This window comes from Agelaius tricolor, unplaced genomic scaffold, assembly GCF_023055355.1.
Source record: "Agelaius tricolor isolate 1412-34295 unplaced genomic scaffold, bAgeTri1.0.p SCAF_15, whole genome shotgun sequence".
Taxonomy (NCBI): domain Eukaryota; kingdom Metazoa; phylum Chordata; class Aves; order Passeriformes; family Icteridae; genus Agelaius; species Agelaius tricolor.
The window spans coordinates 12,248,475-12,370,370 of NW_027269275.1; the positions used below are offsets into that span (position 1 = coordinate 12,248,475).

Sequence of the window (121,896 nt, forward strand, 5' to 3'; positions counted from 1 at the left end):
CAGATAAGAGGCCCTTCCTACAGACAGTAATATAACTTTTTGATCTGTATCAGATGATTAGGGCAGTGGACAAAGACAACTTCTCCTTTAGTACCTCTCCTGTTTGGTGAATTTCCACTGTGTATGAGCATCTGCAAGTGGTTAAGATAATGGAGCCAGAGGCTGGAGGCAGCTCATGGCATTACCTGCAGCAGAGCCTAGGCCAGGTCCTGAAAAACACTAAAACACTTTGTGTGAGAGCCTGAGCACTCACAGGACCCTTGGAATGATGAATGTCAAGCTCATTGCACCTTCCTGCTCTGCTCACCTTCTTATGGGCAGCTGTGCTTTGGTCACTCTCCCTTTGCCCACAAGGTTGCATTGCTTCACATTTTAGGGTCAATTCATTGCATTTTGGGAGAAACAGCTCTTAGAAGGAAGGACAAATGAAGCAAAACAGACATGGGTGTTGCTGGGAACATTTGCTGAAGATATCCCATTGCCATTGTACATTTTCAAGCTTGGGATTTGGTTTTTTTCCTCCTCCAAGGCTTCTTTTAATGTATTCTTTCTTCAAAGTTTGTGCTATCTGTGTAATTTTTCAATCAGGGATTAGAGAGGATTAAGTCCTTGCTAGCCTGTGTCTCTCAGGGAGTGTTATATGTACATGCATACTCTACACACAACTCCAGTACAACTGCTCGCATTCATCTCAATAGAGATGAGTAGTGGCTTATTTTATACACTACAGAATAAAGTCAAGACCGGCCCAATTGTAGATTTATCTCCTCTCTGGTCTGTCCTCATGCTCTTTGCATTCTGTGTGTTTTTTACATAAAAACCCAACCTCATGAAGTAATTGCCTGTGGATAGTGCTGGTTGCCCCCATGCACGGGTGGTTGACAAGCAACAAGAAGTTTCAGCTACATGATACAATAAAGTCCCCCAGGGTTCATCATTTACCTATGCCAGAAGGAAATTTCCTATATTTCCTAGATTTCGGGATCCAAAAATTCTACTTACTCCTGTTTGATTTGGGCCATTCCCCCCTCACATTTAACTTTTTTAATAGTGCCAATACAATAACAATGTATTGGTTTTTTGCTATTAAATTTGATAAAATTTATCTTGATTCTGTTGTTAAGTAATACAGAAATAGACAACAAAGAATATTTACATGGACAAATTCAGTCTTACTTCTATTCTGTGTGACACTTGCAGATCAACACGCAGCTCTGCTAGATACAGCACACCAGCTTCAGCCAGCCAAAATAAGTAACAGTACTCGTGACAGGGCAGTCAAAATAATCTCATTCAAGCCCAGAATTGCTGGAAATATCCTCTAGTCACCAGTTTATGTGGAGGTTTGTCCTGCTATTCCTGCATTGCTCTGGTTAGCCATGATGTCTAGATTAAACCTAATGTATCCTTATCTACAGACAGACCCACAGTCTCTGTTTCCCTAAGGATATTTCATATTTCACCTCCACCTTAATCACACTCAGGAATTTATTACTTAAGTGCAATTGGTCAAATAAAATTACATTTGTGCAATATTGCCTGTCCTGACCAAATAAAGGTGTACCACTTCCTGGACTTGATTTCACCCAGAAACTCACAACAGCTAATTGAACAAAAAATGCATTTGCTGAAAATTACCATAAATAGTATTTGAATGTCTGAAATTAATTTTTTAAGCAATCATGAAAAGATTTGCATTTATCTATAGTGACTGGAAAAGACTTATCATGAAAAATAAGAACTTAAGGAGAGTAACAGCAGTAGCAAGAATTAATGATTGTGTATCTCTTCCAAGTTAACCTAAATATTGATTCAAGAACATGATGTTTCTTAAAAGTACAGGAAAAAAATAGTAGTTTAGTCCATAAGTTGGGGGGGGGAAAGTTGCTCTGGTTGTGTTGCCCAGACTTGAATTCCTTTATCATTTGAGATCCTTATTAAGTCACTTGCATGGTATAGATTACAGTTCAATCCTAAAATTCCTCTACATTTATGTTTCTTATGTTTTTTACTTTGATATCCTGCCTGTTTTAATGAAGAACAGGATGTGCAATAGCTTGTTACTTACGGCAGTACTTTGACAAGAAACCTGGATCTTAATAAAAACAGGAAATAAAATCCTTCATATTAAATCAATTCTTTAAAAAATAAGCATGTGAATGTCATATTTAAGATTAAAGGTATTTCTCTTTCCAGGAAAGGATCATAATAAGGTGGGCATGTGGCTATTTCAAAACCTGCACACATTTGGTAAAGAGCTTATAGAAAACAGTGTCAAATCCCATATTGAACCCAGCTGCTGGTTCTTACTTTTTGATGTAAGGCTTACTTCCTGCAGATATACATCAAATTAAATTCTTCACTAAGCTCACAATGGTGTTTTCCCTTTAAGCAGAAAGGCAATACTTACCTGAATGAAATACTATATCTCTTTAATGGGTTTCCACACTGGAGCCACATTCTACATTTAAAAATGTATGGTGACAGTAGGAACAGAGAGAAACTTGCCATCTATTAAACCAGTTTATTTTCTCTAAAATAGCATTAATGAAGCCAGTTGGGATTTGTTACACCCATGATATATCTGGTGTCCTGAGAGCAATTTTGATAGGACTGTTCCTCTACTGGGCCTATTTCCCATAGTTCAAACCACTGGGGATTTTAAGAGTGCTCCTCTGAAGGGAAGCATGGAGCATTGTAATGACAGATCCACCTCAAAAATAAGGGTAAGGGACAAGAATAATGAGGCAAAGGAAATGGACAGATTAATACAGGTTACATAGTTTTCCAGGCTTTGTTTGGAGAACTTGAAACATGCAGTGTCTTTGACTGCAGGAAAGAATTCCCACTAGATACAAACCAGAAAGGTTTTGCTTCTAATTTTGATTCAGTAACATCTGCAAATATCTGTCTGAAGTGATAATACACTGTCTCCTCTCAAGAAAACAAAGGATTGAAGAATGATGGAGCAGTCAACAAAGAGGTGCAATGTGTTACATGTTAAACTTCCTTACATTCTGTCAGCCTCCTTTGCCTTTTGGATATATTTATCAGTAGATGCCAAGAAAAAGTCATAAGATTATTCAAATGTAAGTTAAAATACAGAGTAGAACTCACCAATCATTGCATTAGTTACTACACATTCTGTGGCCCTTGATCTAGACAAGAGCTCATTTCAGGGTCCAGATTCTAAATCCAAATTCTAATGATGTGGGAGGAAACATCTAAGCAGCATAACAATGGGCAGGAATAAGCTCAACCACCCGAAGCTACTTTTCCAAAATTCCAAGCAGATCACTAAAGCTAAGGGTGCACAAGGCACTGGACAGAGGTCCCCTATAACACCATTTTAAACCAGCTCTGACTTGAAGAAAAGCAGCTTTGCCAGACAAAATGGAGAGGCAAAACAGAAAGCATCATATAACTAAAACACATCACAGAGAATTTCCCTATTTCACTCCCAAAGGGTCTCCACAGTATTTAAGTCCCAAAGTTTAACTTCAAATCTCACCAACCCAGCCTTCCCACTTGAGTATTAACTCAAAACCTCTCATTTGGAGACTGCCCCAGCTGTGCTGAAAACCTTTGCTGGACCAAAATTCAAGCACAAAAGCCAGCCAGGTCTTTTACTTCACCATTTCTAGAACTAACTTTTCCTAGTGCTGGCTCCCAGTGGCAGTGAAGAAAAATTCCAGCTGGGCACAGGTCTGCATATGGAGCCAGGCAGATTTACAAGGGCCTGGGGGCTTTTTGTGAATGAGTTGTTCTTAGAATAACCCAGCATTTCTCCCTCCCTTCCCTGCATGAATTGCTTTGCTCAGACTGCAGTTGTGTACAATACACAGCCAGAGAGGAGGCTGAAATCTGGCAAAACTGAACATTGGCTTCACTGCACAATTTTCTTGGGTTGGTTTGATTGATAGAGACTTCTCCCAGCCCTATGGGTGTTTGGCTGCATTTCCTAGAGGATTTCTGATAAGACTTCTCCAGCCACCACTTATCTCCTGCAGCCAGCCATTTTCCATTCTCACAGCTACTTTCTCTTGTATATTTACTTTCAGCAGACTGTCATAACTTCCACAGTGCCAAAATTCCTATAATTTTTTAAATCTCTCTCTGTGTATATATGGATGGACTAATGCTAAAGCAGCAGCCAGTGCCTTCTCAAGGTGGCTCACACACAGCCAGCTCCCCACCTCCAGCCTAACTCACAGTGCTTTCTTCCTACCAAGACCCACTTGCTTGAGCTAATCCCATTTCATGTTTTCCAGATAGGCTGCTTGCCATGCACATGCCTGGGCAATGGCAAAACTTAAGGTTTCTTCTTGCTCATAGGGGTGTAGGCAAAACTGAAGCCAGAGCCCCACAGGGCAGTATTAGGCAGAAGCACGATTGACAAACAGTGCCAAGAACAGCAAACCCTGAGGAGGAGCTGTGGTGACATTCACTCAGAAATAAGACAAGGAAAAGGCATCATTCAGAGAAGGATTGGGAAAAATTGAGCACAAAAAGTGGGAGTCCTTGCTAAGCCACAGATGCAATTCAAAATAGTGGAGGAGATTTAAAAAAGTTTTAAAGCCTGACTGTACCAGAGTGGTACTGAACAGCTGTGGCAAGTCCTGTTGCCTTTTAGAGTCACTCATTTCCATCCTGCACTTGCAGTTTGTGCCTGTGACTATTCCCTGAGCAAGAGAAGCTTTAAACACATTATGAAGGTTCAAAGACACACCAATAGACCCCACAGAAACCCAGTGGCAAACACCCTTTCCAGTACCAGTCACAGCCCAGCACTGGGACTGAGTCCTCACACAAGAGGTTTCTCAGCAGGGACAGGACAGTTACAAGTTGCTCAGATTGTTTTTCCACCACATTTAAGGGGCTGGACTGAAAAACTCCATGACCAGATAAAAAAATGCAAGGGGAGGGAGCATTTACCCAGAGCCATGGTTTCCACAAGGCAGAAGATAAAAGCAGGATTGTGTGCCACCAACAGCACCTGGTAGAGCTCCATGAGCTCGTGCAGAGCCACATCCACCCACACACCAGGATCTGCTTGTGGGGCACCACATGTGAGGCTGCTCAGCTCTGGAGCAGAGCTGTGTGTGGGGCTCTGCATCACAGGGCCTTGCAGAAATGTTTTCCTTTGGCTCCAATGCATTCAATATGGGCTTGACATCCTGACATTTCATGCTGAAATGAATTTAGACATCCAGGGCAGAGCCTTTGAGAGAAAAGCTCAGCCCAGAGTCACACAAAGCTGGGACAGTCACGTAACTCATAGATGTAAAATGCAGTGTTGGTTCTATACAACAAAGCACACAGGCATTGTTCCTTCACTGCTCACCAGAGAGCACTCTGTATGTGGGGATGCTTAGGCAGCTTCAAAAGACTTGGAACCACAGGAGAAATGAAAAGCCAAACACACTTTTTTGGCCAAAGAGCCTCACCAATGCTACCACTGAAATGCTAACAGAGCTAAAAGATGTGGCCCTTTTGGAACACTACAACTTTACAAATGGTCACCTGTTCTTTATGGATTTGAGACAAATCCCACTGCTAGCAAGGCAAACCAAAAGAGGAAAAGACAAAAAGTTCTTCAACAGAACACAGCCAAGGGCATTCCTATTGGCCACCTTGTGCAGCTGCTCCTGGGTGCCCCAGTACCTCCTTGGCCTGGGAAAGCTCCTGGGGCACAGCAGGAGCAGCAATAACTCAGGTTTGGCCAAAGCTGTCCACCTCTTCCTCCCCATGAGCCCATATAAAAGTAAAACAAAACAACAAAAAGACAAACATTCTTCCACATCCCTGCTGATGATCTGAAAGTGAAGACATAATGGTCTTCATGAAATAGTGAGCAACAGAAGAAAATGTAGGCCAGATGACCTGAACGTTTTTTAAAAAATGTTTCAGTATTTTTTTATTGTTAATTTGAATTGTTAACCCAAGTTATTGCAAAGCCATACAAGAGTTTTCAAGCATCAGCTGTTTTTAAGCAAAGTTAAAGTCCTGCAAAGCTTTACCCTCTGGAAAAAAAAAGAGGAAATTGATTAAACAACACACTAAAAACTTCTATTTTGGGTCAGATTATCTTTTTGGGGAGAACATTCCATGAAATTGCTTCAAGCCAATGCTATTTTAAACCACAAAACTACCATTCCCTTATTAACCCTAGAAACCTGCTGTTACATGGGAAAAAATAGATAATATGGAAAATTTTCATCTCTTTTATTAGAAAGGATCCCCCCCACTTAGCTGACCAGAAAATGGGATGGATCAGTAATTTTAAAAAAAAAGTACTCACACCTGTATTAATGCTCCAACACAGAGCTCTTCGTGTGCTTTGCAAATGCAGCAAAAGCAAACTCTAAGTCATGAATAATTTTTCTTCTTTCACCCATCCCCAAGAAACTAATAGGGGAAAAGAGCCCAAGACTCTTCCTATTCCCAGGATGATTTTCTAAAAAATAAACTTGCTAAGCCAAATTCTCCTGTACCATGACTGAAACTTGTTCTCAGAATAAAGAGCATCTTCTTGGAATCTATTTTTACACTCTTTTTGCAAGAGACCAGCTATGCTAGGTATAGCAATTATTGATTGAAAGAGCTTTTAACCTGAGGGAGGAACAGGAAATGATCCTGATTTCTCAGATGTCACAAATAGCCAAATGGAGAAACCCAGAGAAACCTTTGAAATAAATACATTTCCTTAAAAATCATCCTTCAAAGGAAAGTACTGAGAAAAATAGTGCAAAGTGTTTGAAAGGACAGAAGAATTTGCACACTGACTTAAATATGGCCTCTGGTTTTCTCTAAGAGGAAAAAATCCCTTTATATGATCCAGTTTTCACCATAACCATAGAATTGTGACCCAGACTGGCCCTGAGATATTCTACACTGTGATGTTGAAAATACCTGGCATTACTTGACACCATAGCAACACAGAGAGCACCTGGGCTTCCTGCAAACTGAACTCAAGGTAGTAACTTACTCAGACAATCCCATACCAGTGACTTCTGTTGTTTATTTCTTAATTAAAATGTAGATTGAATTTTCAATGCTTTCTTCTACAGAAAAGAAGAAAAAGATATAAAGATTGCAGATAAGAGAATGCAGCATAATTACAAAGAATGTGGTAACTGCATTTGTCAAGCATTTGAGGATCACTAGATGGAAAACATTTAATTTTTTATAGCAAGGCGCAGCATGAAACAATGGACCCTCATTAAATGTAGAAAACATGTTTTCCTAGCCTGTTGTTCTCCCATTATCTCTATTTCCTAAACTAATTTAGGTGAAAGCTATTAACTGACATATTTTCATCAGGATTTTACATCTTTTGTCAGGTGAGCAAGCACAAGAAACATCTTTTTCTTACAAAAACCATAGGTGATTCCTAACTTCATTTTTATGTGCCTACACTTAAGCAGAAGTTCTATGATTTATCATGCTGCACCAGGAATCCCAGCTATCCTCATAATGAAAATGTTTTTCTACTGTTCCAGCTCCTGCAGAACCACATTCAGAGGGACACTGGTGAACACACTGTGGGATGGAGCTGCGTGCTGGCTCAGACCATGGCCTGACAGCCAATATCTCGTGGAAAAGACAATATTTGAACTTGTGCTCGCCTCTCTAAATGCCTCCAGGCACTGGCACCCAAGAGGAGCTCTGCTGGATGCACTCACCAGTGAAGGGAGTGGCTCTGACCGCCGGTTCCAGGAGCTGGGTGCTTGTGCCCACTAGATGGTGCAATGGAATAAAAATAAGGGCTGGGGACTCCACTGCTTAGGGTCTGCTAACCTGGAAAAATCTGTTCCAAGGATTCTTGGTTCTCATTCTAGCTGATAAACATGAAAATTATATAACCATGCAGTTTTATACTTTCAATACTGAGTTATTTTGGAAAATCCATCATTAAAATACATTAAATACTAATATTCCTTCAGTGTCATTCATAATAATTATATGAATAAGATAATGCATGTGAACTGTGTATTTGCTTTGCAAAGTATTTCAGCAAGTGTTTTATTGCACTGACAGTTATTACAAGAAGGGAAAAGGGACATTCAGCATCCCTGTAATGCAAGGTGAGGATATATTTCATTTTACTGTTTTCTGACACTGCCATATATGCTTTCTTTCCCTATGCATGCATTGGCTGGAAGCACAGGAGTAACCACCCCAAAGCTGCCCTGAGAATAAGGGAATTGAAAAGGAGTAGGAATGAGAAGGGGATGAACCTCAAACTCAGGTCTGGTCCCATCCTGCACACTGAGCTTGTCTCTCCCCACTCCAGCCCATTTAACTCACTGGTGCCACTTCTCACACATAGCACACTCATTAAACAAACCTGAAATTACACTTTTCTTAATTCTGCACAGGTGGTGAGGTCCCCCCTGTGGCAGTTCAGCGCTGGCTTTCCAGGTGAGGCACCAGAGGGAGACGTGCTCAGGCTTGAGGCTCACTGTCCTCACCAGGAGGCTCTGCAGGAGCTTGGGAGCCTCCCCGGGCTCCCTGCAGAGCCTCAGCACTGCACCCTCCCCAGCCTGATGCCAAATTTCACCTGCACACCAAAGTGATCTCTTCCTCAACTGCAGCAGAAAGTTCAGAAAACACAGACTTCTGAAGATTGAAAGCTGTAGCTTTTACTTAAAAATATCTTCAAGAACAGTCAGAACATGGCCATGAGAAACCTTTGCACCTGTAGCTACTCAGAGTTTACACTCTGATAGATTCTAGTTGCACAATTTTCTTTAGGAGCTTCTTTTCAGCATATTTCCTCATATCCACAAACTTGGCTGGAAGAATCCCTGGCAATAATTACCACATCCTGATTTACTTCTGCTCACTGCCAGGGCAGGAATTATTAAACTAGGGCAATAACGATCATTCTCAAAAGGTGACCTGGCTTTGAAGCCTGCTTTCCTCTCGCTGGCTTTATCTCGACTGCCTCATCCAGAATCCCATTTGTCACTAGAGGGCACTTCGAACCAAGCTGTCATTTCCCATTAGCCCCGTGTACAAACGGGCAGGGTTATTTATACCCAGCCTACAGAAAACTTGCTCTGGCTCCATGCAAGCATGCACAGCATAGCTAATAAAACTTTCCTTATGTTAGCAAACATGAGTTTTAACAAAAAAAGTTTCCTACTTTTGTAGAGCAAAACTGCATCCAGACCACATCTTTCTGGCAAGCCTAAACCAAAGCTGTAGGGAGGATAAAATGGCTTGTTTTGTTTAACATAATTTGCACCAAAAAAGCCCCCAACCCTTTACAGTCATTGCTGCTTAACAGATTCTGTCTTAATACATTAAGCATTAACTTCTGAATTTCAGAGATTAAAAAATTTGAATCAGATACAAAAACTGTTTCAAATAAATCTTTGTGAAAGAAAAGCCTAGAACTAGTCAAGTGCTATTAGTCTGTTCATATTAGATAACTGATACCCTGATTTACCACAAGATACTCACCAAAGGCTCCCTTACTTCTTGACAACTCTGGGTCAACCAGTGTGGCCCCATGTATTCAATGTCATATTTGCCAAACCCTTTAAAAGCTTGAGTACAAATGCATGAATGCCCCACCCAAGGTGTGATCCAGCCAAAAGCTAAGACTCAAGGAAGGCAAAGATAATTTTCAAAGTCAGAATAACATTTGAGCTTGTCACTACATAAACAAGCATTTAATTAATAAATTTGATTGGCACTATGGGAATATTTGTTTCCTAAAATGACCTATATCCTACAGCCATACAATTACATAAGTCTCTGGTTTAGTTGTGGTTTTCAAGGCAATTAAAACTTCAGTATTTGAAAAAATTTTAAAACATGCATTGCAGTAGATGAAGACCTGGAGACAAGTTACAAAAAAATATACCCTAAGTTCCTTTAGGATATTCTAACTGTTCAATATCAAACTTAAGGATCTATGCTTCCTAGTACCACTAGGTTACACTCAGGAGTAGACTTATATTAAAATTAGCTTTCTAAAATCTGCTGCTGCCTACACACCTTTCATCAAATTCAAAACCAGTTTGATTCTATGTGCCCCTTTGAGAGCTGCCTGATCAAAATAGGAAACAACAAGGAGTCAACAGTCTGCTGCTCTGATAAGGCTTCATTACAATAGATAGGTTTTCTACTGCAAAATTCAGCTATTTCTAGTTCCAAATTAAATAATTTTAACCAAAAAAAAATTGCTCTCAGGGGAAGATGTGAAATATTTTCAGTATAATATCAGAGAAATAAACTGTAATTTTGTGCAAAAGTTTGCCAGTTTGCAAATTGAAGGCTGCTGAAAAGGGACAGCCAGAGCTGCAGCTGGAGGTGAGTGCTCTCACAGCAGGGATGAAACTCAGCTCTGGGAGGGAGCTCAGAGGGGCTGCAGTGGCTGCCAGGACTGAAATGTGCACCAAGGGTGTGGCTTCAGCTTCATCACACACAACTCACACTGAAGGCACTGGAACAGCTCTGCACAGCCCTGCAGAAACCCCTTCAGCAGTGAAGACACTTCAGGCCAACAAAAACATCACTGTACACATTGAAAACTCCAGAACACATTGGCTGCTTGGCCAAAGGCTGTGAGCCAGTTGTTCAGAATGGAGGAAACTGTAGTTTAAGAAAATGCCCAGTTCAACTCTACAAAAGTCAGCTGCAAATAACAGGATCTGGACCTTCACTTGTCTCCATGAACAGGCATTTAATGAAGAAACAATATCAGGAAAGACTACAGAAAACTCTCAAATTTTACCAGAAGATCAAAGATATTGATGTCTTTCAAAGAGGAATCCCAAATGTTTGTTCCCACACCTTTATATCAGATATTCGCCTTTCATTAGAGCAAAAATATCCCAGTGGATGAACACCTTATAAAAGATGACTCCTTTAAGCAGAGCCAAAACCCTAAACCACTCCATGAGTGGCTTTGCAGATTCATTTGTGATCTCATCATGGCTATTTAAGCTGAACCTGTAAATTACCAAGTCCTTAAATTTCGGAAGGAAATCAAGGAACAATAAAAATTGATTTAGTCATATAAATACTGGAAGTAATAAAGGCTTCATGAGATGTTTGACCTTCTGATAAACTGTGCTGCTAAATGATTTCTAGTTTCAGAGCAGTGATAGTGGCTTGGTAACTAAGAGATTGCTTCTATAATGTTTCCATGGGTAAAATTTTTCCCTGCTGTCCAAAGTCAAACTTTTGGGAAGGAGCCAATAGATTTAGAGGGATCAGTCCCAGAATGTTCTTTCAAGCCTGCATCTATCCAAAGGATGCAGTGATTCCTCTGATGTGACTCAAGTATACAAATTGATGAATCCAGTTGACTTTACTACTTTAAAATTTAACTTAAAATCCCTATAGCTACAAGATTTTTTACAGTACTCCTCTCTTATACATAGTGTTCAAGTATAGAGGTGCTTCAGTCTCTTGCTAGACCGGTTCTATTATTTATTACAGGCCCTGCATCATCTTAACAACATCAGAAAGAAAAATGTTGGAATTTTCTTCAGAGGAGGAAGGGATAATTATAGGAAAAGGAGAATAAAACAGAAAGAAAAAGAAACACTATCAAATACAAGTAAAGAAGCAACAGGAAAGGAGAAACTGGGAGTTCTATAAGACCTGCCCAGAAGAAATAGAGCATAGGACTTAAGGGTTTCTTTTTTTCCTTCATATTTACAGGAGCAGTAGTCTGTCTTTTAGAGGAGGTCCAAAGCATTCCTTTCAAGTATAAAACAGCCCCTCCAAAACAGAATAGTTTTAGAACAAAATGCAGTCCTACTATTGACTATAGGAACTATACCATAGGAACACAATGTGGGACCTCTGAAATGAGCTGGACCCAAATTTGTTCTCCCATGCCCAAAATCCTTTCATAATCCTGCTGTAGAACACAACTACCATAATGTACGTACTGCAACCTCCAGTCAGGATGAATTTCTGGACAGAAAATCTCCCACTAGCCAGAAGAAGCAACATTGAAACCAAACTCCCTCCTTGTTCCCAAATTATTTTGTAATCTATCTATTTCAACATTTTCTGCATATAGCTCCTATGCCACCACGTTCTTCAAGAGAGGCAAACTCCAGTGGATTTCAACAAAGACTCTGAAAAGAAAATGCATTTATCCCAAATAGAACCAGCAGAAGTGTCCTTCAAAATATCCCTTAAAGATTTCAAAATATTTTATTCTCTTCTGTAGGTCAATAAAATAAAACCAGGGGCAATAGGGTCTTCAGCCTCTTGAAACTTCTTCTAGAGTTTAACCAGATCTGCCAGTTTAATACTTTATTTATTTGAGGGCTTGTTAAATACTTTGAAACACATCATTAGTGAAAGCTCTAGAGGATATGCAAAGAAGAAAATTAGTTAATAGAGGAAAAAAAATGAAACCTGCACAGTTAACCTTCAATCAAACACTGAAAAAGCTCAGCTTCATGATGCAAATTGAGGGATTACAGCACTGACATGTGCACACATCAAATTTTACTCCCAAAGTTGAATGACTAGTATTGAATTCCACAAATGTTGTGAAGACAAAGTTGTGCTATGCTTTGATGTCTCTCTTTGTTATAATACATTCCCTGAATTCATTTAGATGACCTTGATTTCTTTCATCATAAAAAAGGGGCAAAGTTGCAGCCTTCCCTTGTCTTTTAGCCCTGGCACATCCCAGTTTAACATGATGTCATTTCAGTTGAGAATTCTCAGAATACCAAAAAAATCTCATTTACTAATTCAAGGGTGCCCTGACCAGTCACTTTTTTATAGTAGGATTCAATTAGGCAATGCTCCACAGGAAGACCAGCCTAAGAAATATTTTAAAGCAGAGTTTCCTTCCCTCTTCAAATTGTCTTTCCCATGTGGACCCACAATTTTGATAGCTGGCAGGAAGCATCTCCTTCCTTTTCCCTTCCCTTCAGGACAAAGCTGACTTGTCAAACTCTAATGAAGCCTTCAGCACAGTTCAGGTAATTAAGGATAAAGCAAGAGCCTGGCAAAGAGAGGAAGGGGAGCTCAGCACTGACATCCTCCCTGAGCACAGGAGCAGAAACCAGAGATGTTTGCCACAGTAGGACAAACACACCCAGAGCTCCACCAGATCTCATGGGTATGAGCTTGGCCATGTGGAGCCAGTTCAATGTGAAGGAGCATCCCCTTGTGCACTTCTGCCCAAATGCAGAGTGAGGCAATGCTCCTTGATTGTCACTGAGCTTTAAATGCCACTCCCTCCCTTCCCTTTGCTCACAGGCGGATCCTCCAGAGCCACATGTCCATGCAGAACCTCACAGTGTCACTGTGAAACCCTAAATGAATTCAGAGCAGTTTTTTTGCTCATTTGAAGAAGATGTTCACACTGCAGATCCCGATCCTGGTAAGAAGTGAAACCCCACAAACTTCTTTAGGACATGCAAGTCTGAGTACTCTTTTCCACCATACCATGGTGTCTGACCACCCTCATACTTGAGATAAAAACCTTTCCCAGCACTCTGCTGGTTTTCTAGTCAGGCTGTTTACAGTTATTGGTGAAGCCTGAGGAGTATGAGAGTGAGAGCAGGCTGCTCATAGAAGGGTCTCCCTGCCATGTCTGGGGCTGGGACTGTGCCCAGCAGCAGGGCCTGTTCCACCCTGCTGCTCTCCCAGCTGCAGATGCTGCATTGCCTCTGTCTCAGCCAGGCCAAGTCTTACAGCCACTCACTAATTACAGAAATACCAACAACCACTTAAAATGCAATGTCCAAACCAGCACCTGGCTCAAGATGTTTGAACACTGTCACTGTCTGTACCCAGATGGCAATCTGAAAGCTCAGAGAGCTGCTCCCACCAGAGTTAATCCAGCCCCCAAGGCAATACCAGGAGTTACAGCTAACTGCAGTTACTAAGGTGCTTTAAAAACGAGCCTTTGGTTTTTCACACTCATTCTTTAATGTTTGTGAATCATTCTGGAGCTGACTGCAGATATCTGACCTTAGCAAGGGCACTTCAGAGCATTTATGATGTGTTAAATAACACTGTACAGACCTGCCAAGCCATAGACTGTGCTGCACTGGCAGGAAACTCCACAGCAAACAGCAAAGCCCTAACACTATTTCTTCCTCATCCAGAATTTACCTGCCTGCATTTGGTATCAAGAGGTTTTTGGAACAGAAATCAACCACCACAAAAAGAGCAAAGCAGAAACTGCTGCCTTGCAGCATTTCAAGCACATTTTACTTGGATTTTATTTTTTCATTTTAAAACAAGTTCACACAAAAGCTGTTTGCTTTCAAAGAGAAAATAAATACACAGAAAGGCTGTTTGAAGGTCACAGGAAAATTCCCCACAGAAAACAACTGCGGGCTGTACATATTTACCCAAACAAGGCTGTAGCTATATAAGGCATTTCAGCCTGGGATTTCAAAGTTCTGGTCCCCATGGTGAGCATTGCACTCTGCAGTGTTTCTTCAGGAGCATCCCCATTTGAGCTGCCCAGTTTATGCCATGAAATACCATAAATTTAAAATGTCTTAATAGATTTTTGAAACAGAAGCACACAAGTTGCATCTACTGCTGGAAGTAATAACACAACATTCCAGCACAGAGCCCTCTAAATTTTGACTTCCATTACAATCACTATGACAAATATTTTCCTCTGTATTGCAGCAAAATATTTAAAGATGGCCTGTCTTTAAAATCAGGATACATATAAAATAATTCTGCAGATAAAAATCAATCCCTCTATCCTATACTAGTTTTACACCAGAAAAAAATCCCATCTGACTTGAATTGTCTGCTGGGCTGAAATAAACTCCAGAAGCCCAAGAACAGGTCTAAATCACAAGATTTGGACTGGACATTAAACAGAGCCAAAGTTTAGGGTGTGCATTACAGGACACCAAACCACCACACACCAACCTGAATTTCAGAAAGAAAAAAAAATTGTGGTTTGGGTGGCCAATTACTGAAAATTCAAAGATTTTTATAAAATATCTCAACTCCTCTATCCCCTTCACACATGAACAGCCACAGCAATGTGTCATTTAGTTTCCCTTTCCTTTTTTTGCTGCTGTCAATAACAGAAACTTTTAGCACCTCTCCACTTTGCAGGGTACCCTGCTCTGCACCTTTGGCAAGCATGGCCAGTTTATTCCACCAGACATTTGTCACACATTGCCCCAGGGCTGCTTCCCCCCAGGACATTCCTCCCCAGTGAAATCCTGTCTTGTGCCTCCCAGCACAGACTGCAGAGCAGGGCAGGGCAGGATGCTGCCCCCTCAAACTGCACCTGGTGCCTGGCCAGGAGCTGCTCCAGAGGCTGTGGCACAGGGAGGGGCTGCAGCAACCTGAGCCCTGTTAGCACCTCAGGAGGCTTTAAATTTGACCCTGACAGTCCATGAGGAATTTAATTATGGCTTTCCCTTCCCCTGATTGTGTATGTAGGCAGCTATATCTAAAGCTTAGTTTCACTTGCTGAGAAACAGTCAGACTTCCTTAATAGATTTGGCCATTTGAGGAATTAACCTTTTTTTTCCCACACCCCATTTTTCCTTTCTGTTTAAAAAAAGTTACAAAAAAAAAAAATCTCCAAGACATGTCAGGGCATGTCATGGCCACTTTAACTCCTCTGACATGCAGCCAGTAATAAAATTGCAGTATAATGCACCACAACAGAGTGATTTATGTGCAAATCTAAAGGGATTCACATGGAAAAAGCAAAAACTGCTAAGGTACCATGTAGATAATAGAAATTGCACAGACTATTAGGTAAAATATGAATAAACAACCATTAGTGGCTCAGCAACAGCAATAAAAGAAGATGCAAAAAAATCCCAGAGGTCGTGTCATGGGCTCTGATGTACTAAAAGTAGGTTAAGTTTCCCAAACTGGGAAAAAGCCACAATTAACCTTCTAAAACACATTTTTAGAAGTCTAAATATAGAAAAGTGCCATAGGAGAGTTCGTTGGGGATTTTCTTGCCTTTTTTTATGAAGAATGATTGGAAGCATTATTTCTCATGTGATTTCAGTGGACTTTTGATTAATAGCATCAGAAAAATAAAGCAGGAATACAGTACATTTATGTTTCCAAGCTTGCCAATTTTGTTTGAGGAATTGTACTCTATTTTTGATAGGCAAAAGAAACAATGTATGCCAGAGAACCTGCACTATTTATTAACTGAAAATAAATTTGTCCACCTAACAAATCTGTAAATTAAACACAGGAGAAAAAAAATCCCCAGGAGTTACTGAGTTTCAGATGAAGAGATCTGTAACCCCTCTGTGCTGGGGCATGCCAGGTGTGCTCAGGTATAAAACAGAGGTGAATCACATAAGCTGCTTGTAGTTCCAGGTACACTTCCAGCCCTGAATGACCTTGGAGTGTCAGGTGGGGGATGACATGGTGACAATAACACACAACTGGAAAAAGTCACCAAACCATCAATCTCCTGGCTGACTCCACAGCTACAAGACTGGATCTTTTATTGCCTCAAGATAACAGAATTTTATTTAGACACAGAAAACTGTTTGCAACTGTTTGTTAACTTTCAGACCCTGGAAAACTCCCACTCCTGAATTCTCTCCCTCTCCACCAACTGAGTTTCATAACTTCTGGACTCAGGCAAAACAATTTTAAATGAACAAGCAGCACATCACATTCTAATCCTCTTATTGTGAATTGCATCTACTACCAAACCACACAGAGAACACCCCTGAAGTCACTGACAGCCAGACTAAGCAGGCTGAGCAGAGATAAATACTCACTCACTGTAAATTGCAAATTTAATAGTAACAATCATTTTCAATACTATTTTTAAGATAATGCCAGAAGTACTCTCAAGACCTTCTGGTTTTCCATCTGAGCTGGCACAAAATACTAATTTCAGCTCCACAGCTATAGATATCCTGTTACTGACAGCTGTTTAGGCAAAGTTGGCTTCACAAGTGAGCATGTCTTCCCTTATGTGTACACAGAAAAACTGAAAATAGAGGCAGAAATTCTCTTTGTTTTGCTTACCCAGCAATGTCCAGTCAGTCTGGGGAAGTTAGTCCTTTAAAATTATGGACAAACACACATTACATTTATGCTTCCCAAAATCCTGAAGTAATTTATTACTTTCTCTCAACAGAAATCTGGAAAGTCAAACTGGCTCATAAAGGGACAACAGGCTGAAGGCAGAGGAGTCTATGTTAGGGCTTGAAGCAGTTAGAAAAATAAATTTTAAAAGCTTTTTATCATAGTATTTTTTATATTTTCCACATAAGCAGCCTATCACAGATACTCTTCATAATTAGAAGCAACCCAAATAAACACTTAGAGGAAATTAAAATCAAAACACGTGGGCTGCTTTGACTATAGTCTCAACTTCTTTATATTGAGATTACATCAATCCCCATTACAAGATACCATTCTTAAACAGGAACAAAATACTCGAGACATGATATTTTATTAGGAAACATTCCATCCCACACATTTGTTTTCTTTTCAAATGTTGGGAAGGCCAGATACACTGTCTGCAGTACCTCCAGGGTCTCCTGGCAGAACTACAATACCTAAGAATAATAATCAACCCAGGCTCAATTATTAGTGCAGTTAAAAAAAAAAAAAACCACAATCATGATTTATCCCTACCCAGACATACACACCTCAAAAGACTCAATTAACCTAATGAAAATGCTCTGCACATTTTCAAGTTGCCATGTCAGAAGTTTGGCTTTATTTTCTGAAGTTTGTTTAAGGTCACCAAGTGGTCAGATCAGTTTATCACCAAGACATCCCAAAAGTACATAGGCCCAGAATTGCATAGTTAATCCTCTCTTCTCACATATTCCAGCTTTATCTATGGCATATAAGGTAAGGAAATGGTACAAAATACACACAAACCTGACCCATTTGCTGCTTTTTGAGAGACAGAAAATTGCTATCAAGTTCCTTTGAGTCTCAAACATGGTTTGTTATTCAATAGCCTGAAAGTATTAACTGTATTCTTGACCCATAAAACTTATCACAACCCATGTAATAAAAGATCTCTAGTTACTTAATTTCTCTGCTTCCTACACAAGCTTAAAACTTTTAACTAATATAAACTAATACAGGGCTTTTGATTTCAGTGACAGTATGTTAGGGAACTTCATTTTCATAACAGTATTCATTAAGGGATATTGACAATAATTATTCCCAAATATAAACAAACATTTATTCAATAAGCAACTGAACAGGCCTAACTATGTATTTAAAGCAGAAAATAAGAATATTTTTATTCAAAATTAAATTTGATATTGAGAGATTTGTAAGAGTGTTTTGTTCTTTAGTGGAAGAAAGTAAAGAGAGTAGAGCCCCTCTGAAAAATTCTACATTACTTACATACTCTTTGAAACAGACAGGAAGATACCCATTATTGAGTAACTCTGTAGCAGATAATTCCTTAAGCAAAGATGCAGACATACTCAAGTACTCAGAAATATTAACTTCTCCTAAGTGAAAGCAACCTTCAGGGAGCCAGGGAAAAGAAACCTTTGATCCCTTTGAAATACAGATTATCACTTAGATTTTCAGCTGTTGCAAATCTAGGTGGCACAAGTGATGTCAATTCCCATTGACTTCAGGGAGTTCATTTGAATTACACCAGCTGCAGACATTCCCGTAGCTGTGTTTAAGGAATTTATTTAGGGAACATGGGCCTGCCTGAGAGGACTGCACAGCTCTAAGTCAGAAGCCTCTCAGCCACCACAGGGAAGGCCAGGAACAGCAGCCATTAGTGCTGCTCAGCTCCTGGCCACCTTTGCTTTGCACATGTCTTGCTTGCTTAAAATCAATGCTTTTCTGCATTGTAAAAGAATTGTTCCATTTCTCCAGAGAACTACATGACAAAAGAAAGCGTGGAAATTTTAACTACATCTCATCCCCCACACTGAAGGCTAAGGATGCATTGCAGACACCACAACAGAATGTTCTAGGAGATATAAAGCCCCTGTATTGCCTCTGGGAGGTTGCCTGGTCTGGTTTCATGCACCTTGCCAAAATTCATTGCTAGGAATGCAGCTGCCCTGGGCTTTCTGTGATAGAAGTGACTCTAAAAGTGTTTGGTTTACTCCGTCAGAAGGCCCTGCTATCCCTTACTCTGAAAATAATTTTCTTTTCTTAAGTGACTTCAGTGAAGCTCAAAACACCGAGATGGTTTTAATGCTTATATGAAGGCCTAAAAATCAAACTAACACAAAAGATGCTTTGTTACATTTCAATAAACAAGACATCTGAGGCTGAGTGATCCATTCTGCCTGCAATTATCCTGATGTAAGTGGAGGAGTTGGGGTATTTGTATGACACAACTGAATGTTAGCCTTGATCTGATCAGATGTAACTGAAGACAGAATTTGGCCTACAGCTACAAAGTGTTCACATTTAAAACCCTAGCTTGATCCTCCCAGGCAGCCTGCACTGCACAAATGCACTAACATGTAGATTTGGCAAACAATGTACTGCTGGAGAGGGAAACGTCCCAGAGCAGCCCACAATAACAAATTGTCACTGTTCAGGCTAATAAGAACGAGCACTTAACAAAGTTGACATGCAGAACTAGACTGATCTTTACATGGGAGCAGGTGACAGCAGCGACAGAGACATTTATGGAATTTGGAACAGTACATGGAACAAGGGGACCGCTGCTCCTCCCACTGTGAGAGTGCCTTAGGCTGTACACAGAAGCATCAGGCTTTAATCTCCTACATATTGCTCAGAACTGAGACCATAATCAGTATTAGATGAAGAGATATTTTCATATATATTTATATCCTGGATGGCAGAGAAACACATGCCCTCATTTGAAACCTTAGAAATCAGATGTACTGAGGGTTTTGTGCATGTGTCACCAAGCATTAAAGAAAAGTACCTCTCACTAATTTGCTAAAAGCTAAGCTAGGCAGTTATGAAACAACTTTATAATCATCTGGTTTTGGTGACTACTCTCTTTACTCTTTGATGCTGCATCCCAGATAGTACCTGACAGCACAATACCTAGTAGGATCATCATTCTGCTGCATACCTAGAGCTCATCTGCTTGCTTTTCTCTCACAAACAGCAAGCCAAGCTTTTGTTTCACTCATTTCTTACCCATGTTATCCATTAATTTTGCTGTCTTTTTACAGCTTAATTACCACAGAAGACCTGAAAAGACCATCACTCCCTAATGTCTGAATGAGAAGTTGAAAAAGTCTAAGGATGAGAATGAGGGATGGGGGAGGAATGTTTTGTTCATGGCTAAATAAGCACAAATGGAATGGTTAGAGGTTATAAATGTTTGCATTTTTTAACAGGGTGCTTAAAGGCATTTGAATATAAATACAGACATAAAACACATGCTTTGAGGAACTCAAAATCCAAACATTCAGTTTTGGACAACTCCACAGAACGACGTGGGACTGTCCTTTGCATTTCCCTAGAATAAAAAGATCCTTCTTAACAACTGCTAGTGTGTCCATAAATGAGGAGTTGATCTCTTGTGTTGCCCCTCTGACCTGAGCTAGTGAATGCAGCAGAGCTGGATACGGATGTTGTACAACACAGAGACTGGAGCTCTCAGAGTGCCCAGGGAAGGGCTGGCCCTGCAAGCCAGCCTGAAGGGGCCTGCTATGTGCAGATGCTTCTCTTGCACCAATACAGTGGGGGATACCTGTCCTTTCAGGTCTGCTTCCAATTTACTGGTTCCTACAACAGCAAACAATCTATCTTAATCTAAAAAAATGAGTGTGGTGGGCTTCTGCTAAGTCTGAGAAACCAAATCTCTCTCCAGAGCGGTGTCACTCCCAACCGCGTTCTCTGGGACACACATTAAAAAGTTCTTAAATTTATGTCAACAAGCATTTCCTGTTTCTCAACCCTAGAATTCTCATTTCTTTTTGGACCAGAAGTTAAGTGTAGAGGGTGCCTTTAGCTTAAGAGCATAAAAAAGTCATAACAGTTCAAAGAAAAGCCCCCATTGGGGCAGTCCCGGCGGGTCAGGAATGCACATCTAGAGAAGAACATGAGGCAGTAAGCCCATAGCACGGCTTTTCCATGTGTAAATTTCACAAGCTTCCAAGAGTCAGGGGTTCAGGGGCCACCAGAGAGGAAGGACACCTTTAGACCACTTTGACAGCAATGGATTTACCTCAGAACACAGTAAGTTCAGTATGAACTCAACAGGCTTAGTACCTAGAGTTAGGAACAGATCTGGCATTATTCACCATGACTGTATGCATATTAATTAACATTTTCTACCTAATCTGTGGGCTGCAAACACCAACTGCAGAGGCTGTATTTCACTGCTTATTGCAAGTGAACAACAGTTAGTTACACAGCCCACCTTGACCTTGTTATTTTGAGGTTGCCCATAATCTCTCTTTCTCAAGAGTTCACAGATCTGTAGCAGAAGAGTTTTCATCACAATATGCCCTTAACCAGCAACTCAAGCACTTGAGAAAACAGAGCCTACTTGGCTCTTCTAAAAAGCCATGACTCTCAGATCTTCTCATGTCTCAATACCATGGTATTGACATACTCAGAGGAAGCACAGAGAGCCACCACAGCACCTGGATCACAAGAGGGCTTGCAAAACTGAGGGGTAGCACTAGCTGCCCTCCAGATGGGTTTCCTTCACTGTGTACAGCACCTGGATGGATTCCCATGAGTACTTTTGCTGTCAGTTTAAGGGAGTAAAGGCCATGTTTGCCTTGGATTAATTTTAAGTTTGGAACAAGGAGAACAAATCAGTTTCCTAATTTCACACTATTTCCCCGTGTCCCAATCCCATGTACACTTACCAAGTCTAACAACACTTAGCATGTCTCCTTTCTCCTGACACTTCAGCAGGGGAACTTTCCAGAAGAAAGCCTGACACAGGAACCTCCAGAGTGGAAGCATTAATGCTGTTCACTTACACACTGTCCAGGTGATGTCCTCTGCACAAATGCCTGAAAGTCACTCACAGCTGGCTGTGGCAAACTTTGATAGATACTAGTGTCCCTTCAGCCATTTGGGATGCCCTCATGAGCACTTCCAGAGAGAAAACTGCCTGGCACTGTCACAGCAGAGACAGCCATGAGCTGCAGAGTACCATCACACCACTTCAGAAGGCTGTAAGCATCTGCCCTGCTTGTCCTTTAGCCCAACCTTTTATACCCTCCTGTTGATGCACTGCACCTGTGTGCCCCTCATTGTTAATGCCCTGCACCTGTGTGCCCCTCATTGTTAATGCCCTGCACCTGTGGTGTGCCCCTCACTGTTAATGCATTGCACCTGTGTGCCCCTCACTGTTCATGCCCTGCACCTGTGTGCCCCTAATGGTTCATGCCCTGCACCTGTGTGCCCCTCATTGTTAATGCCCTGCACCTGTGTGCCCCTCATTGTTAATGCCCTGCACCTGTGGTGTGCCCCTCATTGTTAATGCCCTGCACCTGTGGTGTTCCCCTCATTGTTAATGCCCTGCACCTGTGGTGTTCCCCTCACTCTTCATGCCCTGCCCCTGTGTGCCCCTCATTGTTAATGCCCTGCACCTGTGTGCCCCTCATTGTTAATGCCCTGCCCCTGTGTGCCCCTCACTGTCCATGCCCTGCCCCTGTGTGCCCCTCACTGTTAATGCCCTGCCCCTGTGTGCCCCTCACTGTCCATGCCCTGCCCCTGAGTGCCCTCTGCTCCCTTTGGTGTTGCTCAGTGCCCCTGGGCACTCCATGGCTCGTTGCTGTCAGTGCTGCTCACCTGCTGCTCACAGCTGCAGCTCATTGGGGATGAGGCTGGGCCAGCCCCATCCCAATTACCACAAACTGTGCACCTACATGGCACTTTTTGATATAGAAGACCCACATAGATGACAATGCCAAATCTTTAGAATGTCTCTACTTCTGCCATTAGTTTAGATGATCTCTGAGTAAATACAAGCCTGGAAAATATATATTAACTCTAACTTCAGCAACTTCTATTGTAAGATAACAGAGATAACCTTTTTTGCTTGCCAACTTCACCCACGTGTTGAAAGTATTTAGATGAATTTAACATTCTTGAATTACTTGGGCTCCTTATTCTTATAAATATTTATACTCAGCATGAATTCAAGAGAATGTCTCCATCTAAAAATAGCATTCTGATTTGTGGCTTTCCAAATATGAGATGGGAAGTCAGAGCATCACAAACTAAATACAGCAAGTGTGTGTAATTATCCTCATTAAAACACTTTGAGTGGAAAATTTTCATTACCCTGGGATATAAGAGAAAGCAGGGCAGACATCCCCTGGATCCCAGTTGCAAGACACTTATGAAGGCCATGTAATCCTGTATTTCTAGTAATTTGCTCAGACTTTCAGGGACTTGCTTCCAGCCCTGAAGCTACAACCTGTCCGTGCAGAGCTGAGGCAGATGCATGGCTGCTTCCTGAGTAAATCCCTGGAAAATTACTCCATACATTTCTAGGAGGCTAGTGGGGAAACTCTGGTCTGAACTTCCAAGTGTCAGAGTTGGTATTTGAAAAATCCTATGTTAAAGCTCTAAGCAGGACATTTAAAGTTCTGGTGTGCCACAACTTCATTGTTCTAAAAGCAATTTGCTTGACTACAAGCTGAGTATTTGATGCTTCCATTCAGTGGATCCTGCCTACAAGTGGGAAAGGGAAGCAGAAGTACTAATGAAAACATCACTACCCCATAATTGCAATCTGTCTGATATTTGTAGCTGCCTTCAGGAGAATGGACATTTTACTCTTATTCTCCTACCATCTAGTTCAGTTTCAAAGCCCAAATCCTCAGCACACATTTTCTCTCTTCGCCATTGAGGCTTTTTCCTTTTCCCCTCCAAACACCTTCCCAATGTTTCCCAGTGAACCCAGGATGTTTCTGCCCTACTGAATGAGAGGGAGCACAATCCTTTCCACTTCTGCTCTGAATGAAAGCACAGCAGGAAGAGCTCCTCTGGTAATGTTTATGCAGCTGTGCAAGTCTGCTAGAGGGAGCAGCAGAATTGCTAACACCTGAGTCATTTTATCACCAAACCCATTCTGCAGAATCCATGTCCTCCGCTACCAGAGCAGAGCTGAGCCTGCATTGTAAAAAAACTCCAAACTCATGCCCCCTTCTTTGAAGAATGTAAAATAAAATACAAATTTAAAAAATAAATAGAAGTTGTGCATCAATTCTTCTTCTTACTAGGCAAAAATTGCTTTTTTAAGCTTCTGATTATTGCCCTTCTTGCATGGAAATGTACTCAGCTTGTCTTTCCTCTTGATAAGGTGACTGCAGTGGGTGGAGACTCTGGAGTACAGGTACTTAAGGAATGACTCAGGATAATTAAGTGACTGCAATTTAACAGCTTTAATCCTCCAATACACTTCCCCTCTAAGTACTTAGTTATAAACCTAATCTTCTTGGAAAACTACTCTCTCTTCCATTTTCAGCATGTCAGACCAGTGTTTAACACTTTTATTCATTTCATTGGCACATACTTGTGTCCACTGGACACAAGGCACACACAGTGGGAGCAGTCATAGTCCCAGTACCCATTCACTGTAATGCTTCTGCTCTACCACAGCTCTTTGGCTTTGGCTTGGAGCAGAGGTAGAGATAAAAATGGCAGATAAGGAATAAAGTTCACATGGCTCCACAATGCCCCTTGCCTAACATTTCCTCATGTTCTCACCCATTCTCCACACATACATGACAGTAATCCAAAGGAGGGTGCACTTACTACTGCTCGACCTTTGAAAGAGTTACTGGATTGATAACACTGCAGTGGAACACATTTTAATGACCTATACATTAAATATTTTTTATTAATTTAGTGTTGGTGCAAATGCATAAAGTTTAGGTTATCTCTATTTATTTTTTTTTAGGTTGAATCTTCAGAATAAGAAACATCACCTCATTCTGCACTTGCTGATCCAATTGAGGCTCCAAATAGTTAAATTCTTACAGGGGAAAAAAAAAAAGGCATTTTTTCCTTCTGGGCTTCCTCGCTATAGTTGAAACTGAAAACAGAAGGGCCAGAATACCACAATAAAGGCTGCTCTTACTGTATTTTTGAACTGACTAGGAGAGACAGGAAGATCAAGAAATCCTGTGAGAGATAATAAAAGACAAGCACTTGAAAACTGAATTGTGATGTGGCTACCAGAAATACCACTCTGAGAAACAAAAATACTTGCAAGCATGTCCCTAGAGGATGGACTGCCAAGCCCTGGCTCAGCAGCTCTGCTGGATTTTTTAAGAACAGATTATGCAAGAATCTTCTGTGAGCACAAGGAAGGGAAAAGCAGCAGTGGATTTTGTCAAGCTATCATGAAAATCTAGGAATTACCATATTAGATTAGGCTGTGCCTCCTATCAAATTCCTCTCAGCAGTCATTAGCCCCAGATGCTCCAGGGGAAGCTGAGACAGGTCTGGTATATCATATTGGCCAGGAGACCTGGCAGCCCTGTTTCTCATAGTGTGTGGATAAAGCACTGAAGCATTGGAGAAGGGCTGCCTCTCTGTGTGCTCCAAAGAGCTCCTCCAAAGAGGAAATGCATGTAACTTGGCCCCTAGCTGGCAGGTCTCTGGATGTTTTCAGAGTAATTCAGGGTAAGCTCTAGTCCAAAGAACATTTCATTCGTAAATGTTTTCAATAAAGCAGTGGAAGCCACCCACATCCTGCTGGGACAGTATGGGTTTGTGCTTCTGAGTTCTTGAACCATTTCAGAAAAAAAATGATACACACCAGAGCCCTTTTAAATGTCATATCAGGCAGTAAGTGATATTGGCACAGTGAACTAATTAATTTTTAAATAAAAAGGAGTTATCCAACTTTTTCTATGAACACACAACAGTAGCCCCAGCTCAAATGTTTGTGCAAGATGAGTACACAGCCCAATTTTTACCCCATTACCTTTTGAGAGGCAGCAAGGTGGCCTCAGGCAAGCCTCTGTCTCCCTGGGAGCATCACTAGGGAGCTGTGCCACTTCAGACTCCAATAGGAGAGCATTTCAAAACCAACCACACACTTTAATTACTGGCAATTAGAAATGCCTGGGTTTGTGTGTTTACAGCTGAAAAATGTTAATGTGTGCCAGTTGTGTCAGAAAGTTTGATTAAGCTATTTAAACTGAATTTGAAAAACTTAAAACACTCTAAAGACTCTGATCAGAGTATCTTGGGGGGCTTTCCAAATTGCCATGTAGAAGTCAGAACTGCTTTAATAATCTCCTCACTGGTCCCAGTGGACCAGAGCTGGCCTTGCAAAGACACACACCCAACACAGTTGGCAGGAGAGATTTCTGTCTGGTAGTTTCACAAAGACTAAGCAGCATCTTAATCTTATCTAGGATCATTATCTGAATGGCAAACTGCAATTACACCTGAGGTCCCAATGACTATCCCTGGTGCCAGTGGGGTTCATAGGGGCAGCTAGGAAATGAGATAAAGGTGAGTAAAACACATACACACTCCACTCTACAGGTTAGCTGCTTTTTCAGCATACAGCAGAGCTGTGATTGTCATTTTCTTAGAAATTTGAAGACTGAAAGAAACAGCAACAATAAGAGAGTGATGTTAGACCAAGTTCATGGGCAAAATACAAAGAGAGCCAAAGGTACTTTTTCCTGGCCTAACAGAGATGATATTCCCATAGACATGCAAAGCTGATGATGAATGCTTGCTACAGAGCTCTCCATGTGTCATAAAATATGAGCAATAAAATAAAGTCAAAGAATTGAAAAGACAAATGACAAGCCTCTGTGCATCATTAATGAATGATGAGGGTAGAAAGGCAGAAGATAACCCTCCATGCATATAATAATGATGTCTTTGACTGGTGGTGCTTCTCTATGCCTGCACGTTTAATAAGATGTGTTAGAATTAAAAATTTAAAAATCAAGTCCATGTGCTCCATAAAATATGAGGAAAGAAGCAACTCTAGCCTAAGTTAAGATCTTAGCATTGTACATCCTATTAAAGAAGGAGATGTGTTGATTTATGCAAATACTCATAAATGAAGCATGACACTATTCCAATTCTGATAACAAACCAAGTCAGTAATCTCATGTCTCATCAAAGGAAGAATTTTGATACTTAGCAAAGAGTTGGAAGTCCACAGGAAACCATCTGTTATTGCATCAAGTGACCTTTCTTCAGCTGCTTTATACCCAAAGCTGCAGACCCCAGGCTGACTCGTGGGGTTCTGTGATTTTTCCTGGATAATGTGAATGAGTTCCCCAATAACATTGGCATTAGTGAGAAGACACTAAGGCTTCATGTTTTGTTTGTAACGCTGTCCATTGCAAAGGAGCTGAACACACTAATTAATGAGAGCAAGCCTACATTCTCCAGACCTCTCAGTAGGACAAGTACTTCCTATTGGACAAAAGAAAGCTCTACATAACAACTTTTTTTTTTCCCCCACATCTTTAGAAAGTATCTTTATGCTGTGCTCTCTATTATACTGGAATATAACCTAATGCTATCCAATCAAACATTCCTTTACCTAGAGTCAAAGCTGTATATCAAACTTTTTCCAGGATTGTTGACATAACAGGATTAATAGCTGTTGAACTCAATACTTTTAAAGGTCTTTTCCAACACAAATGATCCCATGCTTCTGTGATCCATTATGTTCCCAAAGGCATCCTCAGCCAAGCATACAGCTGAACTTGATGGCTAAATGGGACAACTGTTTTTCATTACCAAGCACAAAAAGGCAAGCAAACAAACAAACAAAACCAAAAATCCACAAAATCCCCACATCTTCCAGCTCTAACTCTGTATATTGGAGCTGTACTGAACAGCAAAGAGACAGCAGATATTTCCTGCCATAGTCAGAATACGGGAATGGCTCCCATATTCTGACTCCCTCAAAGTTCATTTGATTATGTATTTTTAGACTTAGGTATTTTGCCAAGCCTGCAGCAGTGTCTGCTTCCCACAGGTTGGAGCCTCCAAGGAATGTGTGCATTTGAGAAAGATGAGAGATATCTTTGGAAGTGTCACATCTGGATGAAACAGTGACACGTCCTTTAGAAGCCTGGGATGTGGCTGGAGGGGCACAAAGAAGAGTGGATGTGTGCAGCCATGTGATGGGGGGGAGCTGAAGCCTTGGAGAAGAGGCACATCATAAAACAGGCAACAGAGGAATCGTGTAACAGCTTTTAAAAAGAAAGACCCATCATGATATCTCCCTACCTTGATGCATTTTTTTCTACAAACACCATTAACAACTTTCTTTGCTCCCCACCAACTTTGTTTGAAGTTAAAAATAAGGAAAATGTGCTTTAATGAACCATTAGTGTCTCTCAATATCTTCCAGGCTAAGTCTACTTAATTTATGAGGCAAGGGATCTTCTTTTCTCCCTTTTTTTATCCTTTCTTTTTCCATGCAAATGCAACCTGGAATCAGAAGTCTGATGCTCAGGGCTCAAATATCATCACCAATAAAAAAAATCAGTAACAGAGATTTATCTGAGAGTGATGCTGTTAATGTCCCAGACAGAGCAGAAAACCAGCTCACTTTCCCACAACTATAGTGTCTCCTAATTGCTAGCAACATTAAAAGCTCAATTCTGTTAAGTAAGCAGATATGTCAGACATATGGGAGCAGGTCTAGGGGGCACGTGCCATTGTTTTACAGTCATTTCTCTCACTGTAATGGCATTTAAGAAGTTATTTGCAGCATCTAAACTAGAAGGCATGCATGTGGGCATTGTGTGAGAGACAGATGGACTAAGAAAAGCATCTGGCTTCTATACAATAGAAATATTAAACCTTAAAGCAATCAAAGGTCTTTAAAGTAAGGAACCCTATCTTGTTCCCCAGCAAAGTGAATGACCAACATTCCAAGGTCTACAAGGGGAAGAATCCACCCTCACAACTTGCAGGAGTAAAAGACCAGATATTTGGGGTTTACTGCCCTTGAAAAGTTCTTGGTCAAAACACAGAAGTTGTAAAGAACTCATAATTTTAAGATACTTACACAATTTTCCTTAGGATCTAGAAATTCCAGTTTGCAAAATAATGAGAAGAACATTACTTTTAGTGTTACATTCTATGCAAAATGACTGTAAATGATTCATTCTCATGATTCACAACTGGCAGAGACCCCCAGGGGCTGGGAGAGAGAGAAAAAGGCGGAGTTGTGTGACAAAAAGGCTCTGCCCATGCTTCAGGAGAGCACATTACACATCTTCTAAATATACACTGCTGCCCAGCTCTCACAATGAGAAGCAAATAACAAACTTCACATCTATGATATGCCTATAGGTGGGAAACAACTTTCCCACACAGCCCTGCCTGTTCTCACTTTTATTATAGCAGTGCTCTGACACTGAACAAGGTGACTTGGCCAACACAAACTTTTTGTTTGGTGGAAGTGAAAAGCAGAATGAATGCAGTAAATTTTAAATCCAAGGCTTGGTGTCATGGGAGACAAAAAGGCAAACTTCTAATAAAAGGATCTTGGAGAATGGCGAGAAAGAGCTGTACTGAAATCATATTTTTAAATTATTTTTATCCAGTTGAATGACAGAGCTTGTCCCTTCTATGTAGTATAAATGACTGAATAGTTCATATGAGCAATAATACCATGGCAGATTGAGGCAAGCCAAGATTTGATTCTTAGCTCTGCTACCAATTCATGCAGATAAATCATTCAAAGTCTTTGTGCTTTGACTTTCCCATCTGAGAAAGGAGATATTCAGCTTAGTTCACAGAAGTGTTAAAGTGTTGATCATTTTTATGCACATAGCAATGTGAACTCATTGGGTAAAAGGTGCTTTGGAAGTATTAAATATTCTCCTTGCTAATATGCCTGCTTTCCTCTTTGTATTGTTTGTGAGTAGCACTATTCTTTTGAATGAACTTCAGCCCATTAGAATGAGACAGTATGGAATTTACATTTTTTGCAATGATAAATGCCTTTAATTTTCTTCAACCAAATACATTCCAAACCAACATTTAAGCATAAGACTAATCTCTTTTGTTTCACATGACTGTTGAGTAAAAACAAGTGCTCAAGTGTTCTGTCAAATTGAGGCCATAAGAGTTTTTGCAAGAATAAGCAGCAATTGGCAGTCAAAGTCTGTGATTTGAAAAAAGTTCCCCTCCAAGTCTTGAAGAAACTATCAATAGTTTGGTTGTTATCCCACCAAAATTGATGTAGTATCTATACACACAGGTTAAAAAAACTCAAACATTTACGAAAAAAATATATTAATTTCCCATCTTATACTTGATACTTCTCTAGAACTTCAGTGTTCCCTGTTACACCTTGTTCTGACTTTGGAGGGGAAAGCAACACTAACTGCAAGTCCAAATTTGAGGGAAGAGGAATATTCTTCCCTTCACCTTCATCAAAGGGACCAGGTTTTCTTCTGCTGTTTCCTCAGTTGTGGTGCATTTCCTACAAGAATTGAATATACCAACAGTCTATCACTATTTCTGCTGCCTTTCTGTTTTACTCATCAGTAGTAATTGTATTTCTTATATAATCAGATTGATCTGGAATGTAAAGAGGTTTGTGCAGCCTATGAGCTGCAGCTCCTGGATTCCTCTGGAGTACACAGAGTGTATCCATATTTCACCAGTTCTGACCTGAATGTTCACCTTAATAACAAACAACTGCTATAAATCAGTTCTCATGCTCTCTGCAATGAAACTGAAAAACATAAACTGAGCTCACTTAGACTGGTTTTCCTGAGGTGGTGCATTAGGTCAGACACTCATTGTGAGAGGGCTGCAGTTTGTAATCTGCAACATTACAGATTATTAGGATTTCATCTGACTTCAAAGGCAGAAGATTATCTTCTCTGCTGTGTATGGTATCAGGGAGGTTCCTAGAAAGATCTTGCTAGCTTTATTGTGAAGACAGACCTGATGAACTTCAATGAAACAAATGAAAATGGAATTTTCTATGCAAAGGAGCTGATGTACCTATGAAACAGCCTGGCACATATTCAGACTGAATTCATGACTAACATACTTGTAAATATTTCTTGAAATGGTGAATTCTGAGAGGCAAATCTAGGGCTTTTCTGTCTGGAGCAGAAAGCTGGAAGAGCTAATGAATAAGAATCTCCAGTAGACATGCAATGCAAAACCTAATAAATCTGAGACACCTGAAGAGCCCTCCTTCCCTGAAACTTATTTATTAAGTATTTATTAAGTATTATTAACTTAAGCAAAAATTAAATTCTGCCAAGATGAAAGGTGTTGGATCTGTTCTTGTAGGAATTTAGTTCAGATTAACTTGCAGTTGGCAGTAGCAAATGCTGAGTGTTACTATGCTCAGAAAGGTGTGCTGGAGAAGTAGGACTGCATCTTGGACCAAGAGTGTGGAAAGGCTTCTTAATTTATGAGATCTCTGAAATAAATAAATGATAAATCACATATTTCATTCCCCAAAGAAGGTTAAATGTCCTACCTCCCCCTTGGGAAACTCAGAGGGCTGGGGGTTTTAAGCTTACAGATTTCTGTTCTGAGAATTACATGAGAAAGATTTGTAGACTGCAGGTAGAAGCATCAGAGGAGTGGACAAAAGCTCAGTAAAAGCAGCATCCAGAATGAAAACACTGTTCTGGGTAAAACATCATCTCAGTAACATGTGGACTGACATTCCCAAAGCTATTAAGGAGATCAAGCAGAAAAAACAGCTACAACTGTTGAGACTGTAAAGTTCCAAAAGCTCTCACTGTGAAGAGCTGAAAGCAAGACAACTCAATGCATTTTAAAGTCTCTCTCTTCCTGGAGTAGGAAGATGACTCCATCACAGATGGTAATGCTAAAAAAAAATACAATAAGGAAACTTAGTATTACTGTACAGGTGCTGCAGCTCCACAGAAGATGCCATGTTTTCAGTAAAGCCTCTTAATCCAGAATTTTACACGGAAGTTCCCCCTGCTTATCTTTCTATCATCAGAAAAACATGTATTGATCTGCTTATGATCATAATTCCCAATTCAAATCTTTGTCTATTACATCACTGCAGACTGGGAAGGGAGGGAGCCTAGGAAGCACAGTGATAAAACCAAAATAAATCTTCATTTAAATTTCAGAATAAAACCTTAAGCACTTTATTCTTTGAAACAGAGGGAAAAAATGCATGATCCAGATTTTGTGTGCAGCAGCACTCCTATTTTTTTAATATCATCTTGAAATCAGGAGTGAAACCCAGTACAAACTTGTGCAAATGGCCCTAGACTCAGTCTTCCTGACAGGAAAATGTAGACCTGCTCTAAGGTCCATCAAGCTGCCTCTGGAAGTAGTTTAGCCTTTTATTTGCCCTGCATTAATAATGGTCAAGTAGGAAAAAAATTAACGGCTCATAAAAAGCATAGGAAGAGTAATAAAAACATTGAAAGACAGAAAGATGGAATTTAATCCCTTCAGAGAAACATTCTCCCTGCCCATTAAAGTGCTGCCTTTATTCAGTCATTCCCATTAACAAGGAGCTCAGCCTGCTGGGGGACAGGCAGGTGCTGCCACTCCTCTGCCTTCCCAGCTAATGGAAGTTTCCCTTGGAACTCAACACCACCTCAGAAGCTCTGTGGGCCTGTAGGATTTCCTCCCTGCTCCCCTGTGGCATTCCCATGGAGCCCTTAGATTTCTCTCCTTTTTGGCATCCTTGAGGTTGTGATTCTGTTCCTGGGGTCGCTGTGATGAAATGATGACCTGGTTAAAGGAAGAGAATCTGACCCCCACACCCAGTGCTGCCAGCAGGGAGGTCACGAGTGTGATTCCCTGCTCAGCCCTGCTCCAGCAGCTCCTGCCCCGTGAGCACTGCCAGGAGCAGGCTTGGTATGGCCCCTGGCATCCCTCTGCACACTGCAGATGGAAAATCAGTTTCTCCAGCGTGATGCCACAAAATACTGCTCAACCAGAGAGGAGCCTGCAGTTCTGTGACATTCACTCTGGTTTAGCACTCTGAAAGCTGAGCCTCCACTGCCCTAATGGTGGTCAGCCCAGTGATACTGAGACTCATATATAAATATATCTGAAAAACAACCTTAAATAATCCAATATGAGTACTAATTTGCTGTAGCAAATTGACATTAAAAACAAAAGAAAAAACATTTCAAATAAATATCCCCCATGATTGTTCCCAGGAATTCCATTTTAACAGTTCACAGATTGTAGTTTTAGCAGATGGTTGAAGTACTACATGAAAAGTTAGTAATATAAAACAAATTAACTTTTTGCAACATTACCAAGAGTGACCACTGAGGAAATCCTTTTCTCCTTTCCAGGAAAGTTCTTTTCTATTTATAAGATATATTCCTATTGTAATAACTAAGAAATTATTGCTACAGTAAAGGTAAAGATGGTAACTATCTTTAAATGGCTGAATGATGGTCAATATTTGGCAAAGACATTTTTTAATCATATTTTGCTACTGTTAAACCATTTATATAGCTACTAAATAAGACATTTCTCATTTTTTTTTACCAGCTTGCAGTGACTAATTTATTCAGATGCATTTTTTCCATTATTCATCTCCTGCTCATGGCAATGTTTTTGAAATAGCTTGATGTGATTATTGACCAATTTCCCTTAGCTCTATTAAATTGTACATTTTGTTTAATTTATTAGCTTTTGTATATGTAGCAGATAGTTATTCTTGTTGGTTGGTTTTGTTTGTGTGTTTGTTGGTTTCTGATGGTGAGATCATAGAGCTGTTTCCACAAAAAAAAAAAAAAAAAAAAAAAAAAAAAAAAAAAAAGCAAGCCCATTCTGTTCTGAATCTGCTGTGATGAAATGGAAAAATGGAATTTGCATTCAGTATCCACCACCAGTGGTCAGAGGGAATCACTGTCTCCTTCAAAGATTGTGCACTTTAAATCCTCTGCTAGTTCAACTACTATATATTTGATTTTAATTAAAGTTCTGTCATAAATTATAAAAGACCACATCTTCAAAGTCATTAATTAAGGTCCCTTGGTGTCTGAATACCAACCCTATAATGACAAGTGAGGTGTACAGTGAGTAGCAACAAGCAGCTGCCCAGCAGCAGCAGCAAAGCAAGCAGAACCATTATTCTGACATGTTCAGGAGTGCACTTGCCCATTGTTAGAGCAAAGAGATCTCCCATGAATGCAAACAGAACAGCAGTGGGGAATAGCCAGGCTTTGGTGTGGCACTGTTTGGGAGCAAAGTGCCTGTTTCTCAGGATTTGAGCAATGTGTCACTCAGTGCAGCATTCCTTAGGGTCTGCAATCTGGAAAGCAGAAATGCCATAGCTCTGCACTGTGGCTGAGGAGCTGACCATGCAGTCACATCCACTTAGCTCTTGCTCTTACTGTGGGGACAGAGATGGCTACCTGGTTAGCAAAGGGCTTGGTCCCATCATCTTTACTCACATTTTGCACTGCAACATTCCTCATGGAGCTCCACAGGCCCATTCACAGCACATGGCACAAGGCAACAACAGTGTGGACAGCAGGATCTGTTCCCAGTGCTCCTGAGGATCATGCTGAGTTTGCCAAGTTTGACCAAGTACAGCATCATCAGGACTTCTTCTGAACCACCAGTGTGAGGAAGCACCAGTAGGGAGCCACCTGTATGTTTGAGGACAAATTAGTTCTGCACAGTGTATCCACAAAGTCCAGTTCATTATCAAATTTTAAAAATTCATTTCTAATTTAGTAGCAAGCTAACAAATTATGTCCATGTCAGCAGAACTTCACATCCTTAGGACCTAACTTATTAAAACAGAAAGGATGAGAGAAACAAAAGGCAAATATAATTGCTACCTTAAATGCTGAAAATCACATCTGGTACCAGTGGTTGACCCTTTGTACATTGTTCCACTCTCACCCCTCTCACCCCATGCACACAAACACACACACTGATTTCCAACAGGTTAAAGACTCCCTCATGTGGTGGTCAGATATGGTGAATCAGATCACTGAGGCCTGAGCCAGCTGCTGAGCAGACAGAGAGCACATCCAGATCATAAATGATGGGGATGTTTAAAGCTTACCTTCTGTTAGGATCAACCCTTCAACATGCAGGGCTTGCATGAGCTCACCTGCCTGCAATATAAATGAGTTCTTGCTGAAGTTATTAATCCTTCTAAACTCAGTGGGGACTGCTGTGACTAACTATTGCTTCCTAGAGACAACTTTACTAAAACAGATAAACAGCTGATATCACATCTTCCTGTGTTCCTGCACATCTCCTCCAGCCCCTGCAGCAGGCACCCCCTGTTCCTGCTACAGGCACTGAAAGGCAGCTGCCTGGAGCTCACCTGACTTGCCAGTGTCAAACCCCAGAAAGAAAGCAGACCCTTGGTGTGTCCCTGCTGTTATTTGTGTAGATGGCCCACCTCCAGGAGAGGTGCCCTGAGAAAGAGCAGTGAGCAGATACATGATTCCTGCACACCGCAGGCTCTGGGAGCCGCACTCTGGCACCACGCTCGTGGCCTTGCTACTTCTACCACAGTGCCCTACAGGGTCAGACATGTGGTACAAGACATCAAAATCCCTTTTTCAGCATAGTCCAGTCCCAGGCTTTCTTCTGTAAGCTCTTTGCTTTCTTGGTACTTACAAGCTTTTCTTCCTCAGACAAGAAGAAAGGCTCTGGAATGCTGATCCAGGAGAAACTGCAAAATGGGATTTCTGAAAAGAGAATGAGTCACAAGGCAACCCTGGAAAACCAAAAAGTAGCCAAAGGTCTGGCTAAACTGGACCTTGGCATATTTTTATTGGCATCTTTCCTGAAGTTCAGGCAAACTTTTCCGTCACCTGAGCTTTGGGTTTTCCAGCTCCTTATAAGTTTTGATTGCAAAACTCTGAGAACACTATAGCTCTGGCAAATTTAATGAGTTATTTCTTTTCCACAAATCCTGCTAAAATCAATGCAAGTCCATCTACTTTAATAACTTGTTTTGCTTCCTAAACTAGAAGCTATAAACTGACAGCACATGACCTAGAGAACACACGAGAAGAGGTTATATACAAATACTGCAATAGTTGCAGACACACATCCCACTGCACCCAGTTAGAACCAGCTGAGTTGGTAATCAGAGGATCAGCTGTTTTCTTAAGACCTTAATTGTCCTGATGATTATTTATTTCTTCAGCCTAGCAACAGGTTTCAATTTAAAACATGAAACCCCACCAGGAACAAATTTACCATCCTCCCATGGCCTGTGCTCACGACACTCTGCCTAACATACTCTTCTGAAACCATGAGGAAATGATCAGCTTCTGAAAAAATTCTGGAATTAGTGACAGTAGGAATTGCTACAGTGTGTTTCTGGAGAGATGTCTACTCTGTAAGCAAATTATCTAGGACACCATCTGAAGTCTAATCTTGAAACTGCTGAGTGCTTCTGAATCATTTCAAAAATCATTTTCTGAAACAGAAAAATCCTTTGATAAAAACAGCATGTTAATGCATGCTCATGTTTCTTTTTCACAGTCAGATCTAGCTAGATATGTAGCTTACAACTCAAAAGACATCACTATTCCCTTTTTACTGTTATTATTGAAGTATGTCCTCAAAAGAGGTATTTGCCTTCTCAGACTGTGTCTGCCACACAGTAACTATTCATGTACAAAAGTAGACATTTAAAAAGTACATTTGGCATCTTACTCACAAAGCAGATGGTTTAAAATTTTAATATAGAGTGGTTCTAACTTGAAACAAACTCAGGAACTATAGAGGACCCTTTTCTGACTCAGGAGAGATACCTCAATGTGTTTATGAGATAAATACCTAATATAGAAATTATATGCAACAGAGAAATTAATTTTTTCCAGAAATACATAAAGGCAGTAGCAGGAGATACAACTCTGTTCATTTTCTGTAGCTGATCCAGAGGTAGCATCTCTCTACATAGCCAAAATATCTTCCAGAGGATTAAGGTAAGAGAAAGGAGGTCTAGACTAGTGCTTCAGCTCTTCCAAAAAGTTGGTGGATGGCCTTAGGTTCTCTTCTCAGCAGGCCTTTTTCTTCTTCCCCTGTGTTTTGTATTTAATGTATTCTTTGTATTCTTTCTTTAATGTTTAACTTCTAGGAAGTCTACCCAGAAGCCACTAATTACTGTCAGAGGGAATCTCTTCAGAGAATGGAGGGCTGAGGAATGTCTTTGCAGCAAACACTAACAGCAGTTATCCTGTCAATCCATCAATGTCAGAACACATCCCCTCAGACCCTTCAGGGCCTGTCTCCCTGACTCTGGGCTTATCTAGTCTGAGATAAGAAACCACATCATACCGTGTCTTCAAATTCAGCACGAGTGGTGGGGTGATGGGGTAATTTGGGCTGTACAGAGCTCAGGAGTCTTTAGCCCAACCTCTGACTCAAAGCAGAGGCCAGGCACTGCAGAATGTCCCCACTGCCAGGCTTGAGCCCCACTGCACTCCCAGCCTGTCAAAGCAGCACCTCTGTAGCACACTAAGAACAGGATGATGGCATAGAGCTAAAAGACAAATAGAAGGAGATAAGAAGCATTTTACCTTGAATATAGTCTCAATACAATAGGACTTCTACTCTAACAAAGTGTCACCAGAATTTATTTTGCTTTGCCAATCTGAAAGAGGGCAGCTCAGCCAGTATCTCTGATGTCATGTGCTAATGAAAGAGAATGTTTTCACTCACTGCTCAGAAACTCAATCTGTTGGTTCACCCAAAACCCATAAATCAAATATTCTATTATGTATTATGTTTCCTAATTGAACATAACTTGCTTAACTGCTCACACACTGAAGTAGTACCAGCAAAGCAATTTACCAGCAAAAATGCAAACAAAGGTGAGAAACAATGCTTCACTGCAGGTCTATTCTGTTGCTTTCTGTTGCCAATTTCTTTTACAAAGTGTATTTAAAAGATGACCTCAACCTACCCTCCCTGCCAGCAAGGATAAGAAACAGAATACAGTGAGATTTTCAAACTGCACAGACATCACAGTCTATTCAAAGTTTCCTCATCCATTTCTGATCCAATATTCATTAGGACAGACAGAGAACAGAGCATTCATTAGTTTTCAATGAGGCTTATGAGTGCAACTGGAATGTTCCAGGACACATTTGGCTTTAAACAGCTTCACCACAGTACCCTTCTAAATGAAAGCTGCTAAGCTGTCATAAATTACATTAAAATTCTTATGAAAATGACGTGGTTCTCATGCCTTAAGATTTACATCAGTCTTTGACCTGACATGGAGCACAGAGATAACTGCAGAATTTGCAACACGATACATAATATTTGTACTTGCTTAATTAAGGAGACCCAGGAGTAACTTGGCACATGGAGTGAAGGCTTCCTTGGCCTTTGTTCTCTTGCAGTGTCACATGTCCAGATACAAATATGAGCTGTCATCACAAACAAAGCAGAAGAGTCATTCCCCACAACCAAGTACAGGCTCTGGAAAAACAGCATCATATTTTCAGAACTGCTGTGCTTATTAAGGCAACACTTTAAATGACCATGGATTTTTGCTGATGGGGAAAAGCTAAAAAAGCATGTGTCATTTCAAAGCTGAGCCATTAGGGGAAAGTTGTTCACTGTAACTCAAGTCAGGTCAGATTCATTCCTGAAAGGATGAGTGGGGATAAATACAAAGCCACTTGCTGACAAAGACAGCTCCATTCACACACAAGTTCCTGTAACTCCTCATTCTCTCCTGAGCCTCAAGTGTCCTTTCCCATAGCTGATTCACCCAGCAGCCCTGCATACAACTGCTCTGTTGGGCTCCAGGTGGGAGAGTATGGGAGCAAATCCCCTGCAAATGCTTTCTCCATGAGCCCCTCAGCCCTCTCCTTGAAATCCTTGCCTTTATGAAAGGCTGTTCACATCATGGATGATGGGGTGCAGTTAGCAAAATAGCTCGATATTAGCATAAATCTAACAACTGCCAATATTAACTATTTACAACCAATTATCAAATATCAGTGAACATGAAACACCTGCATATTAGCAGCCCTATCTGATAACAAGTCGTACCTGGAAAACTTTCATTTATCACTGATTGGAAAGCCTTGGCAATCTCTATGGTGACATACAGGTCAGAGGAACGTTCATAGCTGGACTTGTGTTCAGTAGAAACAGTAGACCCTTGGCTGCCCAGAACACAGTTTGCAATCATGCTGAATTGCCAGCCTCCCATCTTGAAAAATCGTGAGCCAAATCTCCAGATTGGGGAAATTCAGCTAACATAATATTCCACTCATAACAGCACCTCAAAGCCAGCAATATTATGAATGACACAATAAATTACTGTCCATGACAATGGCCATATTTACACCAAAATTTCAGATTAAGGCAGTTGCACCAGGCGCTCAAACTCCCATTACAAGCAAACACTGAATTTTGTACAGATTCCCTGGCATCCTTTATTTCTGTTCATTTCTGTTGCTGAATCTGCCTAATTATCTTTTACCCTATAGGGGTAAGGTGATACCTGCTGGTGGCCAAGCCCAAAGCTGGTTCTGGACCCAACCAGCCACAATGATCTTCCTGAGAGCCCTGCACATTGTGCAGAGAGCAGGCAGGGAGCGAGGCTCACAGGGAGCACGGTGAGCCCTGAGTACAGACCCACCCTCTGTGTAGCCTCAGCTGCACTGCCCTGTGCAGGGTCTGTCTCAAAATCCATCATCAAAATGTTTGCTGTAAAGTACTGTGTGGGAGCATAATCACACATGACTAAAATATATCATTATATCTATGCCAAAAAATAGGCTAAAAAATAGTAAAAAATGCTTAGCCAGGAAAATAATGCTTAGTAATTTATTTCTCTTTTCCTTTTTTTTAAATTTAAAATATATGTGAGATACCTTGTCTTCAAGATTAAGTCAGGTTTTGTTTTTTCCTCTTCTATGGCATAAATAAATACTTTCATATATGCAAATGAGGAGAAAATGTGGCCTCTTTTAGCAATAGTAACGATCTGCCTGTTGCTACCTTAAAATCACAGCAATCACATCTGGTAACTGCCCTTTTCTCATGTTTCCACTAGTTTTCAGACTTCCTCTTGTGGTAGCTTGAGACTGCGCATCTGGATGTTTTAAACATACAAAGGAACTGCTGGAGCAAGCAAAAGGGAGCACGGTGCTCAGAGTCAAGATGTGCAGATAAGCAACTGGTGCACTTTGCAGCTAAAGTAACGGAGGGACGGTGGGGAAAAGCTTTTTTCCAAAGAGGAGAGCACAAGTTTAGGCAGAATGAAGACTCACATTGGCCGTGGCTTCGTTTTTAAAGTACTATTCGTCCAAGTTTATCTTTTTAACAGAACTTTAGCCGCGCCGTCACCAATCATTAAGTTTCCTGGAGACAGCACTCCCAAAACAGACAAAGAGCTAGCAGTGGTAAGTTGTTGGTTTCATCTTTGCTTTGGATTTCTATTGTTGTTTCATAAGCAGATGTTTCTTTCTTGATTCAGCTGAGGCTAAGGAATGACTGTGGCATTCTTTCCCTGGAGTCTCTGGAAGTGCTAGCTGGCTAGCAAAGGTATCAGCTTTCAAAAGTTAAAACTGGAGCCAAGTAATGTTTCCTCTCTTAAAATTTTTTAAGCCAGCAAAGAAAGTCGGTTTTTTGTTGTTTTTTTTCCCTTAAGTCTCAAGGTACAAAATATATTCATGAAATCATCATGACTATAATCAAAATATTGCAATGGTAAGAGGGGAGAAGGGCAAATAAGAGACATCTAATTTTTTTACTTAAATCAAGTAGAAGTGGAGGCAGTCGAGACTCCCTTAATGTATATACAGCTTTCAGAAGTGTGTTTTCCAGAATGTTTACTGTGGGTTGCATAAACACTACTTTAAGGGACACTACAACTGAAAGCTGGCTCAAATTTCAGAAGCCATTGTGACTGGTTTTGACTTTGGAAAACAATCTCACCAAGGTTTAAAGAATTTTTTTTCCCAAATCCAATCTGGAACAAAAAAAGGAGTTTGTATTTCTGTATATTAGCAAATTATAGCTCTAACTCTACAGCATTTTATTCTAACATTTTTTTAGCCCTGTGGACATTCATAAAAGTGACATTATGGGGAAGTCCATTTAAAGTGAGATTGAGATGGATTATCCTTATTTTAGCATGTAAATTATAGATAAATTATAGACTAATTATTTCTCTTCTTCAGCAGTAAATCCATTTTAAGGAGGATTGAGATAAATTATTCTTATTTTGGGACATAGAGACTGGAAAGTTGGTCACTTTTCTTTAGGAGTTTGTGTGCATCTTGGGAGAGCTTGCCAGGTTAAAGAAGGTCTGGGGGAGGGTACAGAGAGAATTTCCAGTTGGGAGCTGTGTCAGAAAGTTTAGGAAAAACAGACAAACTGACCCAAATAGGGCATTCCTCAGCAGTTAACAAAACAAATGCACCCAAGGTTTTGCCTTAGCAGCACAGTAGCCAAGAGCTGGGGGCAGGGGCAGTGCATTTGGGAGAGGAGAGTGGGGTCCCACGTGTCTAAGAGCAATTTAACCACTCTAAGAGAATCTGTTTTCTTTGACACAGCCAGGCTTTTATTTGATAACTGCGATCCACATCTCCCCTCATCTCTGTTTCTTTCAAACAACCTATTTATTATGTGTACTCAGAGGAAAATTACAAGCTGCTTTAACACTGCAGTCCTTCTTTGTCTTTCTTGGGCAATGCTAACTGGCTGCCTTTCCTCACGCCCTCCATCAGGACAGCCCCAACACTCAGCATCAGAACACAAATTGCTATGTTGCAGCTGGACCCTGTTTCATTAATGGGCTGGATCAAAATTCCAGATCACCACAGCTCCCTGCTGACTCTGAGGAAACTGCATTTCACAGCCTAGGCCAAGATGTGGTTTGCATAGACATTACATTTTCTTTAAGATTCTCTCCTCATAGAACAGCTGATCTTGGTCATTTCTCATCTTCAATAAAATCTCCATTTTAGGAAAAACTAAAAGGGGTTGGTTAGCTTTTTATTTAGAATCCTAGCAAGTAAAATTCTTCACCATGGCTCAGTTTAAAGTTTTGATTGTATAGCTTGCTCCCAAACCTAAAATGGCAAGAGCAGCAGCCTGGTTCCTCAGTCAGTCCTGACGTGCAGTCTGCATCACACCAGGTACATCATTGGGGGATGCAAGCAGAAGCATAAGAAAACCCATCAAACTACATGAAATGAAAATTGGGATAGGAACCAAACTGGCTTATTTGATTATGCTCTCAATGCATTTCACATAATTTCCACCAGGCCCCATTAACTATGTGTGGAGAGCAGCTCAGTGGAAGCAAAGATGAAGCCACTGTGTGTCCTTTATTTGCCAGTCCCCACTGAAGAAATAGCACATCAGAGGTTACAAAAATCACAAAAACTAGCCACAGTCTGTGCTCAGTCGTGATGGATGGAGGACCTTCTGAAGGAAATGGTGTAACATCTTGATTAAATCCTTTTCTGAGTAATCCCTGAACCATTTCCTATGCTGGGCAGATGAGGTTGGCCTGGACTTTGAGGAGGGTGGTGAAAGCTAGGCTTGACCAACTGCAGTTACCAAATATCCTCTGCTTTATTTTGCCGGTGTTGTGGTTTTATTCCCAGTCTCCTGGGTGAATTTAAGCAATTAATTAGACACATGAAACAAGGTTTCTCTTAGGAATACTTGGTGGCACAAGAACTTAAATGTGCAGTCATTTCATCAGGCTTCTTGTAATCCTGAGTTTGAAATAGTTCTCCCTGATATTCCTCGTCTATTTTTGGCAAATGTACCTTTACCTTATTCAGGTGTTTTCTTCCCTTGGACTCGTAGTTAATATCTGGGCTACAATACCTGAAGGGTGTTTCTCCTGAGCTGCAGACTGTTTTTACTGGGAAGATCAGTAACTTGCAACCTTCCAGTCTCACAGCACCATTGGCCAGGGCATCCCTCAGCTCTGTGCAGTGCCAAGCACCCATGTGGGTGCACTTTGGGAATACCTGCCTTTTCACATGGCCGTAGCTTCTCTTTCATAGAGGGGCATAAAACACTGTAAACCCATCCTTAAGAGAAGGGGAGAAGACTTTTGTGGGTGTTATTTTAAGAGATGAAATTAATGTGATTTGTGCCATCTTTTGGGTCCCTTATGACCACTCTTTTTTTAATGTGAAAGAATTTTGTGAACTGCCACCACAGCTGTATCAGAAGCATCGGTCTGGCCATAATGTACTGGAGCATTCAATGGAGTTTTAAGTATGCAAATATTGATTGGCTGCAGTGTCCAAGAAACTGAGATGTTACCAAATACTTTCTTCCTCAGGTCTTTGCAATGTCTGAGTCAAAAGCAAATACATCCAACACTCAAACAACTCTGTTGGTTTGAGTAAAGAATGGGGTTTTTCTTTGCAATCAGTGTGGTCTCATTTGTGGGGTTGCTTTGATTTCTTGAGAAGTTTCTCAATAATGCAGAATCTTCCAAGAAAACATTGCACAAAGTCTAAAACTGTAAGCAGATTTATATATAATAAAGAAACAAAAAAAAAAGACAAACCCATTTTTACTTTGCAGTTCTACATTACAGCTCTATGCTCTAATAACTAAAAGCAATTCATTAAGAAAATATGATAGCTAAGAATGGAAATAATTGTTTAATTTGCAACAACATGTGATCAAGGATGCTTTGTGTCAATTAAGATTCTGCTGATCCCTCACTTACTAGTAATTGTAATTTTTAAAAGAAAACTTGCAAATTACAGAAGGAAAGCTAACATGGAATTATAGTACTTATTTATAATGATTAACTATTTATTTTATGAATTTTAAAGTCTTTGTTCTGTGCTTTTTTTTCCCAAGCAATACCTGAATAAATACTATGGCTGCCCAAAAGACAGTTGCAATTTATTTGTCCTGAAAGATACCCTGAAGAAAATGCAGAAATTTTTTGGGCTGCCTGAAACAGGAGATCTGGATCAAAATACTATTGAGACAATGAAGAAACCCCGCTGTGGTAACCCTGATGTAGCCAATTACAACTTCTTTGCAAGAAAGCCAAAATGGGAAAAGAATCATATAACATACAGGTACAGACTGGTAATGGTGGGGTCTGTTCACACATACCCATAGCACTTCCAAGAAATAAAGAAGGCACTTAGAAATGCAGTAGCTGTTTAGAGGGCTAGACAAGAGTCCTTGAGTTAGAACCCCCTGGTGTTTGGATAACCACCAAATGCTCTAACAAACACCTCTGTTGTTTCAAATTGTAATATTAACATTCCGGTTCTGGTTGAAACTGAAGAGGTTTTGGGTTTACTCTTTGCTCTGCAGAGAGCATCCCAAGGGAGCTGGAGCAGGAGCATCTCACCTGCCCATCTGCTCCAGGAGGACCAAAGTACTCATTGATTGCAGAGGCCAAACTCCTCTTCATTTTGCAGTCCTAAAAACGAGACGATTAAATAAATTTTAAAATCAAACAACTGTATTTCAGATACATACAAACATGAGTTACATCAAGTAACAAGTTCCAACTATTGCAATAAGTTTGCCATATTCTAATTTCATCTTCTTCTGATGAGTTAGGGACCAATACAGCCCTCATTGTGGTAAAAAACTCATTACCTTAGGTGGCCCATGGGCAAACATCTACCACCAATGAGAAAAACCAGCAGATTTGTTGCGGCTGCTTGACTTAGTCTGCTGTTCCCTCACAAGTTTGGATTCAAAGCATTCCTTGGGCTGCAACTAACCTAATAATGACTGAAAAAACCCGTGGCAGCTCTCACAGCCCCTGCTTGCTGATGTGTTTCCTCCGAATCTTCCTCATCCTCCTTAGGCACAAAGTAGTTTCTCTCACTATGCACATTGCCTGTGCTGCAAAGAATTGGAAACTTGTCTTTACATGGAATATAACAGGTTATAATATAAGGCACTAAGTCCAATTAAAACATACAAAGAAGAAGAAAGCAGCACACTTAAGAGTTTGTCCCTTTCTCAGGTCAGGCCTACAGCTTTGTCTTACATGCTTTTTCCTCCTATTTCCCCATGTATTTTATTGTCATGTACCCCACATACAGATAAAGGATTAGCATTCCACGGGGATTAAACAATATATGGATAGCAGCAAAGGTGAGGGAGAAGGGCTGCTTTTCTGTTCTGATTAAAGAGCAAAACAATTCACACTTGAAACTTTCAGAATGTTACTGAGCTCCTTTTCTGGTCTCAGTGCTGATGCAAAACCCAGAATGTTTTGTGCAAGGCCCACTGCCATCCAGGCTTTACAGCCTCTGGGTTTATAATTTTCTTCTTGCTGCTGAGTCAATTCCAAAAGAAAATAAACAGTAAGTGCCACATCTAAACTCATCTCGGAATCAAAGGGAGGTGTTTGGGTCTCAGTGTTACCTCTCAGCTGGTTTCACTGCTGAGCCTCCTCAGTGTGCTGAGCAGCAAACAGCTAACAGAGGGAGGATGTTTGTGTGTTACTTCACTGTTCCTTTTACCTCCAAGGATTATAGGCTACACCCCGGATTTGGACCCTGAGACAGTAGATGATGCCTTTGCTCGAGCCTTTCAAGTCTGGAGTGATGTCACACCGCTGAGATTTAACCGGATACACGATGGAGAAGCAGACATTATGATTAATTTTGGTCGATGGGGTATATTTTTCTATTTTTACTTATGTTTTTGGTTTTGTTCCTGTCATTAATCCTCAGTTTAGAATGATCCACCCTCAATAAGTAGCACCCATGAGCTTTTCTGGCAGGCCTTGTCCTAGTTCACACTTGGCTCATATAAGCTAAGATCTAATTCCACTAAGACTTTTTCTTATACATTAGAAAGAGAGAAGTATTTATACAATATACTTACACTATATTTATCTTTCCAAAAGAGAATTGCTAGGGGCAACATTTTATTTTTAAATTTACAAATCAGAAATAGAACTGAGACATATTGGTATAGATCTTCAGATGGTGTGAGCTGGCTTCCTGCCACAGAAGAGAATGGAATGCCATCATACCATTTATTTATAGCTCTGTATATCTGTAGTTATAGTTCTGTATATCTGTTTTCCAGTGACAGTGGTGAGGGTTCTAACATATTAGAGCTTAAAAAAATGGATTTTTGACTTCCAATTTTGACTCTATAGCTGGTTTCCATTCTTTTATCATGGCAGAATGCAAGCTTTCAATGCATTCTTTATCTTGAAGAACTTAAAATACTATAAGCTGAACTATGGTTTGAGTACAGCTGATGATGGGTGACATGATTCATTTTCATTGTGCATGTCTTCTCAATTAATTTTGGTTTCCCCTGAAAAAATTTTTATGGCTTTTCAGTGTAAACATGGGACATTTAACTTCTTCTGGATAGTCACAGAATTTTTAATACTAATGAAGATACTTCTGCAGCCAATTTCTTGGGAGGTAGACTTTGGAAGTTAAGTGAACAGTTCAAAGAACAACTGAGCTCTTTGTAAAAGCTTTCATTTCAAGCTGGTTTTCTTTGCTTTAGCTACTGATGAGTTGACCTCAAAAGCTGCAGAGATTCTGTACACTCAGGACTTCAGATCCTCATCCAGACTGGCTTGGTTTGCAAAAAAAAAAAAAAAAAAAAAAAGTCTACAAAAGCAGAAGTGTTTCTGCTGGTTTTAGTACTTGGCTATAGCCAGCTAAGAAACTGTGGGCAAAGAGCTCCTTCCACATTCACTCATTGCTATCACTTTATTGCAGGTCAGATTCATAGGGGCTGAGACATCCATGAGGTTTCTTCATTTTTAACCCTTCTCTTAAGTAAAGGCTCTACTTTGAAATAAATGGGAGGTGCAGCACCTAATATAGGTCAAAATCCTGTACTTCACAAGAGACACACAGGTCTCCTGAAGGGAATTAACTGAGCTAGTATTAGGAGTGACACCAGCCTGAAATCAGTGTAACAGAGGAGAGAATCAGGCCTGTGTATTTAGGGCTTCTGTTAAATGCCAAGACATCAGACCAAAAGCCCAGAAATGATGCAAGTGGAGATGCTGGCAGCCAGCTTTGATGCACAGGTCAGTGTGGTGGGAGAGCTATGAATACCAGGGCTATGCCTGTGCCAGCCTCCTTTCCCACAAGTGGTGAACTTCCAAGAAAATCCTTCAGTGTAATATCAGCAGAGCTGCTTAACCTGCTGCTGCCCTGTGAGCTGCTGAGTCCTGGAGTGCTTGGAGTGAAGGAGGAGCAGGCTCCTTCAGGGCTCAGAGCAGCAGGAGCAAGCTGGCTTTACAGAGCCCACTGCTGAGACCGCCAGCTGTGCCTTCCTGCTGGGGCACTGAGTACCCTGCACAAAGGAGAGGGCACAGCAACCTCAGCTGCAGCAGAGAAGAGCAGCCTGCAAAGTGAAATCTGCCTTCACTTTCCAATCTCTGTGTTGGAGAGTGGCAGGAACTACCTGAAAATATCCCTCATACACAATTTTTAAGTTACAACTCCCTATCAGCCCCCACCAAGAAACAGCACTGTGTGTGCAGTCATACGTCTCAGGTACTACACTTCACTGTTCTTCACAATTTTTGATTTCTTTCCACCACACTTAGGAGATATAAAACACCATCCTGTGACAGCTGCAGTGCTGACACTTCATGTTCTTTGTAAGAACTGGCTGCTTCTCTTCTGGATCAGTCTTGCTAGTACAACCCAAACCAGTAAATTCACTCACTAAAGTATTCTGCTGCTGTCTTGGATGGGAAAGGACACATGATAATCATCATTCATGTATGGACTCTGCCTGAGATCATTAGAAACTGCTCTTTTTTGTCTGCTCACTCCTGCAGAGCATGGTGATGGCTATCCCTTTGATGGCAAAGATGGGCTCCTGGCTCATGCCTTTGCACCAGGACCAGGAATTGGAGGAGACTCCCATTTTGATGATGATGAGCTGTGGACTCTTGGGGAGGGACAAGGTACCAGACTTTTTCATGTTTCAGAACATATGGCCTGCTGGCTGCTCTATTTTAATGCTGCATTAAATGCTTTCTTTGACTGTCACTAAATATTAGCAGGTGAAAATTCATTTACATAATTTAAAAATTCTGCCATTAAAAAAATGCTATCCATAAGTAACTTATCTACGCATTAGTATATATATTCCAGCACCAATACTGTATTCATAAGTCTCCATGTGACACACTGAAATAAACCCCAGGATCTGGGTGTGTCTGTGTTTCCACCCTGTCCCCTCTGCTACAGCAAATGTCATGCAAGCCCCATTGGAAATACCAAAGTGGTTTATGAGGCACAAGGCATGTTCAGCTCATGTTCAGCTGCTGCCTGGAACCTTTGAAACTATACTGAACGTTTTAGACCATATTACTTAAGAAATTAAATTACTAAATATATTAACAGCACCTTTTTAACTTTGCCTTGCCATAGTAACAACATATATATTTTTCTGGGCTGATTCTAACACTTCACCATGAGTAATATCCATGGAATTATTTTAAAATTACCAGTTTATATTTCAGCTATGATCATCTTGCCAATAGAGAGACCAGCAGCATATTGAATTTCAAAGTGAAAATTCAGACTGCATTTCTATATCAGTACCTTCCAGGAAAACAAGATGCCCAGAAACTGTATTTTTTGTATCAGTGGGTGGCTAATTTCACCACTGCATTTGTTCTCCTTATAGTGGTCAGAGTGAAGTATGGAAATGCAGATGGTGAATATTGCAAATTTCCCTTCTGGTTCAATGGCAAGGAGTACAACAGCTGCACAGATGCAGGACGCAGTGATGGATTCCTCTGGTGCTCCACAACCCAAGACTTCGATGCAGATGGGAAATATGGATTTTGTCCCCATGAGTGTGAGTAGACAATGATTCTACTGGTTTTTTCCTGGTAAACTGTTCCCTTTTTCTTTGCTCATCCACTTCTTCTTGTGCTTTTCCCACTTCTTTCCCTTTCAGATAAAGGAATGAATGTCTTTCAGAATGGTTTTTTTTCAGAATGTCTTTCTAATGTTTTAGAAGTTTTCATGGACTGTACTTCATTTCTACCTTTTTGGAATTTGAACAGAACTCTCTTTCACAAGAATTTTATTTCATATTTGGAAAGATTAATTTGCAGATTAGACAAAATGCATAATGTCATCATGTAGCCATAACTTTTTAAAATTTTTTAAGTATACAAGATTATCATTATCTTTCAAATGTATTTATGACAATATGTTTCCTGTTAAAACAACAGGAACACATATTTCTGTGTTTGAAAATCTTGATGAGTCTTTACAGCTTGAGGATATAGCATTTCAGACAATTTATTGGTATGAGTGTAAATTTCAGCTCCTGTACATCACACAGGAAACCTTTAGAGAAGCAATAAAGTATAATTGGCTGTAGCCCACTGAGATAATTTATCAGCAGTGAGAAGAGCAGAGATGGTAAGGTGCTTTCAGCCACTTGTTCCAACTCCTGTTTGCTAGTTCCTAGCACATATATAACAGCCATTCCCAGTACTGCAGTTTCCACATTCATTTTTTTCCCTTTGTACATAACCAACTATTAGCTCTAGGGAGGGTTTCATCAATCTTTACCTTTCATATCAAGCCCTGGGTCACTAAAACTCCTGCCTACTACCCCTGGGTCATAACAAATAGGAGAGTCTTGGAAGAGAACAAACCAGAAAGCAATGGTGCTTTTTTCCAGATTCATGCTAATCCTGCTTGAAACAATAGTACTAAACTTACAATATTCTGGCTACATGCAGTCAGTACAAGGAAAGAGAATGCAGATGGCTGAAAGAAAATTAGTGATGCCTTAAACTAACAACACATGTTCAGGGGTTTGCCAGCCCAAGAGTGCTCAGGTAGAGCCCAACATGTCCCAGCACACAAGTCCTGTCACACATGTACCTGTATTAATATGTATATGTCTGAAAAGAAATGCATTTTTCAAAAGTTTGCAGGTATGTGTACATAGAAAAAATTCAAAACAGGGTTCTCTGGAATCCTGTTGTAGTCAAACATTAAATGTATTCCTGCTTGACAAATTTTTGGGCTTTTTCAAGCAGGACCATACAGTTTCAAATACAAGATTATGTATTTTCTGCATCAGGATGGTGGTGGTTTCCAAAGACAATCTGTTCTAGAACATATCATTCTTCTAGCCCTAATGTGATAAAAAGTTATTCTTTAATTTCAAAACCCCTAATTACCTGTTATAAGTCACATTTAGAGCAGGGATCTACCCTGGTGACAGCTATTTATACAGCTATAGAGGATGAACAAGCAGGAGTATGAACTTTATACAGACTGCAATTAATTTTTTTAAAAGTTATTTTTAGTGGTATGACTTTCAGGATATTTATTTCAGCAGGCTATAAGTGTGCACATGCACATAACTGCACGATAATTTTTTTTTTTTTTTGTGAAACTTTCATCTCCTTCATTTCCCACCTTTCCCCAAACCTCCTCTTCCTCAGGTTAATTCTTTCAGCCAGAAAAGATAAAAATTTGGCTCATTTCTTTAAAATACTGCAAGCACTCAGATGCAGTCAGAAGGAAGCCCAGATTATAGGCAGCTGAAGAAATGGAAATCCACATAGCCTGACTCATACACCTTTGTAACATCCTAAAGTCATGCAAGGCTGAAAATGTGAGCAGTGAAGCCCTGTCAGAGAGGGCTGGTTCTGAAAGTGAAGTTCCTGGAAATGCCAGTGTCAAGGTTTCTGAAATGGAACAGAAGGGTTTCAGCCTTTTGTTTCTGATGTAATTGTTTTGCAAGACCCACGAACAGTTATGCACAGATGTTTCTTGTTAAATGCAGAGTGGCATTGTTCACTCATTATTCCAAGGCACCATTTGCTAAACCCCATCTAATGCATTCAGATAGGGGAGGATTTACATCAGACACTCTGTGCTGGGGGCAGCATTCCTGGTGTTGGCCTTTGTTTCTCTCATGCTTAACTCACTGAAGTTAGTTTCAATTCTTCTCATTATAGAGCCACAGTGCATGTATGGCAACATCTTCACTGCTATGGTGCTGCACCAGGCTTCTCTAAAGCCAATCCCAGATCTGTACCCCAAATTTGTAAACTGATTGAACTGTAGTTTGTCAAAGCAAAAGGTAAAGCAGAAAGTTATCTACCTACTACACAAATCTTATACAGGTGTGCTGAACTTCTTTGGGATCAAGGGATCTTGATATCTCTCATTTCCAAACTCCACTGACACTGCAGGCAGTTTAGGCTCCTAACTTTGGTCCTGCAAGACCTAACAATCTGCTCTCTGCCTCACACTCACCCCAGCTCCTACAGGCTGCTGCCTGTCAGCTCTCCCTGGCAGAGCCCTCCTGGAGCTGCAGCCACCTCCACCTTGGATCAGTGCCACGGGGGTTTTAGCACCTTTCCAGCCTGAGGTTTCCTGACATCACAACTGGTTGATTTTTCTAGGAAGAGCTAAAAGTGAAGTTCACATATCAGTAATGCCCAGTCTGAATCTGCTCTCATGTCAGTGTATCTTCACCAGTTTTTAAATTGCTGAGCTTACCATGAGGCAGAACAAGGCCCTTTAAGATCCCCTTACAAGTAAATTGCCCCTTTGTTTTAGGGAAACTGCCCCAGTCTCCAACTTTCATTAACATTAAAGTAATTTTATAGTAAGGAGGGGGGATTGAAAACTTAATAAACCATTGTTGTTACCATCATATGATGTAGCCTCAAGCAAAATGAAAAACTGCATTCTGACTGTGACTCAGAAAGGCTGCATGCAAACTGAGACTGGCTTTCCATATGGTTTTTGCAACTTAGCCACATGTAAACCAATATAAAAAAGGCTATTAAAATGCAGAGTTTGCCAGACCTAGAGCTGGAAGCAGCTCATGGTAAATGAGTCATCTAAACAACTCAGTTTAACTTTGCTCTCCAATTCTATCATTACTTCAAAAAGATATATAAAGTCCTTCTCCAATCACAATAGCCACAGTCCTACTTAATGCACCTTTCCTATCTTAGCACAGCATCTGAGACAAAAACCAACATTTGCAGGTTGCTTTTTTGGGAGCACGGGGTGTGTTGCAGACAGGACCCCGTCCATGCCCAGGATGGAGAAGGATAGAATCACTCTTGAAGGCAGAGCAGAAGAGTGTGAGCCAGGCCTGCAAAGCTCCAATCCTCTCATTAGTGGGACTGGAACTTCTATAACTTACTGTTTCGTGTCCCTCATGCTGTGGCCAATTACTGCTTTAAGTGCAAAAGGCAAAATGCACCATCTGTGTCACAATATCCCACTGTCAGAAGCCTTTCCCAATCACCCTTAGGCCAGAAGAGGTCTGAGGGGTTTATTTGGTGTTACTCTAAAGAAGCACACACATAAACAATGCCTCTTCCCACTTATGCATCAGACTAAGCAAAAGCAAAGCCCCTCAGACCCCTCAAACACTGAGGCTGCAATGGCTGTTGAGTCATCAAAAACAGCACCAAAGTTAGAATTAACCTGCCAAGCTTCCCACATACATATTTGGATTTAAACTGGATGAGAGACAGGGGAAAAGGTGCCCTTGGACACCTTAAAAAGGCTAAATCGTGTAGTGCCCTTCTTAAAACTCCGGGGGAATTAGCATATGAATGCATGAAGGACTTTTCATCTCTGTTCAGGGCAAGGCCTGGAGCAGTTTGTTGCTTTCACAGTCTCCTCTCACCAGCACATGGCACAGCACATTGTCCTACCACAGAGGAGTCCCACTGATAGAGCAGCCAGGAGAAGACACAGTCAGATTCACAAGATGTCTGATACTCCAAGTCACCTGCATTTTCATAAATTCAATTTGAACACGCTTTTTTTTTTAAACATCAGCATGTGAGATTGTATTTGTCTTCCTCTAGATATTCCAGAAAGTTTAGTAAAATCCTAAATCCAGTCCCAGAACTCAAGTTATTTTAATCTGAACCATTTTAATCCCTCATCCATGAGAAAGGTTTCTGGTTCTCAGGGTTGAGCCAAGGGGCCTTGTTTGTGCATATGGACTGACAATAAACACTCTTCATCCCCTCCCCCAGAAGACCAATACAAAACCTTCAGGAGCACTGACCAAGCAAAGGGCAGGAGAAGCCTCCAGTGTTCAGCTTTCTTGGACCAGTCATACTTGTCCTCTCCAGCTTCCCTATTGAGTGGCTGAGCAGAGATTCTCAGAAATGAGAAGCAAATATAGAGGAAGAACCAACAGGTTATTATTCAATTTTACTGTACACCAGCATTTTGAGCAACTCTTCCCAAATCTGCCATTCCAGCCAACATCTCTGACAGAAGGCAAATGAATCAGCACAGAGCTCAGGAACATGAGTGACTTGCTCAGAACCCAGTTTCTAAATGCTATTTTAAGAAGGAATATCAAGTTTGTGTTATGAGTTTGTGCTGAGATCAATCAGTCATTCCCTTCTGTACACTTGTGAGGCTGTAACAGCCCTGGTCTCTCTTGCCAAGGCATTTCAGTGCTGGTGTAAAACAGAGGTTCTGAGTGTGAAGCACATCACATCTGATGGGTGTCCACTGTCTGTCCAGACCTGGGCACATTCCCACAGGCACACACACTGGGATTCCTTGTTGATACTGAGCTTTGTGTATTCACATTTTCCCTTCTCTTCTCCCTGCAGCACTTTTTACAATGGGTGGCAATGGTGATGGGCAGCCATGCAAGTTTCCCTTCAAATTCCAAGGCCAGTCCTACGAGCAGTGCACGACAGAAGGCAGGACAGACGGGTACCGATGGTGCGGGACCACTGAAGACTACGACAGAGATAAGAAATACGGATTCTGCCCAGAGACTGGTATGAGGAGCATTGCTTGCTTGTTCATTGTTTTAACAAGTCTCCTTTGGCACACTTTCACCAGAGCACACAAAAGTTGATGAGTTAAACAAAATTTCAGCAGAGGTGGCCAAGGATGTAACTGGAACAGGAGCAATCTGCTGGTGTATCACAGCACAGGTTTGTCAGGAACACAAATGGCAATGAACCTACAAATGCCTGGCTACCACTGCAGGATAATTACAAGCAGATTACAATTTGTTAATGGCCCTGGAAGGGAAGTCTCATGAGACAGAAGAAAGTATGAATATTATTTTAGCTTAATACTTACAATGTACACTTGTAAAAAGGAATCCTGTTTAGTACGTTAAACTTGTGTTAATAGATCTTTTCAGCAATTCAAAAAAGCCAAGTGAAATGGTTTAGCCATGAAAAGAAATTTCAGCTTTCTTCACACTTTTTCATACTTCCTAACTTGAGTGTTACTATATAAAGGAACAAAATTAATTTATAGTGTTGAATAGCTTGGCAGGTATTCATTTTGTGACACTAGAGCCATAAGTATAGAGATGAAGTGAACCATGGCAGCTCTAAAATCTCTGTCTTTTAACAGAGCCAATGGGAAGCTACATTCAAACCTACATGCATCCTGCTTTTTGATTTTTTGGGGTTTCTTGAAAATGGCCTTAGAAATACTTGTACCTGCACATAAAAGTATTATTTCTTATATACTACTGCCATATACTACATAGATGAGAACACAGGAAAATTTCTCAAGTTTCTGCAAACATAATGGATTAAAAAAAGTTATCCCCATTTAATACATCCTTTTTAATACATCCATTTCTAGAAAATGTTTAAAATCACATGATTTTCAACAGTATTCTGCTGTTTATTATATTATATTAAATCTATTTATATTATAGATTATATATATTGAATATAATATAATATAATATAATATAATATAATATAATATAATATAATATAATATAAAGCTTTTTCTTCAGTGGGACACCCTCCAGCCAGGTGGATATTCAACAGCTCTTTAACCTTTCTGACACTAACCCTACCTTCCACCTAAACACTCTAAAACACTTTAAAATAACACCAGGAATGAGCATTAAAAGATACTTGCTGCACAATCACCTTCCAAAGAAGATAAAGCAGAAAGTTATCCCACAATTCAAGCTGTACCATCACAATAACATTTGCAGAAAGTGTGTGGGAACTGAAACTTCAGTGCAAATGTATTAGCCAGTCTCCTAAAAAATAAAGTGAATTTAAGTATTTTTATGTAGCCACATCTTTAGCATTTGTTGTTTTCTCCACAGATAGTCTTAGTAAAATGCATAAGTTCAACTGCTGCTTTCCCAGAGCTGTGAACATGAGTCCAGGGCTCCTTCTCACCCCCACCAAAACTATTGGCAAGTCTATTGCAATCGCAACGTGCAGAATTTTTCCTTTTTAATTCTGTCAGGCAACTTTCAAATATTACTTTTAACCTTACTCTTTTTATTTTTAGAATGACCGCACTAGTTCTGCTTCCTTCCTGCTTGAGTGCAGTAAAGGAGATGCAAAAGGGACCCCCTTCTCACAGTGTTTTCCTGTCATTTTGCACAGCCATGTCAACAGTTGGTGGGAACTCCGAGGGCGCTCCCTGTGTGTTCCCCTTCATCTTCCTGGGGAACAAGTACGAGTCGTGCACGAGCGCGGGGCGCAGCGACGGCAAGCTCTGGTGCGCCTCCACCAGCAGCTACGACGACGACCGCAAGTGGGGCTTCTGTCCCGACCAAGGTGACGCCTCCTGTCACAACACAGGGCTCGCTGGGCAGTGCCCATGGCAGCACCTCTGCAATCATGTCACGCTCATCGCTCCAGCAATTTGCATTTTGCTGAAATCTCAGCAAAATCCCTGGACTGAAGCGTGAGATGACAGCTAGAGTCACACCCAGAGCTTGTCTGAAATATTGAGATTTTCTAAAGCTATAGTGATTCAGGATCCTTCCAAAATTCAAAACCATGAAATAAATTAATGAATAAATAGATTTTTTCTCCACCAGTTTTTTCTTCTGAGGCTAAAAGCCACAAGTGCTATAGTATTTCTCTAGTATGCAATAAATTATACACTGATACAAATTAGGAGCAAACACTAAATGTAAAAAATTAATACATTAGTGAGTGATATTGGGAAGGATGAAAAACATGTTCAAAAAGTGAGACAGTATAAAGTTTATGTGGTTAGTATCATTATTTAAAATTATTTTGGTTAATATTTGTCATAATTTAACAAGGGCAAAAGGCTTTTTACATCTTTACAAATAAATGCTAGACTTGGGGGGTTATTCTAGGAAGAAAGAAATACAACAAATTTCAGAGACTGTTTGGGCATAATTGATAAAATCTCATTCTATGATATAAGGTCATTTCTAACCTAACAATATTTGGTACACCAGTACTGATTCAAAGTCTATTCTCAGAGGCACATATTTACAGACCTGCTTATCACTTACAAGCCATTTCATGGTGAAAAGCAAGATTTGATATCTAGATTGCAAGTACAATTCTTCTGTACCTAAAAGAGATGTCCAAAGTTATTTGCTACACTTCCTTTTCTCACACAAGTATTAAGGCTGTGCTCAGAGTCACTTGCATGGAAGACAGCAGCCAAGATCACCCACAAAGGAAGGTTTTAGAATCTCTCCAGTGAAATGTCATTATTGGCAATAGGTGTGACGTTCCCCATGGGAGGCTGTAAATATTAAGCTTTATTATTTATTGTGAATAACCTGTGTGGTGCAATTCTATTTAAATGCAAGCAGCTAACACTGTCCTCCTGTGTCATTCAGGGTACAGTCTCTTCCTGGTTGCTGCCCATGAGTTTGGCCATGCCATGGGATTAGAGCACTCCGAGGACCCGGGAGCTCTCATGGCCCCCATCTACACCTACACCAAGAACTTCCGGCTCTCTCAGGATGACATTAAAGGGATCCAGGAGCTGTATGGTAAAGTCCTCCCCCATCAGCAGAACTCTTCAGAAAATCAGCCAGCACAGGTTGAAATCTGGGACTCAGGATTTGCAGTAAATTACAAACAGCCCAATCCCACCAATGCCAGAAATATCCTCTGCTCCTTTCCCCCTGCTTTCTTCATATTACCAGGCCTCCTACTTCAATCAAATATCACAACTTAAGGATGACAGATCACTAAATTTACTGAATGAAAAGGAGCATGAAAAGAAAACACCCCATAAACAAAATTTTAGATAAAATCTTCTAGTGCCTTTACTGGGACAATGAAATGCCGTGTTTGTCTCTAGTTTGAAATACCTGAAATGGGTGGGCTTGGATGTTACTTTCTTTCAAAATTCTGAGTTTCCCAGATTGTGGCCCTCTGCAAGAGGGGAAGGATGTTGTTTCCTGTGTCCCAGCTTGGAAACAGCTCACATTGCCTTCCCACAATTCAAGCTATACCATCACAATAACATTTGCAGAAAGTGTGTGGGAGCTGAAACTTCAGTGCAAATGTATTAGGCAGACTCCTAAAGAAAAAGTGATTTTAAGTATTTTTATGTAACTACATCTTTAGCATTTGTTGTTTTCTCCACATATAGTCTTAGTAAAATGCATAAGTGGTATCATGATTAAGATTCCTTCCATGGATACATTTTCCACCCTGCAGAGGCACCAGTACACTCCAGTCAATTAAGCAGTCATTGTCATATTCCATTTCTCTTTCTGTGCTTGTCACTTTTCTACTGAGAGATCTTTTTAACTGTGACTATATTCTACAGTATTCCCCACCTCAGAAATTTTAATAAGAATATGCCAAAAATATTATCACATGAGACAAAAATCTGATTTGAATCTTCATTATTCCTTGTTCTTAGCTGCTTTAATTAAGAATGGGAATTGAGACATGGTCAAGATTAAGTGAGATTTCTGAGCCCACACTGTGTATCTTTGATAAGAGTTCAGAACTTAACCCAGGTGTCTTAAAGCATGCTTCAAGATCCAAGATGAAACTATCTTTCTTCATCTTTCTAACTCATATAACCCTTTACAAACAGCTTTCCATGTAAAATAAGGATTCAAGAAGAACTTTTCTCGCTTTGTTATTATCACAAATCAACTACACTCAATTTTTTTCTCATACAGTAAATTAACCCAATGTCTGAGAAAAATAGGCAAATGCCTCAAGCCAAATAATAATACCAAATAAAATAAACCAGATGGCAAAATGCATGCTCTGAAAAGCACACTTTGTTTCTTGGTGAGGGCAGAAAGATCATACAAATGGCTCAAAATGCAGCTTTGTAACTTGCCAAATATTGGCACTTCTTTAAAAAAGATAAATCCACTTTGACATCTTTCTCAGCTGAGCTGCACATAATTCTGAGTACAAGGACTTTGAAATCTTTATCTTTATTCTTTCCTTCTTTTTAGAAGCCAGCAAAATAAAAATTGTAATGTTCACTTCTGAACCCAGTATAGCCACTTGTAATTATCTCTCAGGTTAAACAGGCAGCTCAGCCCAGACAGACTCACACAGGTCCCACGTCTCAAATGAGGCCACAGAGAGGATAAAGGCAGGAGTGGAAGTCAAGGTTTCTTCAGCTCTGCTCAACCACCCTTCTTCTGAAGAGATCTCATTATCAGTTTTTCCTCCTTCAAGAACCCTCCCCAAATGATTGCCCTTTTAGAAACCATGGCAGCTCTTGTTCTCCACATAACCTGTGCAGCCCTTCATTTCCATGTGACAAAATGTCTCTGTTCACCATCACAGAGGTGTCACCTGATGTGGGGCCAGGACCAGGACCAGGCCCAGGCCCACAGCCAACCCTTGGACCTGTCACTCCAGAGCTCTGCAAGCATGAAATTGTGTTTGATGGAGTAGCACAAATTAGAGGAGAAACGTTTTTCTTCAAAGACAGGTAAGTGAGATAAATTGCTTATCAAGAGAACCTCAAGTGAAGGAATCTGTGAGACCTATTCACCAAAATCTAGAAATTTGTTATCAGGCACAACATCCACCCTTTGTTTTGTGTGTTCAGAGATGGGTAAGTGTCCCGATCAACTCCTAAGGAAATGGAAATGGTTTCATTCAGGCTGAGTCCAAAGTCATTAAATAACAGCATTATGTGACTCATGGGTGCTGTAACAACACATCAAGGACACTGGTGATTGGGATTGGCCACATGTGTGCAAAGCCTCCAAGACAGAAGGCACCAAAGGCATTTTGGATGCAAAAGCAGGAACACTCCTCATAAAATGAGGTGGCAGCTCAGCTGCAGCTCCCCCTGCCTTTGCCAGAGCCTGTGCTACCCAACTGCTCAGCAATGAAGAGCATCTCCTAAGGAGTATGGGACTTGGCAGCACCATTGTGAGAGACACTAGAGCTCCTTTCTCTAGCTCCTTTTTCAGCAAGATATATGAAGCATTTATCACTATGCTGCATGATTTAACTCTACTTAGCAGCTTTCAGTAACAAAAAAAACAGGATTAGTTAGTTGATTTTTAAGGGTAAATACCATGATTCCATGTATTTCCCTTTAGATCAAATCTATATGATACCCAGCATAATGGTGCTTTAGGTTTGAAGTTGGACTTAATCTTTATCACAGGCTTTGTGTTTTAGCAATACAGAAATGGAATTTAAACTTTCTGCTAGTAAGAAGCCTCAATTGGTCTGTGGGGATCACCCTGATATCTTTTGTATTCTTTCTCTTGGCCCTGTCAGCAGCAGGCCATGACTCCAGTGATCCCTACTGGCAAGGAACATTCTTGCCTTGGCCACCAAATGGCCCCATAGTAGCCACAGATCCGCCCCACAAAAAGCCCCACAGCCCCATCCCAAGTTTGCCAAAAACAGCGCCCACTTTTGCTAATTTAGTCATCAGAGTGCTGAAGTATTCACCTGAGCTCAGAATGTTCAAAGGAAAAACATTCTCACAGCAGTAAAAGCCCTACCACGTTCCACACCATTCCCAGCTCCTGCTCGTCCTTTGCTCACTCGTGGCCCTGGGTTTTCAGCCAGACCTCCACCTTGCTTCTGCCCTTGCAAACCAGCAGTCACACACAGGAACAATGTAAAATCTATTCCTAAACCAGCAGAGCGATCCAATATTCTGTATAATCCCAACAAAATAGAAGTATTTTGCATTTAGACACAGTTGGTCTAAGAACTATGCAAATACCAAAACAATCTGTTCAGACTGGCTCAGCCTGCATGCAGCATGCAGCAAAAGCAGACAACTGTTGAACTGTTTTGCTCTGGGATGGCTTTGCCTGTCAGTCTTGCAGCTTTCCAAGTATCAGGCAAACAGCATTGTGACTCACTTTTGGAATTCAAGAAACAACTGTCTCTCATGTGTCGTGTGACTTTTATGATTCATGAAAATTACCAGAGAATCCAACTGTCACATGGCAAAGAGAGTAAATAGCAAAAAGGAGGTCAGAGATGATTAATTCTTTCCAAAAAAAAAAAACCATTTCCCTCCCCACCTCAAATCAAGGAAAGGAAATTACCAGGAAATGGGAATTACAGGAATTATGGCTGTTAGGCATAGAGAACAGTTGAGCTTTTCTATTGGGCACAGAATGCCCAAAAACAGCATTTCCACAGAAGGTTTTATTCTGAGAGTGAACAAAATTCACACTTTGAAATTTATCATTTAAATTTATCTCTAAAAAAGACCGACTTTCAATAACTGCATATAAAAATCATCATCATCATCATTGCAAATACAGATTATGTTAAAATATGACGTAAATGCCCAGTGTAACTAAGTTATTAAATCTGTCTATAAACGTAATATTAAGATTTATTATGGATGAGTTAAAACATTTTATTATGTTCAAGCTGAAATGAGAAAGCCAAATAATAATTTCACCATTTCCTCAGTAAGATGTGTAGAAATATAAATACCTTCTACCCAATTCAAAAACAAAATAAAATTCATCTTTGACAAAGTTTCCCTTTCCAAAAGAAAATCTCACCAATTTAACAAGTCCCTTGAAATGTGTGGTTTATTAAAAACCTGGTGTTAAGTCTCTGTTGGCCCTGCAAACTTTGGAATTCATGCAGATAGCAATTACTGGAGCTGGTTCAGCCATAAATCAGATACAAAGTGACTGAAAATTCTGTAACTTGGATTTTTAAAGGAACTGCTTTTATGAATGCTGTGCTATAAAGATTTTCTATATGAATTTTTGTTCCATATTATATTGGATCTTCTTTTCTGTCTAAAAAGAGATGCATGAAATGAACACTATTACCTATTACAGCATGCCACATGTGTTTTAACACTTTCAAGAGGAGTAATTAGCCAGATGGCTTATTCTTTGCCTCTTTTGTAAATGAAAATTAAGAGTCACGCTCAGAGATGTTTTTGTACATGTTAAAAATACACCTATGTATACAATATATGGATAGGGTAACATATTGTTACCTTCATTATTGATAAAAATACAGCAATTTGTTAAATTAATTTAGGACTGCTCCTCCAAATTTTAGACCAAAAAAATGCAGTTTAATATCCTGGGCTTCTCAAAGGTATAATTATTCTAGGGAGGAATGGGTAATACAATTTATACTCTGCAAAAAATTAAAATGCCAGTAGCACCTTGAGCTTCAGAAACATATGAATGGTAAAAGCAGTTTGACCTCAGAATTTAACGACTACAGCTTGGTGCAAGAGCAATTCCACCAACCTGCTGATTTTTCATTTTATGACCAAGTCAAAACTTTTGTTCTGTTGGGAAAAAAAGTTCTTCATTCTATGGAGGATGAAATAGCAGTGCCATTTTAAATACCAAAAGCCCTCAGCACAAAGCTTTGCCATTTAAAGATAATTAGAGCTTTTTAAAGCTTAAATCAAATTATCATCCTCCTTATACATAAAATACCCAATAAATTACCCTTTGCATTTCTCTAATGAACGTTTTTAGTGCTAGCAGTTTCTTTTACAGCCAAACTCACTTCCAAGCACTATGATATACTGCTATTAAATTTGAACTTTTAGTCCCTACAGTAGTAATTGCAAGAGAGTTCATGGAATGCAAAACTCTCTTTTTGTTAAATGCTCATCCATCTGCTCCATCCACAGCACCAGGAGGGCTCTAACAGTTTAAATGTTGCGTAAATGAGTTTATTTGTATGCCCAAAGCACTTTATTTGTGCACTTAAAGCATAGGATAAATTTTGCCCCGATGCAAAAAAAGCAACAGGAACAATCAGCACAGCAATTTCACCTGCAGTCCAGCATGCAGCTTTTGGTGCAGCTCCTTTAGCAGCATAAACTCCAAATAAATGAGTTTGCTTTTCAGTCAGTGGAGAGAAGAGTTACGAGTGTGTGCATGTGTGTGTGCGTGCTCACGCGGCTGTGCCAGATGTGACGAGAAACAGATGTGCTGATGAATTAGTTCATTGTAAATCTTGTACAATTTTCTGTTCTGCTCAGATTCATGTGGAGGACTATAAACCCCCGAGGAAAACCCACAGGTCCTCTTCTTGTTGCTACATTCTGGCCTGATCTGCCAGAGAAAATTGATGCTGTCTATGAGGCCCCTCAGGACGAGAAGGCTGTGTTTTTCTCAGGTATTGGTTTTAAAGGATATTTTTTTTTACAGGTATGGGTTTTAAGTTTCAAAATGTAAGTATCCATTTGCATAATGTACCTGGGACAGGGAACAGCCTGTCTAAGAGCCAGCAGAGCCGACAGGTTGGGTGACAAATCTCCCTATTTACAAGTCGAGGATTTTAGGACAAAAGCTGGATCTGAAAGACTCAAAACAGCATTCAGACTCCAGTACAACAAAAGGAGAACTATAATCACCTAAAAAGAGACATTCAACAATAAGCAAAACCAAACAAGAATCATTATTTAAAATGCAAAGCAACAACAACAGTGGGAGCTCTCTTTCCTCAGTCTCTGCTCTGTTTTTCTTGTTTCCTTCCATTTTAAGCTATTATCTCAGCACATGTTGCTTGAGAAGACTACATTTTTTTTCCTCCTCATGCCTCTCCTTGTCTCCTGCCAAGGACTGACTTCCACTCTGGCTTCCAAGCATCTTCCTTGGTGGCTCATCAGGCAGAGGATACAGGCAAGCTGCCTCCATGGGAGAGGAGGAGGACAGGAAGCTCTGCTCTGTCTGCCACATATGGCTCAGCTGCAGTGGCCAAATGAGCAGAGCTGTGAGACTGTTTTCAACATGAAGAACTGAGCCAGCAAAACCTAGGCTCCAGTATCTACTAAAAACATGACTAAACATCTCCAGTCATGTAAAAACCATATGGCAAAAGCTGCTGTACATTTTCTGTACAGGAGAGAAAAAAGTAATGATAATCTATTCCACATGGCTCAGAGGCCATTTGCTTTAGTTTACATAGATGGGGGAAAAAAACCCGAAAATTAGTCAGGCAAACCAAAACACTTCAAATATTGCATATATTATATATAATGCTATCACACCTATACCTCTCCTTTTCTTTATAAATTCCAGGAAAACGTAGCTAACCCGCCTTTTTAAAGAAATAAATAAGAACCATCAAAAAACAAAGATTGGTTTGAAAATAACACAGCTGTCTTAAAATACTTATAGTCCTTACTTATAATACTAGTTAGTCCCATCTTTTGCTCCTGAACAGTGAATCAATAACTTCCAAGAATCTCAAATGCTACACTTTACATTTTTCTCACATAAATACTTTACTTACTTACTTTCCCACTACCACAAGATTAAAGAAATGTCCTTTCTTGAATAAATCTTTCCCTGGCTTTCAGAGAATCCAGTGAGGCTATTTACTAAGCAAATTATAATTCCATGTAAAGAACATGGAAAATTACTACATAGTCCACTAGTACACATCTGGAGAGACATTAGATAATGTTGTGTGACAAAGGACAACAGGAACTCTGAGCAAAAACTTCTATTAGCCACTCAATAAAACTGGCCAACAAAACAAATAAATGGTGAAAATGCGCTGCTGTATTTGAACATCAGGTGACCCTGCCTGGTTTCAATTTTCATCATACAAAAATTTCCTGTACTACTTGTTTTAGCATATAACTCCAATGCACCAAGGCAGTGTCTGTCTCAAAGGTGCACCAGCTAAAAGGGAGGAAGGAAGAGAAATGCGGGGATGTCTTTTTCTGAGGCAAGGAGCATTTCAGTAGCAAAAGCAGTGGTAATCACAGCACACTTGGAATGCAATCATAAATGGTAAAATACAAGAAAGTCTAATGGTTCAGCTAGCACAATAAAAAGCCACATGGCAAAGCAAAAAAGAAGAAATACCCTTTTGTTACTATTAATAAATAGTTTTTGTTTGCTTTTTTTCCTCCCCTTCTTAGGAAACGAGTACTGGGTTTATTCAGCCAGCAACTTGGACAGGGGCTATCCAAAGAAGCTCAGCAGCCTGGGGCTGCCCCCTGATGTGCAGCGTGTGGATGCAGCCTTTAACTGGGGCAGGAACAAGAGGACATACATTTTTGCTGGAGACAGATACTGGAAGTAAGATGCACTGAGTGGTGGTGGGATGCTGTGAGCTGAGCTGTCTCCAGGGCTGAATGCACCCTGAGCTTCAGGAGGCAGGGACCAAACACAGGGCACATCCTCTGGGAATGCAGAACAAGGGCTGCCAGGACAGTGCTGACAGCAGGAAATGCTTCAGTACAGCAACAGGAAACTGGCATGTATTTGAGAAAATAACAGCCTCAAAAACAGCAATGGAAGAGGGTATCTGGGAGTGCCTGTCAGGCTGCCCACCACTAACAACTCATCCCTGTGCCCCCCTGTACCAGCAACTGCCCCACATCAGTCCCTGGATCTTCAGAGGGGCAAGTTGTCCTTACTGTCAGCACAAAAATGCTGGGAGAAAACTCTACAAGGAATTCCTTAAAAATAAACTGAGCTCCAATCACTTGAATCCAAAGACTGACCAGATTGCCTAAGAAATTCTTTCACTAAGCCATCAGGTTTAGAGGCATTTAAAGGAAACAGCAGTGTGACAACCAAAACATGCTGGGGATGACTGTAAATCCTTTCAGCAGCTGATCTACCATCACTTACACCTTTGGTCTACTAATATAGTTGGCACCGAGGAAATCTGAACAAGCCATAAGTGTATCTGTAAGTACTTTGAGAAAAATCTTAGCTTGACTTCATTTGGACAGTCTCTCAATCCTTTTCATGTTTCCAGTGAAACTCAGGTGATCTGCTATCATGCTCTTACCTTATCATCTTAGATTAAGAAAGAATGTCCTTAAAAAGTCTCAAGGCTTCGGTAGAAATAAATATCCTACATTACACCTGAAGAGTCTACTAATTGTATGATTGTATTTAATAGAATTTCATTACCATAATTTCCAGGAAGATCTGGCACAAAAGACCATCTTAAAATCAGAGGAGAATCTTTGTGAGTTACCTCTGTGCTGTCAAAATGGCATCAGAACAAAAGAGAGGCTCTGACTCCTGCAGTCACTGTCAGGGGCCTGTTCCAGGAACAGGACTTCACTTCAGGAATGCAGACATTACACAACAGGCTGAAAGTGGACCCATTCATTAACTGACAATTTAGAGGAAAGTTAAACATCAGAAATAACCACCAGAAATCTAAAAGATTCTCCAACCTTTAAGGGTTCATTCTGAGAGATGTTCTATATAACATATCAAAGGAAGTCTCAGTATAATTGAGTCCATTTTATGTGAATAATAATTTCATGTTATGATTAAACTGAATGACTTTATTTTGTCCTAATGGCTGTGGATTCCTGTAAGTAAATAAAATACTCTTTCCATACAATTGCCACTTGATCATAATTTTCCATTACTTTGAGGACAGTAATTTTCTCCATTATCTTAAAAAAAACCAGTAAAAACTTAAAGAATGTTATTAATTCTTTAATGTCATATTGTAGAGACCATTTAAACACTTACAAGTCATTCTAATACAGCCATTTGCAACACTTCAGACTCCTACTAAAACCTACAGACTATGAGTTAAAAAGCTGCTGGTTTCCTCTGTACCAACTATTGTTTTGATTAACTGTACTGCAGGGCCTCCAAGTAATTCATCACTCCAATCACAGACAGTATTTCTATCAAAGTACCTTATCAAGTGCAGTCACTGCAGAATGCATAATTTATTGTTAAGGAAACAAAATAGGATTAAGTGATTTCTATCTGTGTAAAGAAGAAAGCAAGCAGTTGAAAAACATTTCAGAAAAAAAAATGCATCTCTGCTGAACAGACTCTATAACCCTTAAGTATGTGGCTGTTACATTTTATACAAGGATTCTGTCAGTGGAATCAAAATACTTACATACCATAGTCCTTCCTGTGTCATTATCACACTTACTTTAAATGGGGTTTTTGGAAGCCTTCTCTCTCCTTCATTCCAGCCACAAACTATTTTAGTGTTATTATAACAAGACTGTTGAGCAGAGCAAAGTTTTGTGAGGGAGGGGAAAAGGAGCTGGCTCAGATTCCGCAACTGAAATTTTAAAGCTACCCAGCAAGGTATTAGATTTTCTTTAAATAGCCCAGGAAAAAAATAGTAAGGAATTTAAATGAATCAATTAAATTTATTTTGACCAACCTAGTGCTCATTAGTACTGGTGTAATTTTGGATATATTCCAAGTATTTCCATAGAGCAATGAGGGAAAAGTAACCTGAGATACCTATGGACATGGATAAATAGAAATTGGGAACATAAGTGGTTTTCTCCCTCCAGTACTGTCAAAAGCAACCTCTCTGAAGTCTCCTGCTCCTGAAGAGGTGCTTGAGCACTTGAAGGGTCATTGAGGCCTCACATGCTGTACTTGAAGCCTGGTTCAAACTGTATTGCACATCACTGTGCTCAGGACACCTCCACACCTCCTGCTCGGCACTGATTCCCATCCAAATTACAGTTCTTGAAAGAACTTTCCTTAGAAAGTGTATTTTCAATTCAGCATTGCATTTTTGAAGGAAAGATGTAAAATTTCACAGGGTTTTAAAGGAATCAGTAATAATTATAATGAAATAGAAACCATGTTACAATCTCAGTTATTATATTTCTGTTTGTTCTATACAGTCACATTTGCTGAGGACACCCTGAAAAATTATATTACAATTTAACATTAAATGCAGATTTTTAATGTAGAGATATAATTTCCTTCAGGTACAATGAAGAAAAGAAGAAAATGGAGCTTGCATCCCCTAAATTCATTGCTGACTCTTGGAATGGTGTTCCAGATAACCTCGATGCTGTCCTGGGCCTTGGGGACAGTGGTAAGCTGTAATTCTGATTTAAATCACTAACAAACTCTCTTATTTGTTTGCTGAAAAACGTATTGGAGACTAATTTCTTGTGGTCCATGAGTAGGAGCCAAATGGAGCCACGCAATGCCTGATGCACAGGATGTCCTAACACCAGGGTGCATGACCAAGCCAGTCCTTGTGGCTTGGACGTTTCCCAGCTCCTTGACATTCCCCAGGTTCCTCCACACCAGCACACACTCCCAGCATCATTTCAGCACCATCCTGCCCTGGCACAACCAGAACTCAAGGATGATCATCTCCCTGATCACAGGCATGAATGGGTTCTATGTTGCAATTTTTCTTAATTTCCTATGCACTCCAGCTGAGATCCTGGCCTGTGGTTTTAAGGGGCCTTAAATTTTGCACAGATATGCACTAAAGGCTGAGAGCAACACTGGTGTCACATGAGTCCTGACTCAGTCACATTTTCAACATCTATTTTGCCAGCAAATATTTCATCCCAGAAAACTCTGGCTCACAAAGTTCACAAAGTAAACCTTAATAAGGCTCCATTTAACAAGAGCTCTCTTCTACAAGATGGGAATTTCAATATATTTTTAAAATATATCTTTTCAATAATACAAATACACATGAATATTTTGGGAAATAAGTCATTCAATTCATTAAGCTTCATGAGATCACAAAGACAAAAAATCTTTGATCAAGAATTATGTGCTCCATAATCTGAGCATATTTATTTATTTATTTTAACAGGATATACCTACTTTTTCAAAGATCAATACTATCTACAAATGGAAGACAAGAGTTTGAAGATTGTTAAAATTGGCAAGATAAGCTCTGACTGGTTGGGTTGCTGAACCATATGAGATATCAATAACCAAATATTTACTTTTTTGTTATATGCCTTATCTGTAATTAGAAATAGATCTGAATGCTAATTACTGGACCAGTCTGGTACTGGCACCAAGACACTAAGTACCAGTACTGTACACATCAGATAATTTAAGAGTGTTTGCCTCCTCAGTATACAAAAGATGTTTACTATATATTCTGGTACAATTTTTCCATTGTCATGCTAGTCATAGTGCTATGAACAGAACAGCCATCGTTCTTTATTGCCTTGGTGCTTAAACAAAGCCTTGGAACCTTTGGAGACTGGATCATGCCCCTCTGTTATTCACATACCAGATAGGCTCAAATGAGATGTACCAGCAGTGCACTTTGATTTTTATTTTTTTTAAATACAACTCTGTTATAAATGGATGGTTTGTCTTGATGTTTTTCACCCTCCTACGAGTTTGATCATTACTTCCATTTATTTACATAATAATACAGAAAGACTGTCAAAGGCACAGGTTGCCTCAGGATCTGCTTTGTGTTGATGCATGATAGAATCATGGCAAAAAACTGTGTTAAAGTATTGTTTTAAAGTACTTTTTATTTTAATACCTTAGTTAAATTTAGCAATTTGCTTCATGCACTTTGTTACTACTATATAACTTGTTTATATGGATGGAAACGACTCAGATTTTTGAAGACAATGAGTTATACATAAAAGTCAAGTATTGTTTAACATGTTTTATTTTTCTGTTCTTTATAATATTGGGGGGGGGGTTTCAATAAGGCTTTGTTCTTTTCACAATCTCATAGAATGTTTCTCATTAAAAAATAAACCAGAAAAGAATGTCCCACACATGAAGTGCCAACAATACCAATAAAATCAAATTACACTGTCAACACTACTCATGGGCAGGCTCCCTTGTATCACTTGACATTATAAATCCAGTAGCATGTTTCAGTGCATTACCAGTCAAAGACAAAAACATTACCCCAGTATATAAGCACACAGGGGGGTTATTTAGAAACCCAGGTTATTTTCTCTGTTGGTTCCAAGGTGCAACTGCAGCAATTTAATTAAAGAAAGAATTTGGCCCCATGTCTGTGCAAAGCCTGCTACCCTCCCTGAACAGTTTCCACTCCTGTCTGTCATCCACACTCCATCACAGGCTACCTCTCCACAGCCCAGGCAGGAAGAGAGGGTGCATGTATCCTATGGGGATGTAAGCTTGAGAAACAGGGATGTAAACCCTTATCCTGCCCATGAGATCAGACACCATCTGGCCAAGGATCTTATCCTGCTCCATGCACATGAAACACTTCATAATCCTCTATGGATCAGGCAAGGGGTCAACCTAGGTCCTTCTAAAAACATCTTTAGGTCCATGATCCACAGAACTGATCAGTAACTAATACCTGAGCCCATGATCTGGTTTCTTCTCATGTCCTCTACAACTTCATGTTTGTTTACACTCTGCTTTCCTGTTCTAAGCAGAGTTTTTTTACTATGATATTCTGAAAAGATACTTTTTCTAAAATGGCATTTGCCAAATCATCTTTTAATTGCACTCATCCAAATATAACTCCCCTTTAGGAAGCTGTCAATTACTATAGACAGTCCTCACCTGAATGAGCCAGCACTATTTTTACTTATGCCAAAAAGAAAGATGCCTTATCGCCTCCTCAGAATACTCATTCTCATTAGAAATCATTAATTCCCTTCACAATTAGTCTTGCACCAGAGCCAACAAAAGAAAACACAAAACAAAGCGGCTCTAATTGCAAAATGTTAGTGTTTCACTTTTTGCAAACACCTGGCAACCCTCTCATGATAGCAGGATCTATTTCAGGGATGTATGATCTGTCCTGATCATAAAGATCTTCCTGCACTAGTGCTGAAAATATTCTCTAGCTTTAATGACTGCCAGGCATTCCTTTTGAGCACTGCAATAATTTAAACTCTGTTTTAAGAATCCTCAATAACCATCCCCTGAAGATTTTTGTGTTCTTATGTCAATACTGCCCCAACATGCCTACTCTAGCATCTGTACTTAATATGGAAGGGGTTTCAAACATAGATATAGTAGAACATTTGCAACAGGCCTTCCAGCTCTGAACTTGCTAAATCACTTTTCTATTGATTACTGAAATAGTTTCCTTTTTGTCTGCAACTCATACATGTTTTCCAATATTGGCAAACCTACCATCTTATGTTCTGTAGTAATAGCACCATAATCCTACAAAACTCTGCACATCTGGTGGGTGTAAGGAGTTCTGCTCAGCGTCTCCTTTTGTTCCTGCCTGTGTAAACCCATTCTCCAGTGACTAAATCACTGGCAGAAAACCAGAAATAAATTTTCTGTCCTTAACCCAATGCACACTTCTTTGGGTTCGGTTTCAGACTGGCGACTTTAAGATTAACACAGGTCATTTATAAACACATCTGTTTCTGTTCATCAGCTGTAACATTTGCCAGGTTATCGCTCACATACGCCAGACAAGCTGGGGGAGCACACTGACCTTCTCATTAGCCTTTCACATCTGACCTGGGAAACACTAAGTCACAAAATGTGTCCTGAAAAAGTTTTTGGGTCTAATTCCACTTATTGAGAGCCACTTCTAAAATCTCCCTTTTCCTTTCCTGTTGGTAATGAGTTAACCATGAGGTGGAAAGTCCTTACCTGAGAAGCACGGCAGCTCAGCCTGTACCCAACATGTCCCATGCAAACCCATCCCACTCATTTGCTTCCCTGTTTAACTCCAGGTCTGTCCCAACACTATGGACTTTCTTGATGATCCCTAGACCCTTGGCTGAACCAGATTATCTTTCCCAAGTCTCTTTTTTCACCCCTCTTGTGCACTTTGAGACTGTGCCCTTGTCAAGGAGGACACGGCCCTTGCCTTTCCTGCCCTCAACACACTTCTCCCAAGACATTTTCAGAACAGAACCAAGAGTTTTTACCTACCTTCTTCAAAAAGAAACAAAGGGAAAAAGCATAAGTGTTTACCTCAAAGCCATACAAAATCCAGCACAAACATTTATTGAACTTGTTCTACCTCTAGAGTTTTATTAAATTGAAGTTGGGTTCACTCAGGACTTTTTGGTGTCAGGGTAGAATTGCGCACACGTTGCACCAAAGTTTGTTGCAGCATGGGGAGAGTTCAGATACTCTTGCTCCTTGGGCTGAAGGAAATCTCTCCCAGTTATGAGCAGGATGGGCTGCAGGCCCCCAGCAAGGCAGCTCCAGTCCAGTAGGGTAAAGGGCAGTGGTTTAGCAACTGCTCCATCACAATACATAAAAAGCAGCCAAGGCTATAATGAAATGCCACAGTTTAAACACTCAACAGACAGAGCAGCCTGAACTGTGAATCATGCTTAACACTTTGTGTCTCACTAATACTTTGTATTTGCTAAAAACACAATTTCTTCCTGCTGCTCTGTCTTGATTTTACAAAGCAGCAGTTACTCATAAATTTTAGGAATTGACTGTAACTGTGTTGTTCTTAAAATCAGGAGGAAGTAGGCTCTTTAGGTCCATTTTGGACACATTATTTCTATTTACAAACTCAGACATGTATGGTTTTAGCAGCAAAGACTAAGTGAATGAACATGCTTCTGCTTTTGGAAGAGCTGAAATCAGCAAACAAGCAGCATTGAGCTCTGTGGAATCACAGAGATTGGTACATGCAAAGAGAAACACTTGATCCAGACTGGTTATGTAAAACAATCAGAAGTATTAGGTGTTTCCAGGTAGGAAATGTAGTAAGAACAAAAACAAAATCGGGAAAAAACCTCAAAACAACAACCAATTCAACAACTATGTCTTCAGATCAAGACTCCTTGCCTTTTATGAGAATATTCTTCACCAGACATATCATTTCTCGTGGTTTTCGGAAAAACAAATTCCTGGCCTGGACCAAGAAGGGAATGGATTAAGTGAACCAACAGTCTCTTCTAGTCTTGAACTGCCTTAGGCCATAAATTAATTTCTATAATTTAAGAAGCATATATAACAGCTTTTTCTAAATTACATATTAAATTTATGCCTGCATATGCATACACAAATAAATAGCTCATGGCTATATTAGAATATTTTATTTCCTATAGATGTCAGAATATTTGTTTTGAAGAGACCTATGACAATCATCTAGTCCAACTGTGTAAGGTTAATTGACCTAAACCTGCTCAGCACATAATACCAGCTTTTCCCTTCTCCAGAAAATAAATCACAGTCTGAGCAAAGAACAACACAGTGAGATAAAGTAAAAGTGTTCAGCCTGCACAGGAGACCTTCCCTGGTAGCACTGCTGGAGATAACAGCCAAGAAATCCAAGATAATAATTTGTTTTATTGCTCAAACACTTTCTGCAAAAGCTCCATGAGAGGCCACACCAGCCTTGCAGGTTGGTCGGCCTAAGTAGCACTGGGAAGGCTGCATCCAGACTGCCTGCTTGTATCATCACTGGATCATTCTTTCACATAATTTTGCAAATCCCCAAACTCCCAGGAGGCTTCTAAAGTTCAGCTTCAGCCAGATTCACCATACTCATGTTCAGAATCTTTCAGACAACCAGCAAGCCAGCCTGGAAGAGGGATACAAGAATAAAAGGCCTCATGACACTACAGGTCTGCATTTGCCTTGCAAACCCTGCCACAGATGCTCTGCACAATGAGCTGGAGGGTGAAAAACAGAATCTGTTGAACTTTCAGATGTCTTTTACTGCCCAGTCCTCTCCTCTGGGGCTTCTCAGAATTACTCACAAATGACTGACTTGCTTTGCTGTTAAGAATTTGTTAGCATTGCCAAAATAAACTAAAAATGTAAGAGGATAATTGTTTTAATTTAGATTAGCCAGGAGTTTGGCAGTCTGCTCTGGAATTAGGTGGAGGTGGTCTCCACTTTCTAAAAGACAGGAATTCACAATATTAAGCTATCCAAGTGGGCTTTTTTTCCACGTCTCTTACCACTGCTTCAACCTTGGACTGCTTCACAGCTACATTCTGCCTTGCCTATGCCTCTTACAGCATAGTACTGCTGCCAAAAGGGCTGAAGCCTGAAAGCAGCTTCACACTCTGCAGCTGAGTGCCAGGCAATGATGCAGACCCAGCACCTCAACTTCATAAAGCTCCTAATCACCACAAGCCAAGGAATTGGGAAATTCAACCCCAGGTCTCCCACCCAGTGCCACATCACACAGTCACTTCAGCCATGGAGAGATTATTTCTGCTGTGGCTGCTCCTAAACAATTCTGGCCACGGCCACTCTCCACTGCTCTCCTTTCCAGCTCCCTGAACCTGACCCCATGGAACCCCCACAGCAGAGTTCAGTGCCTCAGGACAGCAGCAGAGGAGTGAACAAGGCAAACCAAGGCACAGGACTTTACCAGAGAGGCAAGTCCTGCGTGCAGAAGGAAGACAAGGGCTCTGCTTCCTCTCTGTGGTCAATGCATTGACTGTTGAACCCAGGCTTCACAAGGGGGACATTCATTTCTCACTAGCTGAAGACATGGCAAGGCTCATTAAATTCTAGCATTTTCATGCTTTTCCATTAAGTAAATGTACTTCTCAAGGCCACTCACAACTCTATTCATCAGCAGCTCAAAAAATGAAGTAGAAGGACCTACAATGAAAATCCTTTTTCTGTTGTTTCCAATGTCAAAGGGGCTTCTAAGGCCCTCATTTGTAGGATTTTCATCCATTCTCACATTTACATGCACAGTATTGTATTTCCATGTATGATTATTTGCCAATGCTAAAGTTCTTAGGAATTCAAGTAATGGAGTATGATCTGAATAACTGTGACATGAACTAGGCTGCTGTAGACACCACACGCACAGTGTGAAAAGGCAAAAGGAGGCTCTGCAAACATTAAGGTGGAAAAAATACAACCAAAGTTCATGAGCCTTACTTTCTCCTAAGTTTGGAATAATCTGCATCCTCACTAGCCCTCCACACAGTCCCAAAGTAGGCTAATTCAGAAGAACATTTATGAAATGTGGATGTAAACTAGAACAATTCCTGGAGTTCAAGGGGAGAAAAGCCTCTGCAGAGCCAAGAAGTGGCTTTACAATAGTTGACAGCTTTAAAACAAACCGAGGGAGAGTTATTGCAGTTGACGCAGCATTGCTTCCAGTTTGATTTTCCTTCCAGGGCCAGCAGAGGAGCTGTCACAGGCAAACATGTGGGAAGGGGAGTTGTGCTGAAATTCCCGCTGCGGGCGCGTTCCGCGCTCCGGGCTCGGAGCGGCCCCTGCGGGAGAGCGGCCGCACCGCACCCGCACCGCGGAGCGCCGGCACCGGGACGGGGCTGCTGGAGCTCTGACACCGCTCCTCCTCCAGCAGGGCATGGGGACGGGGCTGCTGGAGCTCTGACACCCATTCCTCCTCCAGCAGGGCATGGGGACAGGGCTGCTGGAGCTCTGACACCCATTCCTCCTCCAGCAGGGCATGGGGACAGGGCTGCTGGAGCTCTGACACCCATTCCTCCTCCAGCAGGGTATGGGGACAGGGCTGCTGGAGCTCTGACACCCATTCCTCCTCCAGCAGGGCATGGGGACGGGGCTGCTGGAGCTCTGACACCCATTCCTCCTCCAGCAGGGCATGGGGATGGGGCTGCTGGAGCTCTGACACCGCTCCTCCTCCAGCAGGGCATGGGGACAGGGCTGCTGGAGCTCTGACACCGCTCCTCCTCCAGCAGGGCATGGGGACGGGGCTGCTGGAGCACTGACACCCATTCCTTCTCCAGCAGGGCACCGGGACGGGGCTGCTGGAGCTCTGACACCCATTCCTCCTCCAGCAGGGCATGGGGATGGGGCTGCTGGAGCTCTGACACCCATTCCTCCTCCAGCAGGGCATGGGGACGGGGCTGCTGGAGCTCTGACACCCATTCCTCCTCCAGCAGGGCATGGGGACAGGGCTGCTGGAGCTCTGACACCCATTCCTCCTCCAGCAGGGCATGAGGACAAGGCTCCTGGAGCCCTGACACCGCTCCTCCTCCAGCATAGCACCGGGACAGGGCTGCTGGAACCCTGACACCCATTCCTCCTCCAGCAGGGCATGGGGACAAGGCTCCTGGAGCCCTGACACCGCTCCTCCTACAGCACCAGGACAGGGCTCCCCAGCACTGACACCCACTCCTCTTCTCCTCCTCCAGCACGGCCCCACAAAAGCCCCTGCAGCAAAGGCAGACACAGAACAGCTGCGTCCCTCGGAGTCCTCGCTGTGAAACGCTGCCGAGCAGGAGGCTTGAAGGGCCAGTTATTTTGGGGTAGTACCAAGCTATTTAAAAAGATAAAGAGTGCTTAAACATCAAAAGGAAAGCACATTTTGTTAGGAATAAGTGTGAAAATTCTTTTACAGAATCAATTCTGTAAAGAGAGGGAGAACTGTTGAATCCCATTCCACAGCTCCCATATACACCCTGCCATATGTACACTCCATACTCATTGAGGGGAAGCTTTTTCCCTGAGTTTGTCTCTCCTTCCTCATGTCCCTCAGTCATTTCAGCCACCATCCCTTCAAGCCAAACCAGGAAAGTCATCCAAAGCCGCACAGCCTTCAGCCAGGACAGGCTGGGAAATGACTGGGCCAGGCTCAAGGAATTTCCTCTCTGTAGGAGGTAAGTCCCCCACAGCAACTCTTGCCAGTCCAAAGAGCAAATATTGTCTTTATAGCAGCACAGTGTGCTGCCAGTAGACCTCTGGCCACATCTCAGCACTATCTCCACCACACACTATGGGTATTCCAACCTATTATCTATATTTTTTCCAGAGTTGTTAAAGTCTTTGTTCTTTAAACTGATACTACCTGAATGTAATTTTAACAGGTCACCTTGGTGCAATTCTCTGGTATAATTCAACATTCTTATGGAAAACGTAAATGCTTCCTACTGAGGAGTGATAAGTGCTCAGAAATAAATCCTGTGCCATACCATCCCGTTTGAGAGTGAAGCTATAGAATCTGAGGCAAGTCATAAAACAACAAAGAGGCAAAATGAGCTTATTAGCACCCTTTCATGCATTTTGGATTCCTCTCTTCTCTCTTATTTTCAAAACTTGAACGTACATGAGAACATTGAGAAAATCAGTTCTCTAAGGCATTCTTGCCCTACGGCCACAACTGGCACCCCAACAAGCATAGAGAGAGGTTTCAAAGATTTTATTCCATATCTCATGGCCTAAACTGTGCCTTAGTTTGCTTGTAGGATTTATTACATCAGTGGAATACAGTTTTTTTTTAAAAGTCAAACACTGCTATTTACATAGAAAACACATCTCTTTGCCTACTGAAGCACAAGCTCTTAAGAAAAGTGTTTATTAAAATTTAAGTATAATAAAAGCAGTGGTTCGGTAAATTTCAGATATTCATGGCAGTACATTTTCTTTGAGAGGTTCTTGGGTTTGCTTTATCATTTCTGACATTTCATATAGCACGTTATAAGCTTTTGCAGGGGAACAGCACTTTTACTAGAGCAGCAAATTGCACAGGTGGGAGAGGTTGATGCTAAACATTATTAAAAGATCTTCCTTCCCAAAACAAGAAATGAATGCAAAAGCATAAAATCATCTGGGAGCACAAATTCTTTAGAAAAACATTAGAAATAAATAAGGAATAGTCTGGTTTTTAATAAGAAAGTCACCTGTGCATCTGTCTGTTAACTCTGCTTACTATACACATCTTCAATGGTCAGATGAAACACTGCACTGTGATTTAACAAGACAGTACAGGTAGTTTAGAATACTTTCCAGATTTCTGTCATTTATATGTCAAAAGACTCCAGCTGACATGGCTACAGCACAATTTTCCAAGACCATTTCCAAGGAGTTCTAAGGCCCCATAACAAAATCAAAATCAGATTTTATTTAAAATACAGACATTAATATTCACTTTTGTAACAACACTGAGATTACCACTACTTATAAATTCTGATAATGGCAGCTTCTGGAAACGATTTGTTGCTCTGCCTCTCCAGCCCATTTGGTGACTGCTTTGATATATAAATTGTTTGCAGATCTATACACTCTGAAATTCTTCAGAGAAATATCCATCCTTCTTGTTTAAGTTCATAACTGTCATAGGCATCTCCCAAATATCAATACATTTTCAACTTGATTTACATTGGGGTAAATTTTCACAAGGCCTTTTTTATTTTGTGTTTGTGGAGATTTTCCTGTTTCTTTTTCTGTTGTTGTCTCTCCATCTACTGTCACTTTTCAGTTTCCACAACAGTGGTGGAAACACTGTGTTTATTTCTAAGTTCTTTCATGGATTGTATGATCCATTTTAATGGCACACATCCTTTTGAAATTACTGTCCTCTGTTCAATTAACACATTTTATGTTCACTTTCTGCCAAAATGCCTAGGGTATGTGAACCTTCTTAACTCTGCATGTTTTGCTTGCAGACAGAAATGAAGCAAGCAGTTTTCTTTAAATTTCAAGTTAATAAATCCCTGAGTAATTAATTGACATAAAATGTCTATACTATACCATTGGGCTACCAAGGCAAGGACTGGCACTGCACAATTTAGCCTTCCAAAAGCCCCAGATCCTTAGTCTTGGAAAGTCTTGTGTTTACCTAAGGCCTCTTGATAAAGCTGCCTGATCCTCTTCCTGCTGAAATCAGTGGTGGAATTGCCAGTGACCTCAATAAGAACAAGGTTCCAACACCACTACCCCAAGGCTTTATTATTTCCAATTGTCTCGGTACACATCACAGGCATTAAGAAATGTGTCTCCACCTCAAAAGTAAATCCTGTGGGTGTGCAGCAGTAGATAAAACCACTTTGCACTGAGATAGCACTTTCTGTTTCAATACATTTTACAACTGATTATGCCTTTCAATCCCTCCAGTAAGATAACCACTTCATACTACAGGCTGGAAAACCAGCACAGAGTTACTGTCATTTGCCTAGTGAAGCAGGGGGGAAATTCCAACATCCAGCCCCTTTGAGTCCATGCCCCTCTGCTGCTGGGAAGGAAGCAGAGAGCCTCTGTAACTAATCACCATTTCTCTTTAGGAGAACTGAGCTACAGCTTCATAATCCTTTGTTAACATCCACATCTGTGATCTGATTCCACAGAAGAAAAAGAGGTTATTTTACTGTTCAAGGCCCAGTCTCAGTTTTTTGAACCTGTCTTACATATCAGTATCCAAAAGCTTCTCCAAGCCAGCTGGGTAGAGTTTAGACAGTGTTTCTAATCCCACAGCACATTTCCAGACTCAAACCTTCTTTGAAATAAAGAATGAAAAGCTTGGGCAAAGCACCTGTAATCAGCATCTGAAATGTCCTGTTAGGACACACACTCTCCTCAGAGCTTCCCCTGCCTTTTTGCTGGCCACAAACTTTGGCTACAGTCAGCAGAAAAGCAGAATGTTTATTCTTCAGGCACAGCTAGCAGCACATCTCTGAAAACTGCCAAATAATAGCAAGCCTGTTTCCTAGCATTCACTCCCTTTTTTGCAAGACTCATTGTTTCCAGCCTTCCTGCCCTTTTCCTCTAGAATTTTTTTTTTTTTTAACCTGTATTCCAAAGCTTATAAGAGATTACTGCTTTGGGCTTCACAGCATGTGTCTAGGCTGGCCCCTATGTCAGATCAACCTTATCTATGAGTACCTCTGCAGAAGAGACACTACTGTAGCCTTCAAGGATCCCAACTGCTAGACAGCAGAAATACTTGGTCTTGTTTTAAATTACCCAATATCCTCCCCTTCAGTATTTGAAGATGCACTGTGGCTCAGGGAAGATTATGTTAGCATTAACTGATCTCACACACCTGAATTTTGCTATTGTCCTTACAATCTTGCATCCTCACCTGTCAAATTAATATCATTAGAATGGCTTCAGTGATAGCACTTAAAAAAGCAGAAAGTGGTTTGAGCAAAGCAGATACCTGTTAACAGGTACTACAGAAGGAATAAGTAGGAGAATCTTCCTCCAGTTGCTAAATAAAAAAAGAATTACTGCATGCCTTCCACTGCCCCCTTAATTCTAGTTACCAAGTTCTTGCTCTCATTAGATACCTCAGCTGAGTCACACTTGGTGGGTCAGTTGGAAATGCCTCATTTACTCTTGCTTGTTCACTCTCAACTCCTCTTTATTTCTTGTAATGGTATAAAAAAAAATGGCCCATTTGCATACTTACTCTCCTACTATCATGGTGTACTTAAAACTCCAAATAATATGACAAAAATATCACTTAAGTATCCTTCTGACATACTGATGGAGTTCTGCAGGGTGAGTTTCTGTGGTAAGAAAAGTTTGTTTTCCTTGGCTGGAAACACATGAGTTATACATTACAGTGAGGCAGATCATATTTACAATTGAATGTGCCTATTAAGATTTTCATACCCCAGACACACAGCAGAGCTGGGGCTGCATCTGCCAAGGCAGTCAGGAGATATTAATGAAGCACACAGAACTCTGCTGCTGTCCAGAGGAAAGCTGATAGTAAACCAACAGCCACAGTCACATGGGTTTGTTACATAATTTTGGTCTTTACTAAAATAGCCAAAATGCCTGGCTGTACTGAGAGAATCTCTGTGGAGGAGTTTGTGTTTACAGTGGTTCTCCCAACCTGGAACTACTGACTGTAAAACACCATTAAAGCACTCCAGTTTTAGAGTTGACAAAAAACAGTGAAGAGGCCACAGGCCTCATCTGGTGATTAGGAAAGGCACAGGGCAGACTCTAATTTCCCTCCAACAGGGTAAATTTTTCTCCCCAGAGCTGCAATCTGCACCTCTCCCCAGCTGTGCCTGTTGCCCAGTCTGCTCCCGTTGGCATCCCAGCTGCCAGAGCACACACCCAGCCCTGCACTCCAGGACAGCTCTGCCCCTGCACTGGTGCAGCCCCTCAGGCACCACTGCAGGAGGGCTGCAGGGGAATTGTGAAGGTTACAGGCAAGATAACACCAAAATAAATAAGCTGTTGGTAGCCCTGATTTCTAAGAGCTCCCTCGTACTGCAGGCCTGAGGTAATCAACAGCTGGGCAAGGGGCCAGGCAAGGCTGAGTCTCTGCAAGCACACACAGCTGAAGCTGTTGAAAGACAATATAAAGGTGGTTTTGTCTCACCTGTGTGAGACAGCCCCAGAACTCCACTGAGACTGTGGAAGGGACCTCACGAGTCATGGACTTGTCTTATCATTTAAGGAAGTCACATCAGCTGAGGCCCTTAAACTCAGTTGGACACTGTGCTAACATATTGAGCAAATACTTCAGTGCATTGCTAGAGACTCTCAGCATTTATTTATTTTTCATATTAAGATACAAAGTGAAAACATTCTTCAGAGGCCATACTAACTGTAAATTATTAAGAATTTGTTCTAATGCTGACAGTTTAAAAACTGCATGGGCTGGGTCATGGAGCTTTAGAACTGGAAGAAAACCAGCTCCTTCAAACACAGGAGCTGGAATGAACTCAGATAATACCAACAGAGACATAAAATTTAGCACACTGAACAAGTTGTTCTTTTTTCTTTTCCTTATTCCATGTAAGACTCCTGAAACCATTCTTATTATACAATGTGAAATAGAAACTATTAAAAAGAGATAGTGAATGTGAATAAATATAAATATTGGAAATGTAATAGCATGTTAATAGATTACAAAACTGTCAACAAAAATAGAGAAATCACAGTTCTTATGACAGCTGTCCATACTGATACTGTCACCACAGAAGGCTTGGTTTTAGATGAAATAACATTATACTTAAAGGGAAAGTTCAAAGCAAAATATACTTTAATTCAAGAAGAAACAGAAGGTTCTGATTACCAAAGAAAATTTCAATATGAAATTTTCAATTTCAAATAAACATACACAAAAACGTTTAGGTTATGGGAAATTCTCCTGAATGCTCTGCTCAAAACCACTTCTTTATTATTTGCTTGACATTTGTCTGAATTTAATACCTGTATGTGTACCAGGAAGAAAACATTTGCAGTGTGTGGTGGATGGATATTATAAATAACTTTTCCACATCTAGTTTTTACTCATAGTAGGATCTGCAGTGGGATGAAATAAACAGAGCATAGCTTAAGCTCCCCATAAACCAAAACAAAAGGCATCACAATATTTCATACAGGTCATATACCTATATATCCGTTTTCTAACAGCAAGCTGGTCCTTATGGCGTTTTGCAGTGAGGTACTGAACACTGCATAAAGATGACTGGGGATTTATCGCCCTCTTGTGAACAAGGGAACAGTTACAATCATCCTGAAAGTGAACGTGCAGTTGTTGCTGCTGCTAAAGAATCCTATAGTAAAAACACATCTGTACAATTAGTAAACAGAAATTCAGGTTAATAAAAAGGCAGGTCTGCTGGTTAATTTAATAAACTATAATAATTTTATCAGAAAATGATAAATTTCAAAATTAAAAATAATTCTAATTCAAAACAGAACAAGCAAGATATTTTTCTATGCAAGCAGGAAGACAGTAATCTAAATTCCACAAAATCACTGCCTAAAGCACTGATGTCAAATGCACAGACTAGCTCAAAGGTGTGTTAATCCCTGACTGCAGCCCCAAAACATCCTTCAAATTCAAACGGAGCAGGAGGATGAAAACACCTATTTTTGCCGTGCAGAAGATGTGGCCTTTTAACTTCAAAGACCAATCATGGGTGTAAATCCAAATTTGTTTGCAGATGCCAGTGAAGTTTGCAGACAGGAGCAGGGGGTCTTGGTCCAGCACTCCACAGCAGCTCCAGAGGAAAGAGGCTAGCTCAGCACTGGGAAGCCATCCACTGCTACTGAGTTATTTTTACAGAGCTTCCTCTTTGTGGTACTCCTTTCTTCCCTGCAGCTCTGCACCCACTCAGGGTGTCACTGCTGCTTTCCTTCTCCATCTCTGTCTGCTGTCTCTCTCCTTTACCAAGAGAGCGCTGAAATCAGGGCAAAAGCCACAAAATGTTCAGGCAAAGTCACCACCCCTCATCAGACAAAACTCCAAGGCCAAGGAGCTGCTGGACACCAGGGTTTCCATTTCACACCCTGCCCTAAGGATGGGCAGCTACATCAATCCTTCCTTCTATCCTTCCCTTCTTCATGCACCCTTCACTAACTAAATGCTCCAAAGGGAACCCTTCAACCTAAACAACCCTGCTGTCGCAGACATCTTTTATGAAAAATCCTTTCCTGAGGATTTTTTCTCCTGAGAAGCTGAGAGGCCTCAGGAACCAAATGTAAACATTGATTATCTGCTGCTGTGGAATGCAACAGGTGTGATTGGCCCATGTTGATTGTTTCTAATTAATGGCCAATCACAGCCCAGCTGGCTCGGACTCTCTGTCCGAGCCACAAGCCTTTGTTATCATTCTTTCCTATTCTATTCTTAGCTAGCCTTCTGATGAAATCCTTTCTTCTATTCTTTTAGTATAGTTTTAATGTAATATATATCATAAAATAATAAATCAAGCCTCCTGAAACATGGAGTCAAATCCTCGTCTCTTCCCTCAACCTGAGACTCCTGTGAACATGGTCACACCCTGCAACTGCTCACTGCACACACTTCCCTTTGTCCCTCACCAGCCAGAGTGCCCATGGGGCCCATGGTTCCCTCTCAGGCTCAGCCTGGGATGTCCCCACATAAGCACAGCCTTCCCTGGGCAGCCATGGGCCCTTCCTGGGTGCGTGCACAGCACACCCTGAGTGTTTATACAAATGCCTTCTGGTCTTCTGTCACCACACCTACTAACAAGATGGCTCTCTACTGCACATCTGCAACAAAGAAACCTCACCAAAACTCTCTCCTGAGAGTATTATCAAGGTATGATATCAAGAAGCCAAGTGTTATTTGATCACAAGTAACAGAGGACCCTCGTCCTGAGAAGCAATAATAACACTGCCTTAGAGGAATCTGGGAGCTTCTGTTTGTTTGTGCTGCCTTCCCTAATTTAAAGTAAATAAAGCATAAATCCTATCCAAATGAAGGCATCACCGAGCCCTACTAGCACAACATAATAACCATTTCCCTGAAAAACTATGTATTAATACCACTTAGCATAATGAATATTTAAAATGATACTGCAGTAAAGAATATAAATTCACCTATGTCTTTCCTCTTAGTAGTGACTGTTAATAAACAGCTTTATAGCTACTATATTTAAATGCAATTAGTTCCATACGTTTCCAGCTTAATAAGAAATAATACATATTCATTTCTGCTCATTAACAGTCAGTATATAACTCTTAGCTAATGAACATTCAATTATGTTCTCTGAATACATTGTGGGATAAATTCTCTTTTTGTTGCTCATATCAGTTCACTTCAATTCAGTTGCTGCTAATTAAAATTCTTTTGCCTCATGCAGTCAAACCTGGGTTTTTTGGAGTCCCTGGAGACTTTTTTAGGAGTTCTGTTTTATCTTTATGTACAGTCAGCTCCCTAATTAATGCTTTAAATAGGGTAAACTTTACTGAGGCTCCTGGGTTCAGTTCAAAGGAAAAAAAACCCAACCAGTAATTTTATATCTCATTCTCACACAAATCACTAGAGTCTCTCTTTTTCTTGTAAATCAACTTTTTTCCTTTTGTTTTCAGGTGAGTTCAATAATCAGGGAAGGTGCCAGTTTGAGAGCACTGGGAGCTGGAGATGCCCTATCATCAGTTGAGAGCTTTCCTTTCCCAGAGGAACAGAAGAGAAATTCTTGTCAAGTTGTCTCGTTCTGCAGCCAGCTCAGGTGAGGAAGGAGCAATCTCCAAGGGTACGTACCCAATGGACTCCTTCAGACAATACCACCTCCATTTTCACTCAGCATCAGCAAGAGTCAATGCTATTTTTCCCTAAATTTTCATCAGAGCTGGCTCAGCAATCTATCTGCCTGTCTAGGACCAAAAATCCAACCAAGTCCTGCCTACTCCACTGAGAACTAACACCACACAAGCTGAGCACTACTGAAGTGTCTCCCTTTGCAGAGGTCATTATCAGGTATGACTTGCTAAATGAAGTGATAGGTTCTTGTCACTGATTTATTTGCCCTAGTAAGCATTGAAAAGAGAGGGGAATTCAGCAGAAAAAGCTTCAGGGAACTTTCAGTATAAAGTTCTCCTCTTTGGTGCAGCATGCTAGGTGCAGCATGCAGCATCCTTTACCTGCACTTCTGGGCTGGTATGGATAATGCACTGGGGACAGCAAGCTCCCTGGGACAAAAACAGCTAAAAAAAATCTCTCAAATTGAACAAAGCATTTGAAAACTTACCAAGCAAACACTGTGAACTTTATGTGTATCAATATAAGGAATATAACACAAACACAGAAAGTCTAACTTTTAGGGAAGAAGGGACAGAGGCAGAGAAACAAATGTCTGTAAGAGAAAACATCTAGGAATACCCAAGAGAAATATTAGCTTAATGGGTGTTTCAATTCTATTTAACATTTAATGAAAACTCCAAGATACATCTATCTCAGCACCTGCCTTAGAAGAAGAGAAAAGGTATGTCTGGGTTTGTGTATACATGCATGCCCCATGTGTGCCTGCTTGGAGGGGTAGATGCAAGCAAGTCAGCACCTCATCCACTCCCCAGGTGCCTGAGCACTGTGAAATGAACAGTCCAGAACTGCTTTCCTCCCTTGAAGTCTCACTAAACCAGTGAATTCTACTGAGAGACAAGCAGAGCTGGATTCCCAGGAGACTGAAGTTTATTGACAGAACCCTAAGGACTTTCACACCCTGTGTTATCCAGGCTGCCACAGTGCCATTTATGTGGCATGAGCCTGTATGGTGCACAGGCAGGGCATAAAGGCCTTACCAGGATAACCCTGGAAGAGCTTCCCAGGTGGAGAAAGACAAACTCCAAAACTTGTGTCCCACTTTTTGGCTGCCCTGACTGCTGCAGAGACCATGCTGTCAGCTGGGCACAGATGGGCACATAGAAGGTGCATTCTGTGTGAGCATTCTTCCAGGAGGGGGCACAAACTCAACCAGCATTAAGGCACCATGGCCTAGGCAGCAAGCAAGAAAGCAGGAGAGATGGAAAGCCAGAAAGCAAGCCAGAAAACAAGAAAGAAAGCGAGAAAGCAATCAAGCAAGAAGTTGTTGAATTGAGAACAGAAACACATGGCCATCTACGGCTGTCCTCATACACATTTCTCACAAGCAGTTCACATTTGGTACCACAGAAAGAAACTGTAAAATCAGAATGGCACTTTGCATGATGAAGTTTTCTAGCTAGTCCTTGAGAGGAGTTGTTTTTCTCACAAGCAGTGAACAGATGCTCCCCAACTGCTGTGTGCAGCAGTGTTACACGGCCAGGCCAGGAGATGGCAGATTTTTGTCAGACAACAGCAGGGAGCAGGTCAAACACGAGCAGGTTTTCAATTTCTGTATCAAAAATGTCTTTGTACACGTGTTTCTTCAAGGTAAAACAACAGCCCTGATCAAAAGAATTAAACAGACAATTGTTAAAAAGGGAACCTCCTTTTAGCATATGCTTTTGCCTATCACACATTTTATGATAAGAACACAGGGTATATTTTTACAAAAATTAAGAAGAGAGTAAACTGTCCCAAAAGCAGCTACACTAAGGCAGATATCTTAGTCCATTTTAGACTGCATATATACAATTTATATTAAAAACTATAAAGCTGCATACACTTAAGAAAAAGAGCTGTATCTGTTTATGAGAGAGAAAAATTCCTGTCTTACACTAGGGAAATGTGTACTGGGTTTTCATGTATCACTAATATGATTCATTTGGATTGTATACAGAAGCTACACCTGCTCCAGAGCCACTTTTCTACAGTTTCTAGACAGAATCAAGGTATAGGGTAAGCTTCTCAGGAAAAACATACACTGTCCTAGTGACCTGCAGAACTAAAGCTGTAGTTTCAACTCAGAAAATTAATGACTAGCAAGCTAATGCTACTTATTCCACTGATGTCCATGTTTAGCACTATATAAAGCTTTTGGTGAAAGATTCCACATATCAGCTTTGCACAAACTTGGTGGTGTTTTATGTTAGCAGTCCAATTGATCAAGATTCAATTTACCACAGATTCATAGACAAAAAAGGAATTATTATTCAAAAGAGATGCTGACCCTAGTTTAGCCAAAGAATTAAATATAATCTCACTGTATTATGTGTTCTGAACATTAAAGGTTTTTCTGCACTGTGCTTGTATTTTGGTACTTGTGATGTTAAGCCTTTCAAATGGTGCTATAGCTAATCAGCCTTAGAAGAGTAGAAATTTTATAATCAATATTATTGTTTTTCATAAATGTACAAGTCCCCAGAAGCACTAATCTAGATATGAATAGCATCATGTCTGCAAGGCCACAGTGTGAGTCACAGTATCAGGCTAGTGGTAAAAAAAAATCTAAAAATAAAAGCAGACACTATTATATAGTGATATAATAATATAATTTGTCAGACACAAATTAATCCTGCCCACCCAGTTGCACTGGTCAGGCCTCCTAGCAGTAGCATTTCCTGTTTGGGTACCTCAAGAAAGATGTGGATTTATTGGAGAAAAGCCAGAGGAAAGTTTTAAGAATGCTCAGATATGTAGAAACGAGCACCTGGGAGGGAAAATCTGAAAACATTAGTCTGGTGAAAGCATAAGAGAATCATAACATTACACAAGTGTACAAAAACTAGCTGCAGAGAGGAAAGGGACCAGTTCTTGCATCCACTGAGGGTGGATAGCATCTGCAATGAGAGAGATTCTTCTCAGATACAGAAAAAAATCATTTCAAGACATTACCAGAGAAGTGCTGGAATGGATCCACTAGGGAAGTCATGAGCTTTTAAAAAGAGTTTATAAAATCATCTGCCAAGAGTGATGGAGGTGGAACTGATCTTTCTCCTCTGGAGTTCCCCCCAGCGTTACTTTCTGTGACAATTGTGCTGATCCAGTTCGTTCACAGCTCTCAGCTTTTTCAGAAGACAAGGCTGGTTTCAAGGACTGGCAACCACAGCGAAAGCCTGGAAACCAGCCAAGGGAAATCCTACACTCATCAAGCTTCCATTATAGGCAGGCTTCAGTTAGCCCAAATATATCATTATGACTACTCTTTAAGCACCTGCAGTTGCAAAACACAAATAATTATTCTATAATAATAAAGTTTTGTGAATGCTGATGGTATCTTTGTGGAAGCAGAGACGTCAACGTGGGAACAGAACCATGAGATGTTTATAATTAGTTTCATTACAGCAACATGAACAATCTGGCAACATAAAGACAACTGTTGTGCCAGGAAGTACCAATATATTCATGGGAAGGGCAAATTGGAAAAGCACCATAGCAAAGTGAAGTGTTTGAACCAATGTCACGCAAGAGGCCAGCGGGCTGAGCGCAGTGTGCACTGCACAGACAGACTGGCGGCTCAGCCCCACCACTGGACCGGATTCCTGTGAGAACCAAGAAAAGCCTGCTTCCTAAATGTGGTCAGCGTGGAACTTCCTCTGGGGTGAAACCGGCAGCAGCCAGGCAGGCGAGCAGAAGGTGCCGGAGGACGCTGTGGTACCGCACGGCCGGCCCCGCACGGCCGCTCCTGGCGCATCGCTCAGGGCACACCCGCGGGAAGGGACCCCACGGGCATCCGGCACGCCGCGAAAGGCTGCAGCGGATCTGCGGACCTCACGTGCTCCAGACCCAGAATGACTGTACCAGCCTCAGCAGCGGTGAAAATGCACCTAGAATTGCACCTAGAATTGCCCTAGAAACGACCTCTGCCGTGCGCCACGACCGCGCCGGCCCCTCTGCTCACCTCTCCCAGCTAACGGCCCGCGTTACTCCCAATGCTTACGAACATCGCCCTGCGATCGCACCCGGCCAACGTGGCTGAGCTGCGGAGCCTGCAGCGCGCACGGCGCGGGGCAGGGCACGGCAGGGCAGGGCACAGCAGGGCAGGGCACGGCAGGGCAGGGCACGGCAGGGCAGGGCTGCGGGGACACGACCCCGGCGCGGGGCCGGGCACGGGCAGGGCACGGGCAGCGCTGTGGGGACACGGACCCCGGCGCGGGGCCGGGCACGGGCAGGGCACGGGCAGCGCTGTGGGGACACGGAACCCGGCGCGGCGCAGGGCACGGGTAAGGCTGCGGGCACATGGAACCCGGCGCTGTCACCGCCCGTCCTCGGCCGCGGCCCAGCGGCGGCCGCCCGCCCTCACCTGCCCGAGGCGGGGCTCCCGCGGTGGGCAGGGCCGGCCGGAGCCGCTGGCCCCGGGCTCCGCCGCCGGCTCATGCGCAGCCGCCGGGGGTGGCGGTGGCGATGGCGCCGCGGGTGTTGCCGCTGCCCAGGCAGCAGTCCTTCAACCCGCCCATCGTCCTGAACCCCTTCGTGCACCCGGGCTCCCTCAGCACCGGCGACAAGCTGCGGGTAAGGCTGGGGGGCGGGCGGGAGAGGCCGCCGGGGCCGGGCCGCGCTGCCCGGGCTGGGATGCGCACGGCAGCGCGGCGGGCACGGCGCCCCGGGGCACGGCTCAGCCCGGGCGCGGCTCCGAACCAGCGCTCCGTGCCGCGCCCGGGCCTCCGCGGGGCTGTCAGCGCTGAGGGCTGGGGGCACCGGCCGCTTTCGAGCCCCCTTGCCAGGGCAGAGCGCGGTGTGAGCGATCGAGGTTTGAAAGTGCCGCCGGCAGCCGGGGCTGCGGGGCCCGGCCTGCCCTGCACCGGCTGTGCCCAGCGCCGCCCGTGCCCCGCGCCCGCAGCGGAGCGGAGCAGCCCCGGCTCTGGGCACATCCACAGCTCCCGTCTTGGCCGGGAACAGGCTGCTAGTGACAGCATTTCCTTCCCTGTACGGCACAGTTTGCTTCCTGCTCTAACCTAGAGAGCGGATACACGGGGAAGTTATGTAAACGGTCAAAGATGCAATGGGTAATCAGCATAAAAAAGTCACTGTTTTTGAAATTAAGTTCTTCAACCTTTCAGAGTCCTCAAGCTGCATGCTTGCTCAGTGCATACACAGGGGCTTCACACTGCATGCACACTGACTTCAAACTTAAAACTTTAAACACAAGATTCAAAACAAGCTTTTGGAGATATTTGTGCAATCATTGCTGATAACACATCATGCCTAGAGAAAACAGTGGTCCTGTTTCGATAATAAGTATTACCCATCAGTCAGTCATGTCAGATGCCTCAGCTTTAGAGTTGAGATGTCAATTCCTCTCTGATATGAAAAGCTAAAACAGAAGATAACTTTTTTAGTCATGCTGTTTCAGATGCTTAACTGGCCTTAAGCTGATTTTAAGCCTGGGATGGGGTGGGGGGAGTGAATCTCTTGGTTCCATATTGCAGGGTGTACAAGAGGAAATGGTACCCCATATTCCACTGGGTCACTGACTGGTGTCACTGGGGGAATTGGATCAGGCCTCTGAGCTGAGTGCTTTCCTAGTATGACTTGTGTACAAGCACACACTAGACTTAGAAGATTCTCATACAACTAAAATAGCTTTGATTCTTAAAAACATTCTTTAAAAATTAGCTTATGAACCTAACATGAATATACAATTGAGGACAATGAGGACATCAGTGTGTAGGTGAAATTACACCTACAGTGTGTAGGTGAATTTTCTGCTGATGTTTATAAATATATGAAACTGACATACAACTAAATATTTTATGTTTCATATAAATAGTGTTATAGTGTTATATCTTTGTCAAGTTATAAACAATGTTTGCCCTGAAGATAGCTGGGTAGAGGAAATGTGAGAAAGCTGGAAAACAATTTCAAGTCCTTTTATCCCCTATGTTTTACTAGAAGCCTGGAACACATTTCAAGTGCATCTGGATCAGTAGCTTTAGGCATGAACCCTGAAGAAACCAGTTTCTTAATGAGGTTCCAGAAATGCACAGCTTTCTGTGCTGCCTGTCCTTTTTGGAGGGTGCACACACTACTTTCAAAAGCTTGCATTTTTAAGTTACTCCATACAGCACCTGGAAGGAAAAGCAATCATCTGGGTTAGGGCCTGGTGCTAGTGAGCTGAGGATCAAAACAGCCACAGAATTGTAAAGCAGAAAAACACACAAGAGAGAACTTTTTGTATTGTGGTTTGCTCCCCTCTGTTCTTTTCCCCTTTGGTCATAAGGACTGGAATACTTCCTGCTGATTGCTTTGTGCTGTGAACCTCTGCTCCTCTCTTGCTCAGCACTGCCAGTCAGACCTGCTGGGAACCAAGGCCTTACCAGACAGTGTTACTATAAACTTCAGAAAAGGGAAGTCTCCCTTCCTGTTCACATCAAGTGTAGTGTTTCTCCATTCTTGCATGTTAAAGATAGTCTTGTTATGTCTCCCCATTCTGTACTATTCCTTTAACATACACTAATACAGACATACAATTTCAAAACCCTCTTTCTTTGGGAATCCACAGCAGGATTTCCATGTGCTGGTGACCTTGCAAGTAAAGGCTGCTGTGTGCCTGATGAATGGAACTTGAAATGAGACAGGGTAGCTGTTTGCATTTCATTCAGCTTCAAATATAAAAACAGCCAGACTGAAAAGTGAGTGAGAAGATTTTACAATTTCTTGCCAGTCCTTTTTAATAGTTTACAAGCCACCCTTTATTTGTCATTCTTTAGAATGTGCAAAGCAAGGATCAGTTGGGCTGTGCTAAACATCTTCTTGTGCCAAACGATTTTAAGCAGTTGTCAAATACTTCTGGTTTCCATCCTCTGACTGAAGTTGGCTGCAATTCCTTGTTGAGATTTTTACTGGGTTTTAGTTCTTTTGCTCCTGATTGCTCCCTTGCTGTCCTAACTTCTGAACTGCGAATCTAAAGCAGAAATTCTAGTTAAGTCATTACTGGATTCCAGTTTATTCAGAAGTGATGCTCAGTGGACTTTGCAGTGGTGAACATGCTAAAAGCAGTATTTTTGGAAGCAAGCAGCTGGGCTGCCTGGCAGAGCTGTGACATCCTCTGGATGCTCTTGGAGCACTGTCTTGTCCTGTGTGTACTGCTGGGGGACAGTCCATCTGATCACAGCTTCAGATGTCAGAGTATTGCAGTGGGAGCTGGGCTTCACTCTGCTCCCCAGCCTGCTCTGCTGCTGCTTCTGAGATAACTTGACAGCAGCGACAGTTGAACAAAATTGTATATGGAATTGTGTGGCTTTCTGATACCCCTGCTTTTCCACTTTTAAGGCTCCTGCTATCAGTGGAGGTATAATCCCATGTATTGATCAAAGATCAATCAGCTATGGGAGCGGGACCTGGACTGCCAGCACTGCTGCAGTGACAGGATGTGCAGTTATTGCAGACACAGTAAACAGAAAGTACATGGGTGATTCAGTATGTGGGAAAAGGTTCTTTGGATGACTCAGAATAATTCTATCTTGGTGATTACTGCACAGAAGCTGGAGTGGCTTTGATCCTACCGAGTAGTAACTACACTTTGTATTTTTCTCTGTATGTTTTTATCCTATGCTTTCCCTTTTTTAGTCTAGCTTGACCTTCCTTTTTTCTGTCCTTTTCTTACCCTGCTCTGCAGCTGATGGAGCAGAAACCAACTCTGCCTCATTACACAGTGACCTAGAAAGCCAATAGCTTGCATCAGCAAATCAGTACCACCTGTGCATCTGCCTAAAATAGATTAATGAATTTATTAAAGTTTTGAAGAAGGGATTGTTTTGCTTTTGCTATTGCATCCTTTATCTTTCATTTTAGGTCAGTACATATATTCTTTTTTTCATTAAGAAAAACATTAAGTCAAACCACACTGACTTATGCTCATGCTGCCCATTTTGGATAACTGAATGCAGCTGAGATGTTGAATTGGACTATAGATCATAGTAAAAGAGGATGCATATAGAGAAAAAAACCCCAAATCTAATTTCGGGAGACAAGCAAGGAGTCCTTGTTGGTTTATCTTCCTAGCTGACTTTTTCAGATTTGCCACAACTGGCACCAGAGTGAGTGAGAGCAATAGGGTCAAACCTGTCATGGTCATTTTTGTGATCCAGAGCAGTCCTTTGCCCATAAAGTTATGGTTAAAATCCCATAGCTACTTACACAGAAATGTTAAATAAAAGAAAGAAGTAATCAGACCTAAATGTTCAGATCTCTCCTGGAAACACATTGTGTGGCAGTGCTTGCAGAACATAAACATCAACACAGTGTACCTGCTTATCATGCTCATCTTAATTTACTCTGTGTATCCACTGTCATGTTTGGATTGTTGCCACTGTGCCTGTGGTAACACAGAAGCGAGTCCTGAAGGCCCCAAATTCATCTTAATCCTCATCAGTGTCAGAGGGTTTAGAGCCAGTTGGCAGAGCCTCTCCTGAACAGTGACAAGGGGAGGGTAAGAGGACATTACATGAAGATGGAAGGGATTTGGTGGGAGGGAAAGGACTGTGTTGGTGGAAGGAAAATTAGAAACAACTGACTATCAAAAAATTGGATAAAGTATACACTAAGGTGCTTATTTTCAAATATACCACAGTTGTTCCTTTTTAAAGAAAAGAGGTAAATTAAAATCCACTGTGATGTTAATAATCACAGCTCTAGGAGGTTGCAAACTATTTTGTAAAGCTGTCTTACAAAAAGCCTTGCTTTTTCTGTACAGTAAGAGGCCATTGTTAGAGCTGACTAGAAAGGTTGATTTTGAGAGAGGAACACTGTTGTTCCATTGTAGATTTTCTTAAAAACCAGTAAAGCATAAAACATAGTAAGCTCACAAGAATAAGTTAAACTGTCTTAACTCTCCTTCAGTAACTTATCCCATGCACTTGAACTGGTGGAGCTGTTGGTGTGTGACACACTCTCAGATAAGTTTTGGGCGACTTGAAGAAACAGCCCAAATAAATTTTTAAAAATCACTATTACAGTTTTTTTGGGTGTGTTTTGTTTTGTGCGTAGGTTTGCACACAAACTGGTCCTCATCAGTGAGTGCCAGCAGAGCTGGATTAGTGCCAAAGGGAGTTGAACCCCTTAGTGGTTTCCCAGGAGTGCTGGGCTCTGACCTGCTCACACAGCTCACCTGCCTCCCTGCCCCAGCCTTGCTCAGTCTGCACAGTGTTTGTTGCACCATAAGCCAACCTTCAGGATACAGTTTCCAACCTAATGTGCTGGGGTAAAACAATTACCAATTTCTTCTGCCCTGCCCTGTATCAGAGCTGCCTGTGGTACAACATGGTGCCAACACACCTGTTTCCCGGAGCTATGCATGAAAATAAGCAAGCTAAATATTCCTGTGGGAGGGCTGGGGATGATGTTTGAGGATTATTTGCAATCAGGACATCTAAAACCTGGGTTTTGTTAAAGTCCCAACTGGGTGAAATAATGTTGTGTTGTGTGTGCACAGCTCCCTGGAGCAGCAGTGAGGACCACTTGCAGCAATATTGTGACTCAACACAGGATTTGTCATTTGAAAGGGCAAGACTACAATTAGTCATTTTAAGGATCCTACTTGACTTCTAGATAGGCAGCTAGTGATAGAAGGCTCTGGAGTGGAGATATGTGTCAGCTGGGAAAACTCATCTGAGCTAGTTGTGTGCTGCAGACCAGGACCAAATATAAACTGGAGCCAGCAAACTTAGTTTACCTTCTGTGTCTAGCTACATCCAAGCCAAAAACATAAATACTCAGATACTCCAGTTCTTCCTGAAATGGGAACTCAGAAGTGAAAATGAAATACCATTAATTACTTCCCATAAGATCACTGGAATCATTAAATCTTTCCTTAAATCACAAAGCAATAATGGTAGTACTTTAAAATCGTTGTAAAGTAACTATACAGATAGTGGAGTCCTTTCTTTGTTGATACCATTTCTTAAGATTTTTCACCTCTTTTTTTCCAGATTGCTCTCCAGGGGATTATTTTGCTTCCCCTCCGTCTCATTTCCATCACATTCCTTTTACTGCTAGCTTGGCTGTCTGCGTCAATTGCAACTTTCTGTCAGCCTGGAAGAGGATTTCTGCCACTGGAAGGATGGAGAAGGTGAAAAACTGACCAATATTTGTGAAAACTAAGCTTTTTTTTTTTCTAATAACACAAAGCCAGGGTCAAAAGCTTTTTTTTCTTTCACTCCTTTTGATTAAAGAGGATTCCTCAGTTTTACCCATTTATATGAAGCAAATTTTTAATAAGTGTATTTTACAAGAATAGTGGACCTTTTTAAATAGGTATATTTTCAGTTGTCTTGAGGCTAAAAAAAATTTATAAAAACATTTATAGACTATCTGTAAGCCAGGACTTATTTCAGTAATAATCCTTACAGGAATATTTGAGAAAATAAATTCATTTAGCAAGTATTTTGTAACATGTCATAAGCTGAGCTCCTGTGTAGCCTTTGTCATTTCTCCTATGCTATGATTCTATGACAAAATTAGCTTTGACAGCTCCTCTCAGCTGCAATGCCCTTGAAGTGGTATTTCACAGCTGCTTCTGTGGGTTCTGGGTTTCAGTCCCTCACTTCCCTCAAAGTACTGAAGTTCCCTTCTAGCCACAATGCACTGCAGCTGCAGGAGGAGGAGGAGACACAGGAGGTGAATTCTAGCAAGACCAGAAGTTTAGGGAGAGTCCCTTTAAAGGAATGTGTCCTCTCTCATGGGATCATGTTCCAGTAAGGAAACATTGTTATTTAATCTTATTTAAAACTGACATTAAAAAAACAGTATCAGTTGCATCAATTCTTATAGAAAGACACTAAATCTGCTAATTACCCCACTCAAAATAGTGTTATGGTACAATGCCATGAAATATGCCACGAGAAATAGTGTATCTGGGAAGAGGCTGTACCCTGCCTTATCTTCCATCAGGAAAGGTGATGTCCCCTTCCCCACTTCCCTTTAGCCCTGCATTCTGCTGGTGAGTAGCATTGCTACCCTGTGTGGGGCCCCACTGCTGGTTACAACTAGGAAATCTGTTAGGGGCTTTTCTTTTGAAGTACAAAATCAAAACTGACTGTAAGCTGAACAAGATTTTTGTGTTTCTGGTTCCAAGGAGGATGGTCCAGACCACCCTGTCCGGGCTGACTCGCACGGCGTACTTCGTGATGGGATTCCAGGTTAAAGTCAAAGGCAAGGTGGCAAGTCTACCAGAAGCACCAATCTTTGTTGCAGCTCCTCATTCAAGCTTTTTTGATGGCATTGTTTGTGCCCTGACTGGAATGCCATCAATAGTGTCTAGAGCGGAGAATTTGTCAACTCCGGTATTTGGCAGTAAGTATTTATGGAAAAAACCTGAAAGTTACAAGTTAACAACTCGACATTGGGCCAAAAATTTTATCTCCTAAAGTGATTTAAGGGCAGACTTTTAAGCTCTATCTTGCAAAGATACTGACAAATTATTTTCCAGCGAAATTCCTATGACACATTATCTTTTTGAATTGGTAAAAATGCCTAGAAATTATGCTGTTTCTTTTCAGGTATGAAATATGATATCATTTTGAACTTCTTTTATACTGAAAGCATGTTTTGCAGCTGCTCAGACTGGAAACTTTCTCTTTCATTCTCGAAGTAGTAGCTCAAAAAATCTGTTCCACTGCTGTCTTTTAAGAGTGTAGCCCACAAATCTGAGTGAAGGTTATTTCAAAACAGACCCAAACTACAGTAGTCTGGAAAATACCATATTGATAAGATTAAACTTGCAGGCAATGTTATGGATTTTTTTAATAGGAGCAAGACCAGGAAGGAATAAAAGAGGAGTTACTCAAAAAGGAAATGCAGGGAATGGAAAAGATCAGATGAGTCATGCTTCTATTATTTTCTCCTCCTTCTGGCACAAAAAGAATCTCCATTTGCATTATTGCTAGAATCAGCTGTAGACTTTTTGCTGGCTATACAGTAACCCAAAACTAACACAGCAGGCAATATAGCAAAGTGTTTTTGTAGAAAAGAAATGGACAGGCAATATATTGATTTTAGCTTAAAAGCACAGGATTTGGACAGAGAAGATAATTCTTCACCAGGTTTCTCATCACAAAGGTCCACATATTCTGATGTAGACTTCTGATTAAATAAGGGGTTTTTTTTCTGTAATATACATCAAAGCTGTGCATCCTTTGTAACAGAAAAGGGAAGGCTAAAACTACATTTTGGGTGCAGTCTGCCTAAGTTAGGCCTGAGCGTGGCCCGTGAGCAGACCCAGTCAGGTCACTCTTTGGAATTGTGTGGAAATGCTTAGCGAAAAATAACAGCAATATTATTAGAATGTGTTTGGGTAAATTTTGCATGTTTATATCTACTGTAAAGCTCCTCAGCTGGCAGGCTGGGTATGTCTTCTGTGTCTTATTTCCCATTTTGCAGAAAGAGAATAACAATGCTCTTATCAATTTAGTCTGGAAGTTGTTTGTGTGGAGTCTGTCTCCTAGTATATAAATAACATATTTTTTGCTAAAAGGAAGCCTTGAACCCATGTGTTTTCTAAGCACTGGTATAAGGCATTTTTTTCAATCTGTTTCACAGCCATTTTGAGATCCCTTCAGCCTGTAGTAGTTTCTCGTCAGGACCATGACTCACGGAAGAACACGGTTGCTGAGATAACCAGGCGGGCACTGTCGAGAGGCCAGTGGCCACAGGTAATAAATGCACCACTAACTTCTCTTCTGTCATGTGTTCCTGTTCCCTGTTCATTGTGCATCACAATGGCACAAGTGACCAGCTGGGTAGGATTCTTAAAGTGTACAGAAATGGAGTCAGCCCTCAGGTAGATGACTGGGTAAAGAAGGGAAAAATCTGCTGTCCGGAAGGAGTTTTGTTGTGACAAATGGATCAGTTAAATCCAACCAGTACCAACTGCTGTTGCAAATGCAGATGCTCTTGCCTTTCTCTTTTCCCTTTTCAAGTCTTAACATGCTGCCTTCAGTGTAGCAGGTGAATTGCATTGGTGGGTGTGGATCAGTATTCTGAGGTCAGACCACAGAGCTGTGCTCACACCAGGTAGAGGATGAGCAGTTGATGAGATGGGTAACCCAGACTGTCCAAGATTAGTACAAACAGTACTTTAGCCCAAAACTTCAGTTTCTCACATAGACTATAGACAAAGTGGAAGAATTTCCTTCACTTTTGTTCCACTGAGTAAATTTTGAGTAAAATTAAGAGGAAGTGAAGATAATAGACTTCAGTAGGAGGTATCTGTGACTGCTAGACCTGCTGTTTACTGCTCCACTTTCTGAACAGTCTCTAGAAACAGAGACCATTTAAGCAGGGAAGACCAACACTTTTTTTTTTTTGGAAGGCATAATAGAAAAATGTAGGAAGACCTACATTTTTTTGTAATGGCATTATTTACACATTTCATACATTTTTACTTCATAAGTACCTTTCTAAAAGCTTTTTGAACATTTAAGGTACTTTGACTCATAAATGTATTTTTCTAATACAATTGCTCTAAATAATTTCAGAGCCTCCATTCTTTTTTGAAATTTGTCAGTTAAACATGCACATGCCATTTTTTTTAATACTGGGCTTACAGACTACCCTGGTGCTTGTGATTTGCTAAACTGTTTTAGGTGAATGCCCTGGTAGACCTGATCTCTGCTGGAAGCAGCATGGGGAGGAAAGGGAAATGGGCTCCTGCAGCAGTGCTGCACTAGATATGTATTGTGGCATAAATAGATTATGTGTCAAGTAATCTGGGAATCTCCAAGACTGAGTCAGCAGTACAACTGAAGGTGTCACTGGGTGATTCCTATCCTGAGCCTGGCCACACTTTCTGATTGCAGGATGTGTCATGGAGGACTGGCTGGAACTTGCTGTGTGCAGCTGCCTCTGTCATACCCTTGAACAGTGTGTGTCCCTTGGGTGTGACCTGCTGAGGCCTCTCTCACAGCTGGCCTTGATCTGTTCATTCAGACTGAAGTGGGAGCACACCTTGGTCCAGACCATTTTGTGCTGGGGTGTTTTTAGAATGCTGGTTATGATCCTGTAGTTTTACAAGAAAATGCAAAGCTTGTGTTCCATAGGGGGCCAGATTCAGTGTGTCACTGCAGTTCCCAGTGCACTTCATGTACTATCTCAGACACTGCTCCAGAAACTTTCTGGGTGCTGGTGTGTCTGAGTCACTGGGGTTCAGAGCTGCTGTGGTGTGTAGTGCTTTCAGAGCTCTGCCTCACAGCAAATGCCTTCTCTGCCTTTTGCTCTGCTGCTCAAGCTGTGTTCTCATCACAGCTGGCATCTCACTGATAGCATCTTCACTGTAAATGCCCAAGTACCTCATGTACTTCCTTTCAGCCCAAACTCCTCTATTTATACACCCAGCAACTCAGTAAGAAACTGCTGTCAGAGGAACAATTTATTATTACCAGCACTAAAATGACATGTGAAACACTTAAAGCCTTTTGTACCATAATTTTGAACTGATAAAGGCCTTTCCCCAGAACACCTTCCTTGGAGAGCATTGGTTTCCAAGTCAAGAGGGACTGGGTTAATAATATTGTAAGCATCCTTCGTTAATATGTTTGTTTCCTTTGGAAACAGTAGTGATATTCTTGTAATACAGTACAACAGAGCTTGCATAAGGTCAGCCTGTGCCTAACAGATACTAAGGTATAATCCTTTTATGAAATATATGTGTGTGTATATACTTTTGATTCTCTTTAAATCCAAGATGCTGATTTTCCCAGAAGGCACCTGCACAAACCGATCCTGCCTGATCACATTTAAACAAGGTGAGAGATTTTATCCTGCTGTTGTTGGAAAAAAAGATGTGATACTAATTTGATAGTTGTAGTAAGGACTGAACTTGTGAAGATATATCATCCACAACAGCACTGTTGTAATCCCTTACATTATTAAAGTTTCAGAGGTACTAAACCCACTCTTTTATACTAGCCAGCTTACTTCTCTGGTTTGTGCTGTTGTGTAGGATTCAAAATGTCTGTGACATATATGAGTAGTTAGTTGGGGGATTTTTCTGGGTACAGTTTTCATCTAATATATTTACTAAGAAACTCAACTGTGATTGTTATGAGATGAATGTATGAACTTAGATGTTGTGCTTTTATCTCATCTAAGAGGTGGGTTATCTTACATTCCTGTGAATTTTGCCATGCAAGACTTAGCAGCCAAGTTACAAAATGTCTTTGCATAGCACTTAGCAAGCCTGGACAACAAATCATTTTTAACAGAGAAACATTTTTCATTGCACCACTGATCATTAGATTGTTGTGCTGCCCTTCAGTTAAGAAAGGAGAGCAACATGACTTTAACTGTTTTACAGTGTCTTGGGTAGAAGTGTTAAAAACCATTACTCTGTGGCCTGATCCGAATCACTTGTGATGATCAGACCACAGAGTGATTCAGGAAATGCTTAGAAGCCTTGTGAGCATCTCATCCTTTGAAATTAATGCCCATCAGTGGGGAAATAATGCACAGAAAATGAGTTTGAACAGCCCAGGGATCTTAGGCAGCTTTCTCCTTGAGATGGAGCCAAACCCTTTTCTGTCCCGACATCTTGCTGGTTGTGCTGCTGATTTAAAATAAATAAAAAACCAAAAACCCAAGCTACAATACACATAAAACCCAAATCAAACAACAAACAAAAAACTGAAGTAGATCACTTCTCATTTTCCTTGTGTTTTAAAAAATGTCTCCTTCCAGGTACTGTTGTCTGAAATAAATCACTTAAAGCTCCCGGTTGCTGTATTAAGCTTAGTTGTAACAATTAGTTCTGATTTGTTGCTGCAGGTGCCTTTATTCCACGAGTCCCTGTCCAACCTGTGTTACTCCGATACCCCAACAAGCTGGTGAGCAGAACACTCCTCTCTTACTAACTAATAATACAGAAGGCAAAAGTCTGACTTAAGTGGTACCTACAATAAATACTTTGCATTGTCACTGAAGAATATTTTATCCTGAGCTTTGGCATTGCTAAAGCTAAGCTAAGCAGCCAGGCTTTCCCAAGTGTGACCATGGTGTAGTTGCTATTCTGACTTTGAAAAATTACTGCAGGGCTTCTTAGCTAAAGGGGGAGACAGAAAAGTGTTGTGGCAGAAGTTGAAAACTTCCTGCAGTGCCAGAGAGCCTGTACTTGGAAATCTAAAATGGACACAACTTCCCCATTAGTCATCATTTTCTGGTTAACCTCAAGATAGCCTTACTGCAAAAGGACTTGTAAAGTTTCTGAACAGAAGCAAAGCTGAGCCATGCAGTACATCCAGCACCCCACCTCAGGAGAGCAGCTTTGCAGATGTTGTTTTCATGCAGCATTCCTTGTGCAGCTTCACTTTACTCTGCCTGTAAGGCTGGGACCTTTTCAACTTTTTTTAAATTACCTGGTCATCCAACAAATCCAGGAAAGACCAAACTTCAATTCCTAACGTTTTGTTAGGATTGGTTAATATGGTTGTTATTGTTATTTGCAAAGACTCCTTTGTGTAATCCTTTTACAAATGAATGTCAAAAGTGAATCACTCAAGGGGATTGGTGTTGCATTTCACTGATAAGATTTAAGGATCTGCCAGTACACACTGTAAAAACAATGTATAAGAAGTAATAAACACAGAGAGAAGGGAAAAAAAGAAAAACAAAATATCAAAGAAAAAGTATGGTAAATTATGCAGAAATGTCGTTAACTAAATGAGACATGTTTATGAGAATGCCTCTCTAAAGGGACTGCTAAGGCCCACTGACAAAGTCTTACCCATTTTTCTTTTCCCTGCTTCTGTTGTTTAGATCAAAGTGAATGATTTACAATACCTAACTAACTATAAATGTTATTCCCAATTGTTTATAAAAGTCTGCCATGCTTATTTCCAAATTTTTAAGGCAGGGAATCCTATTTGCCTTAACACCTTTATTTATTTTTACTATAGGTCTATAAAAACATCATCCAGTTTTACTAAACTTGGGCCTGTTTTAAATTGTAACTTACTTGCTCGCTAACTTTCATCTGGTTTTGTCATACATTTCTGTGTTTTATTTTTTCCTTAGGATACTGTGACCTGGACATGGCAGGGCTATTCGTTGTAAGTTTCTTAATCCTGCTGAAAATTACATACAGAAATTTTTCCCCTGTTGCTAAACAGTCTGCCAAACAGATTCCACTAAGCCAAGACACATGTTCTTCTAGATCTGTTTTTATGAGGGGGAAATATCAGGGATAATGCTGTCATGCAGTAGATTTCGTATCTGAATGGCTAGAGAAAGGGTTAGCAAAGGAAAGTATTATCTCCAGTTCCACCACTCTTTTTTTGTTTTTTAATTTTCTCCTGTTTCGCACATTAAATTAGAACAAAGGAAAGAAAAGTATTAAAGAACCTTCACAACTGCACTGAAAATATGTCTGGAAAATACTTTTCACTTTACAAACATTCATTAAAATGTGCATTTTCAGAATCCATATACCACATTTTCATATGGAATATGTAGTGTATCTAGGTACAGTAGTCCTGATTTGTAAAGATCAAGTGTGCATTTCTCCTTTAAAATCACAGTGAAAAGAGTAATTCAGAAGTAGAAGTGACTGTGCTTATTCTCTTTAGCAGTTTCTTCCTCCCCCAAGTTTATCTGTTCATCCTAAAATTTGTGACTTTTTAAAAAAGCCCTGATGATCCTGACCCTACTGGCACTTCATTAACACTTCTGTGTAAATGTTACTGTAATTTGAAAAGTGACTAGCAAATACTAACAAATCCAATTCTGCATAATGAAGTTACTGGTCCTATTTTGCAGCTGAGAGAATAAAAGATAAAGTAAAGCTTCTTCTCAAAATCAAAGCTCTTAAAGTTTAAAATCCAATGTCCATGGACCTCCTTAAAGAGAGGGAGATGTTTTACTGGCCAAAGAGCTGTGCAGAATTGTTAATGAGCATGAGAGCAGACAATAAGTTGCCTGCCCTGTGAGCAAGCAGCAGCTATATACAGAGGCCCTGTTAGAAAAAATGTGAAAAGTAACTTTTTGGGAAACTTCACTGCAAGGTACTTAAAAACCTTGCCTAGTACTAGCTTTGGTTTTTTGTGCTTTAAAATGTTTAATCTACTGACATGCAAATTCTTTTGTTTTAAATAAGTAAAATTTATTTTTCTTCGTCTTTGCCTGCAGTAAAGAGCTGTGCATAATGACAATGTGTCAGATCTTCACAAGAATAGAAGTTGAGGTAAGAATTGGAAATATTTTTGTATTAAGATTTAGCAACCAGGGAATTTCTGCTTTAATATAAATGTATTCTTCACATTATTAGTTATTTTTAGTGAAAAATAAATGTCTCAGAAACAAGAACAAGCATCATAGTAAATAATAGATTTAATTGGTTGTCCGTATGTATGTACCATACTGATGAGTTTCTAAGACAGCTGCCAGAAATGACTTTATTTTTAGAGCATTATAAAATCACTGTTAATTATCACCACATGAAATGGTGATAATGTAAAAATGTTCTACAAATGTTAAAACCAAAAATTAACATACATTCTTTCAAAGGCAACAGCTTCTTTTTCCCACCTCCCCATTTCTCTGATCCCTTCAAAGTAACCTTCTCTTCCTCACCATCTCCCCAGACTGGACTCTCATAGATTTCTACAACTAAGAGCTCATTCAAGTACTTATGCTGAGCCTCATATAAGGAACCAGTTCCCTTGATCATTAAATCCACTGCACAGCACAGGGACAGGTGAATGACAACTGAAACAACATCCACACTTCTTCATGTGAGCACCCACACTCTGACTGCTCCCTGCCAAAGAGGCAACTTTCAAAATACATTCCTTACCAGACCACAAAGGATTGTCAGTGTGGACTGAGGTGGTTTAGGAACCTGAGGAAGGGGAGAAAATGACATGTTTTGCTGTTTATTTGCAAAACACAGAATTTAGCAGAATCCAAAGCTTTATGAATACAAGCAGTGTTATTAATGCTAACAATTGGCAATCTAGTCTGTGTTGTGGAACAGTGAAATTAATTTTAAGGGAGCATCTTATTACTGTATAGTGCATGCATTAGACACATTTTTAGAGGGTGTAATCAAGAGACAATTCTCCTAATAATTTTGTTCAGTTGGGCATAACTATGTGATTTATATACATGGGAGCAAGGAACAATTAATGCAGCCCTTCCAATAGAAGGAAGAGCATTGTTTTCCCTACTTCAGAACAGAACTCAAACTTGTTTTTAAAAAAATAAATTTCATGTTCCAAGAGATGAAACTGAAACATGAAAAAATTTGCAGCCCAGCAGCGTGTGTCCCTAAAATGAAACTAATTTCTTAGCAGCAGTGCAAAAGCCTTTCAGTTTCTAAAAGGAGAAGGGACACATTCTCCTGTGGAAGGAGGGACTCCAGCTACTCTTTTTAGAAGTGGACATTTCTGTTGCTGTCCCATCCTGTGTGTAAGTAGCCTCCCCACTCCCACCAGTCCTGGAGTGCCTGTACCTGCTGTGCAGGAGCAGTGATGGGCTCCAGGGCTGTGTGTCCATGTCCAGTCCAGCTCTAACACACTGGGATATTGCACATGGAACTGAGCCTGGCAGGAAGTTTTAGGGCTGCAAAAAATACAGCAATTGGCAAATTCTGTAAGAAGAGAGACTAAGTCACAAGGAGATCAGAGAAATATTTTTGCTGCTGAAAGAGGTGTGAAGAATTTTTTTACAGGACTGAATTTGACTGGGAAGATGTACTTGCCACTCTCCAGCAGAGCTGTGAGATCATGCGGCCACTGCAGGAGGTCAAGAAACCAAATTCTTGCTCCTCAACTCTTGTTTCTAGCAAACAGGTTTTATGAATAATTGTAGGGGGGGTTTTTGAAGGGGATGAAGGTGGTTGTTTAAGCTGCCAGGAATTTACCTCAGCCTCAAGTGAAGTCATGACCACTGTCAAAGCCATGGCCATGTTTGCGTAGATAAACCCAGAGTCATGACTTCATCTCACCCAGGGGTGTCAGAGATTCCTGTGTGCTGTGTGCCTGTGCTTTCTCAGTTTAAGAGTTATGTGACTTCTGAATGGAGTTATAATAACCAGGGACCTATTCCAGACCTTGAACAAAGCTGGCAACTGCTTACAAAAGGAATGAAATCTCAAATATTCCTGTCAACAGCTGGACCTCTACTTTCCTTACAGGGGAGACAACTTTTAATTATAAACAGAAAATTTTTATGGTTATTTGACAGATAACCAATTCTATAAACTCACTGGTTTTAATCATAAAGAGAAAGCATTCCTTAAAAACAAACTTTAAATGTCTGCTCAGGAAAAACTGTGTTTATATGGGACAGTTAGCGCTGTAATAATGCATCACCAGCACCTGCAGTGTAACTAAAGCAACACACTGGCACATAATTAACAACTTTCCTCCAATGAACCATGAGCAGCACTGTATTTTGGAATCTTTATATTCTAGGAATTAAGGGCAGGGTGCAGAGCAGCAGAACTCAGATTAATGACAACCATAGCTGGGAAAAGGCACAGTAAACAGAGCTGTGAGCAAACACTGTAGACTGAAGTAGGAAGAGCAAAGCACTCCTACACACACACCACTTTGCAAACAGCTGCTGGTTCATGCCACAATAGATAATAGTTCATGCTGAGGCTGTTTTGGTGAAAAGGTGCTTCCAAGTTCTTACATAATAATACTGAATCCTCAATAGTAAGCAAGTTTCCATTTAGATAACTGGGGTGTTTCCTAGGTGTGGTGGGAGAGGGTTTGTTGGGATTTTTACCTTCTACTTAGAGTTCCAAAATTGTATCCAGTTAGTGTGCTACTTACAACACAGAACTATGATTCCTTAATGTTTTTGTCAGGGGGGAAAAATGTACAGAAAACGTATCAGTCACATGCTGACAGACAAAAGGTATGAGTTGGGACTACAGTGTGTATTTAAAAACACTAAAACTCTCTCACACACTAGTCTAATATATATCACTAAAAAGGATCTCTGAAAAGAAGTATTCAGTATTTCAAGCTCACATTCTTACCAGTACAGCATTTAATCTTCTAAGTGTGTATTTATTATACTTTCCTTCTTTGGAGGGTTGATTGTACATCTTAAAGAAGCTTCTACCAATCCTTGAGTGTTTTGCAGTAAATCTCATTTGTGTGGGGAGGGCAGAAGAGCCTGAGCAGTTTCTGAGGTGGCTGAGACCTCTAGTGCCCAGTCCTTTCATTGCATGGCTGATGCTTTTCTCCTGTTCTCCCGCACTCAAAACAAGAAGAAGAAATTGCTCATGTTCCTAATGAAGTGGTAACTATTGAATTGATTGGATAACTCATCCCTTTCAGTTTCTGCCTGTTCATGTTCCTACTGAGGAAGAAAAGAGTGATCCAATTCTTTTTGCCAACAGAGTCCGACAAACCATGGCAAAGTAAGTAACTGATCATCAGTAAAACCTCTGGGAACTGTTCTTTTATATCCAGCAATTCTATATACAGCCTAACCATAAAGTACAATTTAATCAAGTTCTGGGTATTACACATAGGAATTGCTCTAGATTTCCACTAAGAGGTGTCAAAATCCTATACTAAATTACCCCGATTATTTTTACATGGAACACAAAAAAGATATACATTGGAACATAGTATGTTCAATTCATAGAAAACTGGAATAAAATGATCTCTCCTTGCTTGGAAAGGACAAGTGGGTAGTGGTTTGTTCTCCAGCATTACTGGGCTGCATTTGCAAGACTGTAAATCTTAAAAGCTCATGGTGCTGCCATAAAGTAGTTTCACGGTGTGGTTTCACAGTTTCATGAAATGGTGTATATTGCTTTGGCCTACTTGCAGCAGTGCAAGAGTGAATTAACATTTGTTTTGCATATCAGAGAAGGGGAACTGCCTACAATAAGTTACTTTCATATATAAGAAATTGATCTTGATTTTCCTCAATTTTATTTCAGTGCTTTGAATTTGCCAATCACTGATCACACTTTTGAAGATTGCAGACTGATGATTTCAGCAGGACAGTTGACTTTACCCATGGAAGCTGGGCTGGTGGAGTTCACCAAAATTAGCAAGAAACTCAAGTAAGGAAGTTTTATTGTTTGGTAGCATAAATACTAAAGTGCTGCAGGTGTTAATGGCCATCTGCCAAAGGTTAAATAACTAGACTACAGACTTGGCCATGTGTAACATAGTGTATTTAAGCATACAACTTACATAAACTACAAGGAAATCAGAGATGAGGAAAATCCCAGTAAGGACTAATCCCAAGTAATTTTTGTTACCAGTGTTGCCAGAGAAAAGATTGTTCTCACCAAAGGGTGAGTAAAGCAGAGCAGTACCTATCTGAAGCCCTCAATAGTAATCTTGGTGGAAATTTAAATTGCTTTAGTGGTGAGGCACTGACAGCTTGTGGCAGGAAGTAAAAAGCCTTCTTTCCAGCCTGAAACTTCAGCTTACTGTTCTTAGTTTTACTGTGCAGCCATGTGTCACTAGTGATGTCAGTTTTTTCTGTGTGGATACGGTGGAATTTGAGGACTGAGCCATGTAACCATACTCCATCAAATAACCTGGCATGGCTGTGGTGAAATCTGAGTGTGTCCAATAAATCTTGACTTATTATTAAGTGCTATATATCCATTTATAGAATTCTATCTGGAATAGTTACATGGCAATCCTAATTATTCTTACCGAGGTGCAGTGGTGTTTTTTGCAGAGATCCGACAGTTCTGAGGCTCTAGCAATACTGCTGTTTGGGTAGAGAGCTTGCTAATAGAGCTGAGACCTGCTCCCTCTGTCAAGGAAATACTTACCCTAGAGCATGATGCAGAAAAATACTATTAGACCTGAAAATATGGTAATGAAAAGCTCTCTGCTGGAGCAGCCTAGTAATTGAACAGACAATTCTAGGTTTGGGAAGTTATTCTGTAGAAGTCAGATGTACCCAAGCATAGAACTGACTGCTTTTTATATTAATAACCAGACGGGAGCAGTCCTTAATTACTGATTTAAAGTAAAATATCTGGTCTGAAGTACAGCATTAGAAATGCTGTACACACATGCCCTGTTTGGCAGTTTTTCATCTTTGAACACTGTAATAACTCCTACTGAAATTCCATCTGTCCAAGAACTGCTGTATAGAAATATCTCCTCTCTCTCGTGTTTCCATAGCCTAAAATGGAATCATGTCAGAGAGCAGCTGGATACTTTTGCTGCTATTGCAAGTGCTTCCAAAGGGGGAAGAATTGGAATTGAGGAGTTTGCTGAGTACTTGAAGCTGCCTATTTCAGATGTCCTCAAAGAGCTGTTTCTACTTTTTGACAGGGTGAGTAATTGGTTAACTGACTTGTTGACAATATTTTGTTAGACATCACGTACCAAAACTATATTTATTATAATTCATTATGTCCAGCTTAGTAAATGCTTCTTGGTTAACAGTTTCTGTAAGCAAGGTAGGTGACTTATGATTTTTTTCATAAGTTTCAGTGGAGAAAATATTCATTATTTTCTGCCTTGTGAGATGGCAGCCATCTGGCAGTATCAGACAATCTTCATGCTGGTAATAGCTGAATATTTTCCTTGGCCAACTGCAGATTTTGATCTTATGTACATTTTGATAGCTTAGTTAGCTGTTGTAATTAATTAGATAATTTAAGGCAGAGTGAAGCTAACTGGAGTGTTCAGGAACACTGGAGTGTTCCTGCTGTGCTTGTGAATGCTGCTGTTAGACTCCTGTACAGGGACTCCTCTTGCTTCTCTCCATCAGTAAAGGGAGTTGTGTGTTAACATGATCATTTAGGCTTTACCCCTAGTCAGTGCTAATCTCTCCAATTTTCTTCTTCTCTCTGAGGATGACAAAAATGGCTCCATTTCTCTCTATACCAGAAGCATCAACGACTAGAGCAGAGATAGATTAATCTTAATTCTAGTCCTCCACTTGTGCTGCAGTGCACACAGCCTGTTGTCCTGCAGGTGCCTGTGGACTGGAGGTTTTCTGTTACCATCAAAGCTTTCCCAGCTCACCATCACTCTTGCTGATCAGTTAGCCTTAGCAGTACACCTGTCCTTGGGAGGCCATGGTATATGCTCATTAAAACTCTTTCAGGATCTTTCCACATAAAAAGCTTGTACAAGCTCTAAAATAGGAAAGAGTGAAATGTATTTCTTGAACTGCTGAATGCCTTGAAGCTCCTAGGTACTCATCCTTTTGTCATTCCTGCTTCCCCATCTTGGACCATTGGCTCCTGAGGCATGTGGTCTGAGTCCTGATGCACAGTACCTACATCAGAAATGTGCAGTGGCAACCAGAGTAATTAAGGGCAATCATACTCCTTTCACTTTCTGTATATGGTGCAACGTCAATGACTAGAACTAGTAAAGTAATGCTCAATTCACTAAAATTTTGAGGGACTAAAAGATGGTGAAAACAAAGAAGTGCAAGGCTGCATTCACCTTTAAGGAGATCAGCACAACTGGGGAACAGTCAGGCTCATCTAACAGGGCTGGTTTCAAATTGCTTCAGGTATGAGCACAAGCATTTGGAGTCTTCTGCTTTGTGGGTTTCAACCTCATTATGTTTTTTTCTCTAAAATGGTTCCTTCCTCAAATCACATAAACATAACAATGCAAAGAAGAAAAGAAATAGGGGCGTATCTACGCCTGACAGAAACTAATGAGGCATAACTGGCAGCCAGAAACATGCACAGACATGGTGAAGCCTAAGCATGCAGATAAGCTGTGTTTTACCCACACCCAAGTCAGACACAAAACAGCTTCAGAGAGCTACAGAACACTGGATCTCTGAGTAACTCACTTCAGAAAATCTTCACGATGTTCCTTGCTAAAGCTTTGCTGAGTGGAGGAAGTGGAGGAAGTGGTAGCAGTCGTGGAGGAAACCTGGTACGTGGCCTTGGAGGGCTCCTGACAGGAGGTGGAGGTGCAGGGAATATTGGAGGACTTGTTGGAGGTCTCGTCAACCTTATAAGTGAAGCAGCAGCTCAGTATAATCCAGAGCCACCTCCACCTCCTCGCAGTCATTTTACAAATGTGGAAGCTCAGGAGAGTGATGAGATCAGACAATTTCGTCGCCTGTTTGCCCAGCTGGCTGGAGATGATATGGAAGTGTGTGCCACCGAGCTAAGGGACATCCTGAACAAAGTCCTCTCCAGACACCAAGACCTGAGGGCGGATGGCTTCAGCCTGGACACCTGCCGCAGCATGGTCGCCGTCATGGACAGCGACGCGAGCGGGAAGCTGGGCTTTGAGGAGTTCAAGTACCTGTGGAACAACGTCAAGAAGTGGCAAGGTGTGTACAAGCAGTATGACACTGATCAGTCAGGCACTATTGGGAGAGCCCAGCTGCCCAGCGCCTTGAGGGCTGCGGGGTTCCAGCTGAACGAGCAGCTGTGCCAGGTGATCGTGCGCAGGTACGGCGCCGAGGACGGCAGCATGGACTTCAACAGCTTCATCAGCTGCCTGGTGCGCCTGGACAGCATGTTCAGGGCCTTCAAGTCCCTGGACCAGGATGGAAGTGGCCACATCAGAGTGACCATTGAAGACTGGCTGCAGCTGACCATGTATTCATGAAGGCGTGCAAAGAAGAGGCTTCGTGTGGAAGATACTCCTGGACGACTACACTGCTCTGCTACACTGCTCTGGTCTTTGCCTGTAGTCTGTAGCAGTGGATGGCTCAGCTTAGAGTGTAGTGATTCCTCTTGTGCTTGCAGTAGTCTGCTTTTCTGAGGGGTTTCTGTAGGTTGTTGATTGGGCAGTTGCATAAGTTAAGAAAATTCTAAACTCTAAGGTTAGGGAATATATTGGAAGGATCGAAGCTTAGTTACTGTTTCATGTAAAGTAGCTTGTATACTAGTATAGCTATTTTGTTAAAAAGCTCCTAAGTTTGGTGTTGATGTTGCTTTTCTGATTTGTCAGCAGTCACTAAGCTGGAATAAAGGCTGTTTGCCTGAAGGCAGTCACTGGTAGAGTCTTGTGCAGTTATTTCTAACAAGGGGAACAACATTAGAGTTGCAATAACTGTAATGATCAGTGAACTTACATAATCATTCAATTTCCTTTCTACTTCTGCTTTTTCATGCTTGGCTGCTGAAGCAAAGCCTCAGTTTTACTGCCAGTTCTATCTGGTGGCCAGAACAAAATTGAAGACTTGTATGAGGCTACTTCTGCAATGATCTCCTTCCTACAGTTCCATGAACTAGTCTTTTCTCTCTTTCCTTCAAGCCTAAACATAGTTATAAAGCAAACAACTTAAAATACTACATTTATATTTAGAGAAACTTGAAATAATTATGCAGTCACATAGCAGAGAGAGAGCCAAAGTCAACCTTTGGCTATCTGAGTGAAATTTTATCAGAGTGCAGCATCCCACTCAAGGTAGTTATGCAGTTCTGGCTAAGATGTCAACTTCTGAGTAAAAAAATAAAAGGAATAACATGAACTGTCAAAAGTGCATTTCTTTGAATTAAGGATTACATTGTTGATCAAAGCTCTTGCACAAGGCAGATTTCTTGGCAAGGCTCTGCTGCTTTAAACGAAAATTGTCTTGGGTGTGTGTGAGCTGGCTGGAATGTGAAAGGAGGAGTTAAATCGGCAGCCTGGCACTAGAGGCAGTATCCAGACGTGAGAGAGAGCCTCTCTCGAATGTCCCTGCCCTTCCCCAGGGACACAGCAGTGATTCATTGAGAAATACCACACAGTACCTGCAGGCTATCTGCATATTAATGGGATGCTGTGGTTTGGTTTGATTTGGTCTGTTAATTTCCATAGGTTTGATTTCTAAATCTTGCACTTAGCAAATAGTGTTTTTCAAATTGATGAGGTATCCTCCCTGGTAAACTTGCAGAAACCTTTTACTTGAAACTAACTTAAAATTTGTGCCCAGATTTTTTTCCTCCTGCGCTTTGTCTAATAGCAAACAGAAAAATATTCATACTATCCCAGAGAAAGGAGGCCAGTTCCTTCCTAATGGCATTCAGCCTCCTCCCAGGTCTTCAGTGGAAAAGCACTCAGTTATCCATTGTGCCATGTAGTGCCATTTGGGCTCTGAGTAATAGAAAAGTGAAGAGGAGGTAAAGTGTGATATCCTCCTCTAAAGTATTGATGCAGTAATACTTTATACTGCATCTGGCTTGCAGTCCATGTGCAAATCTAAATATACTTATGACAGTGCAACTTTCTTGTTTTCCAAAGTCTAAGATTTACTGGATTATATAAAAAAACCAACAACAAAACCCCAGTTACCACAGCATGCTATAGAGAAAATAGTAGCAAAAAATTGGCTTCCTTAAAGAACAAGAGTTCTTAATTATGTTTTGATTGCTTTGTGTAGCATAACTACAAATACCCAAGTTCTGATGTTCTACTTTACCATGTAGAGAACTGAAGCTTAGCTCGCACATTGCTTCCTTAAAATATTCTTGGGTGCATAGGCTGCAAACACAGTTAAATATGCATAGAAAGACAATTGCAGTGATGTTACACAAGCACCTAAAGTTTTCCTGTATTTTCAGTTTAACTTCCATTTCTTTTCCCAGGCAGCAACCCCATCATTTCTCCTTAACCAGAATGCCAGAGCATTTGGAAGTTAGCCAGCATCCTAGAGTTTAGTAGAACTAGTTGCAACATGATCTTGCAAGCATAGTAACTTTATTTCCTACTAAAATGGCTGGAGTTCTGTCTATCAGACTGCACTCAGTTTTGATTACTGAGTTTTCACATTCTAATGAAAGTAATGTAACTTTTTTTTGTCTTTTTTCTTGTCATATTTCCATGTGCAGCCACAACTGTGTTAACTTCTTTCAGAAGTTGTTCGTAATTATTTTAAATTATTTTACTTCCCAGTTCTTTTACTGTGATGCATATTCTTAGCTTTGAAAATAAATTTTAAAAATATTCTAATCCCATCAAACAATCCTTTGCTAAGAATACAGTCTGCAAAACTGTCCAAAAATAATATTCTATGGAGCTTTGAACAGTTATTATCTGCACTGTCGCTTCAGTTGTTTTAAGACTTTATGTTTGTAATGTTACACTTTAAATTTAGATCTCTTACCTCTGAGAACCACAGTGTGAAGAAAATACTGAAAGTCAAACTCTGCACCACAATGAGAGCACAGATTTGTAAATAAAACAACGTGTATGGGACAGCATTGTCCTTTTCTAATGATTAAAAACTGTCAAAGTTATAACCCTTAGACACCCATGAAAGTAACTTGAAAGTTCATATCTTACTCATATCTTTGCTCAAAAGTTTACCTGAAAGTCACAGGTTTATGAAGTACAAGATGTTCAAAATCAATCAAAAGATCAATCAAAAAGATTGGTTAGACCATCAATATAAAGAAAATAGCAGTTATCTATGCAAAAGAGTCCTGCATTGGTTTTGAAGGCTCAATAAAATTACATCTTAGGGGTTTTAAAATTTGTGAAATAGCTTGATGATGACAGGTTAGTAATACTGATTTCATTATATTATTACGCATATTTTGTTAGTCAAGAACTATCTGAAAATCTAAATTCAATTACTAAAATCCCTCTTTCATAGCACCAAAAATTTTCAAAGCAGTCTACAGGGCAGCCTTAGCTCCCCTGGCATAATGTACTGTTCAGCAGCAGAAAACCAAGAGTAGAAAGGTTTAAGGTTGGTATTAATGTCCACTCAAGTGGACATTAGAAGCTGGTAGGCGAGCCAGAAATAGAATCCTGGTCTGGCTCTTCGCTGCAGATTTACCCAGCTGACCACCCCTCACTCACTTGGCTGGAAAAGTTTTGTGTTGTTCTCATACATAGGGACTCCACTTCTTAAGAAAATGTTTCTCTTGTTGAAATGCAAAACATATTATCCACAAAGGGAACTCTGCTTTACACTTCAGTTTGCTTTCAAAACATTTTTGATGAATGCCCTTATTGTGAATATTCAAAACAATGTCTTCTTGTCTACTTGTCAACTCTATTATGCTGTCATTACCTGCTCTGTGTCCCACCATGTAAGTTTTGCAGGTGGCTTTTGCCCAGACAGATGTTTCCCAAAACACTCAAGAAACTTCCGGTGTGGTGACAGAAACACCACTGACATAAGCATAGATTTCATCAGGCATCTGCCATTCTCCTTAAAGTAGTGCAGCTTACACAGAATTAATCACAAATCCCATCAAAGCAAGCTTCAAATGTTTTGTTGATGTAACTTTGTAGTTAACACATTGAAATGTTTGTTCAGATCAAAACTGGAATTATTACAGAGGCTGTTTCAATTAATTCCTTGCCTTTCTGGCTTAAAAGGTAGGACAGTGCATTGGCTTCCAAATAGCATGTAGGGCAGTGCATAGGCTTCAGAGGAAAGCTTAAGATGAACCAGGTAGATGTGGTTGTCCTTTCACTGACATATATTTTATTGCTGAAGGTTCAAACTCAAAACAGCATCCTCACTCTCATCCTGTTGATTCTGCTTTGTCTTTCATTGGTCTCTGAATTTCAGCAAGTGCCAGCGCTGCTTGCTCTGCTACAGTTACCTCAAACATGTGGATTCCAGTTATTTTTAGAGCCTTCCTGAAGGCCATGTATTAAAGAAAAACTTTAGGTTGTTTTAAATCTTAGTGTTTTGTTTGTTCATAAAATAGAAATCCATACCCAGTTTGTAGCTATTGAAAGCATGTATGTTGCTACTCCAGCCTCAGTATGGCAGATTTAGTGAGCTCTTAGGTTTTTTCCCGGGAAGAACAAAAACCTTGAGTATTGTAAACTGTCTTAGTGCATGTGTTGTGTTTGATTCCCAGAAGAGCTTTTAAAGTGATTTGCAGTATTAACTCTAACTGCTGCCATGCATGTTTGGGTTACAGAATGGAGATGGCACCATTGACTTCAGAGAGTATGTAATTGGTCTGTCTATCCTTTGTAACCCAGCCAACACAGAGGAGACTATTCGGATGGCATTTGAGGTAAGTTCAATTTAGTGTAAATCTACAAACCTGACAAATCAACACTGACTGTAAGTCTGTTAGCTTTCAAATCATAAGTTTATTGCTTCAATCTGTTATGCAAATGTGAGTAATTCTCTTAAATCAATTGACATTTAGAGTGTGAAAGGGAGGGGAAGAATTGCAGGCATCATAGAGAAGAGTTTCAAAAGCCATCTAAAGGCACTAATGAATATGTAACTTGGCAGGCTAACTCCAAAAATGATTCAGCAGCACTTGTAGTTTTTTTTGCCTGAGGTTTTTTCTGCTGTGATTCTTCAATGTCACAATAGATGGAGTAATATCCTCTTGTGGGTCAAGCTTCACTAGAGTCATTGTTCTTAACAAAGAGGAGGAATAAAAAAAATCCAGGGCTGTTCAGGACTGGCACATTGAAAACTGGGCTGCATCTAAGAGCTGCTAGCTTGTCCTCTGGTGCCCTGATAGTACAAGCAGTAAAGGAGCAGTAGCTCCTTTCACATCTCAGGTACATGCAGACAATACATGACCAGGCATGCCCATGTTGTGAATCCTTGGCTCTTTTTTTAGTAGCTCTTTGACACAGATCCAGTTGTTTTACCCGTTAATCTGGTCTTATGAACTGTACTGAACAACATATTGAGATACCACTCATGTTCATTGTAAGCTGGATGCTTCCTAGTATTGATGAATACTTGGGAAGTACCAGAGATTTTTTGGCAATCCATTATATCCACTGGCTTCTTTTCAGATAAGCACTAGAGCTTTTCAAGGTGATTTGTTAATTTTTGGGGATGTTTTATCAGTACAGGTTCCAATGAAGAAGAAAGACTAGCAGGTATTGTTGCTGTTCTATTGTGTTGTTTCCTAGACTATACTGTTCAGTATGTTAACAGGTGTGCTGATTATAAAATCAGTAATTTGTTTTAATTTCCAGTTTCAGCACAAAACAACTCATTTAGCTGGTTAAAGCCTGCTTCAGTCTAAAATGGAACTGTGGGTTCCTTTTGCTACTTGTTTTCTGTGCCACTAAATGTCTTTTCTTTCACAATGGCAAAGTTTGCCTGTAGCAAGTATTTAAGAATTACAGCCATCCATCCCTTGTATTTCTCCAGGGGTGATTCATAGCAGATGGTTACTGTCACTGCACTGGGCAGGATGGGATGATCAGTGTACATCAACTGCCTGCATTCCAGGAACCAAAATTCCTTGTTAATTACAATAACATTAATTATTAATTCCTTAGTGAGTGATCAATCACATACACTAAAATTTAGGTATGTCAGAGCATAAACTATGATAGCAAGTTTAATCTGTCAGCAGATATGCTATAACCTAACAATAATGGGGACTAAAACCGAAGATGTTCCAATATTAACTGGCTGAATCCAGTAGACTCTTAGCATAGCTCATGGTGGCAATAAACATACATCTTTGTTTATGTTTTATCAGTGCACCAACGCTGTGAGGTTTGTTTGTTTGTTTTGGCAGAATGTTCTATTCCAAGCTATAGCATGGGCATTGCTCTGCAGTGTCTGCTTAGTCTTATTCCAGGCTCTTCAAATCCCAGGCATTGTTCACAGAGCTGCTGAGTGCTAGAAAGCCACGATGAGTGGCTAATGTGCACAGAGGGTTCATAGCAAAGTGATGCCAAAGTATTTCTGCCCATTTTGTCTCTTCCAGCTCTTTGACATGGATGAGGATGGCACTATAACAGAAGATGAGTTTGCTTCTATCATTCAGTCAGCACTGAGGCTGCCTGAGCTTGATGTTTCTGTGCTCTTTAAAGAAATAGATACAGATGAAACCGGGAAGCTCTCGTATGGTAAGTTACATCCTTTTGTTAGAAAGAATTCTCTGATTGTCATATTGACAGGGGGTTCCATTTTTTAATTCCCTCAATGTCCCTGATGGTTCTCATACTTTGTTTCTGGGGAGAGCTGTTGAAGTACAGACTTAGATACTTCATGTGATATTCCTGTGTTTTCTTAGAGGGAACTAACTTGAGATCAGCTTCAGTAAAAGAAGCAGGCATTGAAATTTTCTTTGATTCTATTGCTGCGCTATCGTATCTGTATTTTTTAATGTTTTTCAGAGGAGTTCAAGAACTTTGCACTCAAGCATCCAGAATATGCTTCATTGTTTACTACATACATAGATCTACAGAGACACCAGTTAGGTATGTTTGAGGAGCATAGCACTGAGCCACCAGCCCTGATCTCAGAAACAACACCACTTGCAAGAAATAAAGTCTGTCCAGAAGGCAGTGAAGATAGCTCAACTACCTCTGACAAAAAAGATGACTGAGAAGAGTTAAATAATTCAGCTCTTGAATTCTACAGAATTTTTTTCCCCAGCTGTTCATAAGCACAACTGATGTAGAGATGGAAGTTACAACTTAAAAAAAGCTTGGTTTTTTTGTTTGTTTGTTTGTTTGTTTTCATATCAGAATGAGTTATTCCTGTTTGATTGTAAGGGAAAAACCACTGTTCAATCCTTGATGTCAGTATCACAGTGCTGGGAATGTTGTTCAGTGTCTTCCAAGTTCATGCTTCCACAAAAGTAACAGGTGTGCTAAGAGGGGTACGAGGCTCCAGCACTGCAGTGACCTCTCAGAATGGAGACTGAGGAGTCCACTTGTCTCAAAACAAGTGGTATTTTTGGTGCTGCTCAATTCCTCTACATCCCCAACATCACTTAAGGGAAAAAAATTATGCTAGAGTGTTATAATTTGCAATATCACTTAGCTATTCTCAAGTTTCTGAAACACACAAATGAGTAACAGGAAGCTGAGAATTTAAGATTTTGTTTTTTGGCTGTCCTTGGATTGCCCTTAACTCCTTAGGAACCAGAAAGCCTAAGCTTCTGAACAAGACATGCTGGTTCACTGTCGTCAACAAAAACCACTTTAGGCCTAAAAGCTGGTGGCAGATGGAAATGGCTGCACTTCTAACAACAAAAAACAAATTGCAATTCCAAGATAGCAGCTTACAGTCTAGAGGAAAATGCAGACAGTAAGACCTAAGAATTAATTGACTATTTCAAAATAAATACCATGTTGTTTACTGTAAAAACTGTTCAGGATCACATTGGGAGGAGCATTTCAAACTTCAGCATATTTTTTTTATTCTCGCAATTATCAACAGAGGAATGTGACCTTGTTCTGCAAAGCTCAAAAGGCAAATATGCTGTCCAACCTTAGTTCTAGTACTTAGTATCTATCTAAAGCTGTCTCCTAGAAACCATATTTGCATTACTGTGCCATTACTCAGTGTTCTTGGGGCTTGGTTCAAAACCAAGCTCTTTCTAGTCAATTATTTGAATATATTTTGCCTCCGTCCTCTCTAGTGCACTGGAAATTGGGCCTTTACCTTTTTCCATCCTTTATCTGAATGCACTTTATGCAGTATTTAAAATATATAGCTATTTAGGCAAATACTTCTCAATAAAAACTTAGAAGGGATGAAATGAGAAGATATTTTCAAATTATAACTGAGATGAGCAAAGCCTAGACTGTCTAGTACCAATAATAACCAACTTTCAGCAGGTTTTCATATATGAACCTCTGCCTCTAAGTTATTGCTTGCAGTCTGGCCACAAGTTCATTGCCATGTTTTACTTTCTCTGTTTATAATTGTGCCTCTCCTGATGTTTCATGTGCTTAAAATAAATCTATATTTTTTAAAAGACTTTACTTGAGCAGCTGAGTCTTGTTATTTTCAGTACAGTGGGAAGGGTACTTTGTCTACCATGAGGGGCTGGGGGGAGTTTCCAGGAAACCATGCTTAAGATGTCTTACCTAGGTAAACTCAGTGCAGCCTGAAATTGTCATTTTCAGTTCTTTGTATGGTGGCACTTGGCTTTATGGTAGCACTGGAAGAGCAGGACAGGTAAGACTCTTCCAAAGATTTACTTCTGGTGGCTACCTTGACAAGAGGGATTGTGCTATAAAGGTCTGGAAATCCATGGAGAGGGAGTGCCATTTTTTGATGGAAAATAAGGTGTCACCATTTACATGTAAAATGGATGATCTCAACCACAGTTGAGATGGAACAATTATGGCTTTGAGTATTGTGAACATTAGGAGACTATTTACTCCCAGTTAGAGAAGGAGAAGCAGGAATACAGTTAACTGGAATTCATGTTAATTCTTAGCAAGGATGCTTTTACCTAGCATGTTAACCAAAGTCTCAGCTTTTCAACCAGCACTAATCTCTTCAAAGATGACTTCTATTCCAACCAGCAAGAAAAAGATGGGTGGGCAAAGATGGCAAAGGAAAGCACTTAAATGTCTTGGGATGCAAAGGCTTCCCTACACACACTCCTGCTGAATCCAGCCACATTTAGCACCAGGAGCTGTGCTGTCCAATAGCACAGCAGGTTTAGAGATTTTATAAAAATCTGCAAGTCACACAAGCCCTTTGCACTTACAGCTAAAAATATTATGCATATAAATCTACCTATTCCTGTAGTTAGAGGAAAGGCCACAAATGGGTTTGGTATGTAGCAGTGATTCAACCATGCTCTGAAGAGAAATTAGCTAAACACTAGAGACACTAACTCAATATACACACATCTGCTGGGTGTGCAGGAAGGGAATACATTAATTTCTAGGCATCATCGTGCCTCAGGGAGCTTTTAAAAGGACCAAACTAAAAGCAGTCTGCAATAAACAGGCATTACATTAAGTGGTAGAGCAGGAACTAAACAGAAGGAGAAGGTTAAAAATACTAAAGAGAAAATGGCTCTCAATCAGGCATTGAGGAATGACACTTTCTGCCTCTGACTTCCCGAGGTGTAAATTCATAAGTCTACAGGCTGCTTTAGGATCATTGTGAGTCCTGCACTGCAGAAAGGATATTTGGCCCATGTCACCATAGAACCCATCATTTATTGAACCAGGACCTCTCTGTCTTGCTTTGACATGGATTTGATGATAAGTTCTTCATGGATACAAAAATAAGACACTTTAAAGTGTGCAGAAACTCCAGCAATCTTTAACAGCAACAAGACTCAAACAAGGACAAGTCTATTACAAGAGGGAAACACAACTTATTCACAAGAATACAGGCTCATGGGATGCTGTTATTCATGAGGTTTGATAACTATGTATACTATGAATAAATATCATTTACATTTTTAAATCTAGGCTCTTGTTTCTGAACACATGAAAGGCAATGGTGGGTCACCTAGAAACATGAACCTTCTTTGTACACCCTGGAACAAAAAAGAAACAAATACTATAAGTTTAAGAAGGTGAATTAATAAAGTGTCCACTGGCCACACCAGAGGTTGATTTCTGAGACAAAGATCTTTCAATCCAAGAAAATTAAAGCTATTTGTACTTCCTTTGCTACATCAGTGTTACTGCCTAAATAAGTGGAAACAGAGATGACACATCCAGGTTTCATGTCAGGTTATACCTCTATAAGATCTGGCACTAAACTGCCAAAATCACATAATTCCTGGCTGGTTGCTGTCCATCAGAACTATGAGGAGTAGTAACACTGATGGAAAGCATCTGAAAATGGCTCTCCTCACAGTCAGTAACTGGGCAGCACTAATCAGGCACCAAACCATCAATGCCTGCTGCTCCTGAATTGTTGTGCTCATCAGCATCAGAACAAGTGAGGTGCCAAATCATATTGCACAATATTCCTGTGAGAGTTGCATCCTCTTCCCCCACCAGCTTGCTCCATGGGGATGCCGAGGAGGCAAAGCTCTGTGATTCCTGAATGGTTTAAAGGGAAACTCTGCACAGCAGCTCTGTGCTCTGCCCATTCTTCCCCTGTCAAGACCCCAGCAGGACTAAGAGCCCCAGGAGTCCAGCCAAGGGCTGTGTTGTGGCACAGCTCTACTGACCATTCATGGAAGAGCTGCACAGGGCAAGGGCTGCTTGGCCATATCTGCCATCTCCCTTGCAATTCCATCTAAAACAAAGTATTCCCTGGCTATCACAAATCTGAGAACCATTTGTCAAGACCTTGCTTCTATGGTGGTCAGCCCACCAGGGCCCTGTTCCTGGGTAATTCCTCAGGCATCATGCCAGTGCAAATAAATACACCATTCTGCCTGAGCAGGCTCTTCTTGCATAGGTGCCAAGAGCTACTCAGAGCCTGTGGATGTGAAAAATCAGGGCCTGAAGCTTAGAAACTAAATGTAAAAAATGTCCCTACATATACAAACACACCCACACAGACAGTGCTGTGAACTGTTTGACCACAGCCTTCAGCAAGGAATGCAGCCTGAGATTTCATGCTGAGAATTACACAACTCTCACTTTGAGAATGCCACAGGAGAAATTCTAAGGAAAGGTTTGGGAGGTTGGTAGCTACACTCTGTGTGATTTGCTGGAAGGTTGGACTCTGGTCAGTGCCCTTAGGCTTACCTGTTTCCCCTCTGTTTCATATCTCTTGAAACAGCCTACCTTTCTCTCCACTTTCTCCCTCCACATTTCCACCTCAAACATAGCTACCTCCATAAAAAGTTATATTCCAAAATGATTAAAGTTAAATTTTGATATTAAAACATAAAAATTACCAAATCTGGTAGGATTCAGGGGCACATGCAGTATTCAGGTAGCTACTTTTACTGGTCTGCAGTAAGAGCAAACTTGTCAAAGGTTGCAAGGGATTTTAATGACATTGAATTAATTAATTTCAAATCTTTACTCAACGAAATAACATTTATTAGACTGACTAGCAGTAGGGAGACGTTTGTCAGCAGTGCTTAAGTTTGCAGACTCTCTGTTACTATACATAGCCAGAAAGGCAGAAAGTAAACATCTTATAGGATTAGCAGCTATGTTCATAGCTGAGATGAAATTTGAACATTTCATTAGTATAAGATTAATTCTGACATTTCATAAAGCCAAAATGCAAACAATAAAATGTGTCTGATATAAATACAGTATGCAGCACTTACTCAGATAAAGTTCAAGAAGCACAGCAGGTTTAGTGCCATGACAAAGGAAATACAGGAGGGTCATTTAAGGACCCAGCTTCTGCAAGCACTTCAGTGAATGCTTAATCCTGTAGGTATCAACCAGATACTTTGTACTTATCAAAAGCAGAAAATAATACTAATAATAAGAAAACAAGAAAACTTTCCATGGCTAGTTATTGTAAGGATGCTGAGAATTGCATCACCATCATCAAGAACTCAATACCACAACTGATTAAATTTTATTTATTATGCCATCCTCTTAGTTTGGAATATTCTGTAACAACTACTGCTTTACTGGTGAGACTTCAGAGACACATGACAATGTTATAATAGAAAATACTTCATTACCTTGGTAAAGCACTACTTTTAAAGCCCCTTCTTGCTACAACAGGTTGAAAGTAAATATATGCCCCTCCTTTATACTCATTTCATGATTTTTCTTGGTTTTCATGCTATTACATGTTTTACCATGCTGATAATAAATCAATATTAACTTTTTTTCATGTGTTATCTTTTATTACAATTTTTATTTCTGGAAATAGTCAGTTGAGAATTTTCCTTTTAAGATTGAAAATTATATGTTAAAAAGAGTTCAAGCAAGGCTCACCTCCAAAGCTGCAGCTGCATGTGCATTGCTTTGTTCTATACTGGGCATGGGTAAGAGCATTCATCTGAAGGAGTGAGCATCCACTAGGTTAAACTTGCCATTAAAGGCCTCCACAAAGGAACAGTGCACAGCCTTGCCCATCTAATCCATTGCTCAACAATTTCTGCTATTAGAAAAGTTTTCCTTCTGGTCTAGCCTGAATACTTTTGCAGCTGAAGTCTTGTGTTCACCTTGCTCAAGGAGAATTGATGAATTTCTATTTTTCTGCTGGGTGACTATTTATAACTGCACATACCTATATCCAGATCCTATCATCATGCCTGTTTCACTCTTGCCTCTCCCATCCTTTCTTAAGTCAAAAAGAAAATCTCTTTCTTTGTTTTCTTCACAAGTTGCACTTTCTAGACTACTGACTATTTTCATTTAGGTTCTCCAGAGAGAGAAGCTCTCAGCTTCAGCTCCAGACCTACCATCCTCAGTAGACAAGAAGACTTTCTGTAGTTTGAGGTCAATGCTCCTGTTCATACACACCCAGTGCAAAGCCTGGCTTTTTAAAAACAGCACAGCATTGCCCACTATAGAACTGCTCCCCCTTTCTCTCTTCCTACAGCTGCTCATTCCTGCCTACTGCTGTATCTTAGTTTTATCCTTATGGAATTTAAAAGAGAGGTTTATCAACAACATTTTGATCAGCTCAAGTTATTGTTAAAAATAGCTTTCTTATTTTAAAAAAACCCTTTATTTCCCTTTTGTTAAGGACATAATCTTCCTAAAACTTCACTAAGCATCTGACAGTGCACTAGAAGCAAAGCTTCTACAGATTAGAGAGACATGATGAAAGCTTAGAGGCTATAATTGTTCAAAAAGAATAATTTCCTTTTCAAAGGTAAACATCAGCCTTGCAGACAAAGATAAGGC

At 40.8% G+C, this 121,896-nt stretch overlaps 3 protein-coding genes across 3 annotated transcripts; all 3 read left to right on the top strand.

The window, feature by feature from the left end:
- The first annotated feature begins 39,949 nt into the window (after positions 1-39,949).
- On the top strand, positions 39,950-68,454 carry MMP2 (matrix metallopeptidase 2). Its single transcript, XM_071440405.1, has 13 exons — positions 39,950-40,268; positions 43,711-43,937; positions 45,358-45,506; positions 47,660-47,788; positions 48,517-48,690; positions 53,474-53,647; positions 55,250-55,423; positions 56,476-56,631; positions 58,412-58,559; positions 62,088-62,224; positions 63,981-64,140; positions 66,792-66,901; positions 67,646-68,454. Exons 1-13 carry the CDS (start codon positions 40,125-40,127, stop codon positions 67,747-67,749), a joined length of 1,986 nt encoding a protein of 661 aa, XP_071296506.1. The 5' UTR covers positions 39,950-40,124; the 3' UTR covers positions 67,750-68,454.
- A 19,312-nt stretch (positions 68,455-87,766) lies between these two features.
- Positions 87,767-117,115, top strand: LPCAT2 (lysophosphatidylcholine acyltransferase 2). The gene is made up of 14 exons (XM_071440406.1): positions 87,767-88,054; positions 93,472-93,611; positions 94,617-94,834; positions 96,080-96,192; positions 98,223-98,283; positions 99,302-99,360; positions 100,547-100,581; positions 101,657-101,711; positions 104,824-104,906; positions 105,438-105,563; positions 106,651-106,804; positions 113,331-113,429; positions 115,110-115,251; positions 115,522-117,115. The coding sequence occupies exons 1-14, from the start codon at positions 87,782-87,784 to the stop codon at positions 115,731-115,733; spliced, it is 1,770 nt and encodes a 589-aa protein (XP_071296507.1). The 5' UTR covers positions 87,767-87,781; the 3' UTR covers positions 115,734-117,115.
- Positions 106,817-110,830, top strand: CAPNS2 (calpain small subunit 2). The gene has a single exon (XM_071440407.1). The coding sequence runs from the start codon at positions 108,310-108,312 to the stop codon at positions 109,063-109,065; it is 756 nt and encodes a 251-aa protein (XP_071296508.1). The 5' UTR covers positions 106,817-108,309; the 3' UTR covers positions 109,066-110,830.
- Positions 117,116-121,896: the final 4,781 nt, after the last annotated feature.

What these genes read in the sequence shown, in the direction of transcription:
- MMP2 (XM_071440405.1), top strand. Translation starts at nt 40,125, where the DNA reads ATGAAGACTCACATTGGCCGTGGCTTCGTTTTTAAAGTACTATTCGTC. An exon ending in ACGTTTTTCTTCAAAGACAG is followed by an intron (nt 58,560 to 62,087) that starts GTAAGTGAGATA and finishes TGTTCTGCTCAG; the next exon opens with ATTCATGTGGAGGACTATAA. An exon ending in CCTGGGCCTTGGGGACAGTG is followed by an intron (nt 66,902 to 67,645) that starts GTAAGCTGTAAT and finishes TTATTTTAACAG; the next exon opens with GATATACCTACTTTTTCAAA.
- LPCAT2 (XM_071440406.1), top strand. Translation starts at nt 87,782, where the DNA reads ATGGAACCCGGCGCTGTCACCGCCCGTCCTCGGCCGCGGCCCAGCGGC. An exon ending in TCCGATACCCCAACAAGCTG is followed by an intron (nt 99,361 to 100,546) that starts GTGAGCAGAACA and finishes TTTTTTCCTTAG; the next exon opens with GATACTGTGACCTGGACATG. An exon ending in TGTTTCTACTTTTTGACAGG is followed by an intron (nt 106,805 to 113,330) that starts GTGAGTAATTGG and finishes TTTGGGTTACAG; the next exon opens with AATGGAGATGGCACCATTGA.
- CAPNS2 (XM_071440407.1), top strand. Translation starts at nt 108,310, where the DNA reads ATGTTCCTTGCTAAAGCTTTGCTGAGTGGAGGAAGTGGAGGAAGTGGT.